Source organism: Anabrus simplex, chromosome 1 (assembly GCF_040414725.1).
Source record: "Anabrus simplex isolate iqAnaSimp1 chromosome 1, ASM4041472v1, whole genome shotgun sequence".
Classification (NCBI taxonomy): domain Eukaryota; kingdom Metazoa; phylum Arthropoda; class Insecta; order Orthoptera; family Tettigoniidae; genus Anabrus; species Anabrus simplex.
Window position 1 is genome coordinate 220366726 of NC_090265.1, and position 144179 is coordinate 220510904.

Sequence of the window (144179 nt, forward strand, 5' to 3'; positions counted from 1 at the left end):
GGTGGGATGATGAATGTCACCACCTCGTTCTTAAAAGGAAACGCCTTTTTAAAATCTATCGGAAAACACTAACCTTAGTGAATTATATTCGCCTGAAACGCCATACTGCTACAATACGTCGCATATTTCATCAAAAAAGGCGCACAGCTTGGAAAGCCTTTATCAATTCTTTCCATAAATATATATCCGTCACAAGATTATGGAACGGGGTTAGAGCACTAGCGCGTGTCTCCACACAAATTACTAGACCTTTAATTCAGACAGATATTTTGGAACAATTCCTTTATTCATTAACTCCCAATACGGTGGTCCCAAAGTTCGTCCCTAATTGTAACGATTCTCCACTATCGTCTTCAGTTTTGCTACAGAACATCACCCTACGTGAACTCACAGCAACGCTAAAAAAAATGTACCACCTCCACACCTGGTCCGGACTACATTACTTATACAATGCTAAAAGCACTCCCCACCCCGGCATTACAAGCACTTGTTAATCACTACAATCACGTACTACAAACCTCTACCCCTCCAAACGACTGGAATACATTTTTCTTAGTACCTATTCCAAAACCTCGGCTACCGTTGAATAATCATAAACATATTCGTGGAATTGTATTAGCCTCTTGCATACGCAAAGCATTTTTAAAAATACTCCTACAACGTTTTTTATGGTACCTAGAATACTATGAATTGGTTCCCAAATGCCAATATGCCTATTTTAAAGGTCGCAGTTCACAAGATGCCATTAATATACTCATAACTGACATATTACTTGCTAAAACAAGAAAATATCACACAATAGCAATCTTTCTGGACATACGGGGAGCGTTTGATTCAGTCCCATTGCATATGTTATGGGCCGCATTATCATCCAAAGGGCTTCCTACTCCGTTTATCACACTACTCCGAAACCTCCATACATATAGACAGCTCATAATCAAACACCCTGATGCACCACCGATTTCACGTCAAGCTACAGATGGACTTCCACAGGGCGATATTTTTAGTGGCATATTATTTGCCTTGTATCTCTCAAACCTCGAACAACTTGTACTCCAACATGCACGTATCTTACTCTATGCTGATGATATAGTCATATATACATCAGGTAAGGATATTAATGGTGCCCGTAATACTATTACTAAAGTCATGCTTGAAGTACAGAACTGGTTAAATGACCATGGTTTATCAATATCTCCAACTAAGTGTTCAACACTCATTTTTACGCAGAAACGGGTCTACAACACTGAACCATTAAAAGTGGCTTCCTATGAGATACCGATACATACATATCATAAATATCTCGGCATCATCCTAGATAATAAACTAAACTTTACTAGACATATCCAGTACCTCCGAAATATAGCAGACAATTATACAAAACTCCTCAAAGCTATAACACGACGATCTTGGGGGGCAGACCCTACAACAGCCAAGACAGTATACTGTGCTACAATTCGCTCCAGATTAGATTATTGCGCTCATATCATTGATATTGCTAATCCCGCAACACTGAATAAGCTAAATACCATACAACACCACGCATTACGTATTTGTTTTGGTGCACTCACATCTACACCAACGAATGCTCTACAAGTGGAAACGGGAGAAACACCACTCCACATACGTCGGCAGTTCCTTACTTCCAAGTACCTAATACGACGTTTCATAACAGTTTCTCATCCTCTTGTACCGAAACTCCACCTACTACATGAACGATATAACTCATATAATATCAGGGACAAAAGAACCCCTGCTCTAATAACAGTCTTCCAATATGTAACGACATTAACAAACAATATCATAAGGTGCGCCAAACTTCCCCATTATACAGTACCGTATGAGGTAGTACAATACCACACAGATACGCTCCAAGCTACAACTACTACTTTTGCATTCCTACAGTATCAAACCTCTATGTTTTTCCCACCCTCGAAAAAAATCCGCTTATCATACTCTAACATTGGACATAATTTCTATACCGATGGATCTCGGAATTCATGCGGGGTAGGAGCAGCATTTTATTATGAACGAATACAACACATTGAACTATATAAACTCCACCCGGATTTCTCTATATTCACTGCAGAACTTATCGCGATCAGACAAACGCTCCTGTATATAAAAAACGCAGCAATCCCGAACGCTAATATCTTCACAGATTCTCTATCAGCATTACAATCGATCCAGTCTTCTAAATTCACGATGAACTGGTATGTTTATAATGTTAAGCAACTATTATATGACCTACATACTACTGGAACTCAGATTACAATTATATGGATTCCAGCTCATAAAAATATTCCCGGTAATGAAACAGCGGATAAAGCTGCCAAACAAGCATCACTCCTCAACACCCCTCCAATGACATTTATGACTCCAGTTACTGATCTAATTCCACTACTAAAGCAACATCAAAAAGCAACATGGCAACAGTTCTGGAATGACACTGCAAGAATAAAAGGGAAATTCTATTACAGTCTCCAACCCTCTCTGCCAATCAAACACTGGTATCAACGATCAACTTACACACGGCGTCATATCATAACTATTATTAGGCTACGTTTCAATCATTCGCTTACGCCCATGTTAAAGTATCGTTTCAATATTGTCAGCCAACCGACATGTCAGTGTGGTTCAAATGAGGCGGATGCAAACCACCTCATTCTCCAATGTCAGTTATATCCTCAGGCTCGTACACGATTAATTGCAAGTCTCACCCGTTTACGAATACCGCTTCCAACAAGTGTGGCTTGTCTTGTTTACAATCCGTCACCGGACATCATATCCATATTAAACAGGTATTTCGATGACACGGGCATCATATTGTAAACATACCATAAGATTCACGTTTCTTTAATAGTTGTGTCACTTACATAGTCTTCATAACACTCCCGACTATGCCTACTTAGGTTTTGTTTAATTTTTGTTATTATATAACTCTAGCAGACAATGTGCACACAGTTCGCGTTACTATTGTCTTTTGTCGCCCCTAGCACACATGTTAATACGTTGTTCATTTGTTAGAAAGATCCAGATTCAGTAGGTAAATTCTCTTTGGTAGGTCAGATACTCTTTGGTAGAAACGGTTTAGGGTAACACGACGTTAGTTATATCACATGTCCTTGGTAAGCTTTCATTACACTTTGCGCGATATATACATTCTACCCCTCCATTTGTGTTATTCCATCCTTAATACTAGATCCTTTAGTTGTTGTGTGCTATCCTTTGTACTTCCCAATTGTCGGCTCGTTCCGTATGTCAAAGTAGAAGACGCCAAGATGAGCCACTTCGGCGTGAAGATATAGTACCTTGTGTCCCCGTGCTTACTCCTATGTCTATTACACTTACACCCACAAGATGTAGATGTTCACCCATACCAGTGATCCTTGTACTGTGAGATGAAGTATTTCTTAGTCACCATAACTAAATGTTTCTGAGTGTTCGACGGTGTTTCATTTACAAAGTATTGGAACTGGGTGTTAGTTACATACAGAGCCCAACCAAATATCAAGAAAGAAAAAAAAAAAAAAGGCGAAATTTCAGTATGAATAGTAAATATGTCGTCCAACCAAAGTTTTCAAGAAGAAGAAGAGATGAATAATATGTCTGTTGATGTCGTAACTTCTATTATCAAATGCGTAAATTTTGCTGCAATTAAGCATAAAACTCAAACAAGAAAGGATCAAGAAAAAACTCCGTATATAAACCACCCCATTGGTAAATACCGCAAATTATATTAAAACAAAATCTCGTTATACTAAGCATCGTCCACGTTCTTTTTAAGATGTGAGGTTAGATCGTTTTTTTTTAGAGCCTTGATTTTTATGTTGTATTTGTAGGGCACATGATGTCGCAGTCTTAGACCAATGCTCTTGTAGAAACGTATTTGCTGTACATTACCTGTTAATATTGTTATATATGTTAGAAGAATAAATTGTGATGGTGATGAATTTGTCGGCGAGTATAAGCAATTCCTACGTCAGTGTATGTTAACAGACAGTAGTATTACAGGCCTAATATTCGTAAATCTTGCCTCTACTCGCTTTAATTGTCCACAGATTAGTTAGCCCCGTGGAAGTTGGGATTTATAATCAATCAGTCACCACTGAACTGCAAATTGGGCAGTCGCCCAGGTGGCCGATTCCCTGTCGTTTACCTAGTCTTTTCTTAAATGATTGCAAAAATTTGGAAATGTATTGAACATCTCCCTTCGTAAGATATTCCAGTCTCTAACTTTTCTTCCTATACATGACTATTGGCCCAAATTTGTCCTCTTGAATTCCAGCTTTATCTTCATATTGTGATTTTTCCTACTTTTAAAAATTTATTTGTCTACTGATGTCATTCCACGCCATCTGTCCACTGACAGCTTGGAATATACCTCTTAATACCAATATAATGGGTCCGTACTTTGACATAATTTTTCAGGCTAACTCATTCCTGTTGCCAGCGTTTCGCCGTAGTGTGCTAATTTGAGCTCGCCAGTTGGTAAAAGACGCATGGCTAGTGCATACTGTTGCGTCCACTGTATTGGCTATTTGAAACTAGCAACAGTTCCTATGTATTGTGAGAGACTGACCTTTCTGCAAAAGTTGAAGCTTGCCAGGCTATCAGATGATATGTATATAGACATTTTTATAATGTCCAATAACGGACCCATTATGATGGTATTATAAATTTACTCATTCGGGATAAATAATTCAAGCTCCGTAAGGGAATCTATATCCATAACACATACACCTTATAATGTAGATGTTGATTCCCATAGGGAACCTAAAATATTTGTCCTGAATGAGTAAATTTATAATACCAATATAATGGTCCGTTATTGGACATTATAAATTTTCCATCGGGCGAGTTGGCCGTGCGCGTAGAGGCGCGCGGCTGTGAGCTTGCATCCGGGAGATAGTAGGTTCGATTCCCACTATCGGCAGCCCTGAAGATGGTTTTCCGTGGTTTCCCATTTTCACACCAGGCAAATGCTGGGGCTGTACCTTAATTAAGGCCACGGCCGCTTCCTTCCAACTCCTAGGCCTTTCCTATCCCATCGTCGCCATAAGACCTATCTTGTCGGTGCGACGTAAAGCCCCTAGCAAAAAAATAAATTTTCCACCTAACTCATTCTTGGTTGCCTGTGTTTCGCCCTCGTGTGCTAAGTTAGGCTCATCAGTTCCCTATGGGAATCAACATCTACATTATTTGATGGCCAGGCGGGCATCTATTTTTGGAAATGAGACATAGCTCTCATAGTGCATTGGCACTGCTGGTGGCTTCAAATAGCCTATGCAGTGGCCTCCACGGTATGCACTAGCCTTGCGTCTTGGGTGGTGTGCTAAGTCCCAACTGACGAGCCTAACTTAGCACACGAGGGCGAAACACAGGCAACCAAGAATGAGTTAGCTGGAAAATTTATAATGTCCAATAACGGACCATTATATTGGTATTACATACCCCTTAGTCGAGCAGCTTGTCTTCTTTCTCCCAAATCTTCCCAGCTCAAACTTTGTAAGATTTTCCCAACTCCATTCTTTTTTTCGAAAATCAACCAGAACAAATCGAGCTGCTTTCCTTTGGATTGTTTCCAGTTCTTGAATCAGTTAGTCCTGGCAAAGATGCCGTACACTCAAACCATACACAAGTTGGGGTCCTACCAGAGACTTATACACCCTCTTCTTTACATCCTTATTCTAAATACCCTCACAACCATGTGCAGAGATCTGCATCCTTTATTTACTTTCCTGTTTATGAGATTACGCCAATAAAGATCTTTCCTTATATTAATTTCTAGCTACTTACAGTGATCCCCGTAAGGGACATTCATCCCATCAGCGCAGTAATTACAACTGAGAGGAATTTTTGCTATTAGTGAAACTCACAACCTGACTTTTAACCCTGTTTACTATCATACTATTGCCTACTGTCCATCTCGCAATATTGTCAAGGTCTTTTGGCAGTTGTCCACAATCTTGTAACTTATTTATTGCGACTCTGTACATTATAATATAATCCACAAAAAGCCTTATCTCATATCATTTATATATATAAGAAAAGATAAAGGTCCAGTAATACTGACTTGAGGAATTCCCCTCTTAATGATTACAGGATTAGATAATGCATCACCTACTCTAATACTCTTGAGTTCTATTTTCTAGAAATATAGCCACCGAGCTCGATAGCTGCAGTCGCTTAAGTGCGGCCAGTATCCAGTATTCGGGAGATAGTAGGTTCGAACCCCACTGTCGGCAGCCCTGGAGATGGTTTACCGTGGTTTCTCATTTTCACACCAGGCAAATGCTGGGGCTGTACCTTAATTAAGGCCACAGCCGCTTCCTTCCCAGTCCTAGCCCTTTCCTGTCCTATTGTCGCCATAAGACATATCCGTGTCTGTGCGACGTAAATCCAGTAGCAAAAAAAAGAAAAAGAAATATAGCCACTCATTCAGTCACTCTTTTGTTTAATCCAGCCGCACTCATTTTTGCCAGTAGTCTCCCATGATCTACCTTATCAAATACCTTAGATACCGGTAGGTCAATTCTCATACAGTCCATTTGACCTCCTGAATCTAAGATATTGCTGGAGTCCTACAAGTTCAGCTTCAATGGAAGAACCTTTCCTTAATCCGAACTGCCTTGTATCGAACCAGTTATTGCAAACATATCCAATATAATTAGAGATAATTATTTCCCAAAGCTTCCATGCAACCCATGTTAAACTGACTGGCCTGTAATTTTCAGCTTAAGTTTATCATCCTCTCCTTTATACACAGGGGCTACTACAGCAACTCTCCATTCATTTGGTATAGCTCCTCTATGCAAACAGTATTCAAGTAAGTACTTCAAATATGGTACTATATCCCAACCCATTTCTTAAGTATATCCCCAGAAATCTTATCAATTCCGGCTGCTTTTCTACTTTTCAACTAGTGTATCTTGTAAATGTTATCATAGGAAAATTTCAATATTTCGTTAGTATTAGTCACCTCCTCTATCTGGATATTATCGTTATAACCAAAAATCTTTACATACTTCTGACTGAATATTTCCGCCTTCTGTAGATCCTCACATACACACACTCCGCCTTCTCTAGATCCTCACACACACACACACACACACACACACACACACACACACTCTCTCTCTCTCTCCTTGCTCGTTAATGATTCCTGGAATGTCTTTCTTGGAACCTGTTTCTGCCTTAAAGTACCTATTCACACTTTCATTTTTTGCTAAACTTTGTATGACTGCCAATTATGCTTGCCATCATGTTATCTTTAGCTGACTTCCTTACTAGTTTTAATTTCCTGCTAATTTCCTTCAATTTCTCCTTACTTCCATAACCATTTCTATTTCTTTCCAACCTGCACCTCCACCTTAGTCTCTTTACTTCTCATTTATAATATGGTGGGTCTTTACCATTCCTTACAACCTTTAAAGGTACTTAAGTTTTTTCACATTTCTCAACAGTTGCCGTAAACACTTATCACAGTCTGTTTACAGTTTTATTTTCTGTTTCTACTGATCATAATTACTTTTTTTAGCTCCCTCATGCCTGTTATCAGCCATATGGTACTGCGTAATAATCCTACTTTTACGACCTCCTTTCTATAACATTTCTTTTTAAAAATCAAACCAAACCCCATGGCACTACAGCCCTTGAAGGGTCTTGGCCTACCAAGCGACCGCTGCTCAGCCTGAGGGCCTGCAGATTATGAGGTGTCGTGTGGTCAGCCAGCGTTCAGTCTGCAAGCTTCTGTGAATTTACTAAATGTTGCCACAATCCTCTAATTGCAAATAGTGCTGTGGCCTCTTTTAGTTCTATACCTCTTATCTTTAAATCATTAGAAACTGAGTCTAACCATCGTCGTCTTGGTTTCCCTCTACTTCTCTTACCCTTCATAACAGAGTCCATTACTCCCCTAGGTAACCTATCCTCCTCCATTCGCCTCACATGACCCCACCACTGAAGTCGGTTTATACGTACAGCTTTGTCCATCAAGTTCATTCCTAACTTAGCCTTTATCTCCTCATTCCAAGTACCCTCCTGCCATTGTTCCCACCTGTTTGTACCAGCGATCATTCTTGCTACTTTCATGTCTGATACTTCTAACTTATGAATAAGATATCCTGAGTCCACCCAGCTTTTGCTCCCATAAAACAAAGTTGGTCTGAAAATAGACACATGTAAACATAGTTTTGTCCGGGAGCTGACTTCCTTCTTACAGAATACTGTTGATCGCAACTGCGAGCTCACTGCATTAGCTTTACTACACCTTGATTCAATCTTACTTACTATATTACCATCCTGGGAGAACACACATCCTAAATACTTGAAATTATCTACCTGTTCCTGTTTTGTATCACCAATCTGACATTCAGTTCTGTTGAATTTCTTACCTACTGGCATCAGTTTAATCTTCGAAAGGCTAATTTTCATACCATACTCATTGCACCTATTTTCAAGTTGCAGGATATTAGACTGCAGGCTTTCGGCACAATCTGCCATTAAGACCAAGTCATCAGCATAGGCCAGACTGCTTACTACATTTCCACCTTACTGAATCCCTCCCTGCCACTCGTACCTTTCAGCAGATGATCCACGTAAACTATGAACAACAAAGGTGAAAGATTACAGCCTTGTCTAACCCCTGTAAGTACCCTGAACCAAGAACTCATTCTACCATCAATCCTCACTGCAGCCCAATCGTCAACATAAATTCCTTTGATTGATTTTAATAATCTACCCTTGATCCCATAGTCCCCCAGTATGGTGAATGTCTTTTCACTCGGTACCCTGTCATATGCTTTCTCTAGATCTACAAAACAAACACAACTGTCTATTCCTCTCATAGCATTTTTCAGTTACTTGGCATATTCTGAAAATCTGATCCTGACAGTCCATCTGTGGTCTGAAACCACACTGGTTTTCATCCAACTTCCTCTCAACCACTGATTGCACCCTCCCTTCCAAGATGATAGAGCTCAATATCTCCAGTTGCTTAAATGTGGCTGGTATCCAGTAATCGGGAGGTAGTGGGTTCAAACCCTACTGTTGGCAGCCCTGAAGTTGGTTTCGCATGGTTTCCCATTTTCACTCCAGGCAAATGCTGGGGCTGTACCTTAATTAAGGCCACGGCCGCTTCCTTCCCATTCCCAGGCCTTTCCTGTCCCATCATCGCCATAAGACCTATCTCTGTCGGTGCGACGTAAAGCAAATAGCAAAAAGTAGCCTTCCAAGATGCCAGGTGAATACTTTGCTTGGTATACTAATCAATGAGATACCTCAATATTTGTTACAGTCCTTCCTGTTCCCTTGCTTAAAAATAGGTGCAATTACTGCTTTTGTCCAATCTGAAGGTACCTTACCAACACTCCGTACTAATCTTATTATTCTGTGAAGCCATTTCATTCCTGCCTTCCCACTGTACTTCATCATTTCAGATGTAATTTCATCTCTTCCTGCTACTTTATGACAATGGAGTTTATTTACCATCCTCAAGTGTAATTTCATCAACATCGTTTTCCTCCTCCCCACGTGCTCCGTTGTTCATGACACCACCATGAAGATTTTCTTTTACATTGAGAAGATTTTCTAAAAATTCCCTCCACATGTCCAGTGATTCCCTGGGATATATTATGAGTTCACCTGAATTACCCAAAACACCATTCATTTCCTTTTTCCCTCCCTTCTTAAGATTCTTTATTACTGAGCTCGATAGCTGCAGTCGCTTAAGTGCGGCCAGTATCCAGTAATCGGGAGATAGTGGGTTCAAGCCCCACTGTCGGTAGTCCTGAAGATGGTTTACCATGGTTTCCCAATTTCACACCAGGCAGATGCCGGGGCTGTACCTTCATTAAGCCCACGGCCGCTTCCTTCCACTTTCTAGGCCTTTCCTATCCCTTTTGTCGCCATAAGACCTATCTGTGTCAGTGCGATGTAAAGCAAATATCCCCCAAAAAAAATCTTTATTATTGTCCATGCTGTTTGACCTAGCCTTTCCAGGTTATTACCAAAAGCTTCTCACAACTTCTTTTTGGATTCAACAACTATTTATTTCGCTCTGTTTTTTTCATCTATGTCTGCATCAGCCCATGTTTGGAGCCATTTCTGATAAGCCTTCTTTTTATGTTTACAAGGTGCTCTCACTTCATCATTCCACCAAGATGTTCGCTCTTTCCCATCTTTACACATAGTTGTTCCGAGGCATTCCCTTGCTGTTTCTACTACAGCATCCCTGGATGCTGCCCATTCTCTTTCTATATCCTGAACCTGATTATTGTCCACTGTTTGGAACATCTCACTAATTATATCCATATACTTCTGTCTAATTTCTTCGTCCTGGAGATTTTCTACCCTTATTCGTTTGCAGACAAGTTTCTCTTTCTCTATCCTAGGCCTAGAGATACTTAGTTCACTACAGATCAGATAGTGGTCTGTTTCATCGAAAAATTCCTGAAAAACCTGTACATTCCTAACAGATTTCCTGAATTCGAAGTCTGTTAAGATATAGTCTATTATGTATCTGGTACCCCTAACCCTCCCATGTGTAGCAGTGAATAGCCTTATGCTTGAAGAATGTATTTGTAACTGCTAAACCCATACTAGCACAGAAGTCCAGCAGACGCTTCCCATTCTTATTAGCTTCCATATTTTCCCCACATTTACCAATCACCCTTTCGTATCCTTAAGTTCTATTTCTAACTCTCACATTAAAATCACCCATTAGCACTATCCTATCTTTGCTGTTGATCCTGACTACGATGTCACTCAATGCTTCATAAAACTTGTCAATTTCATCCTCATCTGCACCCTCACATGGTGAATACACTGAGAGAATTCTCGTATCAATTCCTCCAACTGCCAAATCTGCCCACATCATTCGCTCGTTTAAGTGCCTAACAGAAACTATGTTGTGTGCAAACAGCCCTACCGCAGACTCTGCCCTTCCCTTTTTAATACCCGTCAAGTACAGTTTATAATCTCCTATCTCTTCCTCATTATCCCCCCTTACCCGAATATCACTTACTTCTGGCACATCCAGATGCATCCTCTTTGCTGACTTGGCCAGTTCTACTTTCTTTCTTAGTCCCACTTAGCTCCCCATCGAATTCTATTTTGTTCGCCAAGTTGTTTCCAAGGAGTCCCTTGCCTGTCAAATGGGAGTGGGACTCCATTTCTCCCTTAGGTCCAAGGCTTGCTTAAAATGTTCTAAGCTTGGTAAATTCATCAAGAAGGATGCTACCTTACTTACACATAGTCCAAGTGAGGATCTCTCCTCTAACGGGTTAGCGACCACGATGGATTGTATAGCCCTAGCCGCCTGAGCACAAGGAAGGCCATGACTCAGAATATGTCCGAGATGCCCACTCCCATTCCATAGGAACTGGTATCCCGACTCTCAGGACCACTTACTTGGCCACTCAGCCGTTGCCCATGGTTCACGAACTAGGACGTGACTATAGTAACCCACACCATGAACCATTTACTTTTGTAACCCAATTTAATTTAGCACGCGCCATTCTCCATTGCTGAAGCACACACTAATATTTCCGTTGGCCGTGATTTATTTGGATGTGACATGCCTAGCAGTCAAGCCAAATACATTATGTTACCAAGCCTCACACAATAAAATCACAACTAAATGCAACCTGTAACCCCCTACGCTTGATCACAGTCCAATGGTTTTGTCACTAACTTTTTTCTCAGCCATGATTCAGCTCTTATTACAAATCTGGTAAGTATATATCTATGAAATTACATAATTCTATTCCTTTCTTGACAGTACTTCTACAGTTCAACACTAACATTTTTATGTCATTGCTACTTGATGTCCAGACCATTGTAGGCCTATCAAGCATACCTCTGTATTAAGTTTCAAATGTACATTGAGGAAATTTGTCCTTGTGTTGTGACTTCATTATTATTGAAGTGTATCAAGTTCTATTATTTCAGTGAGGGGAAGAGAATCTTCATACATGGATTTCCTTCTCATTATAGGTGTGGCATATATTTTAACAGAAGAAGCCAAAGTAAGAGACTTAGACGTAATATTAGGTGCTATTTTGCATGACACTGTAGAAGATACTGATACCACCTTTGATGAAATAGAAAGTATTTTTGGTCCTAAAGTACGAAGAATTGTTGAAGAGGTAACAGATGACAAAACTCAATCTAAGGAAGAACGCAAAAGACTCCAGATAGTCCATGCTCCAACTTCAAGTCCTCAAGCAAAATTAGTGAAATTAGCCGACAAATTGTATAATTTACGTGACCTAAATCGATCAACGCCTGTGGGTTGGACTAATGAGCGTGTTCATAATTATTTTGTTTGGTCTAAACAAGTAGTTGATGGTCTAAAAGGCACAAATAAAGAAATGGAAAATGAATTGTATTCATTGTTTAAAGAAAGGAATATTTAAGTGTTCCTCTATATAGGTGAACCTTGAAAGAATTTTAATTTACTGTTTCTAAAAATATTCATGCAAATGAATATTTGCATATTGGTTAGACCTTTTGCTATTTTTTGGATGGAAAATGAAAATAACAGACTATATTATTAATAGATTCATTGTATAGACTGTAACAGCCTTCTCATAGAAGAGAATTGCTGGTAGTAATATGAACTTAAACTTTAGCCTGAACAACTTCACATTTCTATGATGTGGGCTACTTTTGAACTTGCAAGAGTATAAATTCAGTAGGGAAGGAAAGGTGTCTGTTATACCAGTAGCTTTTTAACACACTGCAGAGAAAGGGAAATACCAAATAACAAACAACTATAGGCCTGATCCCCCAACCCCCTTTCTTTTATACTGCAAGCAAATGCTGAGGTAATTTAGTGTCTCACACCTTGTTTTATGACACCAGTCTAGATCCAATAGTTTTATATTCCAGTCTAGACATACTCTGGTTCACTCTGGTGATCATTAGGGTTGCCATGTTTCACCAGACAAAATAAGGGATATATCACTGGAAATGCAAGATGTTCTATGCAAATAATGGACTCGGCTGATTTGAGATCAGGATTACACCTTATTTCTTCCACGTGTATATGTTTTTGACTTTGCTGCTTGTAAAACATCAGAATCAGATTGCATCATGACATGGAATTTTTGACATATATTTGTTCAAATGAGAAGTTCAGTTTTTATTAAGGACACTGAGGATCTATTTCTCACATCAGTTCACTTGTTTGCAATCAAGGAGAATATATCTTGAACAAACTCATTTAAACCAGAACGCTAAGCACAATACACACCAATTTTCCTCAAGTTCGTTAAGTTTATGAACTTCATTATGCTTTTTAAACACTTTAACCCACTTCTGCAATGCATCTTCTTCACTTTCCATGATATCTAAAGGGCTGTTTCCAAAAATGCAGTAGAGCTTCATAGAGTCTCCTTGATTAACTGATGACATTCAACAGCATCTTCCAGGCAAGCTAAATTAATGCTGTTCTTCAAATTGAAAACCTGTAGTTTTGCTTCGGAGAAATCGCAGACTGAAGGAGATATTTCACAGTTTCGTCTTCAAATTACGTGAAACTTCCCTCAAATTTTCTCCATTCCAAAACTGTTATTTCTTTAATTTTGTGACTGAAAAATAAAGGACAGCGACAGATAACATGGGATATACGTTTGCCTGAAATATGGGACGCCCCATATAATACGGATAAGTGACAACCCTAATTATCATGAATGTTCTGACCCTATTACAGAATCAACCATGAAAGATACTATATGTTAATTGAAATCATTGTGTTGTCGATAAGGTTATTGCTCCCCTGCTGAGTCAATAGGCATTTAAGGATGCCAAATGTGAGAGATTCACTGTCATACTAAAGCCAAATTCCAGCACACTAATATTGTGTAAGACCATCAGCAAAGGGGCATTAAATGTGCATCACAAAGCCTAAACTGGTTTTACTTGTATTTGGCTGCATTTTCACGTTGACTTCCAAATTGTTTTACATGATTAGACGCATTCTTGGATAGAAGGTTGTTAGAATCTGTAGAATGAGATTTAATTATTATTAATCTGCTTATGATGTTAACAGAGAAGTCAACATCTCCCTTGTAATTAATAGTTAAAAGTTATATGTATGTTGGTTTATGGATATAATGGTCATTTTTCCTATATTTGAATATAGGCTCTACTTAAAAATTCTGTAAATATTCATGAAGAATAAAGGATATGAAATAATTGTTCATTACTTCATCATTCTCATTTTACTTCTGGTACTTTAACCTCTTCAGTCGTAAGATAAGAAACTTTAAAATAAAAATATTTCTATGACATAGGGTATCAGAAGACCTGGTCATAATCAAATTTATAACATCTTCCAGATAAAGTAATAAAGAAGTCAAGTCAAGTGAGGCCAGGAATTGAAGAAGTTGTAATAATACTAAATGTACTTAATAATATTCAGAAATAAGAGATAAAATGTGACACTGATACATCTTTACCCAATTGTGATACAATATGCAGAACTGAAATGCACTATGAAGGACTTGCATTGCATTTTATGGTGTAATGATGTAATTTTAACATCATGGTAATTTTAACAAATTTAAAGGTAAAGTTTGAACCCATAATTCTAACTTGCTAAATATTGCAACTACGAGTGCAACCATAGTTCTTTATTGCAAGCTCGTCTCACATTCCCTGGCATGACAACTCTAGTGGGGACCGAGCTGCCAAACATTCGAACAAGGTCGGAACATTTCGGCAGACCTCGGGTAATTAATAATGAAATTCTAGATATTAACCCTCATTGCGTGAGATTTAAGCACTATCATTAACAAAGAAATAAGTAATTAAGAATTTTAGGAAATATTTGATGAAGCTCAAGTCTGCAGAGTGGAAATGTATTTAATTAGGCCTGGAGAGAAGTTGGCATCTATGTTGGCCATGAGGGAAACACGTGTCAAGGACATTCAGTAAAAATGTGCGGCGAACCTAATGCAGGAAATTAATTAATTACACCCATTAAAGTAACAGGAAAAGTCAGCAAACAACACCAGCATGACTGGAAAATTAGGTGGAATTTTTGGGGTGAGTCTCGAAGAAATCAGTCCAGTGGTCATCAAATAGTATGAGTGCACCACAATACATCACGCCAAGCAAAGCGTCCCTAGAAAGGCTTTAAATACCCCCTCCTCAGACAGCAGTTTCACTTACTATTCTGTGGTCTGAGTGTGTGGACCTGCACCAGGCAACATCAAGAAGAGGGCTTTAAGTGGGCTAGAATGAATTTGTAAAATATCTAAAGTCAGTTGGCTCGAGATAGAATATTTTTACCTAGTGGCAAATGGTGAATAAAGACTAAATTAGCTATTGTAGTGTAGTGTAGTTACGACATTATCATTTCTACTAAGAAAATCATTAGTTGAATTATTTTAGGGTTCCTGAACTTCTCAAATGGAAATAGCGAATTCATAGATAGCTTTCGTGAATTACTGCAGACGGTGTATTTTTGTAATCGGTAAAGGGGAACTGTAGACGAGCGAAGATAAGCTTCAGGTTTCACGGTCAGTCATATTTTTAAAAACGCCTGGCAGAGGGAGAGTTGGAGATTTCCACAAACTGTGAGAATTGAGTTCTCAACAAGAAGCAAAGCTGTTTTCACTGTTGTATGTGTCTAGAATAATTTATTATTTGTGTATGTTGAATCAAGTTAAGTTCAGAATCTGTGTAATTATAAATAATGTTTAAGAGAAGAATGTTCTCTGTAATTATGAGGGGCTAAATACAAGATAACTGCTGTAAAAATCAATCAATCAATACTGATCTGCATTTAGGGCAGTTGCCCAGGTCAAGATAACACCGTGCCCACGACGCAGTTACAGGTCTGCCTAATTTAAATATCATGTTTTGTAGTTATAAATGTACATGCTTGTTCTGTTAAATTAATATGTGGTATGTGTAAAAATGAAGTGTATTGTAATGTTGAGGCAAATTGTGTATTATTTATGTCAGTGCGCAAGACTTTTAAATGTGTTTAAATTTCTTTAGAAAAATGTAAAAGGTGAAGTTTTAAATACGGTAATGAAAATCAGCAAAATAATGTTCAGGCCGGTAAAAGTTTAAAATAATGATAACAATAAAATAGCCGTTGTGAGCTTAATAAAGTCAAATATCAAATTATCCGATAATAATAATATTCACATCAGGATAAATTTGAGATGATAAATTATGTGTTCAGCGTTAATGTCAAGTAAGATTTGTGGTTTATATCGAAATCCAGTGAAGTCTGATAAAGTTGGCATTTATTTTGGGAAACTTAAATTTTGTGAAACCATGTATTTGTGATGCAGAAAATCACGGTATGCTGTTTTGCTCTTGAGGTCAAGAAAATTTAGAAAAGTTAATTGTGAGATTATAAAGTTGGTTAGTCATGGGATCACTTGTAGTTCAAAAGTTTCAGACAAAAACAAGATTGTAATGGAAATGAAATATTATGAGAATAATTAGGAAGATGTTAAAGGCAGAGTAAACCTGTATTTTATGAGTGATGTATAATGAGCAGGAGGCTGAGAATAAGAGGCCCTGTTTTTCGATGGAGAGGAATTTTTGTGACAGGGTGTATGTTAAGATGTAATATTTCTGAGAACAGGCTGTGTGAGATGAACGATGTCCTGTAGCAATCCAGAACGCTTGATGAATTTAAAGGTTGTCAAAACCAAGTGAGCACGTTGTAACGCCTATTTTAAGTACAAGTAGATGTTCTCCCATGATTACTATTTTATACGAGACTGTAGGCCACGGCAGTTAAGTCTGTGTGATGGTTCTGTTTGATACCAGCGAAGTGCATTTTGGGATAGCTGACCTCACAAACAAAATACATTCTGACACGGTTAAGATAATACTTGATTATTGTAAATTGAATTCTATTCTGTATCTTTACAAGATGAAATTATCGCTGACTAGAAACATTGCAGATGTGAAAAATGAATTTTATTAGAATGGTAGTTTAGCTTGAGTAGATTGATGAAAAGTTACTTCACTGGACAATTCACGGTGATAACGTGTTTGGAATGTTGAGATGAAAGGCTACAGTAGTTGGGGCCTCACACTCGGGTTATGCCATGACATCACGATGGTAGTGATTACTGTTTTCAGTGATATCAAACGAGAGTTGAGTTTGTTTTTATTTAGCGAACTTCACTGCATGTGTTGAGATTGTATTGAGGAATAGATTAAACTATTCGGACATGTTGTTTAATTTCGATTTCACGCTTTATTGTAAGAAATGGACACAGTTATATTTCCAGGTTCGAGTTCATTTTGTAGCAAATTTCACTTCATGTGTTAGAGTTTCATCGAGGAACAGATTTAAATATCCGGGATTGTGTTTAAAGTTTTGATTTCGCCTGACAGTATAAATGATGCGTAGACACTGTAACGTTGGCTCAACAGCAGGATTAGGGCGTCTTCTGTACATACTCAAATCATAGGTTAATCATTTTTGCGAATCGATTTGAATTATGTTAGTGTTTGCAGTAGTGGATACGAATGTGAAAGATATTAGCAGGTACTATTTAGGCCATATTTTGGCATAATTCTTACTAGCCAGAAGGTGCTTCCATAATAGCGTTGCATCCGTATTAGCATGAATGTAAGGGTTGTCCCACATGGAAACCTAGTTAATCGAGACTGATCCTTACTGCTTAGCCGCGCATGTTCAAGTTCAATGAACTTTTGTTCATATTTATTTTCTTTTATTTACTTTAAGATTTGTTATCCGGGTGTCCGATATATTATGATAATGCCGTGTGTTGATACTTAGTTGATTTATGTAGGATTTACACTACGAATGCGGTTTTGATTCGTCAGCTGTTAATATATATTTTATTTTCATTTTTCGTTATTCACTTTATTTTATGTGAGATGTTGATCTACCAATCATATGTAGTTTAGTTTAATGGGGCAAGTGTAGGTAGACAGATTTGAAATGGTAGTCGTTATAGAATATTGGAAAGATTTCCTTTTATTTGTGTTATATTGTGGACTTGTAATTTAACAAACTTAATGACATAATTGTTTTATAACCTGAAAGTTGGTTTAGTAAGAACATTTTCAAGTAATTTATCACTTTCTTTTTTAACTTCATTGTTTTGGCATTTCATCTAAATGCATAATGAATTAATGTTTTCCTGCATTTCGCAGTTTTGTTCCTTCAGGAAGATGTAACGTAAGATCCCATCAGATCAAGTGTTGTTGGTTCCTTCGGAACATCTGTTTGGGGTGATGCTTGTTCCAGCATTGGGATTCCTCTGTAACTTAAGGGTGTCACGAGATGACAATACATAGTGGAATTTTATTTTTGATTGTGACAATTGCTTTTAACTTGTAATGAACACCATGCTTTCTAGTAATATTTTGCAACCTATCCAAAGTAACTGTAAGTTGATTTGGTTTGATTAAGGGTCCATTTGGGGGATGTTCCAATATCCGATAGGATAGTATACTGGTGGATAACCTTAATTAAATGTAAATCTGGAATTCTACTTGTTGAAGATCAGATTTTCCACGGATCGTGTGGATTAACTCTCAGTTATTGGTTTGGATCGATGATGCCCGATTTTCAGATTTTATTCTCGTTTTTCATTTGCTGTCCACAAATTTTACTCTACATTTTCATTCTTTGAAATATAATGTTAAATAATAATAAAAAGATAACACTTACGATTGTGACTGTGTTAAAACATGTTGTAAAAATTTTAAGTGATTTTTCTGGCTAATTTAACCTTAGACCGGGCGCTCCAGTTTCTGTCACACTACCGGGCGCACGGTTGACTTTGTCAACCAGTTAAGTTTTCAGTCGTTTACAGGCTTCCAATTGCATAAACATTTAATTTAACGGCATTTTATTCTCCAAATAAACTTAAAAAATTGTATTAGTGATTAATATGAATATACTTAAAATAGATAAACATGAACACGTGAACTAATTCTGATAGGGACATGAATACTGCGCCTGTTTAAAATTAGTTAAACAGTAGATACACAATTAAATTAAAATAAAGGTCATATTTTAATATTTGCACAATTATACCATGAAATAATCAGATATAATAGCAAAAATGACTGGATGAAAAATAAATTTTGTTGCCATGTCCAAGAAATCTTTCACACCTTATCCCCCGAGCAATGCCATAATTTCACTGCGGTTCGCAAATTTAGCACCGAGCTCAATAGTTGCAGTCGCTTAAGTGCGGCCAGTATCCAGTAATCGGGAGATAGTGGGTTTGAACCCCAGTGTCGGCAGCCCCGAAGATGGTTTTCCGTGGTTTCCCATTTTCATACCAGGCAAATGCTGGGGCTGTACCTTAATTAAGGCCACGGCCGCTTCCTTCCCAATCCTATGCCTTTCCTATCCCATCATCGCCATAAGACCTATCTGTGTCGGTGCGACGTAAAGCAAGCAAATTTATCATCACGCTCACGGCTCTAATTTACTTCCCCCCCACTTCCTAGAAATGTACGAATTGGTCCAGAATAATAGTTCATCGACCATCTCAGCGTTTATCAACTGCATGAAACAGTCAATTTCTGTTGATACCTTCCTCGCCTCCCCTTCCGGTCCTGGCAGTATTTGTACAATATTCCTTGCTTTTACCCTCGAAGTAAGTTTTGAAAGACCCGTCGTGGACCACATTGTTCCTCCATCTCTCCCGAAAAAAAATTCCCTTTCGTTATCGTCTTTATAGATCTCACACTCCGAATCGGCCACCTGCTCTGTATCACTGTTATGATCCTGATCCGAGACGTTTATAATTTCCTCCTCCCCATCCGAAAAATCCGAGGCAGAGTGCTCTATTTTATCGGACAACTGGCTCAAAATGTCAGGTATGTTTCCATCATTGACAAAACGAGACCTAAAATAGAAACATACTACACGTAATTACGCCTGACTTTGCCTAATTACCCTAAAAGTACAGAGGAAAGGAAATTTTTCAAAGAAATAAATTTTACTTACATGACCAGGCGCGTGGTTCACTTTGTCGACCAGCTAAGGGTTCCAACAGTTCGCTCGAAATAATTACCCACGTATCGCTTCCACTGTTGTCGTAACTCGACTGAACTGAAGGTGAAGAGTGAGAGCAAAGGTATTAGTTGCGAGATGGTGAAAGACTGATAGTTCTAGGAATTACGGCGTAAAATTGTGCGCTGGTTGTTTTTGTCAACCTCTGAACCCTATTGTTTGGTCGATGAAGTGACAGGAAAAAAAAAAAAAAATCTGCAACAGCCCCAAGATCTAAGAGTACGATATTGCTCTACTGAAGCAGCCGAGGCAGGTGACCAATGATGGAACGGTAAGTTCAAGAGTTCAAGTTGATTTCTTTTTTTTTTTTTTTTTTTTTTTTGCCTTTTCACATTCAGAGCACCATTTTAGAACCTATCTAAGAGATATTAAAATAACTACGGCATCCAATATCCTGTTGTTCAATCAGTTACCATTGATCTGCATTTAGGGCTGTCGTCCAAGTGGTAGATTCTGTACCAGTTCTTTACCTGGTCTTTTCTTAAATGATTTCAAAGTAGTTACCTTGATAGATTATTCCAATCCCTACTTCCTCTTCCTATAAATGAGTATTTTCCCCAGTTAACCCTCTTGAATTCCAGATCTTCATTTTATGATCTTTCCTACATTTAAAAACTCCATTGAAGCTTATTCATGCACTACTAATGTCATTCCAAGCCAACTCTCCACCAATAGCTCGAAACATTACACTTACCAATATAAATGGTCCGTTATTGGACATTATAAATTTTCCAGCTCATTCCTGGTTGCCAGCGTTTCGCCCCAGAACAAATCGTGCTGCTTTCCTTTGAAATTTTTCCAGTTCTGGTATTGTGCAGAGTGTACTTTTTTTTGCGGTCATAGGGAATGTAGTTTAATGCGTAATTCAAAATCCAAGTTGACTGCTTCATTATTAAGTAAAGAAATATTCTGTTTGTGTATCATGCTTGTCTTCTTCTTGGTTTTAATGGGCCTACTTTGGACCACGCTTGTTCAACTGTTGAGCTTTGATCTTTGCCCAGTATTGGCACATTTTCTGCCGGTGTAACTCCTTTCTTTAATCAATCCAGGGGGTACCTTTCTTCCGGATTTTTTTCTGAAATCCATGGACTTCCTTCAGAGTATGTTGTGCAGATCGTCTGTCTTGAAGATCTGATATTCCCAGTTCTTTAACGTCCTTCCCAGTTTCTGTCAGCCAAGTGGTACGGATCTTCTTATCCTGCCAGAAGATGAACAGGCGATTGGTTAGTCCTTTTGAAATCAGTCTTACTATATGGCCATAGAAGGCTACTCTCCTTTTCCTAGTACAACCAGAGAGCCTCTTTATGTGTTCGTAGAGCTCGGAATTGTGCCGTCTACGGAATTCTTCATCTTCCTTTACCGGACCTAAGATCTTCCTGAGAATTCTCCTCTCTCTGAGTTCCAGTTTCTCCATCAGACCTCTTCAATTCAATGAAAGACACTCCATGGCATACAGAGCTCCTAGTCGTATGACTGACATGTAAGTGCTTCAGTTTCAGATTGCGTGATAGGCATTTTTTGTTATAAGTGTTCTTTGTAGGTCGATAGGTCAGTTCCAACTTGTTGACTCTCATGGATAATGATGCTCTTTCTGATAAGTTGGGTTCAGTCCGAGCACCGAGATACTTAAATTTCTCAATCTTGATTTTTCCCCGTTCTAGTAGTATCTCTCTGCTAGCTTCTTTGATGTTGGTAAAGAACTCTGTTTGCTCCAGAGACACTTGAAGACTTACTTTGGCTGCCTGTCTTTTGAGGCAATTGACCTGTATTGTTGCTGTATCCAGTAAATCGGCAATCAGTGCCACATTCTCAGCAAAGGCCAGGCAATCTACAACCGGCCCTTCTTTCTTATGACCCACGTATATCCCACTCTGGATACCCAAGTTGGTCAGCTCGTCTAATAATTCACATACATGACTAGAGTGAATCTTGTTGTCCAATTATGGTACATTTTACACCATAGTATTCAGTGTTGCCATTTTGACTATAACTTTACATACTGACTCCTGTCCTATCAGTTACATTACACATTCTTTGAAATATTATTGTATTCTCTTTAAAGTTGGGTTATTTGTTGATTGTTATCATTCTTATCTTTAAATATAAAAGGATATTTCCCAACTGACTCAAGTCTGACTCCTTGATTGAATTGTCAGTGCTGAACCTTCGGTTCCCGGTTCGATTCCCAGCCAGGTCAGGGATTTGAACATTTGTGTTTGTCTCAGTACTCTCCTCTTCATATACACACAATGCAGCACACTACTAACCACCGCAGAAACTCAGATTAGCGAATATATCTCCGCACATATTTTGCCGCCAATAAGGGCATCTAGCCATAGAATAGAGTCAAGTCCACATGTGTGACACAGTTCACACCTGTGGCCCCATCAAGGTGTGGGAAGAGTGGGAGAAAAAGAGGAAGATGTCCTGACTAGCTCACCAATGTCCAGCCCAAACGATTAAACCTAGCAACATGAAAATTGATATTATATTCCATTTATCATGCAGCCACCCTTCTGTTGATGATGTTTTTAGAATGGGTTTCTAAAGGGTAGTTACACCCAATGAGAACACAGGCAATGTCCCTTGAAGAATCAGTAGCATCTAGCCTGCCATACCCTTTTATGTTGCAAGTTGCTTTCTCCCTCCTGCCTCGGTTATAAATGAGCTGCTGAGAGCCAAAGTGGACTAAGCCAAGAAATGTCAGTTTTTGAGTTATACCACTCAGTGCACTTATAACGCATGAAAATTTGTTGTGAAGAAGTGGTATAATGATAACTCCCATGGGAGACGCTTGAGAGCACTAGATGCATTCTTCCCATCACGCCAGAGTGGAGCGCATTTACAGGAATAGTGGTATAAGTGAAGCGTCACGGCCAAGACACAAAACTCAGTCAAGGAAACGGAAATATCGTTGCCATAACTTTCGATCTTCAGAAAGCACTGGCTTTCCCAAAGGTTTCAACTACAAAAGCCTATTATTTGAGGAACTTGTATGTGTATAACTGTGGCATTCATGATCTCAAAACAGACATTGGCTTTATGTACATTTGGGATGAGACTTTGGCATCAAAAGGCTCCCAGGAAGTAGGTTCCTTCCTTCTAAAGCATGTTAAACACCATGTCCACGATGCTCATCATGTGACAGCATACAGTGACGCAGCAACTGGTCAAAATCAGAATTCCTAACTTGCAGTAATTTGGATAGAGTTTGTAAAGAACTCAAGAAGTGAAATCTAAGTGGTTGACCATAAGTTCATGCTATTAGGACACTCCTTTCTTCCAAACGATCAGCATTTCGTGGTTATCGAGAGAAAATCAAGAACTGCTCGAATTTTTACTCCGGATGATTGATGTAATACCATTCAAAAGACAAGGAGAAAACAACCCTTTGCCGTTTATAGAATGGCTCTGATGGTGGTGGTGGTGGTGGTGGTGATTATTGTTTTAAGAGGAAGTACAACTAGGCAGCCATCCTCTATATAACACTAATCAGAGAGAAATAAAAATAGAAGGGGTCCGACACTTTGAAAAATGAAGTTATTGGCCAAAGGAAGAGAAGGGCCATGAAGGGTGTGAAAATGAAAGACTCCCTAGCCCTCACAAACCTAATAGCGTCGGGATCTGAAAAGAGCAAAAGTTGACCAAGGGAGGTCGGATAGGATGGATGAGAGTGAGAAGCCTGGCACAAGTAAGTGACTTTGTCTTAACAAAAGACATAGAGAAAAGTGTAACATTTAGAAAGATGAATATGCAAAATGAAAAGTTCAGTTGGCTTCATTTTCAGAAAGGCTCTTCTCATCTCATTCTCTACAAGGAATCTCTTGATGAAGGAATCCCTTTCAAAACTTTGGACATTACTCCTTCACATCGTGTTCGTGGCCATCCTCGTTTGTCTGGTGTTCAACTCATCCTTCTCAACAACGCTGTGCGACCTGTCACCAAGGCTAAGAAGAGAGACATGATGACCCTTCTCCCATACATCCCTCCGGTACACCACACTTTCTTCAATCAACTGACAACTGTGAATTCGGCTTTGGAGTATGGACCTGATTATGTCAACCCATTACAAGAGGAAGGTGACATAGATTGTGAAATTGAGTAAACTGACATCTTCCATTATAAAGTCTGTTTAAATTTCAGCATGATAATTTTACTTTCAAAAATTTTGACATTTGAGCAAAACAATTTATTTATAATTCATGAGTGTCCTTACTGCTGAACTATTAGACCATATTGCGTTGCTAGCATTTAACAACAGAGTAATTATTTCAACTCAGTCTGTGAGAGAAAAAGTTCTAATGGAAGCCATACGTGCAGTTTCACATCTACTGTACAACATTATGTTTCGTTAACAATTATTTTATAAATACATTGCCATATTAGAGGTTAAAACACAACCTATACATTTTCGTTTTACTCAACTTCACCAAAACATTTATCGGAAGAGTGGTACAACTCTTGATTTGTACCACTTTACCTTTCGCTATGAGTAAACTGCTGACGGGAAAAGTGGTACTCCAAATTTTACAATAAAAAGCAATTTAAGGAACAAGTAACCAAAATGTCTTTATTAAATATAATTTTAATATATTGTCTGCATATTTCATCAAATGAATCATGAATTCTTGTAAAGCCTGAAATGAAACACGAAACCTTTAATTTCTCAGAATGCGAAAAATTGTTTAGACCACTTTGGCCCTCAGTGGCTCAAATATGACTCTTTAATGCAGTATGGGCGAATTACACTTAGGAAATGGACAAATATTATGGAAAAATCAGCTTATCAAAAGATAGCTCATGTAATATACAGAAAATTATATCCAATTTGATTGATTGAACAGAGCAAAATCCACAGCAGGGGCCTAAAGTACTCCCACATCACCATACCATTAATGGTTAGTATTACATTTGAATTATGAATGAACTTGGTTGAAACAACAGGCACCTTTTGTTCTAATCTTAGGATATAAACTACATGGTTTTGATCCGTATTGAATTGTGATCACAGTAACAATTATTAAATTAATGTCATATGGTCCACCTTTTTCAATACTATATTATGCAATATTAATGAATTACATTACTAAACTAGGGACTAGTTTCGGCCTTGGATGGCCATCTTCAGCCGTAATGTAATACATCTAATAACTAAAGAAATGTAAAAACACACAATTGACATGAAAATGAATGTACAAACACATAATTAACATTAAAATCTGGGATGAACTAAGTGTAAAACCTGAAAAATAAATTATTCTCTGAATTCTTAAAATTTGTAGTATACTCATCATCCAGACTCTTTCTTTCATTGATATTCATAGAATTGTTAGTTCTATCACTGCTAATCATTACAATTTCAACTGCAAAACGGAAACTGGTAAATGTTGATTCTGTAGTCAGATCATCAATCACCAAATCTACTTGAGTGGTGTTAGCAGTATGCAAGCCACTGGATGCCGCTGGAAATAACCACCAGCTGACGCAGAACTGCTAGATGGTGTTTCTGCATCGACCAATGTAAATAAAATGAAATGTTCCCATTGTGCTTGTTAAAAACATGCTGAAACGCTGTTGGACATTGTCAGGACGGCACATGAAGATATGTTTGACACTGACAATTCTTAATTTGTAACTGGTATAAATTCCCAATTTATTGCAGTGTCCATGAAGTTAACCTGAATAAATGATAGATGAAATTAGATCAAATTAATGAATAGAATGAGAGAGAGAGAGAGAGAGCAGGTGTTAGTCAAATGGCATAGGTTATATGAGACTTACCTCTCGTTGTGGCATGTGGTGCGTGGTGTATTGTTGTGTGCCTCATACTAACGGGTGTGAGATTCAAAGAAAAAGGAAGGGGCGGGGAAAGGTGAGCGGGGGAGGGGAATTAAGGCGGGGCCGAAGGATGTGGGAAAAGAGATGGCTGCTGAGGAAAGGTGCTGTGAATATTATGAAAACTGAATTATGACTTGTTGGTTTGACTTTTCTAAAAATGGGAATAAGAAGGTCAAAAAGGATATTTGGCTTTTCTGAATGTCATTAAGATTATGATTCAGGTTAAAATATTGATCTATATATATGAAGCAGTTTTCAGTAATGTTAAGGAGGGGTCCTTTGTTGATGACTTTGAGAATATCCATATCTTGTTTATGTCTGTGAATTTGTGATTATAGTTATGCATATGCTGTCCTACACCTGAAAATTTATTGTACTTCAGGGCATTGATGTGTTCCGAGTAACTTATATTAAAATTCCTTCCGGTCTGTCCGACGTAAGAAGAATTACAACTGTTGCAAGTAATCCTGTATACTCCTGAATTTGAAACACTATTAACTTGTTTATGATGTGGCGTTATGTAAGACTTGTGCATTCCTATTCTTGATTTGGAAAACTACTATTACATCATGCTTTTTAAAGATGTTGCTGACTTTGTAAATTTGTTTGTTGAACGTAAAGATGGAAAGGGAGGAGTTGTTTTGTTCACCTTTTTTCAGAGTGGTAGAGAGGTGATATTTATATTTATTGATTATTTTTTTCAATAAAGAAACTGTTGTATCCATTAGATTTTGCTATATTATGAATGGTGTTCAACTCATTTTTGAGGTCTCTTTTAGACATTGGAACTTTAAAGGCTCGGTACACCATACTGTTCAGGTTAACTTCATGGACACTGCATTGAATTGTGAATTTATACCAGCCACAAATTATTAATGTGTCAGTTTCAACCATATCTTCATATGCCGTCATGACAATGTCCAACAGCATTACAGCATGTTTTTAACAAGCACTACGGGAACATCTCATTTTACTTACGTTGGTTGATGTGGAAACACCATCTAGCAGTTCTGCATCAGCTGGTGGTAGCATCCAGTGGCTTGCATACTGCTAACACCAGTCAAGTAGATTTGGTGATTGATGATCTGACTACAGAATCAACATTTACCAGTTCCCGTTTTGCAATTGAAATTGTAATGATTAGCAGTGATTTATGATAGTACATATATCACACCCTCGCACTGTATTTAGAAGTGAGAGATATTATTGTCATATTTGATTTATTATTATTATTATTACTATTATTATTTCATTTGGGTATTTATTTGTAATATTTTAAACTGGAAGTTCTCCATATGTGGTATGAGTGATTTTTGTTTTGTACAAACTGATGGGAAAATCACTGCTATTATAACTCAGGTAATTTGTATGGCTCATCTGTATATCCCAAAGTCTGATAAGGTGGACTTGTTATTGTAGTCAAAAAGTTCTGATGTCTCATGTGAAACACCCCAGTGTCCGTTGATGGTGTTATTGTCTTGGGGCCAGGAAGAGATTCAGGGCGTGGTCTTGACATGACATGAGGACCTACTCATGATTGGCTGGTCAGGATCAATCTAGACGGATCATCTGAGAGGAAGGGGAAGGTTGAGATCAATATGTGCAGGTGTCATACAGCGAGGGGCGATGACACTACAAGAATGAAGTAGCAATGGTACACTGACAACTGGATGTACGGTACTGGAGTGACACTACTGCACTACACTGGACTGGACCAGACTTCAAACATTCGTGGAACGTAGTCTTTTTCTGTTTGTGGAACGTGGTTGACCTACAAACTGCGGAGTGCTTAGGCACTGGGTATTGTATCACTTTGTGGCGGCCTGGTATTAGATGTTGGTGAAAGCTATCTTAGACTTTCCATAATTTATTTTTAGGAACGACAAGTGTGTGTTGCTCAAATGAATAAATATTTAAAACAAGTGTTAGAGTCAGTGAACACAGTATTATAAAGGTTCAGTATCTGTGTGATATAATAAGTGCCGATTATGAGAATCGGCAAGTCGTATTGATACAGAGACAGTGAAGGGTACTTATCTACATATATGTGCATTGTTCAACGGACCAACTGCAAATGGTGGTTTGGTTCTTGCTTCCATTTTCCCACTGTTTTTGTTGTTGTTTTTGTTGTAAATATGGAGTCTTCCAGCAATATTTTGTGTGTGTATTATATGTATATTTTGGTGTGTTGATGAGGTGCTCATGCACGGATTATATTGAGAATATAGTTAGTTATTTTAGAATCAGTGGAGTTATTGATGAACCTAGGTGCATTTCCTACCTATTTAGTCATTTTTAGAAGGTTAGGTAAGGCCTGAAGCAGATGTACCAGTATGCAGCTTTTATGTTCATACCTTGGGAGAGAAAAAATTATTGTCATACTCTATCAAAATTCGAGGGATCGATTCTGGTGAACTCTGGTGCCCATACTACTGACATTTTGATCAAATATTTTTTTAAATTAATTTATTTCAATTATTTTATTAAGTTTATGATATTTTATCATTATTAACAGTAAAGTTACAGATGGAACTAACAATTTTATGAATATCAATACAAGAAAGAGTCTGGATGATTAGCATACCCCAGATGCTAATTTATTTTTCAGATTTTACACTTAGTTCATCCCAGATTTGAATGTTAATTGTGTGTTTGTACATTTGTTTTCATGTCAATTGTGTGTTTTTACATTTGTGTAGTTATTAGATATATTAGCCCTACATTAAGGCTGAAGATGGCCAGCTGAGGCTGAAACTAGTCCCTAGTTTAGTAATGTAATTCAATAATATTGCATAATATAATATAGAAAAAGGTGGACCATACAGCATTAATTTAATAATTATTATTGTGACCTTTTGCTCTAGCTACAGTATTATTAACTGCTAGTTTGCTACAAGTACCGTTAAATGGGGTGAATACGGACAAAGGGGTGAATAGGGACCAAAAAAAAAGGAAAAAGAGTAATTTATACTTCAGAGTGTCAACTAAAGGTATTTTTTTCATTTTCATTACCTTTTCAGAAAGTCTAAGGGTTTATACAGGAACAAATTTTTGTCAGGGTGGCTAGCCTGTAAGACAGCTGATGTTTTGGTGCCTTTTTTGTTCAGGAAAACTTAAGTTGGTGAGCTAATTTCAGAGGCTGAAATGGTGTGTTAGGATTATAATTACATTCAGTGATATTCTTTGAACTACTACTGAAGTTTCTAAAAGATTCCTGCAACTAAACTGTCCATTATTTAATTTCTTTTAAAGATTTGTACCATATAACTTGAAAGTGGGGTGTAGAGGGACAATGGGAAGAAAGTATAAGAGAGACCCTTATTCGAAAACTCATTTACCTGTAGATGCTGAAATAGTGGCAAAGGCAGTTTTGAAAGTGAAAAGTGGCATGTCAATACGTTCAGCAGCGGATAAATTCAATATTGCAAAATCTGTTTTACAAAGATATGCTGCTAACAGAGATGGAGCCATAGTTTCTATGAAGAAGAAAGGTGGGCAGACAAGTTTATCACATGATTTCGAAGAGGAATTGGTAATGTATTCGGAGATGTTGTAGAACATGGAATAGAGGAAGGAAGCTAGGTGAAAGTGAAGTTTTTACATGATCGGGATGTGGAAAAGATCTTTGTAGGAAAGATACTGAAAGTAATAAACTGAGGATGAAATTACCTAGGAATATTTCTCAGACAGTCTACGAAAGTGTCTGGTATTTATCTGTTCCCAAATGTAGCTGATGAGTTTCATCTCCGGCAGACAAAGGTGATGACATTCTGAAGCCACCGGTTGTAAGAAGGGGAAGATATACTCTCAGTGAATTGTAAAGATTTCTGTTTGTTTGTTGTGCCAAACATGTAAATTCTTCACCCATAATAAACACATTGTACATTAAAAGCTGTTTAGAAACATACATTGTGTCCCAATGAACCCAAACACCAGTTAGAATAGGGACATCCATTTAAAATACTGAGTGTCCCTATTGACCTCATCACTGGGGTCAATAGGGATAGCCCTTTAAAATAATATATCCAGTTCTACAACTACAGGAGTAACTTATTTTCTATGTGTATAAAATGTAAAAACGCGAGTTCCTTTTTAACAGAAAAGTTTACTCCATTCATTCAAAAGTTACTAAGCAAAAACTGAAAAAACTGTCCCTATTCACCCCATTTTACAGTACTGGAAAATAGGCAGTTTTTGGAAGAATGTGAAGAGGGTCTGCTGTAGTCTTCCCATAGGCAAGACAACCCACAGTGCTTTCAAGCTGCCCCCCCATAACCTCATCCACAAAGAAATTAGGGGCCGATGACCTTAGATGTTAGGCCCCTTTAAACAAAAATCATCATCATCATCATCACAAAGAAATGCCCCCCTATGCTACATGGTCTAAACAAAGTAATATGCCCAGAGTTCTTTGTGATTGTAAGGGAAACAAAAGAAGTCCTGCAGGAAAAATTTCCGAAAACCATATAAACAGTCAATGGGACATAAAGCAAAAAACTTCGCTATTTTGCAACCAAGAAATAAAGTTTAAAACAGAATAAGAATGTGTAAAGCATGTGAATAAAATGTTTGCGTCTTGCTGTGTAAAAGTCCTTCAGTTGTTATAGAAATTACAGTTTGCTCACTTTGTCTCCATTTTTTCTTCATGTTCTGGGCAATGCTTCTCTTTCTTGAGTAATATATACGGCTGCTATAACAATAACTACTGTACTTTTATGGCGTTTGGAGACTCACAGGTGCCAGAAGTTTGACCTACTAGAGTTCTTTTACATACCAATAAATCTATTGACTTGAGGCTGACGTATTTGAGCTCCTTTAAATACTGCTAGACTGAGCTGGGATCAAACCCACCAAGTTGTGGTCTGAAAGTCAGCACTCAACCATCTGAGCTACTCAGCCCAGCTCTGCTGCTATAATAGCAAAAACCTTCAAGATAATAAAACTTTACTCTAATTGTAAATAGTATGTTCCCATCAAAAGACATAGAACTATACTTAGAAGTTTTCAAGCTAGACTGGATTCTATTTTGAGTAGGGAAACTCAGACATTAGTGACAACAAAAATCTTGCATTGCTTGGGTAACTATCAAAGCTGTTATGAAGGTATATAAATCCATTTGTATCCATCACTGTCTTGAAAATGTAGATCATAGCATGGGTGAAATATTCTAACAGTGTACTGTACATACAGACATACATACATTATCATTATAGACTGTTAGGCCTTTCAGCGTTCAGTCTGCAAGCCTCTGAGAATTTACTAAATGTCGCCACAATCCTCGATTTGCAACTAGTGTTGTGGCCTCATTTAGTTCTATACCTCTTATCTTTCCCTGCTGCTTGACGTAGCCTTTCCAGGTTATTACCAAAATCTTCCCCTGACTTCTTTTTGGATTCAAGAACTATTTGTTTTGCTCTGTTTCTTTCATCTACATACAAATCCCTGTCTGCCTCGACCCTTGTTTGGAGCCATTTCTGATAAGCCTTCTTTTTACATTTACAGGCTGCTCTCAGTTCATCATTCCACCAAGATGTTTGCCTTTTCCCATCTTTACACACAGTTGTTCCTAGGCATTCCCTTGCTGTTTCTACTACAGCATCCCTGTATGCTACCCATTCACTTTCTATATCCTGAACCTGCTTACTGTCCGCTGTTCGAAACTTCTCACTAATCATATCCATGCACTTCTGTCTAATTTCCTCGTCCTGGAGATTTTCTACCCTTATTCGTTTGCAGACAGATTTCACTTTCTCTACCCTAGGCCTAGAGATACTTAGTTCACTACAGATCAGACAGTGGTCTGCAGTGGCGGTGGGCTCTCAGCAGCACAGGAGCACGTAAACACCCAGTTTTATTACATATTTACGCATTCATTATTTTCTTTCGATCTGATTTCGACAATCGATCGAAAGCATTCGACAATCGACTTATATCGAAGCTCCGTTACACCGACAGTTGTTCGTTTTGACTGACAGTGCAGAGAGCACACTGGATAATGCGCTATTGTGCTGAAGACTATACGCATGCGCAAAGCAGATGACGTCATGGTTTTCTGCACTGATATTCCCATTAGCGAGGAGCACGGTAAGGTACGTGCCTTGTCGTCTAGAGCCACCCTCAACCCAGTGGCAGTATTACAGTTGACCACAAGGGTCCGCCACCTCCCCTATTATGGTTAGCCACAGCCTCCCAGGAGCTACTATTGCATTACATTACCGGCAGATTTCGCTAGTACCCTAATTCTGAATAGGCATTTTGGTGTCTATTCAGACTCTTTTCCAGAAAGAGAACTGAATACAGTGGCGCATATGTAACCCTGCCTAAATAAGACACAGCTGAAGACCGAACTATAATTATTGTATATGAGAAATGGCTTTCAGAAAGATGATGGGGCCATTTTCATGTTGCAGTTTCTGCTTGACAATGAACTAGATAGGGACACATTTCCACAAGTATGCGAATTACTCCGAATTGTTGTCACAACCCCAATTACGACAGCGGAGCCCGAGAGGTGTTTTTCTACTTTGAATACGAATTAAAACGTTTCTGAGGAACACCATGACTGGAGAACGACTGTCAGCGCTGGCTATGCTTGCTATTGAGAAGAGATTTGTCAACATCATCAGTGACTTCAATCGTAAAGTGATTGAGAAATTTGCGCGATTGAAGGACAGAAGGATTGCTTTCCTGTACAAATAATCAGCATTTACGTGAGTTGCTAATCTAAATCCTATCATTTAAATAAGCATGATCTAGTATTGTTGGTTGTACTGCATGCTAAATTGTTTAGAGTAGTGGCTATAATTTGCAAAATGAGAATAATTACCATGTGAAACAGTAGAACCTGACTAACCGAGATAATGTGGAGACTATTGGGGTCAATTCGGAAATAATTATTTTAAAAAATTTACCGGTAAATGCGGTACACATTCCTTCTATGCTTCTCGTCATATCCAGGTGAACTTCGTGCTGTTTAAAAACCAGGAATAGTGCTCGCATCCTTCAGTGTTCGCAGTGCAGTAAAGCTATTATGAATTTTGCTACTGTTCTACACTAAGACAGCCTGCCCGCGGTGTAGGGGTAGCGTGCCTTCCTCTTACCCGGAGGCCCCGGGTTCGATTCCCGGCCAGGCCAGGGATTTTAACCTGGATCTGAGGGCTGGTTCGAGGTCCACTTAGTCTACGTGATTACAATTGAGGAGCTATCTGACGGTGAGATGGCGGTCAAAAAAGCCAAGAATAACGGCCGAGAGGATTCGCCGTGCTAACCACACGACACCTCGTAATATGCAGACCACCGGGCTGAGCAGCAGTCGCTTGGTAGGCCATGAGGTTTGGTTTGGTTCTACACTAACACCCAGGTGAAATTCGTGCTGTTTGAAAACCAAGAATAGTACTCGCATCCTTCAATAATCTCAGTGTAGTAAAGTTATTGTGAATTTTACTTTTGTTCTACACTAACAAATTAGTCTCGTATAAAATTTATCCTCGGTTACAGGGGTTCTACCAAAGTATTTGTGAAGAAGGAACCGTACAAGGAACTGTTAGTGAAATGATTTATGTACCTATGTTACTTTTTTGCTGATTTGAGACATGAACAAAAATGTTGTGAACCCCCTAAAAATTTTGTCACGAGCCGCCACTGGTGGTCTGTATAATCGAAAAATCCGTGAAAAACTCATACATTCCTAACATATTTCCTGAATTCAGCATCTGTTAAGATAGTCTATTATGGAACTGGTACCCCTAGCCTCCAATGTGTAGCGGTGAATAGCCTTATGCTTGAAGAATGTATTTGTAACTGCTAAACCCATACTAGCACAGAAGTCCAGCAAACACTTCCCATTCCCATAAGCTTCCATATCTTCCCCAGATTTACCAATCACCCTTTCGTATCCTTCAGTTCTATTCCCAACTCGCGCATTGAAATCACCCATTAGCACTATTCTATCCTTGCTGTTGACCCTGACCACAATGTCACTCAATGCTTCATAAAACTTGTCAACTTCATCCTCATCTGCACCCTCACATGGTGAATACAATGACACAATTCTTGTCCTAATTCCTCCAACTGACAAATCTACCCACATCATTCGCTCATTTACGTGCCTAACAGAAACTATGTTGCGTGCAATGGTATTCCTGATAAAGAGCCCTACCCCAGACTCTGCCCTTCCCTTTCTAACACCCGTCAAGTACACTTTATAATCTCCTATCTCTTCCTCGTTATCTCTCCTTACCCGAATATCACTTACTCCTAGCACATCCAGATGCATCCTCTTTGCTGACTCAGCCAGTTCTACCTTCTTTCTTTCATAAGCCCCATTAATATTGATAGCTCCCCATCGAATCCCACTTCGTTCGCCAGGTTGTTTCCAAGGAGTCCCTCGCCTGTCAAATGGGAGTGGGATTCCATTACTCCCATAGGTCCGAAGCTTTCTTAAAATATTCTGAGCTCGGTAAATTCATGAAGCAGGATGCTACCCTACTTGCACATAGTCCAAGTGAGGATCTCTCCTCTAACGGGTTATGGACCACCGGTGAATTGTATAGTCCTAGCCGCCTGAGCACAAGGAGGGCCATGACTCAGAATATGTCCGAGATGCCCACTCCCATTCCATAGCAGCTGGTATCCCGACTCTCAGGACCACTTACTAGGCCACTCAGCCTTTGCCCATGGTTCATGAACTAGGACGTGACTACAGTAACCCACAAACATGGTACATATTTTCAATAAATTGATACAGTCACACCATGAGAAGTATTAGATGGTAATGACAGCAACAGCACAAAAATCCACTTATATATTTATGCAAGCTGTATGGAGAAAGGGATATGAGCAAATAAACTTGCATTATATGTTCCAAGGATTCTCTTGTCATTTCTACTGGGAGAGATGGCCGTGCGGTCATGAGCATGTGGCTGTGAGCTTGCATCCAGGAGATGGCAGGTTCGAATCCCACTGTCAGTACAGCCCTGAAGATGGTTTCCCGTGGTTTTCCCATTTTCACACCAAGCAAATGCTGGGGCTTTACCTTAATTATAGCCACGGCTGCTTCCTTCCAACTCCTAGGTCTTTCCTATTCCATCGTTACCATAAGACCTATCTGTGTTGGTGCGACGTAAAGCAACCAGCAACTAACCAAAACATTTGATGGAGTAGTGCAGCATTAAACCACTGAAATTTACAAACAAAATGGTTTACCAATGGGTTCACGTGCGTTATGTATTTTGGCAGACATTTATTTAGACAATTCAGAAAACACCAAAATAATTAATAACCATAAAGGTATTATTTTTTGGATGAGATATGTCAACGTTTTCACTATCGGAGTTAACCAAGTCACTAATGATGACATTTTTCTTCATTATTTAAATTCTGTAGATCCCTACAGTAAATTCACTTAAGAATCCATTAAATTCACTGAAGAATCCAAGACTAATTTAAATGAAATGGTGTATGGCTTTTAGTGCCGGAAGTGACCGAGGACATGTTTGGCTCGCCAGGTGCAGGTCTTTCAATTTGACGCCCGTAAGCGACCTTGCATCGTGATGAGGATGAAATGATGATAAAGACAACACATATGCCCAGCCCCCGTACCAGCGAAATTAACCAATGATGATTAAAATTGTGACAAGAATTAAAGCTACCCTCATTTATTGGACATATGTATTTGTGTGTGGGGAAATTATCTCCCATTATCGCCCATTGTTTGAATTGCCGTTAATTTATGTGACTGAACTATGCCTATTTAAATATCTAATCTGCTATTGTTACGTCGGTAGCTTCGATTTTTCTGATTCGCTCAATAAGCTAGTTGATTCACGCGCACAAGCGCACTTCTCCTTTGAACTGAGCAATGTGCTGCTTGCTGGCTGCGAGCCAGTCTATTTGTGACTCCGCCATGATGGTCACCTTTGGTAAAGTTTTTTCTGTGCAAGACTCGATTAAGAGTTAGTGGAATATAATGTGATACTCCAGGCTAATAGCCATGTAAACTAGGGTGTTCGCCTTAGTTGTAGTGTAAATGGGTTTTAATGTATTTCCTATTTACCATTCTTTAGTATTAGTGTGACTGGAATATCTGAGTGAGTGTACTTCATTGCAATATGACCTAGCAACGTAAGCTATCGGATTATATTAAGTTGGACACCCAAAGATGTTAGTACAAGTATCTTCTTAATTGTTTCGAAACTGTTCTACTGCCGGATTATTTGGATAAGAAGAATGTGAGTAACACACTATCATTGACATTAATATTGTGGGGAATTTCGGCAACGCCGTGAGTATTATTTCGAGTCAACTTCGCAACCGTAATTGAAATTACGCCTATCTTTAATGGACATGTTGGCCACCGTTTATTCATTAAATTAAACTGGAATTTCTTCTGGATCGGACATTTTAATGATATAAATTGTATCTTCAAACTATTAAAATGTAGTCTAACAAGATTTTTGTAAAATTATATATCCAAATTATAATTAATTATGGAGTAATTCTGGAAGTTGGTATATGCACAGATGAGAGGCAAATTATTCCATTCATTTCATTTTATAGAGATTATCGTTGTGATTCCTTTTTTGGTTTCTTAATGTTATTGTGATGATTATTATTATTTATGTTGGTTGGTGTATTTCCTTCTATTTTTCCTGGTTCATATTTGAGGTATCTATTGCACTGTTATCAATGTATTGGATGATGTTGTGTGCTAGTATTATTTTCGTAATGGATCATTCTTTGACTCCTTTCTGGGATGGTTTATTTCCTGTCTTATTCCAGGGCCTCCTAAAATTTAAATTTATAAACGGCATTTTGATCCTCTAATATTTTGTTGGAGGAAATGACAAATTCAAAATACTATACATTATTGTTATAATATTGTGGTTGTAGGAAACTGAAATTTGTTTCTCCGATTCCTTAAAGAGATGTTTACGCTCCTCAGACTATTCACGTCCGTGTTTTCTTGTTTTCTTTCATTATTGCGTGTCATTTATCTTATCTCCCTGTACGCTAATTTTGTGTGGGCCTTGCCTGTTGTTGATGAATGATGTTGGCTTGGTTTGGGAAGCTGTTGGCTTCATCGTGTGTACCATTATTCTGTTAACTGTGGAATTACGTCAAGATAGGATGGTGGGTGTGCAAATGGAACTGCTGACTGTACAGATATTTGTAAAAGTAATCCAGGGTCATCACAGTGGCCATTAGTTCACGGCAGTTCACTTGGCAGTTCCTCTCAGCTTTGGTTAATGTCTTGCTATAGTACGCTATTGCCTTTATCTGTCCATCCTTGATCTGTAACAAAACCCCACCAATCCCCACATTGCTGATGTCTGTGTCAATCACAAACATTTCTCCATGCTAGGGATAACCCAAGATGGGTGCTGCACGCAGGAAATCGTTGAGTGACCGGAACATGGTCTCAGCTTCCGATGGCCATCAGAAAGGCCTCTTTTCCTCTGTGAGCTACTTGAATGGCTTTGAGATGTGGGTGAAGCTAGCAATGAATCTCTGACAGTAGGTACACAAGCCATGAAAACTTCTCAGCTCTCACTTGTCCTTCAGCACAGGCCCCTCTCTCATGGCTTTGAGCTTTCCCAAGTCGGTGGCCACTCCCTTGGCTTACAAAATATGGCCTAGGTTGCGTATGTTCTGCCAGAATAGTTGACACTTCCCAGGATTCAATTTCAGGTGAGCACATCATAAATACTTGCTAACCAGTATGGATTTTTACCAGGAAAGTCCACTATAGATGCAATTCAGACCATAAGGAATCTGATAGAAAAACACAAAGATACCAAAAAAGACGTGCACATTGCTTTCATCGATCTCGAGAAGGCATTCGATAAAGTACCAAGAGATTTGTTTTGGACAGCATTACGAGCTTATGGCATTCCAGAATCTCATGTGAAATTGATCCAGGATATGTACAAGGGTGCAAACACCCGTGAGAGATGCATTGCGGATGTATCAAAATCTTTTCCTGTCAAAATTTTTGTTTACTAGGGCAGTTTTCTCAGCCCCCTACTTTTCATCATTGTCATGAATTTCCTGACAATGGAAATCACAGATGCACTTATGAAGACATTACTGTTTGCTGATGATGTGACACTAATCTGCAACAATCTGATATTGCTTCAGGAGGTATTTGAATAATGGCGAAAAGTGCTGGAAGACAATGGACTGAAAGTGAGCCGGTCAATGACTGAACATCTTCACTGCACTTTCAAAGATTCCATGTCTTCAATGCCAGATATTTTACTTGAGTGGTGGAGAAACTGGTTGGACGTGATGAGGATGTAAATCACAGGATCATTGTAGGCTGGCTGAAGTGGAAACAAAATTCACCTGTGTTCTGCGATACGAGGATGCCACCAAAGCTAAAATAAAAGCTCTACATGACAATGGTGAGGCCTGCACTGACTTTTGTTGACTTTGCAGTTACAAGTTCACTGCATTTGAGTTTTCCACTCGACACAGTTTTTACTCTCGATCGTAACACGTTAACAAACTCTCATGCAGGCGATCACAGAGCACTTTAGTGGGTCAAACTCCTAGTCAGAACAGCTTCCCCAGTTCCAGAACATTTCACAATAGCATGCCCTGTGGAACTCCGTCATAGCTATCTGATGGACTCACTCCCATTGAAAGACTCATGACCACAGAGATAAGTTATTGTTGTAAATAACATAAATAATGTTGTAAATAACATCTATACAACACGTGTAATTTGTATTGAAAAGGTTGAACCTTATAAATAACTTATCTCTGTGAACTCAGTTCATTACGGAAACAACAATGAAGCTTATATCTTTGAAAGACTCATGACCGTCATACTGCTTACTTTCGCTCTTAATTGACATATTGAAGATTGACTCCAAACCGACTGGCATGCACCAGTTGCACTCTTTATAAAGACCCATAGAAGATTCTAGTAGTTCCCATTTCCAAATCATTCAGGTTGCCTGGTCCTTTGTTAACCAGCTTCTTCTAAGCGCTTTCTCATCATGAGCCTCAATAATTCGCAGGTGCTATTATTTCGCTTGGTGCTGGCCCCATCCATATTGTCGCCCCTGTGATACAATTATCATCACTCGTTGGCGTTCCTCCCTGCTACCCTGCATCAGCCTTCACTGTCACAACATAATATTCTATACTAACACATCTTCATTATAGACTGTTATGCCTTTCAACATTCAGTCTGCAAGCCTCCACAATCTTCTATTTACAACTAGCTCTGTGGCTTGGTATAGTTCCATACCTCTCATCATTAAGTCATAAAGAACTAAGCCTAACGATCGTCGCCTTGGTCTTCCTCTACTTCTCTTACCCTCCATGACCGAGTCCATTATTCTCCTAAGTAATCTATCCTGCCCCTACCACCAAAGCTGGTTTATATATACAGCTTCATCCATGAAGCTTATTCCTAATGGGCGTTTCATTTTGAAAACCCTCATGTCATTGTTTCTACCTGTTTGAACAACAATCATTCTCACTGCTTTCATGTTTGTTATTTCTAACTATCCTGACTCCACCCAGCTTTCACTTCTATACAGCAAAGTCAGTCTGCAGACCAATGTAAACATAGTTTCATCTGATAACTCACTTCCTTACAAAATAACATTATTGCAACTGCAAGCTCACTGCTGCATCTTGATTCAATTTCACTTTATATTACCCTCATGGGAGAATACACATCCTAATAATAATAATAATAATAATAATAATAATAATAATAATAATAATAAAAACCAAACTCCAATGCGCAATAGCCCCGAAGGGGAATGGCCTACCAAACAACTGCTGCTCAGCCTGAAGGCCTGCAGATTATGAAGTGTTGTGTGGTCAGCATGTCGAAAATAATAATAATAATAATAATAATAATAATAATAATAATAATAATAATTGTAATTGTATGGCCTGAGATACTCATTCAGTTTTTAATCCACTTAGGCTGCATTCAGGCCAGTTTTGACTGGCAATTTTACTCAACCAGATTACAGAAAAACCAGAATGTTCAGTACAACCCATGAATGTTCCAACAATTTCTTTTAACTAAATTTCACCTTTGCTTTATAGACATTGCAGTACTTTCATTCAGCAGTAAATAGCTCACCATGGATTACTAATGTTGCCACAAGTGTTTCTTCAGCAATGAGTGTGGCTTCTCACCCACAGCAGCTCTCAACATGGGAGCATGGAGTGGCAACTACATAACCCTAACTGTGTCTGATATTGCTTCTACTTACTTGTGCAAGACTTTATGATGCAGATAATTTTTCAAAGTGGATGTTGGATAAATTTCCAACTTCTGTGAAATCATTTAGAATAGAACATGTTAACGCTTTAAAATACAATAGATTCTCTGCATGTACATGATTCTAAACATAATTTCACCAACATAGAACAGGACATGCAAATACATGAAATAATAAACAAAGGCCCCCTACTTAACACAACCGAAAATTGTTACATTCATCTTGACCAGTATTTTAATCATAATTTCAATTTAAACGACATTTCAGAGAAACCAAATATTCTTTTTATTTTCTTATCTTCATTTTTTTAAATGTTAAATCTTTAAAACTCAAATTCGATTTTCAATGGCCTGCATAGTATCCATCCATGTCTTTTACCCCCATTACCTCATCCACCTGCCCCACCTTAAATCCACTCCCCTTTTCTCCTATCCCTCTTCCCCACCTTCTCCTTCCCCTCTCCCTTTCTCCTCTTTCCCTTTCCGCTCTTACATATTTCTAAATTCAGCCCCTCACTGTATCACGCTGGCAATGCGAGTTATATATTATACTTTTCTCGATCAATTCATTGCCTTTAAAATCTTTCCCTCATCTAAATTGGCTTTTATTACTCTCACTATGTCTTTTTATTTCCACATTGAACTGGGAATTAAAATCAACCATGGTTCAGAACAATATGACCTTTAAATTGATCTCTTCGCCAGCATTTATCTTAAAGATGCCTTCATTTGTCAGCTGTGATTCTCAATTGTTCTTGTACCGGGAGGTACACCTCAACTCCGCACATTCAAAATAAGTGCCTTAATGAACTCCTCTACTGACCAAAATGTGAAATTGCTACTACATAAAGTTGAGACTTTAATCAGAAGATGTCACTACTGAAGTATTAAGTAATTGAGTTATTCCAAAGTTGCCTAAACTGACTGGTGTTATTTGCTGTGTGTTTGTTTACATCAAGAAATTTGGACGTTTTTCCATAGATGTCACTACCAAAGAACTATAGTCATGCACTCTGGTGCAAGGTAAAGGAAGTGTTTTTACTTTTTTTAAATGTAATTCTAGGTCTGCAACACTTCTGTCTCATTCCACCAGTTTTGAATCTGGCCAATGAAAATTTTCTGTAATTAATTTTCAGCCTATCACAGGCTTCTTGTTCAGTTTTGAGTGGAACTTTTGGGGTTCAACCAATAAGAATGAGACGGTGTGTATGGATTAGCCCAGAATTCTCTCGAACCTTCCCTGAGGGTATATAAATTGCGGCTTTTCGAGTTTCCTTGCCTATTGATCGTCATCTTTCTGAGTGTGTGTGTTAAGGCAGGAGGCCTCTTTCTTTGGCTGGCAGAACATCTACCAAGTAATGGCCACATAAATTCAATCTTTCTTGCTGTTTCTAAATACTTATCCGAGAGGAAGGTCCGAATTTCTAACTATGTTACCGTTTTAATGTAAACCTCTTCCTTTTCATGTAAAATTTCATAAAGTCTTTAACTGTAAATCGAGAGAGAGAGTGAGTTACCCTCTCGAGCTCCCCTTCATCTTGGTTTGAGGTGACTGCGTTTTCGTAACTGTTTTCTTCCTGTAATGTATTAAAGTTATTTCCATGCGAGCCACCTCAGTAGTTTGGGACTAGCCCCAGATTCATCGACCGAGAGCCCTGTAGGTTTTTAATATTTCATTATCTGGGAGCGCAGTGTACGCCTCCATTCAGTTTGTGTTCGGGCCATTTATTTAACCTGTTCTTTTCCACAAAGGCCTGGTAGGTTGAGTACTAGATACCCCTGTGTAAAACTATTTCCATTTGTAATTCGTGCCTTGTGAGGCCAGAGAGTGTAATATTTTGATGTAATGTTGCCTTGAGTGGGCTGTAAGAAATCGAGAGCATGTAAGCTCTTTTCAAAGTTTTGTTATAGTGTGAGGTGCCCATGGAAGGCTAAAAATTGTAAATTTTGGAGCAAGTGCTCTTCAATTGGGGGATTTCTGCCCTTGACTAAATTATTCCTCATTTTGAATTGTAAATTTTGTAAACTTGATCTTGTAGCTCGGATCTTGGAAATCAAGGGCTTGAAGCCCACAATTGTTAAATGCCCTATTCTGGGATTCTCTATTTTAATCCACAAATTTGTTATTGTTCACTCAGTGAAGAAAATTAAGTCGGAAATTCTAGAAGAAATATAACCTTTAGTTAAACTTTTAATTCAATTTTGATATTGTAGCTAGACCCATTCAAGCCCACACCTTCTTTCACCTCTCTGCGCTCCACAGATACCCCGGAACAGTTCTAACACTGCAGGTTTACTTATTTCTCTTCACAATGATTTTTAATTTCAACTTTTCTGCATAACAAGACAACTAGCTATTTGCATCTTAATATATGAAACATACGATTATAAGATTTAACATCAAGCTATTTATTCATCTTCACATCAAGATTTTAAAGACATTTAAAAGCTAGTGCTTTATACTCGAGTGTTATATAGCTCCACACAAACTTTTGTCTTGAAAAAATCTTTATATCTTCCACGTTACTTGTTATTCTTCTGTGCATTGCTTTCATCTTTTACCTTTTGAACAATCAGCTGATGATGACCCAGATCTGGGTCAAAACCGGTGCCATTTGTGATCAGCTTGTGATGTAACCTTGCATTACTAAGTGTTATTGTATTGAATAGGTGGAAACATAATATATTATTAATTTAATTGTATAGGACTGCGATAAGATATCCAAAACCCTTCAATGAAGCAGCAACAATATTCATATTAAACCAGCTGTCTGTGTTGAAGATAAAAATAGAAACATGGTATGGAAACATACTCTTCATGGTCAGTACAGACGGCAGTACAAGCCAGTCATAAAATTTCTATAATATTTTATTCTGTAAATAATTTATATTAATGTACAAAAAATATAGCAAACATAACAAAAGAAATATCATTAAACAATAACAGAACATCCCGATCAATTATGATGAGGAACATGTAGAGTGGCCCAACTGCACTTGCATTGATCTACCTCACCAAGCATGTAGATCAATTACTGAGATTTTCACTTATTATGTTGATTACAAAATTCAGTCATGTATTGAGCAAGAATCTTAACATCTTCAAGGCTCACAGCATTGTACAGAGATGCACGAATTCCTCCCACAGACCTGAAATTGAAATAAATAGAAAAATATTGACCATTATTGCACAAAAATTCTACCCAACATTTAAAAGTAAACTTGTTAATGTACTGTTACAGAGCTAAATGCAGATACATAATCTTCATTGTATACTTAGTTATATTTAGAAAGACTGGAACACATACCGTAATACAGTAAACAAATTGATAAGTCAGAGTGGGAAAAGGGAGCATAACAGAGAAGACAAAGACAAACATGGAAAAATAAAAAAGGACAATTACTACATCTTCAAATCTATGGGCGCTCTCCTCATCAATCCCAATTCTTCTACATACATTTTTTATCATCCGCATAAGAAGTAATTTCTGTTTCTCAGCTTCAACAGGAGGGCAAGTGTAAACATTCACTGATGAACCATCGTGATGGATCCTCAGTCTTGATGTGAAAAGTGTAGGATACACTCCCAGAAAATCATGCCTCACTAACCTCACAGTGTCAGTCACCACATCATTTCAGCAACAGAAAATAAATCTCAGTTAGATGTAATCTATACATATCTGGCCAAAGCATTCAACTTAGTGGATCATGCACTTCTTCTTCATCATAAGCTCGCTACCAGATTTGATATCCACGGCCCCATCTTGTCACTAATAACTAGTTTCCTTTCCGACAGAAAACAAAGAGTGGTACTCCCTGAATCTGCCTCATCATGGTTATCTGTGTTATCAGGCGTATCTCAAGGCAGTATACTTGGACCCCTACTCTTTGTTCTCTAAATCGATGACATAATTCTTTGCACCCAAAATAGTCAGTGTTCCTTCCTCTTGTATGCTGATGACCTGAAAATCATAAGGCAAATGTCTACGTCTGATGATTGTGATGAATTACAGACAGTTCTGAATTTGTGTAGTGACTGGTTTAAGAAATGAAATGTTAAGAAGTGTAACACAGTATCTTTTTCATTGCTAAAGCAAGAAATGAACACTCCCTACACCATCTAGAGAAATACAGTACACTGCAATAGGCTTCTGAGGTAAGAGAGACCTAGGTGTTATAATCGACTGTAAACTGACCTCCTCTGCTCATATTGAGTCAATAAAATCCTGAGCTACCGGTATGAGTAGCCTATGCATTCTTTACAGGTTTACTGAAATTAATGATATTACCGTCCTAAAATTATACTCGGTCTCCTATGTTCTCCCCATTATTGACTTTTCAAATCAAATCAAAAATAATTTTATTTGCTAATGAGATGTCTACCTTGGTGGCAAATGATACACGAAAATACATTATTATCAAGCACTAAATTTTAAATTAAAAAGAAATTAAGACATTTTCCTAAAATACAGTTTACACTTACAATTTTTGTATTAAACACACAGCTCATCCTTAAATTTATATTATTTACAAAATTCTACTCATAATATCTTGTGTACTTACGCACATAATCAACTTATATACAGTATGTGGAATCACTTCAAATAATACTATACAACTGCTATAAGATTTAAATTTACTTTTTTTTTTTTTTTTTTTTTTTTTTTTTTTTTTTTTTTTTTTTTTTTTTACACAGTTTGTTACCTAACATTCATAATGGCCTACTGGTTTTAACCAGAGCTCCTTTTTCCACCGCCTTTCAGAGTTCCTGAAGGGCCTTCACAGCTACCGTAGTGGTCCCAGGACGCTCAAAGTCCCCATTATACTTCACCCCCTACAGGCAGTCTCCTATTTGGTCCTCATGTATTATCACAAACATATCTCAACTGTGATGTTGTTAGGCATAAAGAGCATATCTTTGTTATTGAAGGATGTCTTAGCTTGATTAATACTGCAACCGGATCTCTTTTACTTCTGCTGTCACCTGTTATTTTGCTTCCTAACGGGGTAAATCCTTTATTGTTAAGACTTGCAATCCTGATTTTAAGAACACAACTAAATTAACATCGTGGACTACCTGGGTATAATTGATCCAAGAAGCCGCTTACAGTTCTCCAATGTATTTTATCTTCATAAAATAATCAATGGCTATACCAAATGCAATACTCTTCCGACATACTTCCCTATACACGTGGGTTCCCCCGCTCAACACACAACCGGCATACTCATCATGTGTTCCGCCCATGCCTAACCTTCCAACAAAACTCTATCGTCCACCGTCTCCCTACTCTTGGTAACTCACTGCCTGATATTGACATATTCACACCCTTTGCATCCTTCAAACACAAAATTAAAAGATTCCTTTGAATTGGTCAGTCCGCAAGGAGGAAATGAGTGAAATTTCAAACTTCAACAACAGAGTCATTGATATGTTTGTCAGCTAGAAGAACAGACATGTTCAACTCCTGTACAAGCAATGCTGTTATTTGGTAAGTTCAGTTCTGTACTTCTATTATTATTTTAAAATTTACGTTTTTAAACTTTATTATTATTTATTAGTTGAGTGTTTTTGTAGTACAACTTAGGTCAATCATGTTTTAAAAGGTTTACCTCCATTCCCACTTTCAAGATCACCTTACTAACAAACACTAACAAAAATGGTCATAAGCCACCACTGCCTAGGAGAGTATTAGATTCACCCTTAAATGGAAAGAAAAGCAGGAGACTTATGAGATGATAGACACTTATTTAATTATTTTGATCTGAGCGTATGGAAGCAGTTGACGTTACTTTCTAGCTAATTCATAGAGGCTTGCAGTCAGAAAGTGGAAAACCACTACAACTTATAATGAAAATATGTGTACCGCAAGGAGATCTACTAGGACTTCACATAACATGCTTGTCATCTATTCTCCCAATTGGATGTTTGAGAGGCTAGATAGGGTCCTGTTTTCTATGATAATGAGTCAAGCTTATATTATGATTTGCATAATCTACTAATGAAGAGTGTACAAATAATTTCTCAGAATGTAAAAGGAGCCCTCCTGTGCCAATATGAGATGAATATCTCAAGCTGTTAATGCTATCTCCCCCATGGTCTGGTACCTTGAGATGTTTGGAAGGCTTGATTGTCTCAGTGTATCCAAAAGTGGTGCCTGTGAGATCTGCAGACTCTGTTTTCTTCTTAGGTTGTCAACCCTGAGGTTGGTTTGCAGCAGTTCTCCAAGAGCCCTGGTCTTGTGCCAATCTTTTCAGGCTGGCCTTCTGGCCCCAACTTGGCTCAGTCCGGTGGTATTTGAAGGTGCTCAAATACATCAGCCTCGTGTCGGTAGATTTACTGGCACGTAAAAGAACTCCTGCGGGACTAAATTCCGGCACCTCTGCGTCTCCGAAAACCGTAAAAGAGTAGTCAGTGGGTCATAAAGCAAATAGCATTATTATTATTACAATCTTTTCAGCTCCATGTAAGATTAGCAACCCTGCTCGTCCACTAGTTAACCTATGTAGGTAGTTTAGCCTAGGCTTGCCTCTACAGTTTCTTCCCTCTACTGAACCCACCATGATAATGGCCAGTAGACTTCTATGCCTGATTATGTGTCTCATTTAGATGTTTCTTCTTTTCCTCATGTACTTTGCCATGCATGGCATCTCTCATATTCTTCTCAGTACTTCTTGGTTGCTAACTCTGTCTGTCCAGGATGTCTTCAGCATTCTTCAGCAACGCCATAACTCGAATGCTTCAACTCTTCTTCTGTCTGTCACGCCTAGTGTCCAGGTTTAACTTCCATAGAGGAACACACTCCACATACAAATATCTTGACCAGTAGCTTTCTTAGCCTCAAGCTGATGTTGTTAGGCATGAAGAGCTTATCTTTGTTATTGAAGGATGTCTTAGCTTGATTAATACTGCTGACGGATCTCTTTTACTTCTGCTATCAGCTCTTATTTTGCTTCCTAAGTGGGTAAATCTGCAATGTTATTCACATGTTTCTCCAGCTTCAGTATGATCCTAGTAGGGCAGCCCAAACTAATAAGTTTGAAGATGAAAGACTAGACTACATGACAGACTTCCACAATGACTAGAAGCCCATGAGGATGACAAACATCCAACAGACTCAGGTAAGTTAGTTCGAGGTGGAGCTGTAGTTCAAATGAATGGTTGGAATACTACGAAGGGTTAATTTTCAGTCACTAAGGTGGCAGCCTCACCAGGTTTTGTATTACAGAAACCAACAAGAATAACAGATGATCTTATTTGTTGTTGATGACTTTTGGCATGATAAGGAAAAGTATACACGTGAGGACCCTGAGAGAGAGAACAGGCCAAGACAGGTGACCAAGGAGATGATCTCATACAAGCTATACATTCTTGGTTTGAGTGGCTCAGACGGTTGAGGCGCTGGCCTTCTGGCCCCAACTTGGCCGGTTCGATCCTGGCTCAGAACGGTGGTATTTGAAGGTGCTCAAATATGTCAGCCTCATGTTGGTAGATTTACTGGCACGTAAAAGAACTCCTGCGGGAAAAATTTCTGGCACCTCGGCGTCTCCGAAAACCGGAAAAGTAATTAGTGGGACGTAAAGTCAATAACATTAATTTATACATTCTTGGTCTCAGTGAGATCAGAAGGATTGACTATTGAAGAAGAAGCTTAGAAAGCTGGAAAATTTTGAGCAGAAGTGAAGAACATAGCCGTGAAGTGACAGATGGAGATAATTCTTGGAGTCCCTATTTGTGTGGAATGAAAGGAATTAAGTCAAGTTAATGCTCTGAAGAAATTTTAGTAAGTCTCATATATACCTGTGTCCTTTTAGCTGCAGCATCCCTCTCTTCTGGGCTCCATTCAGAAATTCCTTCTCCAGAGCCTCATTTCCTTGAGCTCCTCCTATACGGAATGGAACATTCATACGACTTCTTGCTGCACTCTTAACTGGGCAACTGTAGAAGCCATTGGAATTATCGATGATGTCATATATTAGGTGACTCTTCTCTATAGCTCTTGCTTCCATTCCTTTTAAGCCACCATTCCTCCTGATCCACTCAAAAACACGGCTCATGACATAAATTCTGAAAGGGAAAGGAATAATTCATTGCATATTCATTTAGTCTAATTACTTCTCAATTTATGTGTAGTCATTTTGACAAAGTATTCCATGCAAAATATCTTAATTGCAGAAATATTTATATTTTTATATTATGATTTGCATAGTCTACTAATGAAGAGTGTACAAATAATTTCTCAGAATCTAAAAGAAGTCCTCCTGTGCCAATATGCTAATTTTCTGATCAACTTGTTTACTTATACTGATGCAAGCTCAAAACCCATAAAACTGGATGAACAGCTTACCTTTTTAGTACTTCCAATATAGTTTTGGTTCTTAGTCATTTACCACCTGCTTTCATCTTTATCTTATGTCAATCAATCAATCAGTCATTACTGGTCTGCATTTAGGGCAGTCGCCCAGGTGGCAGATTCCATATTTGTTGTCTTCCTAGCCTTTTCTTAAATGATTGCAAAGAAATTGGAAATTTATTGAATATCTCCCTTGGTAAGTTATTCCAATCCCTAACTTCCCTTCCTATGTTCAAATATTTTCCCCATTTTTTCCCCTTGAATTCCAACTTTATCTTCATATTGTGATCTTTCTTACTTTTAAAGACACCACTCAAACTTATTTGTCTACTAATGTTGTTCCCCAGGTAGCAGGTAGGGACCCTCTTCGGAGGCAGCCCTAGCCAGGGAGTGGCGCCCCTGCCTATGTGGGTCCCAGAGCACACTGGCCCGGTGTGTAACATGTGGTAAGGGTTACGAGTGAAGACCTCAGCGGAATCTTCAGCGGAGAAGATGGTCTTCAGAATAGTGGAGATTGCAAAAGAGGCAGCCCTGTACTTGGGGATTAATACGAGTACAACCTGCTGCCTTGCAGGTTGATAGGGGACTATCAAAGGCTAAGGGAGAAAACCGACAGAAATATCCTCTCTCGCCTTAATTGGCTCTTAAAGGTCACTCTTTTGTCCTTGAGTTGGGAAACTGGCTTTAAAGGCAGAGGAAGCACAAAGGTGGTCAACAGCATAAGAATGTAGAACCCACTGGACAACGACTACATTAAAGGCCTGATAGCAAATCCTAGTAATCATTATGGCTGTGCTCATAACAAAATTATCATCATCCGGAGTAAGTTCCTCAGTCGGATCTCCGGGAGGAACAGTTGTGAGTACAGGCATGAAGAAAATCAAGTGTGAAGAAAAAATTGAAGTGGCAACCTGGAATGTGAGAACAATGAGTCAAGGAGGAATATTACATAATATGATTAAAGAAATGGATAGGATGGAGATAGACGTACTTGGTGTTAGTGAGATGCGATGGCCGAATACGGGAGATATTTACATAAATGAACATAGAGTGCTATATTCAGGTAGAGCTGATGGAATGCATGAATATGGAGTCGGTGTAATATTTTCAGCAGAAGTAGCAAGGTGTCTCAAAAGTTTCACACCTGTATCAGCCAGAATAATGATGTTACAGCTGAGTGCTAGGCTTATTGATATAAACATAATAAGTGTATGCGCCTACAGTGGACAAGAAGATGAAGAGGTAGAAGAATTCTACGAAAGCATACATGGAATTTTGGAAAACCTTAACAAACATGACCTGACAATTGTGATGGGAGATTTCAGTACGAAAGTTGGGGAAGGTAGGACCATTTGGACTAGGAGAGAGGAATTCCAGAGGGGATGATCTTGAAAATTTTGCGATGTCAAATGATTTAGTGATTATGAACACTTGCTTCAAACTCCCACCTAGATGACTATATAAATGAAAGTCTCCAATGGACAAACCCGGAAAATGTGTGAGAAACCAGATTGATTTCATGTTGGTAAATAAACGTTTCAGGAACAGTTGCACCACAGTGAAAACCTACCTGGGTGCAGACGTCAACTCAGATCACACACCACTTATTGGAGTTTTCAAAGTCAAAATGAAGAAAGTAAACAGGAAGAACAGGCAAAACTACAATTTGAGGAAAATGAAAGACCCAATAGTGAAACAGAACATGCAAGTAGAACTTAACTCAAAGATTATCACAGAGGAAAACATCACCAGTAATAATGTCAAATTAGAATTGACTAAACTACAAAACTCTGTACAGCAAAGAAAAGAGAAGCACATGAAACCAGAGGAAAAAAAGAGAAAGTCATGGATGACGGATGAAATACTGAAGCTAATGGAGAAAAGAAGAGTCAGTAAAGGAAAACCTTCAGAATACAGAAAGATAAATGCAGACATCAGAAGAAAGATCAGGGAGGCAAAAGAAAAAGTGGAGCAGTATGGGGAGATTGAGTTATATCAAAGTAGGTGTGACAGCTTCAATGTACACAGGAAAGTAAGAGAATTAAGAGGGAAATACAGGGATAATACTGGTGGAAAATTAATAGCTGAAGCCGGGAACTTGATGGTGGATTTAGAAGACAAGAAAAAGATCTGGAAAAAATATTTAGAAAATTTATTTCATGACACTAGATGTGCTTTTACACAAAATACAAGTGAAATAAGTAGCACAGATATATTAGAAGTTCAAACAGCCATCAATCAGATGAAGGATGGAAAGGCAGTGGGACCAGATAAAGTAGAAGCAGATTTCTTAAAATTGATGGATGAAAATCATGTGAAATGGTTGACCAAAATTTTCAACCAAATTTATGTATCCAGAAATATCCCATTGGAATGGCTGAAATCAGCGCTCATCACCTTGCCAAAAAATCCAAATGCAAAACAATGTGGAGATTACCGCATGATAAGCTTGATGAGTTATCTCTGTAAAGTGTTCTTGAAGGTGGTACACATAAGAATATACAGACTGTGTGAAGATCAGATAGCCCCTAATCAGTTTGGGTTTGTTAAAGCAGTAGGTGCGAGAGAAGCCTTGTTCAGTGTGCAGGTACTATTTCAGAGATGTAGAGATGTAAATAAGTATGTATTTGCTTGTTTAATAGACTACCACCGAGCTTGATAGCTGCAGTCACTTAAGTGCGGCCAGTATTCGGGAGATAGTAGGTTCGAACCCCACTGTCAGCAGCCCTGAAAATGGTTTTCCGTGGTTTCCCATTTTCACACCAGGCAAATGCTGGGGCTGTACCTTAATTAAGCCCATGGCCGCTTCCTTCCCACTCTTAGCCCTTTCCTGTCCCATCGTCACTGTAAGACCTATCTGTGTCGGTGCGACGTAAAACAACTAGCAAAAAAAAACAGACTACCAGAAGGCCTTTGACCACGTAAAACATGAAAAATTGATGGAGATTTTGAGAAATATTGGAATGGAGGAAAGAGATCTGTGAATCATCAAGACGCTGTACTGGAATCAAACAGCAGTGTTGCGTGTTGAAGGAGAACACACTGAAGCAGTCAAAATCCTGAGAGAAATGAGGCAGGGATGTACCTTGTCACCTATACTACTTCATTTGTATTCAGAACAGATAATTTAGAGAAGCCTTGGAAGATATAGAAGAAGGAATTTTGATAAATGGAGTGAGATTAAACAACATCCGGTATGCTGATGATACGATTGTATTTGCTGATACTATCCAAGCACTACAATCACTAATGGATTGAATTGTAAGAAACAGCAGCCAATACGGGCTTGAAATAAACATTGCAAGGCAAAACTCATGGTTATAAGTAAAGCCCGGATTTTTATGCAGTAACAGGTTATATTGTAAACTAATTAGGTTAGTAGGAAGTGTCGGCCACCCGCTCTTCCGTAGTGTAGCAAGAGTAACATAAATTGTAGTGGTTCTGATAGGCCGTACCCCTAATGTTCATGCAAACCCCATAGCATAGTTGTTGTGAGGGTAGACTATACTTGCTACTCGCTTCAGTTAGTTTGCATTCTAACCTATTAATGTCGGCCACCCGCTCTTCCATAGTGTAGCAAGAGTAACATAAATTATAGGGGTTCTGATAGGCCGTACCCCTAATGTTCATGCAAACCCCATAGCATAGTTGTTGTGAGGGTAGACTATACTTGCTACTCGCTTCAGTTAGTTTGGATTCTAACCTATTAATGCATAAACATCCGGGCTCTAGTTATAAGTAAGGAAAATATTTCTGGATTAAACTTGGTCATAAATCACAGGAGTATAGAAAGGGTAAAACAATATTCGTACCTTGGAACCATAATGAAGACTGGGATTGCTCACAAGAAGTCAAGGTACACATTGGAAAAGCAAGAAGTGTGTTCCAGATAATGAGTAATGTGTTTAAAAGCCACAATCTAACTTCAGTAACTAAAATAAGACTTTTGCACTGCTCTGTATTTTCTGTTCTTTAATATGGTGTAGAGACATGGACCTTAAATAAAAAACAGAGAAGAAGCTGGAGGACCGGGCGAGTTGGCCGTGCGCGTAGAAGCGCGCGGCTGTGAGCTTGCATCCGGGAGATAGTAGGTTCGAATCTCACTATCGGCAGCCCTGAAAATGGTTTTCCGTGGTTTCCCATTTTCACACCAGGCAAATGCTGGGGCTGTACCTTAATTAAGGCCACGGCCGCTTCCTTCCAACTCCTTGTCCTTTCCTATCCCATCGTCGCCATAAGACCTATCTGTGTCGGTGCGACGTAAAGCCCCTAGCAAAAAAAAAGAAGCTGGAGGCCTTTGAAACATGGCTTTATAGGCAGATCCTGAGAATATCTTGGACCCAGAGAGTGACAAACGTGGAGGTAATGAGAAGGATGAACACAATACCTCAGTTGATCAAGATAGTGAAATGCCGAAAGCTGCAGTATCTGGGACATATCATGATCAATACAGATAGATATGACCTACTCCAAAAATTACTGCTGGGGAAAATCAACAGCAAAAGAGGTCCTGGAAGAAGATGAATATCTTGGCTTGATAATCTTAGAGGCTGGTGCAATGTGTCATCAGCTAAACTGTTCCGCACTGCCACAAACCAGACCAAAATAGCCATCATGATCGCAAACATATGAAACGGATAGGCACTGAGAGAAGAGGAAGAATGTTGTTCCACGCCATCTCTCCACTGACAGCTCGGAACATACCACTTAATTTGCATACAAATTTGTATTTTTTATTTTTCTATCGCACCCTTTCAATACAATTGATTTTGTGTTGTTAGAAGTTCACATTGCTACAACACTACATTAAAAGGGATATGTTTCGCTTGGTTTCAAGCATCCTCAGCCTTTGTAATTTATCTCAAGGTTAATTTGCTTATAACTAATTTGTACTTAATTATGATTCTAAAAACTAAGTGCTAAAATACGTAAACATAGGCATTTGTAAACACAATGGACAGTTTAACGATTTAAATGACAATGCTAAAATTGGGATATTCGTTGATTCTAATAACATTGACGTCCAAAACACAATAATATCTTCACAATAACGAGATTTGGCTAAAATTCTCAAGTTCTTTGTTTTTTAAAAACAATTGTTAGTTGACTTATTGTATTAAAATTTGAGTCGTAAATTCTATTAAAACTCAATAGTATCTAAAGCTTAAAACTTAAATGCGTTGGAAATATTCTGCTTCATGTGTTGATTTGAGGCATGCTTCTGTAATCTATTCGTTGTAGACGGTGAATTGCAACTATTGGTTGTTTCCTCGAACTAGTCTTGGTTTGACGAGCAGATTTTACATTGGAAGTAGTTCGTTTTTATGAGAGCTTAGTCAAAAGGAACGTCAGTCCGAGAATCTTGAGGTGTTGATATGTTTTCTTTTTACAATATTTAAATGATGGTGCATTACTTTGACTGCTACTACAATGCCTTGTGGTACTTGTTACATTACGGTGACTGCTTGCTTTCTACTCCTTTTAGAAACACGTGTTTTGAAATGTGGATCTGGAGAAGAATGTTGAAGATTGGTCAGATGGAGAAAGGAACCAGTGAAAATATCTTGCAGGAATTCAGGGGAAGAGAGAACTGTTTCTAACTGTGCAGAAAAGGACTGCTAAATTCACTGGATATACCTTGCACCACGTGTTTCTAAAAGGAGTAGAAAGCAAGCAGTCACCGTAATGCGACAAGTACCACAAGGCATTGTAGTAGCAGTCAAAGGGACGCACCATCATTTAAATATTATAAAAAGAAAACATATCAACACCTCAAGATTCTCAGATTGACGTTTCTTTTGACTAGGCTTTCATAAAAATGAACTACTTCCAATGTAAAATCTGCTCGTCAAACCAAGACTAGTTTGAGGAAACAATCAATAGTTGCAATTCACCATCTACAACTAATAGATTACAGAAGCATGCCTCAAATCAACACATGAAGCACAATATTTCCAACGCATTTAAGTTTTAAGCTTTAGACACTATTGAGTTTTAACAGAATTTACGACTCAAATTTTAATATAATAAGTCAACCAACAATTGTTTTTAAAAAACAAAGAACTTGAGAATTTTAGCCAAATCTCGTTATTGTGAAGATATTATTGTGTTTTGGACATCAATGTTATTAGAATCAACGAATATCCCAATTTTAGCACTGTCATTTAAATCGTTAAACTGTCCATTGTGTTTACAAATGCCTATGTTAATGTATTTTACCACTTAGTTTTTAGAATCATAATTAAGTACAAATTAGTTATAAGCAAATTAACCTTGAGATAAATTACAAAGGCTGAGGATGCTTGAAACCAAGCAAAACATATCCCTTTTAATGTACTGTTGTAGCAATGTGAACTTCTAACACAAAATCAATTGTGTTGAAAAGGTGGAATAGAAAAATTAAAAATAAAAATTTGTGTGCAAATTATAGCAAATTTCAATACGGGTCTAAACATGAGATTAGTTACATGTAATGTAACATACCACTTAGTCGAGCAGCTTGTCTCCTTTCTCCCAAGTCTTCCCAGCCCAAACTTTGCAACATTTTTGGAACGCTACCCTTTTGTCGGAAATCACCCAGAACAAATCGAGCTGCTTTTCTTTGAATTTTTTCCAGTTCTTGAATCAAGTAATCCTGGTGAGGGTGCCATACACTGGAACCATACTCTAGTTGCGGTCTTACCAGGGTCTCTCCTTTACATCCTTACTACAACCCCTAAATACCCTCATAACCATGTGCAGAGATCTATACCCTCTATTTACAATCCCATTTATGTGATTACCCCAGTGAAGATCTTTCCTTATATTAACACCTAGGTACTTACAATGATCCCCAAAAGGAACTTTGACCTCATCAACACAGTAATTAAAACTGAGAGAACTTTTCCTATTTGTGAAAATCACAACCTGACTTTTAACCCCGTTTATCATCATACCATTGTCCGACTCGTTGGCTGAATGGTCAGCGTATTGGCCTTCGGTTCAGAGGGTCCCAGGTTCGATTCCCGGCTGAGTCTGGGATTTTAACCTTAACTGGTTAATTCCAATAGTTCGGGGGCTGGGTATGTGTGGCGTATTCAGCATTAGAAATCATCCTATGTAGGGCCCTCATCTTCACAGACATGCAGGTCACCTAATAAGCCGTCTACAAGAAAAAGACCTGCACCAGGCCTCTCCGGAAGCGACACGCCATAAATAATAATCATACCATTGCCTACTGTCCATCTCATGTCTCTTCTCTTTCCTTGTGTTTTTCCTACTTTCTTCTTGTCCTACACCTTCCGCATCAAGATTGAAGATCTGTCAAGATGGTCACTCAGTGAATGTTAGTGCCCACCCTTCTGATGAAACTGGAAAGCAGAAACGAGCTCATCATTGGCTGGGAAGAAATGGAATGTAGGAGGACTGGGATTGGTGAGTAGTGAACCCATATGAAGACAGCAGTGTGTAAGGATATGGAGATTGTCCTTGTCTTTTTATGTGTTCATATTTATCCTTGTCTCCTCTTCCTACACTGACTTGCCACTGTGCTTATGCATTTATGTTTCTTTTTTATACCCTGTCTCTCTAAATATAAATTGATTTGGCACATCTGTGTTTGTACTGTTCCCCTGGCCTTTTACCGTTGTATTCATCTGTTCTTATGTCTTCCTTTCCTTGTGTTTATCCAGCCTACTAATGAAGCTAGATCAGAAACCAGCTCATTTGGAGCTCGCCAGGTTCCCGTTAGATTACAAGCTTGAGGTATAATGATCAGATCCATAAAACTAGGTAATACTTACGAGAATGTTGGTGGAGTATTATGAATGGAGTTGTCTTTGGCCATGATGGTGAAGTCTAGCACAGTAGGACATATTGTTGCTGCCTTTCCAAGCAGATCTTCACGAACAATAACCAATGTTACACCAGGTGGACCAATATTCTTTTGTGCACCAGCAAAGATCACACCAAACTGCATGAAAGAAGAGATTATTGTTTACAGTACTGTGATTTCTGTTTCAAACAGAAATGTCTACAACTCATCCAGCAAATAGCTAGTGATACATTTATTGCTTTTGCCACTAATTAGATTACCGGTACTTATCTTTTATGTATTGAATATAGCTGTATAAAAATATATATCTAATAAAATAACTTAAGACCTCCAGATTAAAAGAAAAGAAAGAATTTAAATGTTACTGATATAAATCAGCCAATAATCATCATCATGAAAATACAGCACGGAGAGAAAAATACATTGAATACTCTCTTCCAATATGCATGCATGTTATATATACAAGTAATTAATTAAAACCACCTAATGTAAAATGTTTGCTATAATGTAGGCCTAAATGTGGCATTTTATGAGATCAGTAAAGTGTCCTTTTATTTACTTCGTATTATCATTATTCAACAGAACCTGTTTAAAATAACTTGTATCAAAAAAAAAAATTGAATTAATCAGCCGACCAAAATGTGTATATCCCAGTAATTATTCAATACAGTTGATCATGCTTTAGCACGATGGAGAAAACATTCATTAATACTTTCACAATAATTACTATGAATAATATGGTATGCAGCAAAACAAACAACACTGAAATTATTGCTCATCTGCTGTCCATGTTTCTCTAGCAATGAAGTATTTATTTATTGTATATAATAATTTGACGTACTATGAATTCAGTGTTGTTGATTTCTGCAATTCTGCTTCTCACAACAGAGGAAAAGGTGTTTATTATGGAACATTATTTCCGATCATACGAAGTGGGGTGTCAGAATGGGCCAAATTTGCCTCACGTTAAAGCACAAGGAGTGATTTAATTTTTATGGGATATACACATTTCAGTCTGCTGATTAATTCAATTTTTTTATACAAGTTATTTTAAATAGGTTCTGTTGAATAATGATAATATGAAGTAAATAAAAGGACACTTTACCGATCTCATAAAATGCCACAACTAGGCCTACATTATATTAAGAGGGGGATTCTGCAGGACAATATAAAATTTGACATTTATATTTTCTTATGTATATAGATAATATGAATAATGTTAGCCATCCTTGACAAGTTCCATCATATAGGATCAGTCTTATGTCAACAAAAGGGGACATCAGAGGACACCCAAGAACTGTCACCACAAGCAAAACCTACCCCTCCAATGCAGCAAGATGGAATCACAGAACCATCCGATGACCTAAATGTTAGACCCCTTTAAACAACAAGCATCATCATCATCATACTAGACAAAATAAGAATCATTTCAGTAATGAGTTAGATCAGCAATGTTTGAGGAACTGAGAGAATTAGAGTAAATGAAGCATTATCTGACCCTGTAACAATTAAGAGGGGGATTCTGCAAGACAATATAAAATTTGACATTTATATTTTCTTATGTACTTATATAAATAATATGAGTAAAGAACTGGAATCACAGATGATGTTATACCATATACCATAAATAAGTTTACAGGACTATGAGCGACTGCGAAAAGACCTTGACAACATTGTGAGATGGATAGCAGACAATGGTATGATGGTAAATGGGATGGAATGTCAGGTTTCACCAAGGGAAACTTACTCTCAGTTTTAATTACTGTGTTGATGGGGATGAAAATACCTTTTGCAGATCACTGTAAGTACCTAGGTGGTAATATAAGGAAAGATCTTTATTTGGAGATCACATCAAATCACATTAATGAGGTTGTAAATAAAGATTCCAGGTCTCCTCATATGGTTTTGAGGGCATTTAGGAGTTGCAGTAAGGATGTAAGTAAGACCCCATTTAGAGTATGGTTCCAGTGTATGGGGCCCACACCAGGATTACTTGATATTGTGACCGTATCGGTCATGTACATATTTATTTAATAATTACTTTAGGCAGTGAAAACTTTTGTTAAGCTCCCTTGTATATATTACAGAAAGTTGCATTACGTTGCATCTGTTTGCACAACGCCTCTAACTTGGTAAACACAAGTCCGTCATAGCTGCAGGAATCCCCAGACAGAGCGCGAGCTATGAAAAATGATAAGGGAAAAAAAATCAATACTAATAACTCCGTCTACTAAAAATGGCCGAAACTCGGCAATGCCAACCTGCAAGCTTGATTTGTATGGTTGGATTTTGAGATATGCATAACAATTAGTAAGGGAAACCTCGGCATGTCATATGTTTTCATAATAGACCTCTGCCAAAATTCGAGTTGTTTATAAAATGTTAACATGTGGAAAAATACTCATAATATATAACCATTAGTAGCGTCCCCACGCTAACTGACTACGCACACTCCGCACGGGGCATCCCCGTAAAGGCATCATTTGATAATAAATTTTAAATAAACTGCCGATCGATGCATGTTCTGCACATAACAAGAGTACTTAAGAGTCTGAGTCACACATTTGAGCGCATTACCGATGTCATACAACACGTAGAACCACTAATTTAAAAAAATGTGGTGGTGACTGACCGCCATCTATTGTGTGTGTAGGGGTAATGTTATAAATGGGGTAGCTACGATGACACAAGATCCACTTGATGCGAAAGATTGAAGGCAGACCTACAGTCCGCTGGTCAGAACGACCTTACATGTATTTGGGAGTTATAATATATATTTTGCAAATACGCGGTGTGAAAACCTTTGTCCAAGTGATGGTATTGAAAGTATTTAAGTAACACGACTGCGAGAACTGTGTTACAGTTTGAAAAATTGTGTTTTTGAGTGACGCAACTTATTTCAACATCATTAAAGTTGTTACAGTGAAGAAGAGGACCCTGGGATTATGAATGTGCTCAGCAGGAATAGAAGAGGATTCAAACCTGTGTTCCACGTCAGCGCCATGAGAGGCTAAGCGACGATAAGGGGGATCAGTTTTTTGATATGCTCTATTGGTGGAAAAATATCTAATTCCCTCCATGAGAACTTAGAATTTCCATTTATGATGATAAGTACTAAAAATATAAATATTTATCTAAATAAATGCACGGTTATGTAATATGTAGATCACATAAATTAGGTTAGTAATGTAAATTGCATGTATTCTTGAATTAGAGAGAGAGAGAGAGAACTTGTGAGTGGTCTTCATATTGTTTATATATTCATCTAGATGGTCTAAAATTACGGGCCTGTAAAAAAATATAATTTTAATGTAATGCATGTATGTGATTTAATGGTAACATATCAGTAAGTCTGTGAGTGCTTTAGATTAGGAGGGCAAACTGTAGATTTGTATTATGGATAATTTCATACCGTGATATGTATATTTTATTCTACGGAATATTCAAGCCTAGTTTGGTAATGCATAGTGACAGTGTCTTCAAAATGCCACTATTGGCATAATAATCATGAAGATAGGAAAACACTCTTGTTTTAATGTAATTTTGCATGATAAGAATACGTAGATGGCTGTATTAATTATATGCGCAACTTGTGACAAGCCTGGACAACGAACAAATCCCCTCCCATCTTAGATAAAAGTTTTCCTTTTATGTCAAGTATTTGTTTCCCTGTAATATCAGAATAATATTATGGATACGTTTAAATCCATTATTTGATTTTTTTTAATCTGAGTTCAAACTGTAGGAAAACATAGGCTGAGATATTCTATGTCGTCGGATGGATGTGAACCTGGACATTCTAAGTCCATGGATGTGAAATTGGAAAGATGAATAGTGGCTTGATATTGAATTAAAGAATTATAACAGGGCAGAAAATTAATAAGCCAGTGGACCTTTGGAATATGGTATGAGGATATCAGTTGAAATGATATTATTTACGATGATGTATTTTAATTGAGACGATTGGTCTTGCCTTAAGTTATTGACAAGAAGTATTCTGTGGCCCACCATTATTAGGTGTGGTTAGACGTATGATTTATGATTTTAGAGAGGGTGCGTTAGCACTTCCCATGTGAGAAGGGTTACTGCCAATATTATTGTTCAAGCCTGTCCACTAAGACTGAATGTTTGGAGTTTCGCATAAACCTGATTACATTTAAAGGATTCTTTTTAACACGTTCATGTTTATTTCTATAAAGAAATTAAATAACTGGAACGCCAGTATTATTATTGATTTATTGACCTTATGAATAATTGAGATAGGGAGTTTTTAGATACCTGTTTGTCGATTGCATCTTGGTGATCGTTGGTTTGAACTCGACGGCAGACCATGGATTTTCTTTGTCACACAATATTTCTTTTACGTTATACAGCCAGTTGCATGTATATATTGTTTATAGTTTGTTTTAAAATAAATGTACATCATTTTTTTTAAATATGCTCCTTGAGTTGTGTTTAATTTTTCTTTTTTTGTTTGGATTCCAAAACGGGTTCTGTCTCGTGATTGGTTATCGGATTCATTGCGATGTGGGTTCGATTTCTGGACTTGACATCAGTCAAATATTATTTTAATCATTATGATTTTATCCACTAGTGTTTGCTTATTCTTTTGTTTATTTATTTAGTAGTATAATTAATTAGTTAGGCGACCACTCCAAGTTGTTTCCAATTTTTCGTATAGGTAATTGTTTCTTCTAATAGTGAAGAAGGCTTTTAATGAGAACCGTCGCATTTACAAGGATATTTCTGTTCTTAAAAAGGATTTTGTATTTGTATTTAATTTAATACTTATTGTCATGTCATAAACGAAAGGGAACAAACAACTTCTACATTTAATCGATAAATATTAACAAATATGAATTATACATTTTTTTTAATGAAAGGAGTGACATCTCCAAATTTGTATTTAGTCCATCGGACATTGTATATTTTATTTTCATTATAATAAAATTATTCAGGGTTGATTTCAGTTAATCATGAATTTTATCAAGGAATAATAAAACTTTTCTTTACTTGTCATTTTGCCGGAAAAACATTGCATCCTAAATTTCCCTCCGTTCATTTATGCTTTTAAGTTAGTTAAGTGTTATATTTTGATCTTTTGTCACAAACACACCATGGCCCTCGGAGGCCGTTGGTTTGATTCTTTGGAACGGAGGAGTGCAGTTGATCCTTGCACGGTCGAAAGAGCTTTTGCTCACCCATTACTTTGAAGTTTATTTTTCTTCATTTTCTAGATGAGGTGGCATTTGACTCTAGACTAAAAAGGTCCCATACCATCGAACGCCTTGGCGTATGGTGCTATATGGCAGTAGCCCGAAATTATGGGGACTATGTCGCTGTCATGTGGTTCTGTGGGACAATGGCGTGGGTGGTATGGTTGCAATATGAGAACTAGAAAGGATCCAAAGGAAAGCAGCACAGTTTGCTCTGGGCAATTTCCGACAAAAGAATTGTGTAACTTTAAGGTTTTTCAGTCTCTCGAAAATACTAATTAAACACATATGGCATTATAGATTACCTGTAAAAAAAATACACACTATTACACTTTTGTTCTCCAAGAACATCCTCAGATTCTATCAAATCACTTTAAATCACGTGTGTATATGTATAATATTGTTTACATTTTATAAACTTGTCAATGATTGAGAGTTGGTGATATTATGAACAAGTAAAAAAAAAAAAAATAATTGTGGTAATATTCATTGTCACCTTATTAACTTATAGAAAAGTCTTTGTACTTATCTAAGCTGTTACAGAGTAGTCCAATGCTTTCAAACACTGTTTCCGAACTGGAGTGGAAAGTTTCTGTGGGTGTTGAACTCTGTTCCTCGGAGAGGGGAGGGGAAATAGGGGAGTGAGGGAAATATTGCAGCACTGACTTGCCACTGTGCTTATGCAATTATGTGTTTCATTTCATGTCCCTGTCTCTCTAAATATAAATTGATTTAGCACATCTGTGTTGGTAGTGTGCTCCTTGTCTTCTACCACTGTATTCATCTTTATCTTATGTCTTCCTTTCCTTGTAATGCTACTCTTTGTGATTATCATCCAGCTTTCTTCTTATCCTACAGTTCACACTTCAAGACTGAAAAGCTGAGACTGAGAACCTAACAGCAATGCCACATATATAGCCCAAACAAGACGTTTTTCACACAAGATACAAAGAACACAAAAATGCAATCAGATACAATTAACATTCAGCATTCGGAGAATACATATATAACAGTTCATCAATAGTAATCTTAATTAATTGTATTATTGTTATTCCTTATCTGACTTACTTATCTCAATAACTGTAATTGATTACAATGATATTTTAAATTAATACTGTAAAAATCAAAAAACTTATATGTGGTTAAGTGTAAGGGAGGGCCAAGAGCCCTAACTTCACCAAATAAATAAATAAATTTCATAGACATCAACACAGACCAAAAAAAAATTACACATTGAAAATAAAAGCAAATCTTTGAATATTAAAGAATCAACCAAAATGTACATCACAAAAAAGCTAACAAAACCAACCTGAATGTAATATGTAGATCACATAAATTAGGTTAGTAATGTAAATTGCATGTATTCTTGAATTAGAGAGAGAGAGAGAGAACTTGTGAGTGGTCTTCATATTGTTTATATATTCATCTAGATGGTCTAAAATTACGGGCCTGTAAAAAAATATAATTTTAATGTAATGCATGTATGTGATTTAATGGTAACATATCAGTAAGTCTGTGAGTGCTTTAGATTAGGAGGGCAAACTGTAGATTTGTATTATGGATAATTTCATACCGTGATATGTATATTTTATTCTACGGAATATTCAAGCCTAGTTTGGTAATGCATAGTGACAGTGTCTTCAAAATGCCACTATTGGCATAATAATCATGAAGATAGGAAAACACTCTTGTTTTAATGTAATTTTGCATGATAAGAATACGTAGATGGCTGTATTAATTATATGCGCAACTTGTGACAAGCCTGGACAACGAACAAATCCCCTCCCATCTTAGATAAAAGTTTTCCTTTTATGTCAAGTATTTGTTTCCCTGTAATATCAGAATAATATTATGGATACGTTTAAATCCATTATTTGATTTTTTTTAATCTGAGTTCAAACTGTAGGAAAACATAGGCTGAGATATTCTATGTCGTCGGATGGATGTGAACCTGGACATTCTAAGTCCATGGATGTGAAATTGGAAAGATGAATAGTGGCTTGATATTGAATTAAAGAATTATAACAGGGCAGAAAATTAATAAGCCAGTGGACCTTTGGAATATGGTATGAGGATATCAGTTGAAATGATATTATTTACGATGATGTATTTTAATTGAGACGATTGGTCTTGCCTTAAGTTATTGACAAGAAGTATTCTGTGGCCCACCATTATTAGGTGTGGTTAGACGTATGATTTATGATTTTAGAGAGGGTGCGTTAGCACTTCCCATGTGAGAAGGGTTACTGCCAATATTATTGTTCAAGCCTGTCCACTAAGACTGAATGTTTGGAGTTTCGCATAAACCTGATTACATTTAAAGGATTCTTTTTAACACGTTCATGTTTATTTCTATAAAGAAATTAAATAACTGGAACGCCAGTATTATTATTGATTTATTGACCTTATGAATAATTGAGATAGGGAGTTTTTAGATACCTGTTTGTCGATTGCATCTTGGTGATCGTTGGTTTGAACTCGACGGCAGACCATGGATTTTCTTTGTCACACAATATTTCTTTTACGTTATACAGCCAGTTGCATGTATATATTGTTTATAGTTTGTTTTAAAATAAATGTACATCATTTTTTTTAAATATGCTCCTTGAGTTGTGTTTAATTTTTCTTTTTTTGTTTGGATTCCAAAACGGGTTCTGTCTCGTGATTGGTTATCGGATTCATTGCGATGTGGGTTCGATTTCTGGACTTGACATCAGTCAAATATTATTTTAATCATTATGATTTTATCCACTAGTGTTTGCTTATTCTTTTGTTTATTTATTTAGTAGTATAATTAATTAGTTAGGCGACCACTCCAAGTTGTTTCCAATTTTTCGTATAGGTAATTGTTTCTTCTAATAGTGAAGAAGGCTTTTAATGAGAACCGTCGCATTTACAAGGATATTTCTGTTCTTAAAAAGGATTTTGTATTTGTATTTAATTTAATACTTATTGTCATGTCATAAACGAAAGGGAACAAACAACTTCTACATTTAATCGATAAATATTAACAAATATGAATTATACATTTTTTTTAATGAAAGGAGTGACATCTCCAAATTTGTATTTAGTCCATCGGACATTGTATATTTTATTTTCATTATAATAAAATTATTCAGGGTTGATTTCAGTTAATCATGAATTTTATCAAGGAATAATAAAACTTTTCTTTACTTGTCATTTTGCCGGAAAAACATTGCATCCTAAATTTCCCTCCGTTCATTTATGCTTTTAAGTTAGTTAAGTGTTATATTTTGATCTTTTGTCGCAAACACACCATGGCCCTCGGAGGCCGTTGGTTTGATTCTTTGGAACGGAGGAGTGCAGTTGATCCTTGCACGGTCGAAAGAGCTTTTGCTCACCCATTACTTTGAAGTTTATTTTTCTTCATTTTCTAGATGAGGTGGCATTTGACTCTAGACTAAAAAGGTCCCATACCATCGAACGCCTTGGCGTATGGTGCTATATGGCAGTAGCCCGAAATTATGGGGACTATGTCGCTGTCATGTGGTTCTGTGGGACAATGGCGTGGGTGGTATGGTTGCAATATGAGAACTAGAAAGGATCCAAAGGAAAGCAGCACAGTTTGCTCTGGGCAATTTCCGACAAAAGAATTGTGTAACTTTAAGGTTTTTCAGTCTCTCGAAAATACTAATTAAACACATATGGCATTATAGATTACCTGTAAAAAAAATACACACTATTACACTTTTGTTCTCCAAGAACATCCTCAGATTCTATCAAATCACTTTAAATCACGTGTGTATATGTATAATATTGTTTACATTTTATAAACTTGTCAATGATTGAGAGTTGGTGATATTATGAACAAGTAAAAAAAAAAAAAATAATTGTGGTAATATTCATTGTCACCTTATTAACTTATAGAAAAGTCTTTGTACTTATCTAAGCTGTTACAGAGTAGTCCAATGCTTTCAAACACTGTTTCCGAACTGGAGTGGAAAGTTTCTGTGGGTGTTGAACTCTGTTCCTCGGAGAGGGGAGGGGAAATAGGGGAGTGAGGGAAATATTGCAGCACTGACTTGCCACTGTGCTTATGCAATTATGTGTTTCATTTCATGTCCCTGTCTCTCTAAATATAAATTGATTTAGCACATCTGTGTTGGTAGTGTGCTCCTTGTCTTCTACCACTGTATTCATCTTTATCTTATGTCTTCCTTTCCTTGTAATGCTACTCTTTGTGATTATCATCCAGCTTTCTTCTTATCCTACAGTTCACACTTCAAGACTGAAAAGCTGAGACTGAGAACCTAACAGCAATGCCACATATATAGCCCAAACAAGACGTTTTTCACACAAGATACAAAGAACACAAAAATGCAATCAGATACAATTAACATTCAGCATTCGGAGAATACATATATAACAGTTCATCAATAGTAATCTTAATTAATTGTATTATTGTTATTCCTTATCTGACTTACTTATCTCAATAACTGTAATTGATTACAATGATATTTTAAATTAATACTGTAAAAATCAAAAAACTTATATGTGGTTAAGTGTAAGGGAGGGCCAAGAGCCCTAACTTCACCAAATAAATAAATAAATTTCATAGACATCAACACAGACCAAAAAAAAATTACACATTGAAAATAAAAGCAAATCTTTGAATATTAAAGAATCAACCAAAATGTACATCACAAAAAAGCTAACAAAACCAACCTGAATGACCATACACATATAAAAAATCCACACTCTTTGCCCTCCTTAACTCCACGTAACATCTGGACAAGATATACACTTCTTGCATTAGTGGTTAATGAATCCCACAGGAGGAAATCTCTGACTTAAATGTCTGGAATGTGAGTTAGGATATTCATGTCTGTAGGAAATTCTCTGAATTCACGCACTGTCTTTCGTCACCCGAGACAGCATCTTACAAAATACTCTCTAATTCAATTCCATACTTATATTTAATTAAATTGTTAAACTACATTACTCCCTAATACACAAAAATATATTAGAACATGAAGGAGCAACATACCCCTCCCCTCCTCCAGTGGACAGAACAATGACCCACAACAAATCCCTCACTCCCTTACTTCCCCCTCCCCTCCACATGGAACAGAACTGATAGTTAAAAGCAAATCTTTGTATATTAAAGAAGCAACCAAAATTTACAAAGTTAAAAGCTAACCAAGCCAACCAAAATTATCATACACTTAAAAGAAATCACCTCCTCTTTAACTAACCTAACCCCATGGCACTACAGCCCTGAAGGGCCTTAGCCTACCGAGCGACCGCTGCTCAGCCCAAAGGTCTGCAGATTACGAGGTGTTGGTGTGGTCAGCACAACGAATCCTCTCGGCCGTTATTCTTGGCTTTCTAGACCGGGGCCGCTATCTCACCGTCAGATAGCTCCTCAATTCTAATCATGTAGGCTGAGTGGACCTCGAACCAGCCCTCAGATCTGGATAAAAATCCCTGACCTGGCCAGGAATCGAACCCAGGGCCTCGAGGTAAGAGACAGGCACGCTACCCCTATACCACATCCACTTTTTGCATAACTTAATTAACATATGGTCAACATTTACACTCGTTGCATTAGCACTTAATGAATCCCACACGAAGAAATCTCTGAATTAAGTGTTTGGAATGTGGGTTAGGATATTCTTTTCTGTAGTAAATTCTCTGAATTTTGCTCACTTGTCAAAACTGCTGCATTCAAAATACCTTTTTTTTTTTTCCCTATTTTTATTGAATCTTTTCCAATATCTTTCTGTTCTAGATTTTTCCAAACTTTTTTCTCTGGAGAAATCACATATTACTGCCACATCTTTCCCATATGGCCATTCAGTTAGTTTCTAAAGGCAATTTTAGTCAATGCAACCAAAGGTTCCTGTCCTCAACTTCACAATCAATTTCTTGATAGGTAGTATACTGAAAAATTTGCATCAAATCATCAAATCCTTGGTCTCTCGCGTTCTCACTTCCCCATCAGGAGAGTAATATGGTGCAAGGTATATTCAGCAGATTTAGCAGTCCTTTTCTGCACAGTTAGAAACACTTCTCTCTTCCCCGGAATTCCTGCAAGATATTTTCATTGGTTCCTTTCTCCATCCGTCCAATCTTCAACATTCTTCTCCAGATCCACATTTCAAATGCCTTAAGTCATTTGCAGTCTTGATTGTTAACTGTCCAAGATTCATATCCATACAACAGAATACTCCACACAAAAGATTTTACAAAACTTTTCCTGATCTGAAATCTACGTGCCTGCAAGTCAAAAGATTTCTCTTCATATGAAACACCTGTTTGGCTAGTGCTATTCTCCTCTTGATCTCTGTACTGCACTTGTTGATAATAGGAACTGGCAACTTGATCCACTGTCTTGCCAGCAATCTTGATATTCGCACATATCTATGAGGATGGGGCCCTACCTATGATGAATTATAATGATGAAAACAGCACGCACACACCCAGGCCCTGAGCCTTTGAAATTAAGGTTAAAATCCCCGATCCGGCTGGGAATCAAATCTGGGATCCCCTGAACCAAAGGCTAGCATGCTAATCGTTTAGCCATGGAGCTAGACTAATCATAATTAGTGAACATGCTTTGTTTCCTTCACCTTATTGTTAAGCAGAGAATCTGACAATGAAAATAATACCTCCAACCTCTTTGACATCTCTTTCTTTGAGTCTGCAACCACCCCAATATCATCTGCAAATCCAGTGCACTGGATTTGTTGTCCATTGACCTTAATCCATTTTGTGACTTCCTTGAACTTGTTTACAGCCTCTTCAATGAATTTCTTGAACAGCTGTGGTGACAGTAAGTGACCTTGCCTCACTCCTTTACTAATTTCTGCTGTCCTGATGCTTTCTCTGATGTTTATCACTGTACCCTATAACTTTTACAGTTGCAGTGTCAGCTTCCTATCTTTCCAATCTAAACCGATACTTTTCAGAGTTTGAAATAATCTGTCCACAAAGAGAACATCGGTGTTCCGATTCATCTCTGTTCTTCTTTCTAAAACTGTTTGAAGAGCCAAAATACTCGTAGCTTCTCTTGTCCCATCTGAAACCAAACTGACTGTGATCAATATGGAGGTCTATTTCATTTTTATCCTGTTCTTCATTATGTTAACTAGGAGGCTACCTTAGGTGCATGAGAGAAGAGTTACTATTCTATATCCAGAGCATTCTAAACTATTTTTCTTTTTTTTTCTTGTATCATAACAATGTTGCTATTGACAAAGTCTTCTGGAATTACTTCACCATCATCATCATCATAACATTTAAATATCACAGATGTTGTTTTGTATCTTCTCCTGTGTACTTAAGAAATAGTGCTTGAAGATTATCTGGCCTGGCCTGCTCCCGGTCTCGAAAGCCAAGATTAACGGCCAGAGGATTTGTCGTGCTGACCACATGACACCTCATAATCTATTTAATGTCAAAAACTTCATGTTTGGTCCGTATTGAATCCAGATTTACATTAAGGAGTGAGGGTAATTGTTTCCACCTATTCAATACTACAACAGTGTGAAGTCATTAATACATCACATATTTATTAGATTTCAACATAGGGACCGGTTTTGGCAACTGTATTTGCTATCATCAGCCAAAGGAAAAATTGTTACAAGGTGTTATACAAATCTATATTAACATAATTTCAAAATATATGTATATACAAATTGAACCATACTCTTAAACTATTTTGTGTATTAGGTGTACACCATAAAACTTTTTTATTGAAATTACTAGTATATTTCTTATGTGATATATTATAATTTGTTAATTCTGTACAATCTTTTGGATATAAATAGTTAAACGTTGTCAGTTCCTTGTAGTTGTTGCAAAATGCTGATTAAGCATCTTGTTTAGTTAAAATCAATCTCTTAAAAAAAATTTCAAGAAATCTGGTCCACCAGTCTACTAGTATCAAGTCTATCCATAATTAAGGACACTACAATCAAAAAATATAGACTAAAAACGCATATTAATATTACTAAAAGCCATTGCATTCACAAAGGATTGTCATTAAGTTCATGTTTTACCAAGGCTAACGCTAACATTCATTTTTCGAGGAACTGTTTTCCACTAAAGACCTGTACTACAATGGACCTCCATACCAAACATAAAAATGTATAATTGGCCAAGAAACACTGAATGCCCGTAATGTCTAAGCAGCTGTAATTTTTAAGAGATAGATTTTACCAAAGACTTGTACTGCAATGAACCTCGATACCAAGCACAAATATGTTTAATGTTCCAAAATGACATTCGCTGAATTTATTTTAATGTATGTTAGTAACTAGAATGCATAATTGGCCAAGAAAAACTGTATGCCCTTAATGTCTAAGCAGCTGTAAAAACAATTTTAAGAGATTGATTTTAACTAAACTAGATGCTTAATCAGCATTCTGCAATAACTACAAGGAATTGACAACATTTTTAACTATTTATATCTAAAAGATTGTACAGAATTAACAAATTATAATATATCGCATAAGAAATATGCTAGTAATTTCAATAAAAAAGTTTTAAGGTGTACACCTACTACACAAAATAGTTTAAGAGTATGGTTCAATTTGTATATACATATATTTTAAAATGATATTAATATAAATTTGTATAACGCCTTGTAACAATTTTTCCTTTGGCTGATGATGGCAAATACAGTTGCCGAAACCAGTCGCTATGTTGAAATCTAATAAATATGTGATGTATTAACGACTTCACACTGTTGTAGTATTGAATAGGTGGAAACAATTACCCTCACTCCTTAATGTAAACCTCATAATCTGCAGGCCTTCAAGGCTGAGCAGCGGTCACTTGATAGGCCAAGGCACTTCAAGGGCTGTAGTGTTGTGTGGGGGGTTTGAAGTGCTACCTCAAATTCTCTCCTTGTATTGTTGGATCTTTGTCATCACCCACATTGTCTTCAGGTCCAATATATTTCATTTCATATGTTGTACTTCTCATTTCATCTGTTGTACTTTCTCAGGCACAAAATTCTTCTAAATTTACATTCCAATATTCATTGCTTTTCAATATTTTACTTGATAATGAAAATGGGTACTGCTATTCATAATCTACTTCTGAAATCAAACTATTCTAGCAATTAAGATGTTCATGACTTGGTAAGAGCATTTTACTGCATTGGATTAGTTTAACATATCCTCCCTGCAAGAACTGTGCAAGTCCAAACTTACCTTGGAAACATCTACTTCACGGGAAAGAATATTGGAAGACATATCTGACACAAGGGGAATGCCTTTAGTATCTGGAATGTATGGAAATTCCACACCTGAAACAAACACAGTCATGTCTAATGTAGTATTGCTCTGGTTTTTTAATCTAAATGAGTCCTGATCCTACATCAGATTGCCACATTCTTTGAAGATAAAGTTGGTATCACTGGATAAACATGTTATGCAGGTGTGAAAATGTTGTTAGGTGTTAAGAATTGCTTAGAACCTATACTGAGAATGTGACATCATTGACAAAAATGTTTGTGGAGAGATGATTCTGCCCTCCTACTCAGAGGACTCAAGCAGCTGAAATGAGATTTGGGACATAATATAGACATTTTGAGAGATGCTGTTGATTTAGTTGTGATGGGAGATAGTGTTGAAAACCTCCTATCTTATAACCTAAAACTTGGAAGGAAATTTTCAAAAAAAGGTATAAAAATCAGCATTGACATGGGTAAAGTGATCTTAAAGGAGGAAGAAACCAAATGAATACAATATTTAGGATATACAAAATTATCCCCTTGCTGGCAAGATGAAGTGTTTACAGTGCGCTATGTCTTCTGGTATGGGCTAGAATAAAATTGTTACTTTCATTGACTTGTCTCAGTCTTATTCTTGGCTTTGACAATATGAAAGTGGTTGAGGTATGAGTGACGCTAGTAATGCCATTCCTTATGCAGCCAATCCTTGCTATGAATGGTGTGAAAATGTCGCTCATAGGGTCAATTGGTGCACACATTTCAGTGGGCTTGGCAGACTGCTGTGCGATAGCAACTTCTGGCTCAGTGAGGAAAGCAACGGGAAACTATATCACTCCTCATTTCCCTAGTACGCCTCTTCAGTGACACCTAGGCCATCTATGACAGCTAAGGGTGAAGCTGTTGAGGATCCAACCAGCCTTCAGGCAGAATACCATACATACATACACAAAATTTGAGTAGTTGGATCATTTCAAGTAATTATGATGTATTTCCTCCCAGAATGACAGAGAAGCAAGGGAAATCAAATCAAGATATAGCAAAGCTAATGCTATGATTTTGCACTTGTGGCTCCTTGTGAAATGAAAGTGAGTTTTCAAACCAAATTCTCCTTATAGCACTCTGTTTTCAGGCTAGCATTAATATAGAAGCGGAAGGTTCGATTTCCGACTGGGTCGAGGAGTTTAACCTTAATTGGTTATTTCCAATGGCTCGGGAGCTGGGTGTCATGTATTCAACATTAGAAATCATCCTAGGTAGGGCCCTCATCTTCACAGATATGCAGGTCGCCTAATAGGCTGTCTATGAGAAAAAGACACACACCAGGCCTCTCCAGAGGCCACACGCCATTATTATCAAATTTCTCGTCTGACTTGTTGGCTGAACGGTCAGCGTACTGGCCTTCTGTTCAGAGGGTCCCGGGTTCGATTCCCGGCCGGGTTGGGGATTTTAACGTTAATTGGTTAATTCCAATGGCATGGGGGCTGGGTGTATGTGTTGTCTTCATCGTCATTTCATCCTCATCACGGTGCGCAGGTCGCCTACGGGAGTCAAATAATAGAAAGACCTGCACCTGGCGAGCCGAACCCGTCCTGGGATATTCCGACACTAAAAGCCATACGACATTTCATTTCATCAAATTTCTCACAAAAAAAAAAAGGCTCCAAAACTTCCGAAATTTTGAGATGGCTCCACTCACAGTTTGGGAAAGAAACACTTTCACAGATTCGAGTGTATGAGTGGGCTAAAAAATTTGTGGCAGAAAGGGAAGCTGTGAAAAATGAACCTCATGAAAGGAGACCACAGACAAGCATCACTGCAGATGAATTGTTGCCATTCATGACATTATTGATGAAAATCAGCAAATAAAAATTTTGCAAATTGTTTTAGCCATAGGAATAAGATAAACCATAATCCGAGATGAACTCCTTTTCAGAAAATTATCTGCCAGGTGGGTTTCTGGTCTCCTCAACTAGGAACAGAAAACTTTACTCCAGGAAGTTTGTCAGAGACTCCTGCTTCGCTACGAGGAGGAAGGAGAGGATTTCTTGCATCGTATTGTGACTTGTAATGAAACTTGGGTGCATCATTACACCCCAGAGTCGAAGCAAGCAGTCGTGAAGTGGCAGCAAAGAGACAGGTCCAGTCAGGGCCAAAACATGCCCATCTGCTGGAAGGGTCCTTGCAACCATTTTCTGGGACTCCGCAGGCATTTTGCTGGTGGATTTTCTTCACGAATACAGGACAGTTAATGCAGCCTATTACTGTCGCTTTTTCGATGAAGCAAAAGCTGTGTATCGCAACAAGCGACGCCGGCAATCAATCCAAAATGTCATTCTTCTCCATGACAATGCAAGGCCACATACTGCTGCTTTAACATCATAAAAACTGGAGGAAATTCACTGGACACCTCTAGAACACCCTCCGTACAGTCCAGTTTTTTCGCCCTGTGACTACCATTTGTTTGGACCACTCAAACAAGACCTAAGAGGACAGCAGTTCAATGATGATGCAAGGATAGAAGAGTTCATGCGCAACTGGCTCTGCATACATCCCTCTTCTTTCTATTAGGACGGCATCAAACACTTACCAATCTGGTGGAGAAAATATGTGTCGAAGGCAAGACATTATGTAGAAAAGTGATCTCTATATGTGTAATTTATTTTTGGTTCATGCAATAAATTTTTCAAAAGTAATTCCTGTTTATATTTGATCCGCCCTCGTAAGTCTATGCTTTAGTCCCGTTTTCTGATACGGGGTTGAGCATGAATTGAGATGGCATGTTTTCATTTTTTGGAGGGATGTAATCACTATTGCGTGTTTCTGTGGTGCTTGGTAGTGTAATGTGTTGTCTGAATATGAAAAGAAAAGTGGTGGGACAAACACAAACACCCAGTCACCGAGCAAGAAGAATTAATCAGACACGATTAAAATCCCTAACCCATCCGGGAATTGAATCTGGGACCCTGAACTGTAGGCCTCAATGCTGACCATTTGGCTAATGAGTCAGACATTTGACATGCTTCAGGAATAATGAAACAAATTCCATCTTCAGTGTATCAGAACTGACAAGTAAACCCTTCCATCTGTAAGTCTCCAATCATACTGAGATTTGGTATGGCGACTTCAGTAGGAATGCTTTATTCATCCATATCAAAATTAGATGCCCAGTCATATAATTAGTACCTGTTTTGGGGTGTCAAAGTTTGCTCATTTAAGCACTGTGGAGACAGCAGTGAGTGGCGCGAAGCAGATAGAAGCAGGGCGGCTGGCCAGTTCATGTGTCATGCTCTCAATCTTTCTCTCTCTCATACACACACTTTACTTCCCCACCTCTACCTGCTTCCCACTGCTCACTCCTGTCTATGTGGTACTTAAATCAGCAAACTTGGATACCTCAAAATAGTAGCTTAATATACAACTGGGCAATCAATTTTGATATGATTGAGTAAAGCATTCCTGCTGAAGTCGTCGTACCAAATCTCAGTCAGATCGGAGACGTACAGTTGTAACCGTCCAGGCTTCTCCAGCCATACTTTTACGCGATATCACTTGATATCAAGATTATCCGCCATCGGCAATTATTTATATGACATATTTATTTTAACTTCAATCATTGTAAATAAGGCTTTTGGAATCATATTGTATATATTAGAACATCATTTATTATTTAAATTATTATATTACATAGGATAGGAATTCATTATGTATTGTAAATATGGTCAATGTTGAGACAGAGTTGTTGTCATTTCATCTCATACTTGTGTACACGGCAAAGTTATTCTTGAAGTGGGGAAGTTGGATGAGTCACTGGGTTAAACTCATGAGCAAGAGGCACTCCACAGCTACCCGCGTGCAAGGCTAGGAAGCCAGGCAACTACATCATCACCACGCCTACTGGACTTGTCAAGAATGAAGAGAGGGAGATGATAATGCGATCTACGAATCAGATGCTTTGTTATATTGAGATTTGTTGTTGAGCTGCTATCAGGAGTGGGAAGAGCCCGGTGATATATTATGTAAAGTGGAGCAATTCACGGACACACACACGACTACCAGAACTACAACTACTTTATTGATTTTTGAGTCAGTGAGTGCTCTCTTCGAGACAGTTATTTTCGTACAGTGTGTTGTCGCTTCGACACAGTACTTAGCTGCTGTGATGCTGTCGGATCTGCGTGAGACCAAACAAGCTTATGGTTTGTGAGATATTTAGTAATTATTCTGGACGAAGAACTACGTTTAGTTCAAGTCCATGGCATTTGGTACAAGTCTGTATAGTATCAGTAGATTAGCTAAGTTGGATTGAGATTTCTGCTAACATGGAAAAATTCATATCTCTGAATTTTCTCCTCCTACGATCTACGCTGATCAATTTTCGCAAGTATAGGGTCAATGTCTAATTTAAAGACTAGGCAATTAGGGAGTGCTAGTCCAGATAGCCAAAATCACATCACAGAAGGAAGGAAGGATTTCCATGGAGCCAATTCTACAACAAGAAGAGGGGAGCGAGTAACCACGGAACACAGATGACCTCAACGGGAGCTGCAATTGATGAGCTTCAATTAGATAAAGCAAGCAACAGTAAATTCATTAACATAAATTCTAACTTCCCCCCCATGCTTAACGGAACTTTTCTGATTCATCTCTTTTTTCTTTTTTTTTTTTATAATAAATTCATTTGTATTTTATATTGCATTAATTTTCTTTCTTAATTGATACTTAATGGTTAATTATTTAAAATCCTACCCCTGTGGTTTAAGTATAAGTCTCTATGCTAGTAAATATAAATTTTGCTTTACAGTTTTGTTTAAAACTGTAACGCTGGCACCCAAATATTACATAGAGAAATGGGAAACCACGGAATGTTAATTGATTCTATTTGTGTGGCAATTTGCGGGCAAGCCACATATAGTTATATTTATATTCTTGTGTCCCCAGGTATTAACTTTCGTCTCCTCTAATGAGAAGCAATAGGAGAGTGAACAGTTACACAGTTGGAAAGGTTTCATTGTGAGTGGAAAGCCTTTTATGAAGAGGTCCTACGAGGCATGGCTGCCATCTTGGGAATGAACAGTAAGGGATATCTGGAGACTTTGGTCACATAGTGTATAGTGAAGATTTTAAATGAAGGTATGATATGGACTGGCTTTAGAATGGGGACACGTGAGGCAAATGAAGGGGTGGTACCTTGGAGACAATCAGATTTGGCCATAGTGGGTTCTGTTACCCAGTAGAGGGAGGAAACTATTGGATTCTATGTTCAATGATTTCAAGTTAATGGGGCATGAAAACAGAAAATGCCACTGAGCTAACTGGCAAATAAAGGATTATGGAGACTTGGGTCATTCATAGAGGCTTCCATACTGATTGATGGGTGCCAGTATAACCAGTACCTACTAATACTACAGGCCTTACAACAGATGTGTCGTGAGGTATGTGACGTCACAGGGATAGGCAGATCTGGCCAGTCGACGACCCAGCGTTTAGATCACAGCAAGGAGAGAGATTCCTTGGCGGTGAAAGGAAGAACTAAGCATAGTAGAGGTGCCAACGTCTATGATTTCACCCTACGTATGGAATATTAATTCCACGCTCAGCATCGTAAATAAATGTGATTATGATGAACTACAAAGAACAGCGAAGTTCATTAATGAATAAAAACGGTTAAATGTACTTCCAACCAATTTATTTTCCCTTCCCTGCCTCTTCACCTGGAGAAAAATTGAAGTTTCCATGTTGGCACCCCTGCTGTAATGAGTATCATCAAACATGGCTGCTATGTTGAGTTGTGCGTGAGGAACATGCGACTAAATAATGCTGTGCTGAATCTGTTTAATACTGGCGTATGGTCGAAATAATTAGTGTAGTGTACCGGTATTACAGTTCGTAGAAGAATGGTGTTTAAATGTTCCGTTCCCCGCTGCAGGGGAAATTATGATAAAGAATCCCGTGTAGCTGTGTTTTCCTTCCCAAGCGATGAAGGACTTCGCAAGATATGGGTTAACGCAATACACCGAGACAATTTCCAGGTCACGCAGAATTCAAAGATAAGCTCAGTACTTATATTTTGAAAACTCTGTTCGTTTTAGGTTGTGAGCTCTTATTTTTATCTTAAAGGTCTAGGAAGCTTGTTGTACCGTATTCATTATCTCTCAAACTGAACCAGGTGATAAACATGAACATTTAAGATTTATAATACTTGAGTCTAAGACCACCCTAACTTGAACCACACACACCAAGTTGCTGTTCTGTTCCACAGTTTAATTGCCCACCTTGAGATGATTATCCTTAGTTAATTAATTACCTCACTGTTTTCTAAGGTATTGGCATAACAAATTAGACTTTTCTTTTTCTTTTTCTTTTTAAGGTCTGCAAACTGCATTTCAGTGAGGACCAAATCCTGAGGCATAGTGACTGCTATGACAGTAAGACTGGAAATAAGTATTGTATACCTCTTCAGAAACCTCGTCTGAAACAGGGAGCAGTGCCAACAATTATGCCCAACTGCCCCTCTTATCTCTCTTTCACTTCTTCATGTAGAGAGAAAGGTTGGAAAACAGGGATCTTGAAACTGCATTAGCAGAAAGTTTGAAAACCCATGCTCAGTACCAAGACAAAAGGAATTTCACAGACTTTCAAGGTTTTCTTCAATGTCTCCCTAATATCCAAATTTTAGATGACTGGATCTGTGTTAAATCAGAATCTAATGTTTCATTTGTCCTACTGGAGACATGCAATATTCCCACACTCCTAGCTTCCATTGTGGTAAAAAGTGACCTGAGTATGTCCTTACATGTGGGGAAAATGGAACTAACCTAGATAAAAGAAAGTTTCCTATAATAGTAATATCAATGATGTAGCAGACAGTATGTTCAAACTTGATAAGATTGGATGATTAGAAAATCAGAATTTTATAAAAGATCATTTTCAGTTTATTAAGGACAGTTTAATGAAGTTATCAGAGCTACTTAAAGGAGAAGAATCTAGTTTGATCAACTTTATATGTGAACAGTTACTGTTATTTAATTTACCCAAGAATCATTATTCTTATTCATCAGATTTCCTCATTTTTTGCAGCATTTTATTTTCTATTTCACCTCATGCATATAGATTTATGAGAAGTTCAGGCTATTTGATACTGCCCCATCCCAACACACTGCATAAAATTTGCTCAGCATATAATACCAAATTGACAAGAATTTTCTCCTTTATATAAGGCAGAAATATAAATTTCTTAGTGTATCAGATAGTATTGTTTCACTAATGGTTGATGAAATCCATCTGAAACCTTACCTAGATTATACTGGTGGTAACATCTTAGGTGATGCATATAATTCCTCAAATGCTGCTGCTAGTGCTCAAGTTTTTATGATTCAAAGTTTATTGTCATCATTCAAAGATGTAGTACACATACTTCCAGTCAAGAAGCTCAATGGTGAGGGTCTGTTTCAATTTATTAAGAAAGTGATTTGTGGATTACATGCAATAGGTTTTAAGGTCATATGCATTGTAACTGACAATAATGCACTCAATAGAAGGGCTATGTCTTTTTTTGCCTCACCACCAAAATTATCAATTGTTTATAGGCACCCATGTGATGACAACAAGCCTCTTTTCTATGTGTTATATTCTGTTCACATTCTCAAATGTATTAGAAACAATTGGCTTAACCAAAAAGATGTTGATCAGTCGATAGTGTATCCCTCATTTGAGACATTTCCACAAGACACTGAGTTAGCAGTGGCCAAATTCTCAGCCATTAAGACACTTCATGACACAGAGTACTCAGATTGTAAAATATGCCAACAGGCTGAACTTGAAGTCACTATTTCCTACCAATCTTGAACGTCAAAATGTAAAACTTGTACTGAATGTTTTCAATGAAATGACTATTCAGGGGCTGGAAGCTCTTGGAGAAAGCAACAGAATTGTAAATTTTAAGGCAACTGCCACTTTCATTAAATTAATTTGTACATGGTGGAGAATTGTAAATGTAGGATCACCTGGTAGAGATATTCGTTTTAAGGATATCTGTCAAAAACCATTGTCAAATCCAAGTAATGAAAATTTCACATTTCTGGAGCGTTTCTTGTGTTGTTAGATTTCTGGAAAAATTTACCAAATCGTGCAAGTGCTCTGTCAAATGAAACACATCTAGCCATATCACATACTACTCATGCACTTTTAGAAATCACTAAATACTGTACTCAAGAGCTGAATTTCAAATACCTTTTGCCAGGTAAAATTCAAACAGATGCACTTGAAGCACGATTTGGTAAGTACAGAACAATGGCTGGATCTCAGTACCTAATATCTCTGCGACAAGTATTTGAAATTGAATAAAAGATAAGAATTCAAACTATATTGTCATTGAAAATTGCATCTAATGCTTTTGGTGAAATTGATCTGGACCTGGATTCATTTGAATGTGATCTGAAACTGGATGACTTTGAGGCTAGTCCCCCAGATGTTGTGTAAGAGCAGTTCTTCGAAAGTTGAAGTGTGAAATTTGTAAAACATCACTCGTTTTGGATAGAACATTATCATTAACAGATGATCAAGGTAATTATGAGCTTATAAAAAGTGTTGACAGCGGGGGGGTCTGCATTGTCCCAACCCAGAAGTTGTTAATGCTATTATTTTCACTTACTTGACTGTCAAAACCTTGGTATCTGAGAAGTATGAATACTTGTTTATGAAGCACCCATCACAGCGAAATTTAGTTGTAACACTGGAAATGTCTGTGATTAGAAAAGAAGGTGTACTTCTTGTGGAGTTACCATGTACTCAAGATGACCATACTCATGAAAAAATTCTCTCTTACATTGTAAAAACAGGATGTAACATATTCCTTAATAATTATGTTAAGAAACTTAATAATGTCCAGAGTCGCATACATACAAAGAGGAGGAAACTTAACAGTCTCATAGGTTAAGGGTACTAAATTATCTTGTAATAGAGTGGTTCTACAGTAAGAGGATGAAATTTTGTAATGTAGGCATACCCTGTAAACTTGGCTATTATGTTGTCATATTCCACACTTTAGTCAGTGATAAACTGGTTCTGATATTTTCATAAATGCAGTGTAGTGTAATTCAAAAAGTGTCATATTTTCAAAGTGTTCTTCAATTAATATAAAGTGTTCATTCCTATCACAATGGCAGCAGAACCATAAGATGTATGTGTTCCTGCAAAGGAGAAAAAATCTTTAAATTTTAAAGTGCTGCCTTAGTGAAAAACTTAGTAGTTCACTTTCAAGCTCTATGCCAAGGTTGAAATTGAAATTAACTCACGTCATGTTTTTAATGAACCTAAATCTTTGCACAGTTTCATTAATGAGTTTCCTTGAAAAATATTAGGTGCTTGCATACCCTTTTAAATGTGTCTTGTAATTTTAAGAATTAATATCTTGCAGAGACTATGGTTTGGATGCATGATTATATTACCATGTATGCTGTAAATTATTTCTTTAAAAAATATACTCCAAACCTTTGCATATTTCTATTGACAATGAAAAAATATTTTTCAAACATTATCTAAATGGCCAGTGGTACTTTATAGCCAAGTTAAAATATTTTCAAATAGGTACCTACTTTTAATTTTTGACATGTTGAGTTTGAGAGTACATAATTCAGTATCAGTACTTCCATGTAATCTGAATTTAATGAGGCATTTCTGGGCTCTAATTTTGTGATATTTTTAAACCCATGTACTCATATTCTGAGTGTATTGTAGTTGATTCACTGTTTCAAGGTTAGTCTATTGCCATAAAAGGCTTTTCTTCCATCATCCTAATTGTATGCTAGTCTCTAAGTTAATTTGTCTTCAACAAAACATTTAAAAATTTTCTTGTAATTTGAGCAAAATATGCACTTATTTGAAATTTTAAATTTCTTATGCTAAGACATTTTTTCCATGTTATGCTATTTTCTTAGTTAGCCTAATTTGTCTTCCACAAAAAACATATTTAACATCTTTCTTGCAATTTGTGCAAAATATCTTTAAACCACTGTGTTGGAGAGAAAGAGAGCTTTTACATTAACGGAATGTGATTGACAGGGTATTACTTGAAAATTAAAAAATCAAGTTAATTACAGCATCTTGCCAGTAATGGAGAAAAGAAACAGAACATCTAGGACAAATGTCAGATTATTTCACTGGAAGACTTAAGGAAAATTTCAGTGGATTTTCAGTAAAGTTTGTGGAATTATTATATTATTATTCTCATTATTAAACATTGAAAATTTACAGGATTTAATTTCATCTAAATAAATAAATGAGTTTAAACAAGATTTCCTTGAGAAAATTCCCTTGATTAAGAATTAACAGTTCAGAAATGTGTATTGATGTAATGTTGGTACAGAAGAATTAAGTTATTTAAATAAAACTATGTTATTATTGTTAAATTGTTGTATTTCCTGTTATGAATTCCAGCATAATTTCTTCATCCTCTGTGAATCATTCCCTCCTTTGTATTCCATTTTTCATTTTTAACTATTTCCATTATGTATAATATCCGATTTGTTTCTAAGTCAGCACTAAGACAGAAATATTTACCAAAATAGTAAAAATAAAATGTTCTAAATAAGAAATAAAGGAAGGTTTCCGGCACGTTAAAGAGTCTTGAATGGGACGAAATTCCAGTTTACTTTGGCTTATAATTAGTAGTATATACGAAAGACCTTGATTATTAATTAATATAATAATTTTATTTTCCAGTAAAATGTTAACTGATACTTCATGAGTAAAACGTAGGTTAATTACTAATCACCAAGGTCATAAAATTATTATTAACTAAAAAATAGTAACAATCAAATTAAAGCCCCTTGTTGCTATTTACTATCAATCTGAACTTTTACGAAATTTGCAGAAAACAGAGTGCGCCATCTCTCCGTCTTTCTTCTGCTTTAATTGGTCTCGGTGCAACTGAATGTGCTTTAATACCCTGAAAGAGCATCTTTTGAAAACGTTTTGTAAATCACACAAGTTCTCATAATCAAAGTAATTCGTTCAACAAGCATTGAAGTGCCGTTGCGCGCTTCAGGAGTGACTGCCTATCCTTGTGACGTCATCAGCCGTGCTGTGAGGCCTGTTGTATTAGTAGGTACTGGTATAACAGTCTGTAATGAAACTGTATACATCGAAAATTGAGAATAAACTTCTATTCATAATGGTGAGCCAGAGAACATTTCAATGATAATTAATTTTGACATGTGTAATGTTTTCTGACAAGTGCACATAAAATACCTGGCTGTTTAGCACAGTTTCTTAGCTGTTAACTTCTGCCTGAACATTTGAGGTTTGAATTGTAGTCAATCCTGGATTGGAACTGAAGGATCATATAGTGTTGGGAAGGGCATCTGGCCTAATCCAGTATCCAAAACCCAAAATGAGCCAGGTGGCCATAACGAACCCATAAAGCTGAAAGTAGCATTTATGAAAGTATTGAGTATATTGTTTTAATGTTTTGTGGTGTAAGCATTACATTCTGTGGGGATCAGAAATATTTTTTGTAAAAATTCAAGGAAAACAATTTAGTCCAGAAATGTGACCATCGTTAAGAAAATTGGAAAATGTTGATTATTCAGGGTGGTTACCCACCCGTTGCTATCTGCTGTTATGTAACCCACTGTGTTTACTATAATTCTGAAAAACATCAGTCCCTCTCCTTAATCTGGGGCAATGTAATGAGATGTGTGGTTGAGGACTAGAAGACAGCAGGAATCATGATCACCAGTATTAATTCATTGTGGTTACCCTGAATGGATCTGTAAAATGACTGCAGATATGAAGAACACGTACATTACAACAGGAGGTGCATACACAAACCAGGAGCGGTGATCACCCACGATGCCACACCATACATTCATGCCCCACTGTACCTGAAAAACTGCCTGTCATACCCAATGGCAGTTATGCACACTTGAGTGGTACATATTATGGCAATTAATGATTCAATTGTTATGGGACCACGCTTTGTCTGTAAATGAGATGGTCACAAAAAAGACAGGATCAGTGACGACAGGCTGCAGGGTCCATTGACAGAACCCCATCTAGGCTTCAAAATCATGGCCATGGAGCTCCTGCTGTAAATGTAGATGGTACAGGTGAAACTGATGGGTATGCAATATCCACATAACATACGTCTGGCTGATGTTCATTTACTGTGCAATGGCCCTTGCACAAGTGTGAGGATTACACCAGATAGTGTCCAACACAACCTTTTCATTGTGAGTAGATATCACGAGAAGATTTTGAGCAGGCCATGTCCTTCCACAGTTGCAAGCAGACATTTTTCTATACTCTGAAAAATCATGCCTGTCGGTTGTCATCTATGTGGATAGTGTTCTTGATTCAGGCTTGTGTCTGATATGCATTCTGTTTAGTTTCTTCATAGATGAGTAATATGTCCACATATATTCATCACTGGAATACATCACGAGGGAGTGAAAAAGCTTTGTGTTGTGTTGAGTCCTGTCTCGAAGGAGGAGAGTTTGCAGAGCCACATGCCTGCCATCGCATGTTCTTATCATTCCCATAAGGCACACTTTGTCCTACCTGTGTTCTACGAAGTTTGGAACATGTACGACGTTGGTAATAAGAATTTTGGTTGGCTGTGTCCTGATCACAGTCCATCGCCTCCTCATCCTCATCCAATCCAGCTCCATACCTTATGCCATGATACCAACAGGTCTTTTCAGAACCACATAAACAAATGGCATCCATGGAAACTATTAAGTATGCAACCTTGCCACATCCCAGGAAACTGGCAGTAAAAAATGGACATTACTTACATGGGATTCAAACCTTTGTACCCTCAAGCCCTTTTCACTATCATATCTCTGACCATGCCCCTGCCTACTGGGCTATTACAAGGCTTGGCATGTGCAGCAGAAGTTCCCATCCTATACAACACCTGTTTCTGGTCTGTGCGTCAACCTCCTATTGCAACATACATGTTCTTCAAATCTGCTCATTTCACGGGTTCATTTGGGGTTTCCCATTTTCACACAAGGCAAATGCTGGGGCTGTACCTTAATTAAGGCCACGGCCGCTTCCTTCCCACTCCTAGCCCTTCCCTTGTCCCATTGTCGCCATAAGATCTATCTGTGTCAGTGCGACGTAAAGCAACTAGCATTTGGGGTACCCATAATGAATTATTAGTGGCACTCCTGATTCCTTCTGTCTTCTAGCCCATAACTACACATTTCATTACATTACCCCACATCAGGCAGAGAGACCGATGTTTTCCAGAATTGTAGTAAACACAATGGGTTGCATAAAAGTAGATCACAATGGGCAGGTGGGTTGTCCAGTATATTAGAAAGGAATAAAACAAATGAAGCTTGGGGCTGGAATTTCAAAAAATGTAGCCTATTTGAAAATACATAATCTGTTTACTACATTTTAATTAAGAAAGAATTATTTAAGTACATTCCACTAACTAAACTTTCTTCAGCTTACCCCAGCTATCAATCAATCAATCAATCCTGATCTGCATTTAGGGCAGTCGCCCAGGTGGCAGATTCCCTATCTGTTGCTTTCCTAGCCTTTTCCTAAATGATTTCAAAGAAATTGGAAATTTATTGAACATCTCCCTTGGTAAGTTATTCCAATCCCTAACTCCCCTTCCTATAAATGAATATTTGCTCTAGTTTGTCCTCTTGAATTCCAACTTTATCTTCATATTGTGATCTTTCCTACTTTTATAAACGCCATTCAAACTTATTCGTCTACTAATGTCATTCCACGCCATCTCTCCGCTGACAGCTCGGAACATACCACTTAGTCGAGCAGCTCTTCTTCTTTCTCTCAATTCTTCCCAACCCAAACATTGCAACATTTTTGTAACGCTACTCTTTTGTCGGAAATCACCCAGAACAAATCGAGCTGCTTTTCTTTGGATTTTTTCCAGTTCTTGAATCAGGTAATCCTGGTGAGGGTCCCATACACTGGAACCATACTCTAGTTGGGGTCTTACCAGAGACTTATATGCACTCTCCTTTACATCCTTACTACAACCCCTAAACACCCTCATAACCATGTGCAGAGATCGGTACCCTTTATTTACAATCCCATTTATGTGATTACCCCAATGAAGATCTTTCCTTATATTAACACCTAGATACTTACAATGATCCCCAAAAGGAACTTTTACCCCATCAACGCAGTAATTAAAACTGAGAGGACTTTTCCTATTTGTGAAACTCACAACCTGACTTTTAACCCTGTTTATCAACATACCATTGCCTGCTGTCCATCTCACTACATTTTCGAGGTCACGTTGCAGTTGCTCACAATCTTGTAACTATTTATCACTCTATAGAGAGTAACATCATCCGCAAAAAGCCTTACCTCCTATTCCACTCCTTTACTCATATCATTTATATATATAAGAAAACATAAAGGTCCGATAATACTGCCTTGAGGAATTCCCCTCTTAATTATTACAGGGTCAGATAAAGCTTCACCTACTCTAATTCTCTGAGATCTTTCTGGGGTCACTGGAGCACCCAGGCTCATTTCAATTTTGACAGGAGTTTAAGACTGGATGCCCTTTCTGATGCCAAATGATTCTTGAGATGAAAATCTCAGCTCAGAAATGACTAGGATTTGAATCTCAGCCTTCCGGGTTGGATACCAAGAGCTAAGCCACTGAGTTAATCACGCCCCCCATGCATTGAACTAACTGAAAATAAATCAAGTTCATTGATACTTTCCGGTATTTTCTGAGACATGTCAGGACATTGATAATTATCATGTAGCAGTGTTTGAAGTGTGACATCAAAGGCACATAGTGTTATATGGACTATTTCATAAAATTTATGAGAACATAAATTTTTCATTGAATATTTGAGTAAATATAATTTTCATTGTTTGCAGAAGACACAAGCACCTTATAAGAAAAATTAGTTGTATGTGAATACCAGAATGTCTTAAATTGGTTATTTATGTGGTGAGAGCTATAGCTTACCATGGACTGTCTCATTTGCACAATAATACACGTACGATGCATTGGGATCTAGATTCCAAGTTGATGGATCAGGAATGTCTACGTAATTATCAGTCTTTGGGACAACAAGGTTAACTTTTCCATATTTAGCTGCCTCTTTAGCTGCCTTTGCTGACCATGCTCCTGAAACACAACCACTTGAACATTATTTATACTGTATTTATTGCTTCCTACAATGGTAGGTTGCCAAAAATAATAGTGTATTACTCCAAGGATTTAATAATAGAGAAATGTGGGGTTCAAAATAATATAAGTTATAAGATGTTTGCATTCTATTAATCAAGACGATTTCTATGCAAATGTATCCTGGTATTGTATTGCTACAACCACAAAGTCTAGATAAAAGCATTTTATTATTCCCAATGGTTTTGATGAACTTTGCAATAAATTTTTGAATTTTTCCTCTAGCCACTATAAGGTTTCCTACAACTATTATACTGTATTAGAAATTATATATACAGTGGTATAATGTTACAGGCTTATAAACCTTTCTCTTCTCCTCATTGGCCTGTTCAGTCTGACCATTACTGACTTCAAACCTCCAGGTCCAGTATAATTACACATTCCTTGTTTTGTCTACATGTATGGCATCAATCTGCCTAGTACCTCCTCTTTTGGCAAAACAAGTTATTTTTTTGTAGATCTTATAACCTCTCTGACAGAGAGAGAGAGGGGGGGAGCAGTTATAATTTTAGACCTTAGCAGATGATATCTAGTGTTTCTGAGCAGATACCTCCTAGGTCAAGAGTCAAGGTTATAGGTCAGGGTTTCGAGCTCACTACAGTGTCTACAGTGAGTTCATCCGAGCTATGCTTTGGGGGGACTATGGATAGAACAGAAACTCAAAACACCTACCTGTTACTATGTAATCAGCTGTTCCAGTTTCAGATATCAGGTTCAAGGCCACAGCTGCAAACAAGCCTGTTCCTCCACCTTGCATGAAAAGTATCTTGTAATTTTTTGGGATATTTCTGTAGAGAAAGAGAACACCATATATTTTTATACTATAGGACACAAAATGTCCTTAGATCATTCCTTAACTTTAGTCATTATAAATGAGAGCTCACTCCATGATTGGATGGTTAGACTTTGCCTTTCATTGTTTCACCTTGCAACTGCTTATGAAATCTGTACTTGATGAATCGAAGGTAAGACTGATTTTCTAGGAATACCTGTTTTTATGATCACTTTCATTCTACTTATAGAAGGTAATCATTCATTTATAATGATTCAGGCCTTGCTAGCCAGCACATTCTTACATCTAAACACCAGCTGGGACTTCATTCTCTGATCCATCACTCAGTTGAATTCAAATTAATGCTTAAATATTCTTAAAATATATCACCCTGGATAGGAGAAACATGAATTCCTTTTACACAATAAAACAATTTTAACATGCTCATAATAATTTTGCTGGCGGGTTGTTTGTAGATCTATAGAAGGCCTTCAATACAGTGGACCATAAAAGACTGTTAGCTAAATTAGAGTGAGCAGGAGTTTGTGGGGTTGCTTTGAAATGGTTTGATAATTATCTTTCTGATAGAAAATAGTATGTAGTGCTGAATAACTGTAAGAGCTCAGCAATTAGGTTAACACATGGTGTTCCACAGGGGTCGGTATTAGGGCTGATACTCTTTGTAGTCTTTTTCAACGACATTGCAACTTTCCGTTTGAAAGGACGTATCACACTATGTGCCAATGACACAAACATGTTCTGTACTGGTTGCAATAGACTCGGTTGTTAAAGATACACAGGAAGACCTCAATACCCTGTGGTTTTGGTTTCAAGCAACTAAATTAACAATTAATGTGCAAAAGACTAATTATATGATAATGACAAAACAGGGTCAGAATGAAATCCCACATAGTAAAATATATTTGCACAATACTGAAGTAAAACTAGTGAGTACTGTCAAATATCTTGAGTTGGTAATTGACAGGAACTTGAACTGGACAGACCATGTTGAATTATAACTAAAAAGATCACACCTGTTGCAGGAATTTTAAAGAAACTTAGTTATCTTATCCCACACCATCTCCTAAAACAGATCTACTACTCTTCAGTTCATAGTCACCTACAATATTTGAATGTTATCTGGATGTGCTGTAAGAAGTCTGATTTGAATGAGCTAATGGTAGTACAGAACAAAGCTGTTAGAAATATACGGTACTTAATCTTCCCTACTTAACACCAATCAAATATCTATAATCTAAGTGCTAGGATACCACCCCTAAGCATGAATACAGAATTCAGTGCAGCCATACTCATGTATAAAATAAAACATAAATCAATACACCATAAGCAATCAATCAGTCAATGCTAATCTGCATTTAGGGCAGTTGCCCAGGTGGCAGATTCCCTATCTGTTGTTTTCCTAGCCTTTTCTTAAATGATTTCAAAGAAATTGGAAATTTATGAACATCTCCCTTAGTAAGTTATTCCAATCCCTAACTCCTCTTCCTATAAACGAATATCTGCCCCAATATGTCCTCTTGAATTCCAGCTTTATCTTCATATTGTGATCTTTCCTACTTTTAAAGACACCACTCAAAATTATTTGTCTACTAATGTCATCCCACGCCATCCCTCCACTGACAGCTCGGAGCATACCACTTAGTTGAGGAGCTCGTCTTCTTCCTTCCAAGTCATCCCAGCCCAAACTTTGCAACACTTTTATAATGCTACTCTTTTGTCGGAAATCACCCAGAACAAATAGAGCTGCTTTTCTTTGGATTTTTTCCAGTTCATGAATCAAGTAATCCTAGTGAGGGTCCCATACACTGGAATCATACTCTAGTTGGGGTCTTACCAGAGACTTATATGCACTCTCCTTTACATCCTTACTACAACCCCTAAACACCCTCATAACCCTGTGCAGAGATCAGTACCCTTTATTTACAATCCATTTATGTGATTACCCCAATGAAGATATTTCTTTATATTAACACTTAGATACTTACAATGATTCCCAAGAGGAACTTTTACCCCATCAATGCAGTAATTAAAACAGAGAGGACTTTTCCTATTTGTGAAACTCACAACCTGACTTTTAACCCTGTTTATCATCATACCATGTCCTGACCGGAACTATTCTTGTATCTACATATTCCCTATATTCTGACAACCATCCATGTAGTACTACCGGGCGAGTTGGCCATGCGGTCAGGGGCGCGCGACTGTGAGCTTGTATCTGGGAGATAGTGGGTTTGAATCCCCTTGTCGGCTGCCCTGAAGATGGTTTTCCATGTTTTCGCATTTTCACACCAGGGCCGCTTCCTTCCAACTCCTAGGCCTTTCCTATCCCATCGTCACCATAAGACCTATCTGTGTCGGTGCAACATAAAGCTACTAGGAAAAAAAAGCATATAGTACTAGGCATGCAAATTACTTTGCCTTATACAATGTTCGATGTTATAAATATGGTACGATATAAACAACTTGAAGTTCTCTGCAATTCAAATATTTAATAACATCCCTTTGTAGGTAAAAACAGCACCAACTTTGACAAAATTCAAACAGAGTCAAGCGTTATTTGTGGGAAAGGTACAGTGCTGTTTAAATCAAAACATTGGTTGTCATTTAGGTCATTCTCCCAAACAATCTTCCAAGCTGTCTGGATCTATTCTTGTGTCTTTGCATCTCTTATGTTGTGTAAATGTAAATACTCTGTAAATACAGTCAGAAATAATTCTCTGTAATACTATATTGATGATGTACATAGTTCATATATTGTATGTGTTTATATGCTCAATAATTTACAAATAATCTTATATACACTAAATGCCCGTCATTATGTAATGAACTGTACAATTCCTATGTATGAGCCTGCTGGTTCGTTGGAATTAACTGAAATAAATTAATGAATGAATGATTAGATTTATAAATAGAGAATTAGTAGGTTTACAAAATTATGCATGAAGAAGATCTCTTTCCAAGCTGTTCCACTTCACTTTCTTCATAATAATGTTATATATTTTATCAGGAGCTGTCTAGCTGAGGTAGTAAGGATATCCTTGGTTCACCTTGACTGACATGCATTCAAATCTCCATCAAGAAGTCAAGAAATTTATAAACAAGACTTCCACTTCTAGAGAGGTACGTGGTCCAGGCTTTCACTCAGCCTACTCCAGAAATGAGTATAAGATTAATTCCTGGGAGTAAAGGTGAGCAAGTGTCAGCCCATGCTGTAGAAGTAGCATGCCTGCCTCTTAATCAGAGGCTTCAGGTTTAATTCCCGGCAAGTTCAAGGATTTTTATTTCTGGAATGGCATTCAATCAGCCTCATGAGACCAACTGAGTAGCTGTTTGATATGAGAGGTAACATACCCAGTCACAAAAGCCAAGCAATATACACTCAGTTTCACAAAAGAAACATTGCACAGTACAAAAAAGCCATCGCAGGGTACAGGACATGGTAGTTTAAAGAATATCAAAATATTGTACCTCACCAAGCATTTATTGCAGGGTACCAAACACTTGCAAGATGCATTTTGTATGGTATGGTACCATTCTTAGCATGAAGACAGGCATATGGATGCACAAAAACATTAGATGTTCTCCTGAGGAAGATCTTGCCACAGATGGTGCAACTGACCTTCCAGATGTGTCGTCGTTTCTGCTGGCAGATGATGACCTCTAAACTGATTCCAAATGTTCTCGATGGGCAAGAGGTCTGGAGACCAGGGATATCTGTACTATGTGAGACCACGTATTATTCTGCTGGAAAATGGGATTATTAAGCTGCACCCGGAAAGGAAACACACATAGACATAGAATTTCCTAAATGTTGTGCTGTGCCATCAGTATTTCATCAATCATAATCATGGGAAATGGCACCCTACACCATGTCACCGCTCTTTGGGGCAGTGTGCTACTCTATAATGAAGCGTGGACCACTGCGCTGGCCATTTTATCTCCAAACTCTAATTCAGCAATCGTCTGTATCCAGATAGAACCCTGGTTTGTCGCTGAACATCACCCAGCACCAATCCACAAGCTGCCAAAAACCTGGCAGAAGTTAAAATTGCTTAGCAATGAGCAGGTCATAACAGTAGACATTGTAAGGAATGCCGTGAAGACAGATTCCCCTCTGCCAGTCACCTAGATATGTTATTGGTTGATACAGGCATATCTCCAGTAGCTATGTTACATCTGTGTGGTGCATGCATCTTACAGCCTGTCACATGGTGAAACAATCCTCCCTGCTGGTGATCCATCAGGGTCGACTCAAGCCTTCTTGACGCATGTGTGTCAACAAACCTTTGACTTGTAGAGTCATCTTCCCAATAAAGGTAAAGATATGGCTGTATATGGAGATGATTGAGCAATTCTTTGATTAGCAATAGACAAGGTATATCTTCCGAATGGACAACTGCGATCAAGATGTCCTTCAACACAATCGTGGTGCAATTTGTTCCAGGAAGAACATCTAAAAATAATCACAGCTATTTCCTAGGATGTGAAGAGATTGAAACACCGGGCAATGTCTTGGGTTACTTACTGTTCTAAAGGTGAATAGATAAAGAACATTTGGCATTGTACAGTTCAGTCTCATATCACACCAGCTGCAACATTGGAAGTTTATGAACAAGTTCATTGCTTAGTGGAGGATGGAAGCAATAAACGAGCTGATATTGCATTATTCAATATACCTCTAAAGATAGCTATAATTCTCCACCCAACAATTCAATTTGAAAAGAGCATTCAGCAGGGTATGGAGGTTGATGATGAAAAATGGGCTAGTTATCTCCCATGTATTCCTCTCTTAAGTGAGAGATAAAATTCAGTTTATTATACGTGGGAGGTTAGGGATCTCCTCTTAGATTCTCGTGGAGCATCGTTCCTGTGGACTGGGAAGCATCTATGTTGATAGCATTTGTGTGACCAACAATATTAGGGCATTCTAAGAGGAATCTTGAAGGATACTGTTCATATTTTGAACAATCATTTATATAATAACAGTTGTTTTTCTGTGTGTTGTATATTTAAACAGAAATTGTCTCATAGATGGTATTTTATATTTTTTCTGTCATCTTGGACTTCCATGGTCACCTTGTATGTAAGGCAGGTGCCATTCCTTTCCAGACAAATAAAACAAGAAGTTTTGTCTAATTAAAGAATTTCTTACAACAGATCTCTGACCGCTTGTTGAGCATCATCATTTAATTTCATGTATTCAGCAGTGCGGTGGCTCATCTCCATGATGCTGATCTGTGTTGTTCCATAATGGACCAGCTCCTTTTGTACTTCCAAGAGAACCTGTGAAAAATAAATTAGAAGCTGAAATCAACCATTTCATGAAAAATTACACTATGAAATACACAAAAAAATCAAAGGTAGAGTAATATTGAACTTCAGTATATCAAATGAAAATCATTTTTAATATGATGCCAGTAACAGTTCTCAGTAATTTAACTAATTCATCCAAAATACTACCGGTACATCATAGCTAGTGAGAGAAACATATTTTAATAGACATCTGTATTAATGGAAGTGCTTGCCTCCGTGGCTAAGGCGGCAGCACGCTGGCCTCTTACCACTGGGTTCTGTGGTTCAAATCCTAGTCGCTCTATGTGAGATTTGTGCTGGACAAAGTGGAGGTGGGACAGGCTTTTCTTCGGGTACCTACTCCGGTTTTCCGCGGATGATGTATGCTTATGGGGAGACTCTAAAGATGATCTTCAAGGACAAATAAACTCCTGGGCATAATCTGCTAAAGAATATGGACTCGTCTTCAGCCAAGAGAAAAGTGAGGTTATGGTCATGAAGAGATACGGGCAACCAATGGGACACATTGAAATGGAGGGGAAACAGCTACAGATGAACCATCAATTCAAATATCTTGGAAGTGTTATCTCTGATACTGGTTCTATAGATAAGGAAATTTCCCACAGAATTCAAGCAGGTAGCAACTTTTACAAAATAGTTAGACATAATATGGAACAAGAAAATACCAACAAAATGTAAGAGAGTCATATATGAAACTTATTACGTACCAATCCTGACCTATGGTTGCGAAACATGGACCATGAGAAACAAAGATGTTAGTAGAATCCAGGCAGCAGAAATGAAATTTGTCCGTAGCATGATCGGCAAAACACGGAGGGACAGAGTCCGTAATGAGGAAATCCACAAGCAGGCTCAAGTTGTAAGACTGCAGGACAAAATAACAGTGCAGCGACTGAGATGGTATGGACATATGCGACGCATGGGTGATAACAGATTACCAAAAAAAATGTACGATCTAAAACTTGAAGACAGAAGACCAAGAGGGCGACCAAGACTCTGGAAAGACTTTGGAAAGCATTGAAGGAGAGAAGTTCAGGGACCGCAACTGGTGGAGAAGCCTTGTTTGCCGACCCATCGCTTAAGATGGAACGAAGTGGGGTATGTGTGTGTGTGTATGTATGTACTCCGGTTTTCCCTGTCATATTTCATTCCAGCAACACTCTCCAGTATCACTTCATTTCATTTGTCATTCATTAATCATTGGCCCAGAGGAGTGCGACAGGCTTCGGCAGCCAGCACAATTCCAATCCTTGCCACTAGTTGGGGGCTTCATTCATTTCATTCCTGACCCAGTCAAATGACTGGAAACAGGCTGTGCATTTTCATTCATATTTCATATTGGTTAGTAATAGTAGGCCATTCCCCAAATATATGACAAAGAAATAGCATTACAGAAGTGGATATTTCTTCCATCTGTGAGTAGATAATCTTCATCAATCATGTAATCTGTGATGAAATGAACGGGTGAAGACACTTGAGAAGAGACAAATTGAAGCCAGTGCAGTTCAAGAAACTTGTCACACAATACAAATGCCTGTCAAAATTGACACATTGTAAGGGCAGCAGTGGCGAACCACTGTTGTAGAGGCACATTCCAAAATGAAACCTTCATAACAATAAAAGTGATATTTCTGATTGATCAGAAGAATATCACTTACCGCTAAAATAATTATAAGCTTGGTGCAAGTCTTTATTAGACAGAAACTCTAATGAAGGTTGGCATCATCTGCCATGTGATATTAACTTTACATGTAGTGGAGGAAAATGTGTTGTGTGAGAGGGATAGCACAAACATTCAATCCCTGAACCATAAGGAAATAACTACTCATGGTTAAAATCTCATAGTTTGGCTAAGAATCACAGGAGAGTTGCAGCTCAAATACTTGAAGACTACGCACATGTCAGTTATTGCTGTTTTCTTTTGGGACCATGGTGTTGAAGAATGATAATTATGTTCAAAATTCGAAGGTCTCTTTATTGTTCAGGTGCTTGGCCGAATGGTCAGTATACTGGTCTTCGGTTCAGAGGGCTCCAGGTTAAAATCTGACAGGGCTGGGAATTTTAACTGCGTATGATTAATTTCTCTAGTTCTGGGACTGAGCATTTGTGTTTTTCCTGATGTATAAAACACACTACACTATCAATCATTACAGAAACATGCAAAAGTGAAAAAACACCGAGCAAGTTGGCATTGCAACTAGGGGCGTGCAGCTGTGAGCTTGCACTTGGGAGATAGTGGGTTTGAACCTCACTGTCGGCAGCCCTGAAGATGGTTTTCCATGGCTTCCCATTTTAACACCAAAAAAATGCTGGGGCTGTACCTTAATTAAATCCACATCCACTTCCTTCCCACTCCTAGCCCTGTCGTGTCACATCGCTGCCATAAGACCAATCTGTGTTGGCACGATGTAAAACCAATTGTAAAGAAAAGAAGAGGAAATACCCATAAAGTTAGTACCAGGAAGAGCATCCAGCCGTAAAACTGGACAAGATCTACATTGGGTGCTTATCCTTATAAACTGGGATATAGACAAGGAATAAGAATTTTCGGATCTCTTTATTGTAAGACTTAATACATCTGTAAGTCAGTTTTTTATTTTCAAATAAACTAAGTAGACATACATACATACATTATCATTATAGACTGTTATGCCTTTCAGCGTTCAGTCTGCAAGCCTCTGTGAATTTACTAAACGTCGCCACAATTCTCGATTTGTAACTAGTGTTGTGGCCTCATTTAGTTCTATACCTCTTATCTTTGGATCGTTAGAAACCGAGCCTAACCATCGTCGTCTTGGTCTACCTCTACTTCTTTTACCCTCCATAGCAGAGTCCATTATTCTCCTAGGTAACCTATCCTCCTCCATTCGCCTCACATGACCCCACCACCGAAGCCGGTTTATGCGTACAGCTTCATCCATCGAGTTCATTCCTAAATGAGCCTTTATCTCCTGCCATTGTTTCCACCTGTTTGTACCAGCAATCAAACTTGCTACTTTCATGTCTGTTACTTCTAACTTATGAATAAGATATCCTGAGTCCACCCAGCTTTTGCTCCCGTAAAGCAAAGTTGGTCTGAAAACAGACCGATGTAACGATAGTTTCGTCTGGGAGCCGACTTCCTTCTTACAGAATACTGTTGATCGCAACTGTGAGCTCACTGCATTAGCTTTACGACACCTTGATTCAATCTCACTTACTATATTACCATCCTGGGAGAATACACAACCTAAATACTTGAAATTATCGACCTGTTCTAGCTTTGTATCACCAATCTGACATTCAATTCTGTTGAATTTCTTACCTACTGACATCAATTTAGTCTTCGAGAGGCTAATTTTCATACCATACTCATTGCACCTATTTTCAAGTTCCAAGATATTACACTCCAGGCTTTTGGCACAATCTGCCATTAAGACCAAGGCGTCAGCATAGGCATAAACTATGTAGAATCAATGTTAAAAAATATTAGCATTCCAGTTGTGACAAGTACAGCAAAGGGTATTTTCAAACATTATTCCATGTATAAAAGTATGGTACAGAGCTGTGGAAAAGTTCCTTAAAAACAAATTTAAATAGATTATTGATTAACACTATGGCAGTAAGTGTTGGTATTTCCGCAACCCCTTAATAGAAAACTGCCCAGGGGCATAACATCAGAGCCTTCAGGGCTTGCAATGCAGGCAAACCTGGGCCTTTAAGGGGTTCTGTACACTCCTCACAAAAAAATAATATATATCTAGCCTAACATCAGTCTGCACGGAAATGGTTAGGGCAGTTTTATAGAATCAGAATTTGTATGTATGGGAATTGCCATTTGGTTGCATCTACCAGCAGTTATTAGAACTGTATTGATTGTAACACAGTACAGCTGTAAACAAATTCTTGCCCTTGCCGTCTCTCGCAACGCCGCGACATACTCCTCACAAAAGACCTGCACCAATTATTTTAAAATAATACAGCAATGAGAATTGATACCAAAATATTATATTTTAGTTAGAAAATTATACTTTCTTCATATGTAGTGCATCTGAGATCATATTATGCACAAATGTTAATAATGATGTTATTGGCTTTACGTCCCACTAACTACTTTTACGATTTTCGGAGGCACAAATTTTGCTAAACATTTAACTTTTATTACACATTTATTTGACAACAATGTATAATGCTAATAAGAATTAGGTGTAGTAACACTCAGTCAATTCAGTTTTGAACAAGCTTTCTCTGCACGAAGGCTTTTCAGTTGTGCTGTTTGATATATTTCAAACTTTATTTGAACAGTTTTTTTATTTAATTTTGTTTGTATACTTTTCTGTGTTTTAGTCTAATAAATTATTATAACTGAGACTTGGGTATCCGTTACAGAGCATATGGAATTCCATAGTTACTGTAAAATTAAGCCAATTTTAAGTACGAACAACTAAGTTTAGCCATTCAACCACTGAGGCACCCAAATAAAACATATTAAAGAATCTTACAATAGTGAATAACCCCTTTGTTTATGTAATTTGACAATATGTTACATATTGTCTACCTGCTGCAGTTAAATTTATATTAGTTATTCATATGTTTTACATTTTATTTGAGGGGGCCCAAATTTTTATTTTGGCAGGTGGGCCCATATCACATTCATTACACCCCTGAAACTACCATAATACAAATTTTCCATGTATGGCTTAAAATTTATGAACATTAAAATATGTGCACAACACATTGTGCAATTGTAATGCCGAATATCAGAGGACCATTGTATACAAGTATCATTATCCTAAAATAGTATTAATATTTTCCCCATTGATTCAAACCTTTGACAGCTTCTCTTGAAAAATGACTGTTTTTAGCTTGTGGCAGTCTTCTCCCAGGGTTGCAATATATACAAGTTATATACTGTACATTAAACCATTACAGCGAATTGGCTGTGTGGTTCGAATCACGGAACTGTAACCTTGCATTCCCTGTCCTATCCTATCATCGCCATAAAATCAGTCTGAATCTGTACAGCGTAAAACCAATGGCAAATTAGGAAGAAACCAAAAAGAAAAACTGAGTACAACTTGGAGTTCTTTTCAGGCAATAGAAAGGAAACCTTTCAACTTTAAACGATCACATATTCCCCATTTGGGAGCCAGAACTATTGTATGCTAAGATATAATACGTCCTCGTTTAACCTGGACTGTTATACAATTTTATATCACATCTGGTGACACAGCATAGATGAAAATATTCGCCATAGGGTCCTCGATTTTTCTTACTACCTAATATGTAGCTATTTGTAAACTGAGAGTGTTTCTAAGTCAAATGTTTGGATTCTATACTGTAGTAGGCCAACTTGTACGGTACTTCGTAGGAACAGATTTTCTGACTGTCCAATACAAGGCCGTACCCCCTCCACCCCACCCCCTCCCCACACACACCCGCCTGAAATAGAAATGAACTTGAAAAATGGAAATAGCACATACGGGTTTTGAAATCCAATAAATGGTATACTATGAAAACAAGCATTTACAAAATTAAACAATTGATCTATAAAAACTGTGCCATATTTAAATATTTATCTATGAATACAGTTTAAAAATTTACTGAAAACATAAATGGAAATGTTAATTTTGGTGAGATATATGGACTTGTTGAACCATCATCCAATTATTTTTACTCAGATCAAGTTATTCATTCAAAAATGTTTGCTTCAGCATTTCATTATGTTGTTACAAATACAGAAAATGGAAAACATAAAGTCTTCATATTATAAATATAGGAAAAGAAGAAACAAATGTCAAATCAAGTCATGTATGGAAAGATAGCAACAAGAAAGAACACATAACAGGATGAACATAATGACAGTTCAATATGAAAAGAGCTGTAAAAGAAAGAGGACATACATGAGAACATGCTCATATCTCTATAAATGATCTCTTAATATTATAAGTGTTGAACTAGCCTACTTATAAATCTGAATGATTATAAACTTTTTTTTTTTTTTCCTTCAGTTTTTAACACATTTGTTATCAGTTCTAAGTCATACCCAGGGGGGTTATGGGACTTCAACTCCCCACCCCACTCCTCACCTGAAATAGAAATAGCATGTACGGGTTTTGAAATGTTTCAGATTCCGTTTTTCGGTAGGATGCCCCTTCGTGACACCAACCCTATGTAGAGAGTTGTACTTACTATTGTGTGTTAAAATCCGTGTTCTCGTCCTGAGGTGGTGCAACTCTTTTCAAGCCTCTCGCCACCAATGAAGGTGAGCTGCATGTACTATTTTAACCACATACCAGCCCTCCTGCCAACTTGAAATTTCGGGCAGTACCGGGAATCGAACCTGGGCCACCAACGACGGCAGCTAATAATGTTAACCGTTACGCTACAGAGGTGAACATTGCCTGTTTATGTGGCATGATATCTTGTATGTAGGTGGAGACTTGTATTAAGGTGATCACAGAGACCCAGTCCTCGAGCTGGAGGAATTAACCAAACGTGGTTAAAATCCCCGGCACGTCCGCAAAATCGAAATTGGGGCCCTGTGAAGCCAATCCACTGGGCCGACCATTCAGCCACGAATGCGGGAATTCAGAAATAAATATTCTTAAGATATTTTTCCATGGCTGATAGTAAAGAATTCAAATAACCGATTAGCTTTTGTAAGCAAAATATTTAGTTTTTGTCGCGAATTTTATATGGTCCTACTAGAATTCATTCCAAATATATTTCGCGCTTATAGACTTAAATGAAAATTAATTAAATGGTTCATGGTGATCACCAAATTATTTCATCTTTTTGGGTTTTCTTTAGAGTAATTGCATTTGTAAAACCTTTTTTATTTGTTTTACGTCGCACCGACACAGGTACAGCCCCGGCATTTGCCTGGTGTGAAAATGGGAAACCACGGAAAACCATCTTCAGTGGTGCTCGAACCCACTATCTCCCGATTACTGGATACTGGCCGCACTTAAGCGACTGCAGCTATCGAGCTCGGTGTGTAAAACCCTTACCTGAATCAGCCGATTAACAAACACTCATAAACACGAAATAACGACTCCGAGGACAACCCAACGGATGTAGTAAAGATTCGGAGCCACATATATTTGACCAAACAACCCAACAAGGTGTTGGACACATTTTCTTAGCATACTAATTTTAGTTATTTTTCCTTTGAGGGATCATATTTGCAGTTTAAAAAATGGATTAAAATGTAGGCATAGCAAAGTTAGTAAGTCTAAAGTCGTAATAATGTTATTAATTTTTCGGTTTTCGGAGAAGCCGAAGTGCCGGAATTTTGTCGCGCACGGATTCTGTAACGTGCCAATAAATATATCGACATGAGTACCTTCAAATGTCAACGGACTGAGCCAGGAGTCTAAAGCCGTATTTGGGCATCCCAAGTCTCACTATCGCATTGTTCTGGCCCCTGGTTAACTTGTTATTGTTAATAGTGATAGTTTGACCGTGATCTCGCGAAGTATTTATTCTAACATCACAACGCACCCAAAAATTCTATGAAAATTGTATTCTTTTTTAATAACACTAAATGAAAGATATTTTGGCTATATGCAGAATTCAATAAATATATAAATGCAACTCTCCGCGAGAGTTTATAAGTTGTAACTGGCCTATCGACTGGCCTGAAACACTTACAAAAGTGATGCCTGTCACGAAAACTGAAACTGAAGCACTACATAACAGCCATCCGCCCGGAAGCCATGTATGCCATGGAATGAATGTCAATGAACAGAAGCGGTATAATTGAGAAACTGGAAATCAGGGAGAGAAGAAATCTTAGAAAGACTCTAGGTCCGATACTGGAAGATGGGGTATACCGGAGAAGTCAAAATTCAGAGCTCTAAGTTACTCCCCGATAGAGAGGCTCTTTGACAGTGCCAGGAAACGGAGAGTAATTTTCTATGGTCATGTGCAAGATCATCTCTCAACAGAGTGACAAACCGCCTGTTCACCTTCTGGCAAAACATAAGTCCATACCGTAGGGCTAACGGAGAAATTCGCAAAAGAACTGGGGCTGACAGATTTACAAAATAGACGGACTACGATACAGATCCTGAAGAAAGTCCGTGGTTGTCAGGAAAAACCTCTGAAGAAGAAGGGACACTCCCCCATCCCTTCCAACAACCCCGTTTCAGAGGAAAGAAAGGTGTTACACCGGTAGAACATACGACAATACTCCACGAAATCAAAACCCAATCGTTGAATAAGCGTGGTTCCAAGTAGGCGTATTCGGAAGGAGAAGAATCGAATGAATTTTTATTCATTGCTCTAAAAATTTAAGCTGTAAATTAATTAAATAATAATACTATTGGGTTTAGGTCCCACTAACTACTTTTACGGTTTTCGGAGACGCCGGGGTGCCGGAATTTAGTCCCACATGAGTTATTTTACGTGCCAGTAAATTTACCGACACGAGGCAGTCGGTCTGATGCAGGATCGAACCTGGCAAGCTGGGGCCAGAAGGCCAGCGTCTCAACCATCTGAACCACTCGTTCCGGCGTAAATTTATAAAAATCACGTATAATCAGTGGTTTAGTTGGACCGGAACGGGCCGGAACGCCGTTCCGGAAAATATTTTGCCGCTTAAAGAATGACGTAACATTTTTACATTCAGTAAGAACATCTTATAATCTATACATAGCGCTGAAACGTCATGGGTGTACAATGAGATCCACGCCGAAAAGAGAAATAGGCTGCTGGTTGCAAGATCAAGCGGACTTATTTTCATAAGCAGCGTTGGACCCCTGTGCATATATTTAACCCACAACCATATGTCAAGTCATGGCTACGAAAGGGGAAACGTTCAGCTGATGAAACAATTTGTCGGAAACATAAGGCCGCTGATTTTGACACCTAATACGAGTCCATTTGGAAATCGAATTAATAAGGTGAGTTCCTGTAAATATTTTGTTCCAACTACATCACTGCGTATAATTATACAAGAACAAACTATTAAATACTCAATTTTAATAAACATATAACATGTAAATATTTTAATAACAAATTGTTATCTCCAATTGACCAATTTAAAACAATTAACAGAAATCTTTGTGCTCGTTGGCCTCGCGCTACACGCACGTGTTAAAAGCTTGCGTCGCCCACTAGACCGTTATGAATTTTCCTTCCTACTTACCCCGTTGAAATGTAAGGTATTACTCTAAAAGTGTTTCAAACTTTCTTTTCTGTAAAACATATCTAAAAGTAAAATGATACCATTTTTATTTACTCTATTTACTCCCCCCCAAAAAACCCTGGGTACGGTACGGCCTTGATAGAAGTCAATTGAGAAACACTGTCAAACAACAGTGTATTGTGGTCGAAGGTACAAACTTAAAATAACATAACTTCAAAAGTTAATTATATTTAAAACCCGATGTAGACTTGCTGTTCAGGGGCCCATGACCTTCGATGTTAGGCCCCTTAAAACACCAAGCAAGCAGAACTTGCTGTTCAGTGAAGTGTCTTCAGTAAATAGGTGAGATTCTTAATTTAAAATCTGACAAACTAGATGAATTGAAACTCTTGGCATTGTCTCATAAGTATGTCAGAATGTTTAGTTTCCTCAAAGACTGCGATGCTAATACTCCAAACCTCCTCAAAATTGTGGCATACGTATTATGTTTGCTTGGAGCATTAGGATTATGTAGTTGCAGTGACTTTGACGAAATATGTTCAAAAGGTTCCATTCCCAGAAAAATACATATGGTAGGCTACAGGAAAGATCCAACAGCTGAACATTTTCATACAGTGCCATGTGAGTCACATTTCTAAGGTAGCGTTATGTTTTAGTACTAAAGTGTTAAAATTTGTCCTCGATTTTTCTTTCAGAAATAATGTAGGCCTGTTTTTCTATAACTCGAGTTCTATAGGCCTACATGTAGCATTCTCGAGAAAATTATTTCCGCGTTTCTATCGCTCACTGAATGAATATGTTCTGCTTCTAATCTCTGTCGACGACCCCGCGGTGTCTGCTTCTTACCCTCAGGCCCGGGTTCGATTCCAGGGTCAGTTCAGGGATTTTTTACCTTGATCTGAGAGCTGGTTCGAGGTCCACTCAACCTACGTGATTACAGTTGAGGAGCTATCTGACGGTAAGATAGCGACCCGGTCTAGAAAGCTAAGAATAACGGGCGTGAGGATTCATCGTGCCGACAACACGACATCCCGTAATCTGCAGGCCTTCGGGCTGAGCAGCGGTCGCTTGTTAAGCCATTGTCCTACGGGGCTGTTACGCCAATAGTTTGGGTTTTCTAATCTCCGTCAATGCGTTTGTTAAGCCTCATTTTTGTTGTCTATTGGCCTGTATCACCCTGAGTGTTTTAATTCTAGGTCAACGAGAACAAAGATTTATTTGCTTTTACTTGTCGGACCGGGCTGAGTGTCTCAAACGGTAGAACCGTTCTAACCTCATGTTAGCGGGTTCAATCTCAGCTCAGTCCAATGGTATTTCAGTGTTCTCATATACATCAGTCTCGTGTTGGTAGATTTACAGGCACGTAAGAGAACTCCTGAGACGCCTCAGCATTACTTGTTTTGGGATGGATGTTAGTTGTAGGCCTATACAGTGCTTTGGTTGGAAAATAATGTTTGGGTGACCCAATGGAGAAATAATTGTCACATTACGTGTTCTTCTCCCTAGCGTTTATCTCGCGCAATCGCAGAGTCTGCTTTTCTGCACTTTGCTTTCCATCGCTTCCGATTTGGGGCGTCAATTGGAGTAATGCCCACCAAGCACATGTCCTTCTGTAGTGCGTCGAGCCATCGCTTTTTCAGCTGCTCCCGTGATCGAAGGTCCTCGAGGTTCAAATCCGCCATCGTCTTCGCAGCTAATGTGGGCCATACCATCACAGGTGAGTCTCCAGCAAGTTATCAGTTTACTGAAGTCACTCGAAATGCCGCTCTGACATACTAGTTACCGAGCTCGATAGCTGCAGTCGCTTAAGTGCGGCCAGTATTCGGGAGATAGTGGGTTCGAACCCCACTGTCGGCAGCCCTTAAGATGGTTTTCCGTGGCTTCCCATTTTCACACCAGGCAAATGCTGGAGCTGTACCTTAATTAAGGCCACGGCCGCTTCCTCCCCAGTCCCATCGTCGTCGTAAGACCTATCTGTGTAAAGGCGACGTAAAGCCAATAGCAAAAAAAATATATATATATTAAAAAATAAACATACTGGTTTCTTGTGTAGTCCGATTGAGTGAGTCCCAGTGGCCAAAGACGCATCTTCATCTCTATAAATCATTGATTTGAAGTACGACGGGATTTTCCGGTCGAAATGGACTCCAGTAATTTGGTACCTCTTCATCTAGGCTGCGTTTACTCTGTTCCTTACATCTGGGAGAGTATTGCAATCAGGCGATGATCAAACCCAAATATTTACACTGATTTGTTTTAGGAAGATCAACGTCGTTGATGTTGAAGGACCCATTTCTTTGCTTTTCTTTTCGCATTAAAGTAGAATTATGATAAATATTTCGAAGGCCACTGCCTCTCCGCATTCATCCTTTAACTAAAGATAAAAGCTGCCTGTACTTACCGGAGGGTGAGAAATAAAATGACCGAGCTCGATAGCTGCAGTCGCTTAAGTGCGGCCAGTATCCAGTAATCGGGAGATAGTGGGTTCGAGCCCCACTGTCGGCAGCCCTGAAGATGGTTTACCGTGGTTTCCCATTTTCACACCAGGCAAATGCCGGGGCTGTACCTTAATTAAGGCCACGGCCGCTTCCTTCCAATTCCTAGGCCATTCCTATCCCATCGTCGCCATAAGACCTATCTGTGTCGGTGCGACGTAAAGCAAAAAAAAAAAAAAAAAAGGAAATAAAATGACAAATTTCTCATAAATAAGGTGTTGTGGGGAACGAAGTGTAGGACGAACGTAATGCGCTACGCCAAAATCGATGTCATTGTATCAACACGACTCTTCATTTTACACAGAAGATACTTTCTTTTTTACTAGTTGCTTTACGTCACACCGACACAGATAGGTCTTATGGGACGATGGGACAGGAAAGGCTAGGAGTGGGAAGGAAGCGGCCGTGGCCTTAATTAAGGTACAACCCCAGCATTTGTCTGGTGTGAAAATGGGAAAGCACGGAAAATCATCTTGAGAGCTTGCCGACAGTGGAGTTCGAACCCACTATCTCCCGAATGCAAGCTCACAGCTGCGCGCCCCTAACCGCACGGCCAACTCGCTCGGTATAAGATATGTCGACTAGTTTACATTTTTGGTCTACAGTCAAGGAAAGTAATTAAAAATCTTGCTGATAGATACCAATCGTTCACTATATTGCTGTACTGGCATGTTGTTTTAAATGTATCCAGGGACGGGACGATCGCGGAGCATGTGGGTGGGAGGAATCCATCGAGTGCGCACCCTGCCAAGCACGAATCATCCTTAAGAAAGAAATGTTATTATACTTTTAATGTGATAAAAGAGGATAATGCCTTTGCCGGTGAGATGTAGTGTTTACAGTCTTCTGGTATGGGCTAGAATAAATGTGTTACTTTCATAGAGCTGTCTCAGTCTTATCCTTGGCTTTGACAATATGAAAGTGACCGAGGTATGAGCGATGCTAGTAATACCGTTCCTTATGCAGCCAGTCCCTTTTATAAATTGCGTGAAAATATCGCTCATGGGGTCGGTTGGTGCATGCATTTCAGTGCGCTTGGCAGACTGATATGTATAGCAACGTCTGGCCCGGTGAGGAAAGCAACAGGAAACTACCTAATTCCCCTAGTATGCCTCTTCAGTGACACCTAGGCTATCTATTACAGTTGTTGGTGGAGCTGTGGAGGATCAAACTAGCCTTCGGGTTGAATACCCAACATACATACAAAAGCGGATAATACGGATTTTAATGTTGTATCCGACTCCTTAGCTGAATGTTAAGCGTGCTGGCCTTCGCTTGAGCGGGCCCCGAGTACGATTCCTGGCCGGGCCGGGGAATTTAACAGCATATTGTTAATTCGTCTGGCGGGACTGCGTGTGCGTGTTCGTCTTAATACACTTATCTTAATTAACACACTACAAACCACACTACCAACCACCACAGCAATATGCAATAGTGAATACATGCCTCCATGTCGTAGCGTCAGAAAGGCAACCGGTCAAATCCACATCATGCCGGGCTGATTGGCTCAAACGGTTGAGGCGCTGGCCTTCTGACCCCTGCTTGGCAGGTTCGATCCTGGCTCAGTCCGGTGGTATTTGAAGGTTCTCAAATGTCAGCTCGTGTCGGTAGATTTACTGGCACATAAAAGAACTCATGCGGGACAAAATTCCGGCACCTCGGTGTCTCCGAAAACCGTAAACGTAGTTAGTGGGACGTAAAGCCAATACCATTTTTAAATAAATCCACATAATATATGAAAAATGGCCCAGAAGGATTTTAATTTTGTAAAAATTTTAGAAATTTTAGAAAAAAATCCTGGGTTGCCCTTGAGTGTACCATATTTTGGAAGAGAGAGAGAATCCACCTGATAGCCGCCCCAGTTAGGGAATCAAAAGAGCGGCCTCCTAATCAATTCGTATGAATAATATTTATATGATGTTTGGATTAAACAGGGCTTGAGTCAATACTCTGCGACTATCAGGCAGATTGATTCTTTCAGATTTTATTTGAGAAAGAAAATCCAATACATGGTTCTTCAAGTTATACAAGTGGTGCTACATTCGCCAATGAAATGTTCAACGCTGAGTCCGCTATGATCTGGATAATAGCGTCCGGAATTTTATTTATTCTTGAGAAGTTCAGCGTCTCCTTAGGAATTGTCCCTCTAGCGCCAATCATAAGGCAACGAAGGCAAGAAGCAAGGGATCTTGTAGTTGTATGTGACTTATTGCGATCGTATTCATGAGAACTCCTATTAATTTAGCGATAGATTCAAGGTATGTTAGTAAAGTTTCACTAATGAAGGACATTGCGGTACTAATGGATTCCATTTTTAAAAATCCTTCATTAACATATTATCCTTCTACTTCAAGGTAATCCTGAAGCCAGGCTGAGTGACTCAGAGGGTAGAGATCAAATTGGTGGGTTCAAAGTGCCCAGTTCCGTCAGCTTCTTACCAGTAGATTTATCGGCGCATAAAAAACTCGTGCGGGACAAAATTCCGGCGCCTCGTGTCTCCGAAAACCGTAAAAGTAGGTAGTAGGACGTCGACTAGAAACGTCTTGCCTTATAGACGCGGGCAATGATTCACGTAACGTAAAAGGAAGACCACAGGAAACGAACTGTGATAAATATCGGAAAAGTGATCAATCCACCTCTGTGGTGTAGTGGTTAGTGTGATTAACTGCCACTCCGAAGGCCCACGTTCGATTCCCGGCTCTACCACGAAATTCGAAAAGTGGTACGAGGGCTGGGACGGGGTCCACTCAGCCTCGGGAGGTCAACTGAGTAAAGGAGGGTTCGATTCCCACCTCAGCCATCCTCGAAGTGGTTTTCCGTGGTTTCCCACTTCTCCTCCAGGCAAATGCCGGGATGGTACCTAACTTAAGGCCATGGTTGCTTCCTTCCCTCTTCCTTGTCTATCCCTTTCAATCCATTCCCCCTCAAGGCCCCTGTTCAGCACAGCAGGTGAGGCCACCTGAGCGAGGTACTGGTCTTCCTCCCCACTTGTATCCCCCGGCCCAATGTCCCTTGTGTCCGAAGGAAAAGCTAACCCTGGAGGGTAAATGGATTAAGAAAGAAAGAAAAGAGAAAGAAAGACGAAAAATGATCAATGGAGTAACTTAATGTTGATACAGCTACGTAAAGCAACTAGCAAAAAAGAAGTTACTTGATAATGAAAGAAGAGGACTAAAAACCTAAAACGAGTAGTATAAGTTAATTACAATCAATAGCATAGGGAGTTCCAAAAAAATACCTCTCTTTCTTTCTTTACCGGGCGAGTTGGCCGTGCGGTTAGGAGCGCGCAACTGTGAGCTCGCATCCGGGAGATAGTGGGTTCGAACCCAACTGTCGGCAGCCCTGTCCCATTCCTAGGCCTTTCCTATCCCATCGTCGCTGTAAGACCTATCTGAGTCGGCGCGACGAAAAAAACTGTCTTTCTTTCTTAATCCGTTTGCCCTCCAGGGTTGGTTATTTCATCGGACTCAGTGAGCGATCCCACCTCTACCACCTCAAGAGCAGTATCCTGGAGCATGAGCCTTTGGGTCTGGGATACAACTGGGGTGGAAGACCAGTACTTGCATGCGGCGGATGGTGGGTTTGAAGCCCATCGTCGACAACCCTGAAATTGCGTTAATACGACGTTAAACCACTACCAAAATAATCCACCCAGTCCCCGAATTAAATTAACTAGACGCAGTTAAAAAGTGACCCGGCCGGGAATCAAACCTATGACGTTCTGATATGGAGGTCTTGACGCTGACCATTAAACTACGGAGCTAATAACAGCGTTGAATAATACGTGTTAAATAAACATTTTTATGTGTTATAGCTATGCATATTATTTTTAAAAATTCAAAATTATATATCCAATGTAGAAATCTTTAATATTAAATTTTCACTGAAGTACTGTATAGGCTTATTGTTGGTAATATATAACGTTTTTACGAAGCCTTCTGAGGTTTTCTACAACTTGTTTTACGTCGCACCGACACAGATAGGTCTTATGGCGACGATGGGATAGGAAAGACCTAGGAATGGGAAGGGAGCGGCCGTGGCCTTAATTAAGGTACAGCCTGATATGAAAATGGGAAACCACGGAAAACCATCTACAGAGGTGCCGACAGTGGGGCTCGAACCCATTATCTCCCGGATGCAAGTTCACAGCTGCGCGCCCGTAACCGCACGGCTAACTCGCCCGGTACCCTCTGAGGTTGCAGGGTCTGTAGAACATAATATCCACGGCATCCCTTGCTTCTAAGAGGCGGCTAAAAGGGGTATCTGGGGCTTTCAGCTTGGGGGCGTGGTTGAGGACCACGAGGCCCATAGCTGAGTCCTGGCATTGCTTCCACTTAGTTGTGCCAGGCTCCACACTTTCATCAGTTCTGTCGAACCTCCCTTAGTCAACTCTTGCTCATTTCCGACCCCGGCGGTATTACATCTGCGAATGCTACGGAGTCTTTCATTTTCACACTAATCACCACCACCTTCTCACTGTCGTGGAGTTATAAACAGAAATAGAGATAATTACGAGGTTTGGTCTGAAACGGAGATTAACTAAAGACATCATTTCTAGGGGCTTTACGTCGCACCGACACAGATAGGTCTTATGGCGACGATGGGATAGGAAAGGCTTAGGAGTTGGAAGGAAGCGGCCGTGGCCTTAATTAAGGTACAGCCCCAGCATTTGCCTGGTGTGAAAATGGGAAACCACGGAAAACCATTTTCAGGGCTGCCGATAGTGGGATTCGAACCTACTATCTCCCGGATGCAAGCTCACAGCCGCGCGCCTCTACGCGCACGGCCAACTCGCCCGGTAACATCATTTCTAGGGAGATAACTAGCTATTCACGAATAAAAACTGTGTATTTTATTGTACAATTATTATTTATTGAGAACTGGTATCTAAACGCATCTTCGTTTTACATCAATAATAAAGTTACACTGAATTTTAAACGTATCGTTTGCTGCCATGAAAATATTCTTTTTGAAACAGTGAACAACTATTCTTTATTTACAGAGATTTTTCCAAGGATTCTAACTGAAGACACAAAAGAACAGTTTTGAATAAAATTATTTCATGATATATTCTTGTCCCGCTGAAGTTCAGCATTATGTTTTTGACAAAGTGATATTTAATAACAAATTTATTGTGTACTTTGTATTTATATTTCTGAAAAGAAAAAGAACTTCGAATTTTAAAGTATACTTCAAGTTACTTTTAATAATTATTACTGGGGATGATCTCATGTCATCATGCGTACTACAGTGAAAGTGTATATTTCAGAATTGTCTTCAATTATTATATTAATGCGAGTCCCAGGGCGCGCGCAGCCGCTGGCCCCTGTCGGGTGCTGGGTAAGAGCGGAGCGGAGTCGGCTATGTTCGACTTTGCGTGACGTCACACGTGGTGCTAGATGGCGGTGAATCTTAGGCCTCCCGGTAGCCACGTGATGTCAATGTTCTGAAATATTCCGACAGATTGCACCACTTACCGCGGAGATAAGAGCTATACCCCGTTCTGCCCCGCTTCCCCGTCTTGCCCTACCTTCCCCTAGTTGTTGTTGTAGGGTAATTATGTTTTAACTTTATTATCACTTGTAAGGTTAAGCTAGTAATAAGCTCAACCTATAGTATTTGTAAGCCGTATTGTTAAACACTGGAAATACTTAAGTTGCGTGTGTGAATTTGTAAATGATGATGCTGGATTTAGGATGTTAAACTAATAGTAGTATTTCTTGTAACATTTTTTTTTTTTTCATGGAACTGCTTGTTGTACTCTTGTTGTTGTAGTGATTGTTGTTGGGTAATTATGTTTTAACTTTACTTTGTTATAACTTGTAATGTTAAGTTAGTAGAAAGTTCAACCTAGTATTGTAGGCCGTAGTGGTAAGCACTGGAGATAAGTTGTGTGTGAATTTGTACATGATGCTGGATTTATAATGTTAAACTAGTAGTATTATTTTTTGTATTTTTTTCTTTCCATGGAATTGCTTGTTGTAGCCTACTCTAGTTGTTGCTGTTGTTAGGTAATTATGTTCTAACTTGATTATTTATTAAGTGACCATTGCCACCGGGATATTTCACAATTACGACGTATTTGTTAATAATAATAATAATAATAATAATAATAATAATAATAATAATACAGTGTTAAGCTAGCAGCAACTCATTGTAACATTCAATCTTCTGAAAATCGTAGTGGTACGGCACCGATATTAGAATTATTTAAGTTATCAATGATCTGCATTTAGGACTGTGGCCTAGGTAGAAGATTCCCCATCATTTTCCCTCTATGGGTGGGGGTGATAGAAAAACATCCGCGGTATTCCTTGCCTGTCGTAAAAGGTGACTCAAAGGACCCCAGCGACTCTTAACTTGGGAGCGTGGGTTGGCGACCACGGGGGCCTTAGCTGAGTCCTGGCATAGCTTCTACTTGTGTGCTATGTCCTGTCTTACATCTATCATATCCAACCTCCCTTGGTCAACTCTTGTTCTTTTCCCACCCCGACGGTATGTTATGTGTAAGTTACAATGTGATTGTGTGATTATAATGTTTCATTATACCCGTAATAGTTATTTCAATTATACTCTCGTAATGCATACCTGTGTAATCGCGTTGCAATTATTATGTTACGCTACTACGCCTACTGGGACGTTTAAAATTATATTACATACATTTTGTGGGGTCCGCCTCTGTGGTGTAGTGGTTAGTGTGATTAGCTGCCACCCCGGGAGGCCCGAGTTCGAATCCCGGCCCTGCCACAAAATTTGAAAAGTGGTACGAGGGCTGGAACTATGTCCACTCAACTTCGGGAGGTCAGCTGAGTAGAGGGGGTTCGATTTCCGCCTCAGCCATCCTCGAAGCGGTTTTCCGTGGTTTCTCACCTCTCCTCCAGACAAATGTCAGGATGGTTCCTAACTTAAGGCCACGGCTGCTTCCTTCCCTCTTCCTTTTCTATCCCTTCAATCATCCCAACCCCCCACAAGGCCCCTGTACAGCACAGCAGGTGAGGCCGCCTGGGAGAAGTACTGGTCTTCCACCCCAGTTGTATCCCAGACCCAAAGGCTCATGCTCCAGGATACTGCCCTTGAGGCGGTAGAGGTGGGATCGCTCACTGAGTCCGATGAAATAACCAACCCTGGAGGGCAAACGGATTAAGAAAGAAATACAGTTTTTTTTTTTCGTCGCGCCGACTCAGATAGGTCTTACAGCGACGATGGGATAGGAAAGGCCTAGGAATGGGACAGGGCTGCCGACAGTTGGGTTCGAACCCACTATCTCCCGGATGCGAGCTCACAGTTGCGCGCTCCTAACCGCACGGCCAACTCGCCCGGTAAAGAAAGAAAGAGAGGTATTTTTTTGGAACTCCCTATGCAATTGATTGTAATTAACTTATACTACTCGTTTTACTTAGGTTTTTAGTCCTCTTCTTTCATTATCAAGTAACTTCTTTTTTGCTAGTTGCTTTACGTCGTGCCGACACAGATAGGTCTTACGGCGACGATGGGACAGGAAAGGCCTAGGAATGGGAAGGAAGCGGCCGTGGCCTTAATTAAGGTACAGCCCCAGCATTTGCCTGGTGTGAAAATGGGAAACCACGGGAAACTATCTTCAGGGCTGCCGACAGTGGGGTTCGAACCTACTATTTCCCGAATAGTGGATACTGGCCGCACTAAAGCGACTGCAGCTATCGAGCTCGGTACCAAGTAACGTATTGGGGTAATAATAATAATAATAATAATAATAATAATAATAATAATAATAATAATAACTTTTCACCGGGCGAGTTGGCCGTGCGCGCAGAGGCACGCGGCTGTGAGCTTGCATCCGGGAGATAGTAGGTTCGAATCCCACTATCGGCAGCCCTGAAGATGGTTTTCCGTGGTTTCCCATTTTCACACCAGGCAAATGCTGGGGCTGTACCTTAACTAAGGCCACGGCCGCTTCCTTCCCACTCCTAGCCCTTTCCTGTCCCATCGTCGCCGTAAGACCTATCTGTGTCGGTGCGACGTAAAACAACTAGCAAAAAAAAATAATAACTTTTCAAAGTACTCAAAGAATTTAAAGTAGACAGAAAAACAAGACAATTGATCAGACAATCATTAACTGACACTACTTCCAAAGTTAAATTCTTTGAAGAAATATCTCAGCCTTTTGATGTCAACACGAGGGTTCAACAAGGAGATGGACTATCACCTCTGTTGTTCAATCTTGTTCTAGAAAAAAGTAATCAGAACATAAGAAGAAGAAGTTAAAGGAATAACTCTCGGTAGACAACTGAAAAACAGAATTCACGTGCGGTGTCTAGCTTTTGGAGACGACCTGGCAGTTCTTTCTAATAATGGGCAAGAAGCAATCCACTCCCTCGCAAACCTACATGAAATTGCAGCCAAAACAGAGCTTCAAATATCATATGAAGAAAAAAAAAACAGTACATAGAAGGAGCCTCTCGGTTTCTAGATGGGCAAGATATGATGACTAAATTTGGACAAATTTCCCAACTAAATAAATTTAAATACAATGGAGAAATCATTCAGCATTCTAGATTAAATTGTGAAGCCAATAAGGAGAGAATTACTAAATTACAGAAAGCATATCGAATCACTTGGAACACATATAAAAAAATCATTATCTCGGAAAACAAAACTAAGACATTATAATAGAGTAATAAAACCTGAAGCATTATACGCATCGGAAACCTTAATCATTGGCGGTAGATCACTTATAAAAGATATAAGAAAGAAAAATGTTACGGAAAATTTTCGGCCCAGTCTGCACAGAGGGAGTATGGATGAAAAGGAAATCTCATGAAATGTACTGCCATACTGAAAACTTCTCAGACACTATCAGGAAAAAGAGGTTGAAATTCTATGATTACATTCTCAGAATGAACAATGAGAGACTGACCAAAATATTCTAAATCTTGCTCGCGCACTGAAAGCCAAAAACAACTGGCTAAATGAAATAGAATCGGATCTTCAGGAAATCAACATCAAGCAGGAAACTGTGAGGAACCGATCTGCTTTCAGAATACTGATAATAACCATTGTTTCGCGGAGCCAAAAGCTAGAACTAATAAAACCTGGACAGAATTTCAGTGAGAGGATGAAGAGATTTTGGGAAGAGAAGAAGGCAAAATCATCAGCTAAATAAGTTCAAGCGTGCTCCTCAGTTGGGCACAACGATGTGAAAATAATAATAATAATAATAATAATAATAATAATAATAATAATAATAATAATAATAATAATAATAATAATAATAATAATAATACGGGCCTGGAAGGCGTACCATCCTCTCTCTCTCTCACACACACTCTCTCTCTCTCTCTCTTCAAACACCGATAAATGAACAACCAACGTTATAATTATGGCGGAATCCGAACCACATGGATGCGACTTTTCGTAATTCTCACGAGCATTGGTCGGAATTCGGAACTGGGGCATCTTTGTTAGAAACGTGGCGATAATTATGATAATAGCATGTGGCCTACGCAGAGGTCTGGTACAGATCTTTCGAGTTGACACCTTATAGGCGACCTGCGCGTTTGTGAGGATAGGACTCTACCTACGATACATGATAATGCTGAAGACGGCAGCACACACATCTAGCCCGCGAGCCATCGGAATTAACCAATGAAGGTTAAAATCGCCGACTCTGTCGGGAATCGAACCCGGAACCCTTTGGACCAAAGGCCAGCACACTAACCATTTAGCCACAGCGATGATTCGTCTATCTTCATTATGCTCTGTTATTGCAATTTTACAATCAAGCGCAGACGGTACAATACAACGATCACAGACATTTTATTCTAAAAGAATCTGTTCTCAACCGTGGTCGAACAATAGACCTTGATCTCGACAGGCTCATAATTTCCAGTACATAAAGGTATTGAAGAGAAGAGCAATGCACGCGTTGTCTTTGACCTTGAGTGTGTTTACTCGAATGAACCTGTCTGATGAGACCTTGAACTTCATTTGGTAGATAGGCTATTTAAACAAGTCAGAAAACTGAAAGAATGTTCATTGCAATGTAATATATTTGAGGATTACCTCTTCTGGAAGTTTAGCAGGCCCTGCTCCGAAATTCAGCACTTTACTTGCAGTGTTGCTCGCCATAGCGGTGCAAAAAGCTTGACACTTCCTGGAAATTAAAGCTGCTTACACAAGTTGACCAATGGTTCACATACGGAAGACCAATTCATAAAGAACAAGTAAAGAAAGAATACACACAAGAAACTCAGTTGAAGTTGCGAAACAACGCTCGCGATAGGAATTGCGATATCTAGTTTGCCATTGGCTGAGAAGAGAGCGCGGCGATTATAATTACATGCCGTTCGCTACTCGCGTAGCAACAAGAAGACGACATCTGAATTGGCCAATGAAATAATGCCGCAGTAAAGTAGTATACATCCTCGAAGTACTGACTTTCACTGACATTCGTATGAACTAAACGGAAGGCTCCGTCTTTATAATTGATCGTATGCATGCAGTTCCGCTATCGGTGATATTATATCAACGGTACTGATTTACTGGGACCGGCTCTTTAGCTGAATGGTCAACGTACTGGCCTTCGGCTCAGAGCCCAAGGTGCGACTGGATTTTAACTGGGTGCGTGTGTTCGCGCGCTATGGCTATCGAGCCAAAGCTCAACATTCGGGAGATGCATGGGTTCGAACCCCACCGTCGGCTGTTTTCTGTGGTTTCCCATTTTCACTTCCGGGCAAATGCCGGGACAGTTCCTATTCGAGATTCCTTCCACCTCCTTGCCAATTTCATTCACTATCATTCATCTCATTTGCATTAGCTTCTCAACTGAGGTTGGCGTAAAAAGCATGCCATATAAATTCATCTCACCTCATCCCCGTCTCCGTATCAAGATACGGGACCAAGGGGTCCCATAATTGGTTAATTTCGCTGGCACGGGACCAGGGTGTTTGTGACGTCTTCGTCATCATTTCATCCTCATCACGACGCGCAGGTCGCCTACGGGAGTCAAAGCAAAAGACCTGCATTTGGCGAGCAGAACTTGTCCCCGGATACTCCCGGCACAAAAGCCATACGCCATTTCATTTTCACCACACTACCAATCATCACAGAAACACACAGTAGCAAATACACCCTTCCACATAAGGTTGGCGTGAGAAAGAGCATCTGACCGTAAAACTGGGCCAAACCCACATGAAGTGATAAACCCAATCAATTGAGGAAACTTTACTCTGTAAAGTTGGAGTAAACATTTTCAAGGTGACAGACATCTACTGTACACTGTTTTACGACTTTTACTGTTTTGACTGAGTTCGCGTCCGCCTCTATCGTGTAGTGGTTAGTGTGATTAGCTGCCACCCCCGGAGGTCCGGGTTCGATTCCCGGCTCTGCCACGAAATTTGAAAAGTGGTACGAGGGCTGGAACGGGGTCCACTCAGCCTCGGGAGGTCAACTGAGTAGAGGTGGGTTCGATTCCCACCTCAGCCATCCTCGAAGTGGTTTTCCGTGGTTTCCCACTTCTCCTCCAGGCGAATGCCGGGATGGTTCCTAACTTAAGGCCACGGCCGCTTACTTCCCTCTTCCTTGCCTATCCCTTCCAATCTTCCCATCCCTCCACAAGGCCCCTGTTCAGCATAGCAGGTGAGGCCGCCTGGGCGAGGTACTGGTCATACTCCCCAGTTGTATCCCCAGACCAAGTGTCTGAAGCTCCAGGACACTGCCCTTGAGGCGGTAGAGGTGGGATCCCTAGCTGAGTCCGAGGAAAAAACCGACCCTGGAGGGTAAACAGATAAAGAAGAAGAAGAAGACTGAGTTCGCAAAAACAGAAGGGATTATGGTAGCGGTAATTATTGTTTTAGGGAAAATGCAATAAGCATCTCCTCTTCACACTAAATCAGAAGGTAAAACTGAAGAGTTCCTATTCTTCGAAGACTAAAAGGGTATCGGGAAAAGAAAGGGTTGGGCCACGAACGACCTGAAAACGAGACTCCCTAGGCCTCACAGGTCTACTACCGTTGGGGTTGGAAGAGAACAAGGATCGACCAGAGGAGGTCATACAGGGAAGATGGAAAATGGAGAGCGTGATACAGGCAAGTGATCGCAATGGAGACTTAAATTCAGCGTCTCCGGAACCAGTTTCTAAATTTCTCGAATTCCTGACAAGGAAATAACACACGTTCTGGGTGAACTGAGAAAACCTTACCGCCTATGTGTACTAGTTCGAGTGACTAAAAATGTCATTGTAAAAGAAGGAGTATACTTTCTAATGAGATATTCCTGAACTTACAGTGTTAACCATAAATTTAACATTTTAGCAGGACAGCCTGAGCTCTAGTGAACTGACGAATATTATTAATACGGAATGAGAATATTCAACGTGGCTGTTGGTTTGTTTTTTTTCACTAAAATAAGTCGTGCTACCTTTGCACTGTAGTTGCCAATCCACTTTTCATGTAAACTTTGTCTTTCTTGCAGCCTCCAAATGGGGGAAGCAGAAATAAATGCATTTCGTACTAATTCTCCAAGGGCTATCATCTTATGCAATATAAGCTTCCTGTAGTTATCTATTTGATCTTGTGAAAAGCAAATGGTGATTAAATATTCCGAGGGAAACCAAAATAATATTTATGGTAATATCGTAGGAATTGAAAGAGATGGTAAGACCGAGATATTCTCGGTCTTCTTTGGAGCAGCGCCCCTACTCAGGGATGAATTTAGCTACTTGGTGCACATAGGCAGAAAAAAATATTTCCACCTCTTATTTCGACATGAATGACCCAGTAACTCATATCTGTACAAAGTTGATAATAATAATAATAATAATAATAATAATAATAATAATAATAATAATAATAATAAGTACATGCATATTGAACTGACCAAACTCAAATCGGGCAACGAGTTGTTTAAGGCGTGTTTTCTTTGTTGCAAATTCGTCGATCACATCTTCATAGTCCGGTTGCTTTGTTATGTCAGAATTCATGGAGAGGATGACAAGATTGTTGATTCCATCTTGAGACATGGATAATCGTAAATCATTGTTGAGTCTTTTGAGGAATGAGAGAGAGCACTTGGCGGAACAATTTTGGTTGCAGCGACTGACAAAAATATTCCTAACGCAATCTCTAAATTAGGATATAGTTCTTGAATGTGGTTTTCAAGCAACACTCTATAAAATGCACTCGAGGGGGATTTTTTTATATTTTGTGCTCTTAATACACGCTTTAAAATGAATAACCTCATCACTCAAAACTTCTTCCGAGTCTCTTTGTAACGCTCTTGCAGTTTTCTAGCAAATTAGCTCAATGTTATCTCATCCAGACTAATTACTTGAAACTCAAATTTGCTACAAAACTCTTCCAGCGATATTTTCTTTCCAATTCAAATATCAATCCGTCTAAAATAATCAGAAATGTATTCACCTGAACCCGGCTATTTCATCTACTTTCAGTTTTCTTTACTTTTCCTTTTTGTGACTATTTTGCATACATACCGTATTCATCTTACTCTTTTCGGTGCCAGCGTTTTCGTATATCGAACCAGTAAAGAGCCATACAATTTATTACAGTGCCAATATCGATATCAATATTTCGCAACAATTTATGGTGTGGATTACTGTAGTCACGTCCTAGTTCGTGAAACATGGGCAACGGCTGAGTGGCCTAGGAAGTGGTTCTGAGAGTCGGGATACCAGTTGCTACGGAATGGGAGTACCGAGCTCGATAGCTGCACTCGCTTAAGTGCGGCTAGTATCCAGTATTCGGGAGATAGTAGGTTCGAACCCCACTGTCGGCAGCCCTGAAAATGGTTTTCCGTGGTTTCCCATTTTCACACCAGGCAAATGCTGGGGCTGTAACTTAATTAAGGCCACGGCCGCTTCCTTCCCATTCCTAGTCCTTCCCTGTCCCATCGTCGCCCTAAGACCTATCTGTGTCGGTGCGACGTAAAGCAAAAAAAAACCGGAATGGGAGTGGGCATCTCGGATATATTCTGAGTCATGGCCTTCCTTGTGCTCAGGCAGCTAGGGCTATACAATCCACCGTGGTCCCTAACCCGTTAGAGGAGAGATCCTCACTTGGACTATGTGTAAGTAGGGTAGCATCCTGCTTCATGAATTTACCAAGCTCAGAACATTTTAAACACGCCTCGGACCTATGGGAGTTACGGAGTCTCACTCTCATTTGACAGGCGAGGGACTCCTTGGAAACAACTTGGCGAACTAAATGGGGAGCTATCAATATTAATGGAGCTTACGGAAGGAAGGAAGAAAGAAAGTAGAACTTGCTGAATCAGCAAAGAGGATGCATCTGGATATCCTAGGAGTAAGTGACATTCGGGTAAGGGGAGATATATCTGAGGTTGCAACTGGATGTCCTAGGAGTAAGTGATATTCGGGTAAGGGGAGATAAAGAGGAAGAGCTAGGAATTTGCGGGTTTTTCGGGTGTTAGAAAGGGAAGGGCAGAGTCTGGGGTACGGCTGTTCATCAGGAGTACTATTCCACGCAACATAGTTTCTGTTGGGCACGTAAACGAGCGAATGATGTGGGTAGATTTGGCAGTTGAAGGAATTAGGACGAGAATTGTCTCAGTGTATTCACCATGTGAGGGTGCAGATGAGGATGAAATTGGCAAGTTTTATGAAGCATTGAGTGGCATCGTAATCAGGGTCAACAGCAAGGATAGGGTAGTGCTAATGGGTGATTTCAATGCGAGAGTTAGGAATAGAACTTAAGGATACGAAAGGATGATTGGTAAATGTGGGGAAGATATGGAAGCTAACGGGAATGGGAAGCATTTGCTGGACTTCTATACTAGTATGGGTTTAGCGGTTACGAATACATTCTTCAAGGATAAGGCTATTCACCGTTACACATGAAGACTAGGGATACCAGATCCATAATAGACTATATCTTAACCGACTTCGAATTCAGGAAATCTGTTAGGAATGTGCGGGTTTTTCGGGGATTTTTCGATGAAACAGACCACTATCTGATCTGTAGTGAACTAAGTATCTCTAGGCCTAGGATAGAGAAAGTGAAATCTGTCTGTAAACGAATAAGGATAGAAAATCTCCAGGAAATCAGGCAGAAGTACATTGATATAATTAGTAGGAGGTTGCGAACACTGGACAGTAAGCAGGTTCAGAATACAGAAAAAGAATGGGTGGCATACAGGGATGCTGTAGTAGAAACAGCAAGGAAATGCCCAGGAACAACTGTGTGTAAAGGTAGGAAAAAGTGAACATCTTGGTCGAATGATGAAGTGAGAACAGCTTGTAAACGTAACAAGAAGGCTTATCAGAAATGTCTCCAAACAAGGGCTGATGCAGACAGGGAATTTTACATAGATGAAAGAAACAGTAATAAAGAATCTTAGGAAGGGAGGGAAAAAGGAAATGAACTGTGTTTTGGGTCATTCAGGTGAACTCATAATAGATCCCAGGGAAACATTGGACAGGTGGAGGGAATACTTTGAAAATCTTCTGAACGTAAAAGGAAATCTTCATGGTGGTATCGCAAAAAACGGAGCTCAGGAGGAGGAGGAAAATGATGTTGGTTTAATTACGCTTGAAGAAGTGGAAAGGATGGTAAATAAACTCCATTACCATAAAGCAGCAGGAATAGATTAAATTAGACCTGAAATGGTGAAGTATAGTGGGAAGGCAGGGATGAAATGGCTTCACAGAATGATAAGATTAGCATGGAGTGTTGGTAAGGTACCTTTAGATTGGACAAGAGCAGTAATGCACCTATCTATACGCAAAGGAACAGGGAGGATTGCAACAACTATCGAGGTATCTCAATGATTAGTGTACCAGGCAAAGTATTCACTGGCATCTTGGAAGGGAGGGTGCGATCAGTCGTTGAGAGGAAATTGGATGAAAACCAGTGTGATTTCAGACCACAGAGAGGCTGTCAGGATCAAGTTTTTAGTATGCTCCAGGTAATTGAAAAATGCTACGAGAGGAATAGACAGTTGTGTTTATGCTTCGTAGATCTAGAGAAAGCATATGACAGGGTACCGAGGGAAAAGATGTTCACCATACTGGGGGACTATGGGATTAAGGGTAGATTATTGAAATCAATCAAAGGCATTTATGTTGAAAGTTGTCCTGCAGTGAGGATTGATTGTAGAATGAGTTCTTAGTTCAGGGTACTTACAGGGGTTAGACAAGGCTGTAATCTTTCACCTTTGTTGTTCGAAGTTTACATGGATCATCTGCTGAAAAGTATAACATGGCAGGGAGGGATTCAGTTAGGTGGAAATGTACTAAGCAGTCTGGCCTATTCTGACGACTTGGTCTTAATGGCAGATTGTGCCGAAAGCCTGCTGTCTAATATCTTGCATCTTGAAAATGGGTGCAATGAGTATGGTATGAAAATATTAGCCTTTCCAAGACTAAATTGATGTCAGTAGGTAAGAAATTCAAAAGAACTGAATGTCAGATTGGTGATACAAAGCTACAACAGGTAGATGGTTTCAAGTATTTAGGGTGTGTGTGTTTCCCAGGATGGTAATATAGTCAGTGAGATTGAATTAAGGTGCAGTGCAGTAAAGCTAATGCAGTGAGCTCGCAGTTGCGATCAACAGTATTCTGTAAGAAGGAAGTCAGCTCCCGGACCAAATTATCTTTACATAGGTCTGTTTTCAGACCAACTTTGCTTTACGGGAGCCAAAGCTGAGTGGACTCAGGATATCTTATTCGTAAGTTAGAAGTAACAGACATGAAAGTAGCGAGAATAATTGCTGGTACAAACCGGTGGGAACAATGGCAGGAGGGTACTCAGAATGAGGAAATAAAGGCTAAGTTAGGAATTAACTTGATGGATGAAGCTGTACGCATAAACCGGCTTCCGTGGTGGGTTCATGTTAGGCGAATGGAGGAGGATAGGTTACCTAGGAAAATAATGGACTCAGTTATGGAGGGTAAGAGAAGTAGACCAAGACGACGATGGTTAGACTCAGTTTCTAACGATTTAGTAATAAGAGGTATAGAACTAAATGCGGCTACAGCACTAGTTGCAAATAGAGGATTGTGGTGACATTTAGTAATTTCACAGAGACTTGCAGACTGAACGCTGAAAGGCATAACGGTCTATAATGATGTATGTATGTATGTATGTATGTATGTATGTATGTATGTATGTATGTATGTATGTATGTATGTATGTATGTATGTATGTATGTATGTATGTTATTTGTAGCATTAAATCTCTTCAATATCGCTGACCTAAAGAAAGCAGTGCTAAAGAACGCATTGTGATGATGAGACGTTACCCCATCGCTAAAACAAAACCTGTCCCTACCAGGCCGCTCATTAAATTTCAGCCGATTGCCGATTAAGTTCGTATTGTGAATTAAATGTTTAAAATTAGAATAAAAGTTAAACATTTACAGCTTATAAACCTCCCCTTAAAATCCGCCGCCCTAGGCAGACTGTAGGCTTCCCCTACTTCCAAACAATAGTTCTTCTACTGCCAAATTACTTAAGGGCGCGTGTGTTAAGAAGTGGAAAACGAAATAAGATGAATTAACATTTTTACGACAGTTAAAATATCGTGACTGAAGGCGTAGACATCACAGGCTGATATTTTGTTGTAGAAGCCAAATAACATAGTAGTACTCCAGCTCTCGTGCCCTTGACCTACTAACCGCCGACAAGCGCGTCAATCAGAACTGTGTCGTGTGGTCAGGGTGACGGATTCCACCGCTGTTAGTCAGTGTGCCAGCGTGCTGACAAAGTCTTTCAAATTCGACAGCTCCTTTTTCGACCTTACGAGACTAAATGATGATGAATATTGTTTTAAGGGGCTTGACAGCTAGGCCATCGGCCCATGACTGACTATCATCGTTCCAGACCCCGATACGAAGAAAAATCTCACACCAGGGATGCAAGGATATCCCAAACTGTAGTCAGACGCTCTAATTAATAGTTCAGTATAGCTTGTCTCATCCGCTCAGACTTTTCTGTTCTCAAATATCTACTCTCCGCTTGTAGATTGTCCGCACGCGATTTGTATACGGTAATATCGTTTCATATTCACTCTATAGGCCCTAAATAAAATTTACGTTCTATCCGCACGTTGTTAAAATAATCGTTTTATTTGACCTTTCCATGTTATGTAAAGACCTTACAGACAACTGTTTTATTTTCTGTCGGTATGTATGTTTTTTAACGCGTTTATTCACAGCATGCCTCATTACATGACAGTAATGTGATAATACTACATGCTTTGAGTAATCATATTACAAATTTATCTTAATTTTCTAATTACATGTGAGATACATTCATAATTCGATGGCTGTTATGATGTACATAAATACATAATGTAATCAAAACGATATCTTATTTTTCACAGTTGTTCAAATACAACTGAGTTCATGAAACGCAAGAATTGTTTTAAAATATTTTTTTTACTAAGCTGCTTTTGCTCAGTGGCCATGACTATGTACCTAAAATGTCTTTAATAAAAACGCTTCTTTCTCAAATAATTCACAATGAAATAATAAATGGTCAACAGTTTGATCACTGGCTTTGAATGGACACATAGGACTATCTAAAATTTTGAAACGATGAAAATAAGCTCTTAATTTTCCATGACGTGTTATCATTGAAATGAAATAAATATAAATACCGGTACATTTGTTGGGAAAGACTGTCTGTTACACTGGGAAAACAATTATTTTGTTACTGAACACTTCGTCGTTTGATCCCATTCACTCTGCCATTTTCTGAAGCTCTCATCTCTCAATTCCTTAATCAAAACGCTGTTAGGAATTTTGTTGTAACACTCACTAATTTCACTGTCATTCGCTGCTTCCTTGGCCGGATGCTCCGCGAGCTTGTATTGTTATTTTACTGTCAGTGAATATCATGACTTTCCGCGAGATATTTTCCTTTAGTGCCAGTGCTTCAAAATTGCCACCTGTTCTGCTTGATTATTCGAACATCGTTTAACCAGTTTAAATTTTAACAGTCCTGTAAGTTTATTTTCCAGAAATATAGCTACTCCTGAGCCAACTCCAATGTCACTCTTGCTTCCATCTGTGAATATTTGAAGGGTGTAATTTTCAGATTCGTTGAACTCACTAACTGCGATGTTTTCTCCTGGATGTAATCTGTGTTCAGTTCCCACTGCAAGGTCTATTAAATTATTTTCGTCTCATTTCTTTCAAAGCTTTGTACCATTTTGCACTCTCTTCTGTTTTAATATCATTGGGTATCAGTCCTGTAATGTCCGACTCGTTGGCTGAACGGTCAGCGTACTGGCCTTCGGTTCAGAGGGTCCCAGGTTCGATTCCCGGCCAGGTCGGGGATTTTAACCTTAATTGGTTAATTCCAATGGCACGGGGGCTGGGTGTATGTGTTGTCTTCATCATCATTTCATCCTCATCACGACGCGCAGGTCGCCTACGGGAGTCAAATAGAAAGACTTGCACCTGGCGAGCCGAACCCGTCCTGGGATATCCCGGCACTAAAAAAGCCATACGACATTTCATTTCAGTCCTGTAATGAGGTGTACAAGGCATGATGAGGCGTGAGGTAGCTTACCATGGCTTTCTTCACTGGGTCATAACTCATAACGTGCTATTGCTGCACGATTGATCTTATGAATATCACTTTTTACAGCACCTAGATGAACTAGTTGTCATTGCTCTGCACCACCCATATCTCAGCAGTTTCCAAACTGTCACAGCCATACATGGGGCTGAGACTTCGGTGGAAGCTATACATTACTCTGGTCGGTGCCAAGAGAAAGATGTAAAGATGTATGTATGTTGGGTATTCAGCCAGAAAGGCTGGTTGGATCCTCAACAGGTTCACCATTAGCTGTCATAGATGGCCTAGGTGTCACTGAAGAGGCGTACTAGGGAAATGAGGAGTGAGGTAATTTCCCGTTGCTTTCCTCACTGAGCCAGAAGTTGCTTCTGCACATCAGTCTGCCAAGCCCACTGAGATGCATGCACCAACCGATCCTATGAGCAACATTTTCACACCCTTCATAGCAGGGACTGGCTGCATAAGGAACGGCATTACTAGTGTCACTCATACCTCAGCCACTTTCATATTGTCAAAGCCAAGTATAAGACTGAGACAGGTCAATGAAAGTAACAATTTTATTCTAGCCCATACCAGAAGACATAGTGCACTGTAAACACTACATCTTGCCAGCAAAGGCAAGATGTAAAGATAGGTACTGTATTCATCAAGAAATAGCAATATGTATGTATTATGTACAGACGTGGCTAAATTATTAGAATAAAGTTCAATTTCAGTCTAACGGTGCCTAAAATGGCTGAATATGCCCATAAATAGATAAGTGGTGGATTAATTCTGATACGCATAATGGTACTTGCAGTGGCGAAGCTATTAGTTAATTAATGGGTAGGCAGGAAATCTTACCTTAAAGTTTTTTGTAGAGAAGTTCCAAACGTCGAGTTTTCTTGGTTGCAAAATGGTCAATCACACGGTCCTTCATTACTTGATCACTCATCAATTCCTTCACAAGCATTTTCTCGATAGAAATGGCACTAAGACTGCTGAGTCTTTCATTGTTCATTGAATTACGCAAGTATGTTTTTATCCTCTTCAGAGTACTCATACTCCTTTCAGAGGAAGCCGTGGTCACAGGAAATGTTAATATTAAACGAATCAGTTTTGGCACTTCCACATACACTTGTTCGAGGTCATTGAGGCCAATATCATGTAAAAGTTTTTGAGGGGACAAATGTTTTTCTACATCGGAATAAATGTTGATCAATTCATTTTCCAATCTTTCCCTATTAAAAAAGGGGTAAATGTTCATAAGACTGTTCAATTTAATAGCAGGGAAGCTGTCTTTGTAAACTATGAACTGAGTTGGATCCAACAACTCAACAAACTGGATGCTTTCAAAATCGCCAAACCGTATTTCCATTTGCGTAATTAAGGTGTCAAGAACTTCATATGTTAACATTTTGAGCGTTTGGAATGTCCTGTCATCTACATTTATCTCGTTATTTATTTTGCGACATTTTACAACACAAGAGGATACTGTATTTTCTGATCGCATGTCCTTGAGGATACCAGTGGTTTTTCTAATTTCAGTGTTGCACAGAATTACATCAGAAGTGATTTTATGTTGCAGTAGAGCAAAGAGATGATCTGTATAAATAAAAATTTCTCTATAGAGGCAGTGCAAATAAATGAATTGAGCCTTCTTGAGTATGGCAAGCAAGCCAACAGCTGAATTGTACGACTCACTGTCCCAACCCTCATCATTCTCTGCAATGTCTTCAAAAACCTGTCTTAGATAATCATAATGTGAAAATATTGTGTGGACTGCTCTCGAATGAAAGCTCCAACGGGTAGTGCATGCTTGTGGAAGTCTGAATCCTTTGGATTCCAGAAGATGAGCTCTTTTTGAGGATCTACTAAAAAATGAATGAAACGCTGTCAAATTATGAATGAACAGCCTGACTGATTTTATTGTTTTGGAGCAATGGAGAAGAACGAGGTTTAACTTGTGGGCATAACAATGTAGAAATATTGCCCGTGGGCAAACTTGCTTAACGTAATGCTGAACACCGCCATGCCTTCCTGCCATTGTGGAGCACCCGTCATATGTTTGACATACGACTTTATCAATCACTCCCCACTTTCGCAGAATATCGACAATTAATTCTGATAAGCCTGATGCAGTCTTATCAATCGAAACATCGTAAAAGCCTATGAATCTTTCTGTGGGACCCTGTTTTGAGCAGAATCGGAATATTACACTAACTTGAGATCTGTTTGATGCATCTAAGGTCTCATCTGCCTGAATACCAATGAAATCACAAGAATCTAACTCCGCTTTGATTGTCTCTTGAATTATGGCAGTTATAGACTCAATCAATTCATTCTGTATTTCGCTTGATGTGCCTTTAAAGCCCGATGTGGACTGGAGATGATCTCGTATGTATTGTTCCTGTTTCGAAAGAAGATCTAACAACTCTATCTAATTGCCCCTGTTGGTCGAGTCTTCCCATTCAAAATGACTTCAAAATCCAAGCTCCTGTTTCTCAAGAAAACACACAATGTCAACAAGTCTCTCAACAACAAGCCTATTTTGTTTCACGGTTTCGTTATATTTAACGGCTTGAAATCTTGCACCTTCAGACAAAGAATATTCTATCCTCCCGCGCCCCAGTAAACGGAATCTCTCTTCTTTCTGAATATGTTTATTTGAATTTTGATGCTTCTCTGCTTTTCTAAGAATTTTTTTTTGTAACAATTACCCCATTTAAAGTCCATTCCTTTTCACCACCAAACAAAACACACGTATAACAAAAAAGCTTCTTGCTTTCGGAACAGGCTGTTAACCACGAATATCGAGTAGTATACCAAGAAAATTGAAATTTTCTCGCTACTTTACCGTCAGAATACTTAATATCCAAATTAGGCATGCATCTTTTGTTTTTGGCTTCACACTTCTCTTCGTAAGTCCACGATGAGAACGGCTTACGTTTTAAAGAGTTCAAAAGACTCGTTAAGTTCCCAAAGGGGCCTACTTCACACATTATTTCGACGCGATTTTCAACCGGATGATGGATACAACTAACAGTCCATGTCTGAATTGTCACAAATAAAGCCAATAATGCGCCATTGCTTGCCTACTAATTCAAAAGAAAAAGGTACCGGTAGTTGATACATCATTGCCACCTTCGCGCTGGGAATTACTACGCTCTCAAATAACACAGGAGGCTTGCTTCTCTGGGGTCTAGACTTTGCAGAGAGAGGAGTGCGGGCGGTAAACCTTTCCTCCACCACCCCGCGCCAGTCGTCACCAAGCTGACTGAAGGGAAACAAAACAAAAAGTCCTGCGTGAGACAAGTTACAGACTGCCTCGCTGCAAGAACAAGTAGTCTGCTGTCGCCATCTAGCGGGGCGATCAGCGAAGCACATCATCCGCTGACATCATATAGCACATATCAAAAGAGATTATTGTTGATTTAACACAATAACAATAGCAAATAAATTTGTTACAATATTTATGTTTAATCGTATTTCTTAGGGTAGGCATTGCCTCAAATGACTCCAAGTAGTTTCGCCACTGGGTACTTGATATATTTTGTACCTCTGGGATACTTTTGCTCGACAGCAGTTGGCAAGAATGAAGAACAAATGAATGATGAAGTGCATATGTTGTTCAACTGAGATTTCCCGCCCTGTGACTACTGCCAAGTGTTGATAGCTTTTGTGTTTCTGTTCTTTTTGTACCGCAATTTAATCATTGTTTTTGTGTAATACAGTTCAACTAAAAGGTATTTTGAAGTATTCAAAGTGTGCTCTAACCCTGATGAAACAGTGGTGTTCCATTACTGTGTGACTGAAATATTTTCCCCAAGAAAAATTGGCGTAGTAAGGACCTTACTTGCTGAAAAGACTTACACACAACAAGCAATAGCCCAGAAATGAGGTATTTCACAAACTTCAGTGAACAGAATTTTTAAAAATGAAAATGGTGGACAACTATACGCTCAGGACCGTGCAGGCAAGTGTGGACGGAACAAGATTTTGAGCCCCAGAAGCACAAGAAAACTTAAGAATCTTGTGATTAGTAATCGTAAACTTACAAGTACTGACCTGGGCAAGACAATGGAGCAGTGTGGGGTTAATATATCCGCCAGATCTGTACGAAGGGAGTTATTCAACAACGGCTTGAAAGCAAAGAGACCACGAAAGAAGGCTAATATAACACCTTCCATGGCTTCCCATCGACTTCAATGGGCCAAGACGCATCAAAACTGGTCAGCGGATGAATGGAAGAAGATATGGAGTTTTTACAATTTACCGTACCGTATATTTCAAAGGTTTTAATCATTTTGTGAGCTAAAACCTGCTAATACACTGACTGACAGAGCAAATGCAACACCAAGAAGGAGTGGTTCGAAAGGAATGAAAGTTGGGAAAAAAACAGAGACGGCACGGACGAATAATTTATGTTTATTTCAAACCGATATGCAGGTTACACAATGCGCACGGCATCGACTCAGTAGGATGTAGGACCACCGCGAGCGACGATGCACGCAGAAACACGTCGAGGTACAGAGTCAATAAGAGTGCGGATGGTGTCCTGAGGGATGGTTCTCCATTCTCTGTGAACCATTTGCCACAGTTGGTCGTCCGTACGAGGCTGGGGCAGAGTTTGCAAACGGCGTCCAATGAGATCCCACACGTGTTCGATTGGTGAGAGATCCGGAGAGTACGCTGGCCACGGAAGCATCTGTACACCTCGTAGAGCCTGTTGGGAGATGCGAGCAGTGTGTGGGCGGGCATTATCCTGCTGAAACAGAGCATTGGGCAGCCCCTGAAGGTACGGGAGTGCCACCGGCCGCAGCACATGCTGCACGTAGCGGTGGGCATTTAACGTGCCTTGAATACGCACTAGAGGTGACGTGGAATCATACGCAATAGCGCCCCAAACCATGATGCCGCGTTGTCTAGCGGTAGGGCGCTCCACAGTTACTGCCGGATTTGACCTTTCTCCACGCCGACGCCACACTCGTCTGCGGTGACTATCACTGACAGAACAGAAGCGTGACTCATCGGAGAACACGACGTTCCGCCATTCCCTCATCCAAGTCGCTCTAGCCCGGCACCATGCCAGGCGTGCACGTCTATGCCGTGGAGTCAATGGTAGTCTTCTGAGCGGACGCCGGGAGTGCAGGCCTCCTTCAACCAATCGACGGGAAATTGTTCTGGTCGATATTGGAACAGCCAGGGTGTCTTGCACATGCTGCAGAATGGCGGTTGACGTGGCGTGCGGGGCTGCCACCGCTTGGCGGCGGATGCGCCGATCCTCGCGTGCTGACGTCACTCGGGCTGCGCCTGGACCCCTCGCACGTGCCACATGTCCCTGCGCCAACCATCTTCGCCACAGGCGCTGCACCGTGGACACATCCCTATGGGTATCGGCTGCGATTTGACGAAGCGACCAACCTGCCCTTCTCAGCCCGATCACCATACCCCTCGTAAAGTCGTCTGTCTGCTGGAAATGCCTCCGTTGACGGCGGCCTGGCATTCTTAGCTATACACGTGTCCTGTGGCACACGACAACACGTTCTACAATGACTGTCGGCTGAGAAATCACGGTACGAAGTGGGCCATTCGCCAACGCCGTGTCCCATTTATCGTTCGCTACGTGCGCAGCACAGCGGCGCATTTCACATCATGAGCATACCTCAGTGACGTCAGTCTACCCTGCAATTGGCATAAAGTTCTGACCACTCCTTCTTGGTGTTGCATTTGCTCTGTCAGTCAGTGTATATTCGATTTACTTTTATGATTATATGGAATACAAAAAAACCTGCCATTGTTTGCTACGTTTTGCAACACTGTAATTGACCAGTTATTAGAAAAAGCTTTATTTCTTTCATCAGGTATGCTTCAGCGATGAAAGTATTTTCTCCATCGGGGAAGAGACTAGCCATTATGTGAAATGAAGGGAGGGAGAGGCGTTCAAGGTCGACTGTATACAGCAAACCGTGAAACATCCTACGGCAGTTGTGGTGTGGAGTGTCATGTCAGGGCATGGTTGCGGGGAAATGTACATTGTTGAAGGGACATTGAAACACGATCAGTAACTAAATTTGCTGAAAAACAAGTTGATACCGCAAATGGACCGATAATAATAATTTCGTGTGGCTATTTCTAGCCGAGTGCAGCCCTTGTACGGCAGACCCTCCGATGAGAGTGGGCGGCATCTACCATGTGTAGGTAACTGCGTGTTATTGTGGCTGAGGATAGTGTAATTTGTGGTGTGTGAGTTGCAGGGATGTTGGGGACAGCACAAACACCCAGCCCCCGAGCCATCAAAATTAACCAATGAAGGTTAAAATCCCCGACCCAGCCGGGAATCGAACCCGGGACCCCCTGAACCGAAGGCCAGTACGCTGACCATTCAGCCAATGGGTCGGACAAATGGAGCGATGGTATGGGGGAGAAGACTGCATCTTTATTCAGTATGGTGCCCCATGCCACAGAGCAAAAAAAAGTCATGGATTTTTTACCAGAAGGACATAGAGTTACTGGATTGGCTCGGAAATAGCCCAGACATTAACCATCTAGGTATTTCTGAGTCACTAGATTGGAGCCACCTTGGCTCATTTTGGTTTTGTACGGTAGTATAAGTCTAAATGCCCTTTTTGGCGTCGCGCCATATTGAAATAATAGCTCCATTTGCGATCCACCGGCATTCGAACTTCGGTTCTCTTAAAAGGAAGCTTGTCATTTTACGTGACTGTGATTATGTATAAGAGAGGGTCCTTCGCCACGGATAATTAAGGATTGTATCTATCTATCTATCTATCTATCTATCTATCTATCTATCTATCTATCTATCTATCTATCTATCTGTCTATCTATCTATCTATATCGTGATCATTAGGGGGCCGATTTCTATGACATAAAAATGTATGAAATCTGTATGCATTTATGACCTAAAAACATAAAAATATGACCTATAAAATTCAAAATACCGGCATGACTTAATGAATAGCATCTACGTTACATAGAAACATTTTTATTACGATTGCTACAGGCTGCAATTAATTTAGAGTTTAAAAGTTTTAATTCTTCGACATCTTTAACCCAAAATAAATTAAAATGATGAATATTTCATGAACTCGTTAAGGTTACACTGCATACTCCTAGGCAAGGACGGAGTCTGTGGAAGACATAAACACTACAGTTACTTTCATCATCATCATCTGTTTACCCTCCAGGTTCGGTTTTTCCCTCGGACTTAGCGAGGGATCCCACCTCTACCGCCTCAAGGGCAGTGTCCTGGAGCTTCAGACCCTTGGTCGGGGGATACAACTGGGGAGTATGACCAGTACCTCGCCCAGGCGGCCTCACCTGCTATGCTGAACAGGGGCCTTGTGGAGGGATGGGAAGATTGGAAGGGATAGACAAGGAAGAGGGAAGGAAGCGGCCGTGGCCTTAAGTTAGGTACCATCCCGGCATTCGCCTGGAGGAGAAGTGGGAAACCACGGAAAACCACTTCGAGGATGGCTGAGGTGGGAATCGAACCCACCTCTACTCAGTTGACCTCCCGAGGCTGAGTGGACCCCGTTCCAGCCCTCGTACCACTGTTCAAATTTCGTGGCAGAGCCGGGAATCGAACCCGGACCTCCGGGGGTGGCAGCTAATCACGCTAACCACTACACCACAGTACAGTTACTTTCACTGTTCAATATTCAATCAAAACATATGTTATTTGAATGAGACTTTCATACCTGATCTAGTCTCCATGATCAGAATTGTTGCAATTTATAACCACATACATCGTAAGATTGTTGAATGAGAATCCCCTCCTGTTGTCGCTGAGTATCGTCTTGTAGCGAGAAAAACTTCTTTCGACATCACATGATGTAACGGGAGTGTACTTGAATAAAGTTAAATCACTTGGAGAAAATTCCTGGAAATCTGCAGATGAAGGGTTTCCAAAAAGAATTTCACATATTCCACGCCGGTACACAAGTCCGCTGATTTTTTTCAGTACATTTTCTAATTTTCTACATACCCTAGATGCTATTGTTCCTTTCGCATGCTTTAATTCCTGTTCGGTGCACTTTACAACATCCAGTGCATCGCATTGCTGAAACTTCCAGTTGCGCGATTGCTCCAGATAAAGAATTAAAATCCACTATCGGCAGCCCTGAAAATGGTTTTCCGTGGTTTCCCATTTTCACACCAGGCAAATGCTGGGGCTGTACCTTAATTAAGGCCACGGCCGCTTCCTTCCAACTCCTAGGCCTTTCCTATCCCATCGTCGCCATAAGACCTATCTGTGTCGGTGCGACGTAAAGCCCATAGCAAAAAAAAGAATTAAAATTTGACTTTATGTAAGCCAGGTCCGCTTTTAATGTAGTGCTTGAAAATAAATCTTGAGTGGTTTTTATGGAGGACGATTCTGCAGGATCAAAAGACTTCACGATCTTCTCCACGACATTTAAGTTGTTGCAATAGTACACTGCGGCATCAAGCCAAGTCCCCCATCGCGTTATAACGGCTTGGGAGGTAGGGGTAGTGAAGGTGCTTCTCCTTGAAATTGAACGCGCAGTGGAGCTTTGACAAACACTTTCTTACAGTTCGATATTAATTTATCAACTTCAAAGTAGCTACTTCTAACTTCTTCAGCTGCCCTATGCAAGGCATGTGCAAGACATGTCACATGTATCATTTTCGGGTATAGCATTTTAAGTCCCTTGGCTGCCTTCACCATATACGGAGCAGCGTCAGTTACAAATAGAAAAATGTGCTCTCTCTTTGCCCCATTTGGCCACAACAGATTTATTGAATTGTCGAAGAGAACTGCAGTGGTGGAATAGTTTGTCCTCTCTAGCACTTCACATGTCAGGAGGAACGTATCTCCAGGCCGGTCTTCCTTCAGCGTGCCAACGATCACATTTGCTACATATCTTCTATTCACAGTCCACACTGTGGTCTCGTCTAATGAAACCCATATCTTACTGTCTCCCACGCCACGCCTTATTATATCCAACATCTCTTCATAACAAGGGGTCAGATAGTCCTTCCTGAGAGTAGATTCGTTGGGAACAGGATGCTTTGTATATTTTTCAAGAAACTGTCTGAAGCTTCGGCTGTTAAGTTTCTTTAAAGGAATATTAGACGAAACCATCATCTTGCAGAGATCTTGTAAAAATTGTGAACACTGTGAACTTGATGTCGGGGTTTCGAATAGCAGACGTTGCCTATTTTCGAGTGCAGAATATCTAGTTACACAATTCTTATGTTTTACAGTATTGCACAGAGAAGCGTTTTTCGGCAGTAACTTTTACCTCACACAATTTACATAATAATATCACTCCATCCGTACTGAATAAGTTTTCACCGTACTCGCGAACATAACTTCGCAACTTCCCACAAATTGAGACTTTCGTTTTAGGCATCTTGAAAGGAAGTGAATGACTGAAGCTCCCTAATGACCAAGGTCATTGAGTGTGTTGAAGGTGGAAGAGGGAAGGGCGAAGGAGAGAAATAAGAACAAGGACAAATAACTGCAGAATTACCTCTGCTTCCGTGTAAACAATAGCCCGGTTTCCAGAAATTGACCCAGCTAGCAAACAATAGCTCCTACCTGTTAGAAATATTCCATACACTACTTTAGAATGGTTCTTCAGTAGTATATTCCAGTCTATCCTGAAAAATAATTTCTAGAGCTTATTCTGATTTTTATAAAACGAAATTCAAATGAAAATTACCAAAATATACCGTTATAATGATATTTTGTTCAAAACATGCCATAAAACTTAAGAAAGCCTAAATATGCATTTATATGCCCAATAAAAGATGTTTAATTTTGATTATCATGCTTGGAAACGTGTTGAAAATACAAGACTAAAAGATATAATTTTAAGGGGAAAAATATGACTTGTCAGAAATCCGCCCCCTAGTGATCATACTCACGGGATATCTAGTTAGAGACTAAATGCGAACGACAAGGACGTGATTTTTCACATCAGTATCAGAATCCCACATACATTGGCCGGGATTCGAACCACGGCCACCTTTGTGAAAATCCAGCGACGACACCACTCGGGTATCACGTCTCGACCTCGACCCTCAAAGCCAGCAGCAAAACCACTACGCTGACCATCTCTCACCACCTCCACCATTCCCTCTCCCCCCGCTTACCCGTAAAGAAATGAGCATTGCGTTTCTTCTGCTTTCAGGATAACGGCAGTATTAATAATTAAATTTGTAAATTATTTACTTGTAATGCTTTGCTATTCTGTATGAAAATGGAAAGCAACTTGATAGAGAGGCTCTTATCTAGAGTAATATTTATTTATCGTATGTACACCATCCCATAATATTGCAGGTGTCCAGTAATATACACTTCTTAAAATTAAAAACAGTCTATATCATCACACGTTAAAATATTTTAATTCAAGCCCGGTTTTCGGAAGCTTAGATCCATCACCAGTGAATATTCAATATTAAAATCCACATAATTGTGTCGTCTTGATTTTAAAATGTAGAGGACAGTTGTGCTGTAATGAAAATCGCGATAATTTTACTGTAAATGATAAAACTAACATGTGCTTTTGGACTCTTAGTTTACTGTGCGCGAAGATACATTTCTCGTAGAGAAAAGTGAACAAATTCGCATTCCCAGGAGATATTTTAAATTCGCACTTAAGATTTAACCAACCATATTCGGCAATCAGCCTTTGTAGAGAAACATAAATTTACGTCGAGGAAAAAACGTGAACAGCAATATTGCCACAGAGAGACGAAGAAGCGTTTAAACGTTGGTGTGAAGAAGATAAGTTTCAGTATAAGTTGATATTAGGATGTGAAGGACAAGACGATCTGAAATGTGACACATGAAGCAAATTTGAAACTCTGGTAAGTCATCTTAGTAGTTATGAAGAAGTAAGTGATAGAGTTTTATTTTGGGAACTTTATGAAAAACGATCCCTTGTTTTAGCCATGTGTTAGGCTTTGAAAGTATCATTCATAATTCAGGCGATGGGTGCAAGTGTGGTGTTACTTTGACACAGGTTATAAAGAAGTGTGTAAAAATTCTGGCCAATATTTTTATTATAAGAAGGTCTCAAATTAAAAGAAAATATCCAAATAAATTGCCATAAAACTTCAAAAGCAGGAAACCAAGAGGAAGACTGATGAAATAATATTGCAGGCAGAAACAAGACTTAAGGAGTTGAAGCTCAGGAGTAAGTAACCTCATTATCAAGGTAATAACTCAATTTGATTCGTTAACTAATGTTTATTTCCTGGAGACAGCACTTCTTTTAAATTGTCTGTTAGATGTGTACAGAATAGTTTTGGTCAATTTCAATGTTTTGGTGAAGGATGCATGATGGGCTAACTGGCATGCTGTCATAGTGTTAATAACCGAAAAACTGACTTTATGTTTGTTTCGTGTTGTGTTGCTTCTTTTCTTTAGTGCTTATTTATGTATTACATGATGTGAGGTTTTTTAGGTAGCTTATTGATAAGTTGATGTTTGATGTAATGCTTTTAAAATCTGCTCTATGCATCTTATTCTTCTAGGTAAAGTGCATGTAAAATTATCAACGCTCTTTTATGCATCAAATATTACGTTTTTTGAAAACAATCGATTAACATTTTCGTACTATAAAATTCTCACGAGCATTATTAAGTTACTCGTCACTATGTCAGCTTTGGCCCGTTGCGGACGCCATGTTTCTTTCCATATTGTGGTCTGAAGACTGTATTGTGGTTGCACACACGCACACACACACACACACACACACGCGCATGCACAATTATACCAAAACAAAAATCGTCACTGCTCGCAGCAAACATGGATGATTTGCGTGACAATGTATACAGATTATATTAATAATTAAATATGCAATTTGAAATCATTAATACACCGTAGTTTGAAATATTGAAATATTGTACGCAACAGCCATTAACGTGATAAGTTTACGTAACTTGTTTCGAAAATCAGTCCGAACCGCACATTTCACTCGTAAAGTTAAAGATCACTTTCCATGGTTGCCTAAATAACTATTCAAGTTCTGAGTCATCAGTCTTTCAAAACTGTGGGTATTATTTCTTTTTGTAGATACTGTCATTGATTAGGGTACTTGGACATCCTAGATCATTATCCCCATGTAGGCCTACTTACTCGTACATAGACATGTATTGCATTATAACCTGCGTTTTGAAGTTTTTGATAATAATTATCCAAGAATAATCTGTTATTGGATTGACAATAATAATCAATTATTGAACTGCAGTCCGCCTCTGTGATTTAGTGGTTATTGTAATTAACTTCCACCCCCGGAGCCCCGGGTTCGATTCCCGGCTCTGCCGCGAAATTTAAAAAGTGGTACGAGGGCTAGAACGGGGTCCACTCAGCCTTGGGAGGTCAAGTGAGTAGAGGGGGTTCAATTCCCACCACAGCCACCCTCGAAGTAGTTTTCCGTGGTTTCCCATTTCTCCTCCAGACAAATACCGGGATGGTACCTAACTTAAGGCCACAGCCGCTTCCTTCCCTCTTCCTTTTCTATCCCTTCTAATCCTCCCATTCCCCCACAAGTCCCCTATTCAGCATAGCAGGCGAGACCGCCTGGGCGAAGTACTGGTCCTTCTTCCCAGTTGGGTTCCCCCGACCCAAAATCTCACGCTCCAGGACCTGCCATTGAGGTGGTAGTGGTGGGGTCCCTCACGGAGACGGGGGAAAAACGAACCCTGAAAGGTAAAGATTAAGAAAGAAAGAAAGAAAGAAAGAAAGAAAGAAAGAAAGAAAGAAAGAAAGAAAGAAAGATTGGATTGCAGATAATAATAATAATAATAATAATAATAATAATAATAATAATAATAATAATAATAATAATAATAATAATACCTCAGCTATCCAGTGGTGCCAACTAAGTGGCCTGGCTATCAATTTCGACATTACAAATAATTGTGCTGTTGTCTAGCAACAGAAAAGGAATTCTACTGGACGGTTGCTATGGCTGAGTTAATGTGTCATGGCGTGACATGGAGTTCGCCAGTAAAGATGTTTAACATGCTAATAACAATGACATACAGTGCTAAGATTTTTGGCCACCCAAGCTCAGCCAGGACCTTTGAAATGGGGACCATTATTCGAACACTGCTACTGATCCACCGTGGCAACACAGGCTTGAGAATATTGACTTGGGACTGTCGAAGTACACCTGGATTGGTGGCGGAGGTGATGACTGTTTAAGAGACTTAAGAACGATGAAATGAAATGGCGTATGGTCAAAACTCCTGACCTTGCCGGGAATCGAACCCGGGACCCCTGTGATCAAAGGCCAGCACGCTAACCATTTAGCCATGGAGCCGGACTAAAGAACGATATTTTCGAATAAAGAATACACTTTACGCTACGGAGAGGGAAAACCAAGGTAAACGGGAGAATGACAGTCAAAATACAATCGGAGGAACAAGAGTTAGGCAAGGGAGGTTAGAAGGAAAGTATGCAGATTATTGGTTTAAGAGGATATACGACTAGGCTAAAGATAGTCAGAAAAACAAAAACAAAAGGAAGGGGTCTAATTCTTCAAACAATAAAGGTGTCGAAAGTGTATCACTGCTCACCCATGGCGCACTATCAGCTAACATCGTGGCCAAGACTGAGCCGTCTCACTGCTGGTATTGTGATCATAGTCACGAGACCTTCGGGTTTACATGGAATCAAAACCAGACGTTTCAGTTTCAAAACCCCACATACATTAACCAAGAATCGAACCGCGGCTGACTTGGCGAAAAACCAGTAATGATGTTACTCGGATACATGCCCTTTCTCCGTCCATTAGGGATTAGGAGGAACTTATAATTTTGTTCATATTCCCGTTAAAATATAAATCACCGCCATCATCATTACAAATTTATAGAATAAATATATTGGAAAAATGGAAAGAAACCAACCTGCTTGACGTTGTACCGCTATCTCAACAGCGAAAAAGAACAGTGTGAATTGGTCTCGTTTGTGTGTGGCCACGTGGGGGGTAGCGAGCGCAGCATACATCTCTTACGTACGTACCGTGCGTATCGAACATAGCGTAGCGTTCTGTACTGCCTCAGTTAAGGCGGCTGCGTTTCGACTGAGAACAAACGTATGTGAAACTTTTGAAGAAAAGAAAAAATAAAGATTAAGCTTTGTCCCTCCGATTTGAATTTCACATAAAACTAGAAAGCCATCGGATGGCTATGATCAACATTCACGCAAAACTACAAGCTTGCTTTGCTGAGAAAAATAAAGGGCCACAAAGGGCGTTAGACTTCACAATCCTGATACCATTGGAGTGAGAAGAGAACAATGTTTGCCCAAGGGTGGTCGTACCGGAAGGATGAAAGTGAGTAGTATGGCACCAGTAAGTGGAAGCAATTCTACACAGACTGAGTAGTGACACAGTGGTCATCACGCTATCTATAACATTGGGAACCTCTGTGAAATATGGCAACCTGTGGCCAAGATGTTATTATGATTGTGCTTTAAATCCTTCCGTACTTTACTTCCCATTCGAGTAAGGCCACTTGTTATCAGGACTATACATTGCGTCAGATGAAATATTTTGTGTGTTTTTCGCCTGTTATCGCACATATTACGAGAGCTTGACGTACACAACCTTAATATAGCATCAGTCCTAAAGATCAGTGCAATACCCTTTGCTTAAAAGCCGAATTTAATACAAAAGATAACATTACAATTTTAAGAGCATAGGTTCTACTCACTGCCACTTCTTCCTAAGAGACCAATTCACACTGTTCTTTTTCGCTGTTGAGATACCAGTATGACGGCAAGCAGGTTGATTTCGCTACATTTTTCCAATATATTTGTTCTATAAAATTGTAATGATGATGGTGGTGATTGGTATTTTAAAGGGAAAGTGAACAAAATTATGAGTTCCTCCCAATCCCTAATCGACGGAGAAGGGGCATGTATCCGAGTAACATCATTACTGGTTTTTCGTCAAGACAGCCGCGGTTCGAATCTTGGTTAATGCATGTGGGGTTTTGAAATTGAAACGTCTATGTGATTTTGATTCCATGTAAACCTGAAGGTCCCGTGATTATGAACACAATATCAGCAGTGAAATAAAATACAAAAATCGCCTCTTTTCGGAGGAGAAAGTGTTCTGACTCCTCAAATAATGAGGATAACGGATAAAGAAAAGGAAGGGCTAGAAAGGGCATGAATATGAGACTTCCTAGCCTCACAAACCTAATACCGTCGATGGTAGAAGAGATCAAAACTGGCCAAGTCTGCCCGAACTGGAAGCGATATCAGACTCAGCTGGTGCCTCGTGATCGCTTATGCGAGCCTGTACAATATGAGGAAGATTGTTTTATGGACACAGTACATCGGCCTAACGTGGTGTTGTAAATCAGTTGCAGACTCCACGATAACCGATAAAGGTTAACCTCGACGAGTTTACCGTATGCCGCATCTAACTGTAGTAGTCGTTGCTGAGGCAAGTTATTTTGCAGATGCATAATTTTAAATGTTGTGTATTCCATGTATACTATAATAGTCAAATTAACTTTCCTCTGTATAGTACAGAATAAAGCCTCGGTGGCTCAGGCGACAGCGCGGCGGCCTCTCACCTCTGCATTTTGTGGTTTAAATCCCGGTCACTCCATGTGACATTTGTGCTGAACAAAGCGGAGGCGGACAGGTTTTTCTCCGGGTACTTCGGTTTTCCCTGTCATCTTTCATTCCAGCAACACTCCCGATACCATTAGTTCCATTCCTGACCCGGACGAATGACTGGAAACAGGCTATGGATTTTCAATTTCAATACAAAATACATCTTGATTGTATTTATCCCCTTATACTACTGCTGTATTGTGAGGATATGGTTTGCTTAGAAGTCATAGCTTTCAGTGTTGTCTAGTTGCTTAACAACGTGGACATTTTAATCGAGCCGTCGTGCTGGGTAACTTCGATGGTAGAGTACCGTCCTGCGCCCAAGTTGGTGAGTTTGATTTGGCGCAGTCTGGTAGTAGTTAACGGTAGTCTACTGATGTGCGCCAGCCTCATGAGGGTAGATTTACTGACGCATACGAAAACTCTTCTTCTTCTTCTTCTTCTTCTTCTTCTTCTTCTTCTGTTTACCCTCGAGGGTCGGTTTATCCCTCGGACTCAGCTAGGGATCCCAGCTCTACCGCCTCAAGGGCAGTGTCCTGGAGCTTCAGACTCTGTGTCGGGGATACAACTGGGGAGGATGGCCAGCACCTTGCCCAGGCGGCCTCACCTGCTATGCTGAACAGGGGCCTTGCGGAGGGGGGGGGGGATTAAGATTGGAGAGGATAGACAAGGAAGAGGGAAGGAAGCCGCCGTGGCCGTAAGTTAGGTACCATCCCGGCATTTGCCTGGAGGAGAAGTGGGAAACCATGGAAAACCACTTCCAGGATGGCTGAGGTGGTAATCGAACCCACCTCTACTCAGTTGACCTCCCGAGGCTGAGTAGACCCCGTTCCAGCCCTCGTACCACTTTTCAAATTTCGTGGCAGAGTCGGAAATCGAACCCGGGCCTCCGGGGGTGGCAGCTAATCACACTAACCACTGCATCACAGAGGCGGACATACAAAAACTCCTGTGTTAAAAAATTCCGGCACTTCACCATATCCGAAAACCGTTACTGGACGTAACATCAATAGCATTATTTATTAACTATTATTATAGCAATAAGGCCGATAGTGTAGCGGGCTTGATCATGATCGTTAAGGCATCAAGTCTATATGGTCTGGTATCGTGGTTAGTTGGTTCGAGCCCCAGTGGTGGAAAATAATTTCACCATCAGAATATTGGCCAGCTGGGTAGGATAGGTGGTGGTGAACAATTTATAATCACTAGATTGCGTGCCAAACGCCTGGATTCAATTCCAAACCTCTCCGCAGTATTCGCATGGAGTGAGGACACGACGCTGTTGATAGTGATTTGTTCGTCAGATGGAGACGTAAAGCCTTGAGCAGATCCCTTAGTGTTATTCTACAGGAGTAGGCTATGGGCCTTCGCCAAGTCTCACTCTCACCACCACCACAACCACCACACATCCAACGCGCCCATCGTCCATGGGTGTCAACTAGAAAGACTTGCACCAAGCAGAATATCCAGAATATGCAGGTTGTTTGGAGATCTTCCAAGAAAATCTGAAATTGTCACACTGCCTTACTCAAAAGACGACATTTTCCATCGCAGGGGCAATTCTTCACCAACATGGGTTCTTGCCCACATAAAGCTGCTAATTGCCAGTGGACAGCTATACACTCGCCAGAACAAAGTTCAAAGCAAATTTAAAAATTGTCATTATGAACAGTGAGGGACCAAGTCGTATACTAGAAAATTAAAAATGCCGGGCTGAGTGGCTCAGACGGCTGAGACCCTGGCCTTCTTACCTCAACTTGGCAGGTTCGATCTTGGTTCAGTTCGGTGGTATTTGAAGGTGCTCACATACGCCAGCCTCGTGTCGGTAGATTTACTGGCACGTGGAAGAAATCTTGTGGGGACTAAATTCCGGCACGTCGGTGTCTCCGAAAACAGTAAAAGTAGTTAGTGGAACGTAAAGCCAATATCATTATTATTATTATTATTATTATTATTATTATTATTATTATTATTATTATTATTATTATTATTATTATTAAAATAAATATTGTTTGTACGGAAATTTCATTGAAGTTCAGATTCCTCCTTATCATCAAGTTAATATTTCCTGTAAAGATTACTCAAAAGAAAGAGTCTCTGTAGCTCAGGTGGCAGCACGCCGGCTTCTCACCGCTGGGTTCCGTGGTTCAAATCCCGGTCACTTTTTGTGAGATTTATGCTGGACAAAGCCGAGGCGGCACAGTTTCTCTCTGGGTACTCCGGTTTTCCCTGTCATCTTTCATTCCAGCAACTCTATCCAATATAATTTCATTTCATCTGTCAGTCATTAATTATTTTCCCAGAGGAGTGCAACAGGCTTCGGCAGCCGGCACAATTGTATTCCTCGCCGCTAGATGGGGGCTTCATTCATTTCTTCCATCGCTGACCCGGTCGAATGACAGGAAACAGGCCGTGGATTTTCATTTCATTCTTCAAATAATAATAATAATCGTATGGCCTCAGCTACCGTGTGCAGACATTTCAAGTTGACGCCATCTGGCTGTCTGCTCGTCAATTTCGACGTTCCGTTTTACTCTAGGCCCACTAGATGGCAGACCGAGTAAACCGAAACTCTCTTGGCTCTCTTGGGCGTCTATGGCTGAGATTTAATTAATTTTGTCTGGTAAACACCAAATGTGTCACCAGAGATCTTTTACATGCCGACATCGTACGACATGGGAATGGATGTTTTTAAAATCCGACTACCTCTGCCGGGTTTGAACCCGCTATCTTGGGATCCGGAGGCCGACACTCTACCAACTGATCCACAGAGGCAGCCATTCTTCAAATGAAAACTGGCTTCTTGATATCGAGGGCCACAAAATGATTCTCTTTTCAACCATCGTCAATAAATGCTAATGAGAAACATTAAACAGCCATACATAGACGCATTGATTTTTCAATGGCTATAATAATAATAATAATAATAATAATATGAAGAAAAAAGAAGAAGCGCTAGCCTGCTATTTTCAGAAAGGGATTGTTTATAGGTATGCTTTTAGATCCTCCGAACTATATATTAGGAAGTGAATCTCCCTGATCATATATCAATTTCAAAGCGATGAATTTCCGCAGAAGATAGGTCTACATGGAGTGGGAAAAGAGTTCTGGCTGTAATGTAGTATGTGTTTGCGACACCGTGAACGGGAGACCTAAGATTCACCGCCATCTAGCACCACGTGTGACGTCACGCAAAGCCGAACATAGCCGACTCCGCTCCGACCCGAAACAGTTCACTGTAGCATGTGAGGAGCCAGCGGCTAGCGCGCACTGGGACTCGCATTAGTGTACATGTACATTTAAGAAAATACTGAGATATACACTTTCACTGTATTACGCATGATGACATGAGATCATCTTTTGAAGTATATTTCAAAATTCGAAGTTCTTTTTTCTTTTCAGAAATATAAATACAAAGTAGAAAATAAATTTTATATTAAATATCACTTTGTCAGAAACGTAATGTTGAACTTCATCGGGATAGGAATATCTCATAAAATAATTTTATTCAGAACTGTTCTGTTAGTTTTGTGCCTTCAGTCAGAATCCTTGGAAAACTCTCTGTAAATAAGGAATATTTATTCACTGTTACAAAAAGAATATTTTCATGACAGCAAACAATATGTGTAATTCAGTGTAACTTTATTATTGATGTAAAACGAAGATTCGTTTAGATACCAGTATTCAATAAAAAATAAAATTGTACAATAAAATACACAGTTATTATTCGTGAAGAGCTATTTATTTATTTATTTATTTATTTATTTATTTATTTATTTATTTATTTATTTATTAATGTCTTTCTGTACATGGCGGGGCTCAGGCTATGAAGCCTGATATTATGCCAAACCATATAATTGTACACCTGTGTAAACAGAACATTATAACTACTTAAAATTAGAAATAAGTTTAATATAAATTAAAATTAGCGTGAAATGTAATTTAACTGAAAATATAAAGTATCATAATTTGTTTTTAACATTTTAAAATGAATTTATATTATTTACTATTATTAAAACTATACCTCGAAAATTGTCAATGTTACTAATCTTACATTTACATTTTATTCATTTGACTTAATCTAACATTTGAGGGTACTTCTTGGTGTAAATTATTCTGATTGTAGATAAAAGTTCCAGCACATTCTTTTGAATACCTTTAGGTTGCTTATGTCTCTAATTTCAGCCGGGAGGGAATTCCAGGAACGTATGATCCCCGGTACAAATGAGTTGTTATACATCCTACTGTGGTGAATGGGGATGGACAACAGGGATCGTGTTGATGACCTTGCGGGTGTTCTGCCTGAGGGGGAGAGGTAGCTGAAATCTATTCTCAGGTAGTCTGGTTTACCTGTTTGCAATATTTTGTGCAGAAGAGAAACAGCATGGTGCTTGCGTCTATCGCATAATCTTAACCAGGACAGCTGATGGAGGAATGGGCTGATGTGGGAATGGAGCGGAACATTTAGAATGAAATAATGTCTTTAGTTAATCTCCGTTTCAACCCAAACCTCGTAATTATCTCTGTTTCTGTTTATATCTCCATAACAGTGGTGGTGATTATTAAAAACCAAACCCCAAACCCCATGGCACTACAGCCCTTGAAGGGCCTTGGCCTACCAAGCGACCGCTGCTTAGCCCGAGGGCCTGCAGATTACGAGGTGTCGTGTGGTCAGCACGACGAATCCTCTCGACCTGTATTCTTGGCTTTCTAGACCGTGGCCGCTATCTCACCGTCAATTCTAATCACGTAGGTTGAGTGGACCTCGAACCAGTCCCCAGGTCCAGGTAACCGGGGCCTCCGGGTAAGAGGCAGGGACGCTACCCCTACACCACGGGACCGGGGTGGTGATTATTGCTTTAAGAAAAAATACAACTGGGCAACCATCAACGCTTAACAAACTGATCACAGAAAGAAGTCCGACACTTCAACAAATGAAGGAGTCGGCCAAAGAAAGACAAGGGTCACAAAGGGCGTGAAAATGAAAAACTCCGTAGCATTCGCAGATGTAATACCGCCGGGGTCGGAAATGAACAAAAGTTGATCAAGAGAGGTTGGACAGGACTAATGGAAGTGTGGAGTCTGGCACAACTAAGTGGAAGCAATGACAGGACTCAGCTAAGGGCCTCGTGGTCGCCAATCCACGCTCCCAAGCTGAAAGCCCCAGGGACCCCTTTTAGCCGCCTCTTACGACAAGCAGTTGATACCGTGGATATTATATTCTACAGACCCTGCAACATCAGAGGGTACAGGGCGAGTTGGCCATGCGGTAACGGGCGCGCAGCTGTGAGCTCGCATCCGGGAGATAGTGGGTTCGAACCCCACTGTCGGCAGCCCTGAAGATTGTTTTCCATGGTTTCCCATTTTCATATCAGGCAAAT

At 39.1% G+C, this 144179-nt stretch overlaps 2 protein-coding genes across 2 annotated transcripts; one reads left to right on the top strand and one right to left on the bottom strand.

The window, feature by feature from the left end:
- Positions 1 to 3537: 3537 nt before the first annotated feature.
- Mesh1 (Metazoan SpoT homolog-1) lies at positions 3538 to 14296 on the top strand. Its single transcript, XM_067140861.2, has 2 exons — positions 3538 to 3720; positions 11998 to 14296. Exons 1-2 carry the CDS (start codon positions 3561 to 3563, stop codon positions 12417 to 12419), a joined length of 582 nt encoding a protein of 193 aa, XP_066996962.2. The 5' UTR covers positions 3538 to 3560; the 3' UTR covers positions 12420 to 14296.
- Positions 14297 to 42990: 28694 nt separating this feature from the next.
- LOC136885838 (probable phosphoserine aminotransferase) lies at positions 42991 to 113864 on the bottom strand. Its single transcript, XM_067158549.2, has 8 exons — positions 113693 to 113864; positions 91866 to 91996; positions 86593 to 86708; positions 85699 to 85860; positions 70702 to 70796; positions 56272 to 56441; positions 47938 to 48204; positions 42991 to 43289 (listed from the first exon to the last, which is right to left on the bottom strand). Exons 1-8 carry the CDS (start codon positions 113756 to 113758, stop codon positions 43184 to 43186), a joined length of 1113 nt encoding a protein of 370 aa, XP_067014650.2. The 5' UTR covers positions 113759 to 113864; the 3' UTR covers positions 42991 to 43183.
- Positions 113865 to 144179: the final 30315 nt, after the last annotated feature.

Bases quoted from the DNA above. Each gene is read 5' to 3' on its own strand.
- Mesh1 (XM_067140861.2), top strand. From the start codon at position 3,561: ATGTCGTCCAACCAAAGTTTTCAAGAAGAAGAAGAGATGAATAATATG. The intron at 3,721-11,997 runs GTAAATACCGCA...TTCTCATTATAG, and splicing joins GTATATAAACCACCCCATTG to GTGTGGCATATATTTTAACA.
- LOC136885838 (XM_067158549.2), bottom strand. From the start codon at position 113,758: ATGGCGAGCAACACTGCAAGTAAAGTGCTGAATTTCGGAGCAGGGCCT. The intron at 86,709-91,865 runs GTAAGAAATTCT...CTTTCTCTACAG, and splicing joins CAAGCGGTCAGAGATCTGTT to AAATATCCCAAAAAATTACA. The intron at 48,205-56,271 runs GTAAGTATTACC...TTTCCCTTTCAG, and splicing joins AATACTCCACCAACATTCTC to AATTTATGTCATGAGCCGTG.